Source organism: Macaca thibetana, chromosome 7, assembly GCF_024542745.1.
Source record: "Macaca thibetana thibetana isolate TM-01 chromosome 7, ASM2454274v1, whole genome shotgun sequence".
Taxonomy (NCBI): domain Eukaryota; kingdom Metazoa; phylum Chordata; class Mammalia; order Primates; family Cercopithecidae; genus Macaca; species Macaca thibetana.
This window is the reverse complement of record NC_065584.1, coordinates 125,911,330-126,045,128: the sequence shown is the minus strand read 5'-3', so window position 1 is coordinate 126,045,128 and position 133,799 is coordinate 125,911,330. Positions and strand designations below refer to the sequence as shown.

At 51.5% G+C, this 133,799-nt stretch overlaps 4 protein-coding genes across 6 annotated transcripts; 2 read left to right on the top strand and 2 right to left on the bottom strand.

Annotated features, from left to right (window-relative positions):
- Positions 1 to 34,979: 34,979 nt before the first annotated feature.
- TYRO3 (TYRO3 protein tyrosine kinase) lies at positions 34,980 to 58,345 on the bottom strand. Its single transcript, XM_050799418.1, has 19 exons — positions 57,957 to 58,345; positions 56,033 to 56,216; positions 55,703 to 55,803; positions 54,636 to 54,806; positions 53,103 to 53,189; positions 52,231 to 52,346; positions 49,854 to 50,031; positions 49,040 to 49,185; positions 48,378 to 48,522; positions 46,953 to 47,082; positions 46,763 to 46,863; positions 46,399 to 46,494; positions 45,982 to 46,062; positions 45,412 to 45,504; positions 44,562 to 44,683; positions 44,016 to 44,125; positions 43,669 to 43,828; positions 43,321 to 43,457; positions 34,980 to 36,432 (listed from the first exon to the last, which is right to left on the bottom strand). Exons 1-19 carry the CDS (start codon positions 58,078 to 58,080, stop codon positions 36,042 to 36,044), a joined length of 2,673 nt encoding a protein of 890 aa, XP_050655375.1. The 5' UTR covers positions 58,081 to 58,345; the 3' UTR covers positions 34,980 to 36,041.
- Positions 58,346 to 70,427: 12,082 nt separating this feature from the next.
- Positions 70,428 to 99,099, top strand: RPAP1 (RNA polymerase II associated protein 1). Of its 2 annotated transcripts, XM_050799377.1 has the most exons (26): positions 70,428 to 70,578; positions 78,135 to 78,391; positions 78,684 to 78,832; positions 79,118 to 79,207; positions 79,703 to 79,823; positions 80,408 to 80,629; positions 85,057 to 85,236; positions 86,279 to 86,394; positions 86,691 to 86,789; positions 88,243 to 88,344; positions 88,551 to 88,718; positions 88,974 to 89,156; positions 89,278 to 89,412; positions 89,618 to 89,788; positions 91,218 to 91,375; positions 92,114 to 92,272; positions 92,396 to 92,597; positions 92,996 to 93,105; positions 93,343 to 93,538; positions 94,035 to 94,187; positions 94,403 to 94,545; positions 95,136 to 95,802; positions 95,906 to 95,995; positions 98,127 to 98,303; positions 98,420 to 98,479; positions 98,586 to 99,099. In XM_050799377.1, exons 2-26 carry the CDS (start codon positions 78,211 to 78,213, stop codon positions 98,733 to 98,735), a joined length of 4,182 nt encoding a protein of 1,393 aa, XP_050655334.1. In that variant the 5' UTR covers positions 70,428 to 70,578; positions 78,135 to 78,210; the 3' UTR covers positions 98,736 to 99,099. The 2 variants fall into 2 exon arrangements, with proteins under 2 accessions (XP_050655334.1, XP_050655335.1); XM_050799378.1 differs by lacking the exons at positions 89,618 to 89,788; positions 91,218 to 91,375; positions 92,114 to 92,272; positions 92,396 to 92,597.
- A 2,831-nt stretch (positions 99,100 to 101,930) lies between these two features.
- LTK (leukocyte receptor tyrosine kinase) lies at positions 101,931 to 112,478 on the top strand. Of its 2 annotated transcripts, XM_050799663.1 has the most exons (19): positions 101,931 to 102,118; positions 102,665 to 102,808; positions 102,907 to 103,078; positions 103,504 to 103,654; positions 103,807 to 103,953; positions 104,177 to 104,333; positions 106,665 to 106,763; positions 107,891 to 108,043; positions 108,455 to 108,550; positions 108,822 to 109,017; positions 110,125 to 110,215; positions 110,352 to 110,416; positions 110,599 to 110,728; positions 110,822 to 110,919; positions 111,062 to 111,154; positions 111,253 to 111,354; positions 111,482 to 111,616; positions 111,690 to 111,780; positions 111,877 to 112,478. In XM_050799663.1, exons 1-19 carry the CDS (start codon positions 102,076 to 102,078, stop codon positions 112,123 to 112,125), a joined length of 2,412 nt encoding a protein of 803 aa, XP_050655620.1. In that variant the 5' UTR covers positions 101,931 to 102,075; the 3' UTR covers positions 112,126 to 112,478. The 2 variants fall into 2 exon arrangements, with proteins under 2 accessions (XP_050655620.1, XP_050655621.1); XM_050799664.1 differs by lacking the exon at positions 110,125 to 110,215 and having other exon boundaries at positions 108,938 to 109,017.
- Positions 112,479 to 112,556: 78 nt separating this feature from the next.
- On the bottom strand, positions 112,557 to 122,585 carry ITPKA (inositol-trisphosphate 3-kinase A). Its single transcript, XM_050799519.1, has 7 exons — positions 121,974 to 122,585; positions 114,571 to 114,667; positions 114,279 to 114,495; positions 113,930 to 114,134; positions 113,611 to 113,712; positions 113,257 to 113,328; positions 112,557 to 113,154 (listed from the first exon to the last, which is right to left on the bottom strand). The coding sequence occupies exons 1-7, from the start codon at positions 122,460 to 122,462 to the stop codon at positions 112,951 to 112,953; spliced, it is 1,386 nt and encodes a 461-aa protein (XP_050655476.1). The 5' UTR covers positions 122,463 to 122,585; the 3' UTR covers positions 112,557 to 112,950.
- Positions 122,586 to 133,799: the final 11,214 nt, after the last annotated feature.

The window sequence follows — 133,799 nt, the reverse complement described above, 5'->3', positions numbered from 1 at the left end:
CTTTTTGAGGCAATGAAAATACTCTGGAATGAGATAGTGGTAACAGTTGCACACATACTAAAGAATTACATACTTTAAAAGGGTAAATTGTGTGGTAAGCGAATTATATTTCAATTTTTAAAGATAAAGATAAATGCAAGTTAACAATAACCGGGGGGAGAAAAAAAAAACATGCCACAGCACCTTCAGGAAACTAAAAGAAGGCCAGTGTGGGTCGGGTGTGGTGGCTCACGCCTGTAATCCCAACACTTTGGGAGGCCGAGGTGGGTGGATCACCTGAGGTCAGGAGTTCGAGACCAGCCTGGCCAACATGGCAAAACCCCATCTCTACTAAAAGTACAAAATTAGCCGGCCCAGTGGCGGGCGCCTGTAATCCCAGCTACTAAGCAGGCTGAGGCAGGATAATTACTTGAACCCAGTAGGCAGAGATTGCAGTGAGCCAAGATCGCACCACTGCCCACCAGCCTGGGCGACAAAAGCAAGACTCCATCTCAAAAAAAAAAAAAAAAAAAATTGGCTAGTGTGGCCAAAACAAGTGGGAGTAAGCATGATATATGAGGAAGCTGAGAAAGTGAGGACAAAGAACAACAAAGGACAAGGCCAGGCATGGTGGCTCACGGCTATAATCCTAGTAATTTGAGAGGCCTAGGCAGGTAGATCACCTGAGGTCAGGAGTTCAAGACTAGCCTGGCCAACATGGGGAAACCCTGGCTCTACTAAAAATACAAAAATTGGCCAGGCGTGGTGGCTCAAGCCTGTAATCCCAGCACTTTGGGAGGCTAAGACAGGCGGATCACGAGGTCAGGAGATTGAGACCATCCTGGCTAACACAGTGAAATCCTGTCTCTACTAAAAAATATAAAAAACCTAGCCGGGCGAGGTGCCAGTCCCAGCTACTTGGGAGGCTGAGGCAGGAGAATGGCGTAAACCCGGGAAGCGGAGCTTGCAGTGAGCTGAGATCCGACCACTGCACTCCAGCCTGGGTGACAGAGTGAGACTCCATCTCAAAAAAAAAAAAAAAAAAAATTAGCTGGACGCAGTAGTGTGTGCCTGTATTCCGAGCTACTCAGGAGGCTGAGGCAGTAGAATCTCTTGAACCCAAGAGGCGGAGGTTGTGGTGAGCTGAGTTCGTGCCACTGCACTCCAGCCTGGGCAATAAAGTGAGACTCTATTTCAAAAAAGAAAAAGTAGACGGGTGTGGTGGTAAGTGCCTGTAATCCCAGCTACTCGGGAGGCTGAGGCAAGAGACACTTGAACTCAGGAGGCGGAGGTTGCAGTGAGCTGAGATCACACCACTGCACTCCAGCCTGGGCAACAGAGCAAGACTCTGTCTTGAAGAAAAAAAAAAAGAAAGATGAAAGATGACTATTCAGGAGACATTTAGAGATCTAATAAGGCATGAGAAAAAGATCAAAGAGTATGAATATAGAAATAAATCAGGGCCGGGCAGATGGCTCACACCTGTAATCCCAGCACTTTGGGAGGCCAAGGCAGGCAGATCATGAGGCCAAGAGTTCGAGACCAGCCTGTCCAATGTGGTGAAACCTCATCTCTACTAAGAATACAAAAATTAGCCGGACGTGGTGGTGTGTGCCTTTAACCCCATCTACTCAGGAGGCTGAGACAGGTGAATTGCTTGAACCCAAGAGGTGGAGGTTGCAGTGAGCCAAGATTACGCCACCACACTCCAGCCTGGGCAACAGAGCAAGACTCCATCTCAAAAAAAGAAAGAAAGAAATCAAAAGGTTGGCCATCAAAACTTTCTCCATGCCCACAGCTGAGGAGCGGAAAGAATGAAACGGAGCCTGTAGAGGCATTAGACAAAGAGGCCACAGGAGAGGGGAAGCAGCAGCACGGCAGACTTGCATACAGGCCAGGAGAGGAGAGGATTTCTCATAGCAGATGATGGTCAGCAATATTGATCACAGCAAAGAGGCTAAGGAGAACAGAAATCAAGAAAAGTCCTTTGGAGCCATGTGCAGTGATGTGCATCTATAGTCCCAGCTGCTGGGGAGACCGAGGCAGGAGGGTTGCTTGAGCCCAGAAGTTGGAGGCTGCAGTGAGCTGTAATTGTGGCTGTCAATAGCCACTATACTCCTGCCTGGGCAGCAAAGTAAGACCACATCTCTTAAACATTTTTTTAAGTTCTTTGAATTTAGAGCTGGATGACCATAGGCACAGCTATGCGAGAGTGGGGTGTTGCAGGAAAGAGCCAGATGGCAGAGGAATAATGAGAGAATGAGTCATGAAGACATGGAGGCACACAGTATTTGGCAGTAAAAGGAGGAGGAAAAAAAATGGGACAGTAGCTTAAAGAGAGTGAGGTCGTATGGAGGCCTTTTCCAAATGGGAGAGACCTGAATGCGTGTGAGATGAGAAAAAGGAGCCAGGACAAAGGAACCAATTTAAAATGTGAAGAAGAAAATAAATCATGCAATAAGTTCCCTTAAGGAGACAGGAGAAGATAGAATCAAGACACAGGTGGAGAGCACCAATTTAGAAAATAAGACAGTAGGCCAGGCTTGGTGGCTCATGCCTATAATCCTAGCACTTTGGGAGTCCGAGGCGGGTGGATCACCTGAGGTCAGGGTTTTGAGACCAGCCTGGCCAACATGGCAAAACCCCGTCTCTACTAAAAATATAAAAGTTAGCCAGGCATGATGGCAGGCGCCTATAGTCCCAGCTACTTGGGAGGCTGAGGCAGGAGAATCACTTGAACCCGGGGAGGCAGAGGTTGCAGCAAGCCGAGATCGCACCACTGCACTCCAGCCTGGGTGACAGAGTGAAATTCCTTCTCAAAAAAAGTGGCTCATGCCTGTCATTCCAGCACTTTGGGAGGCCGAGGTGGGTGGATCATGAGGTCAGGAGATCGAGACCATCCTGGCTAATATATGAAACCCCATCTCTACTAAAGATACAAAAAAAGTAGATAGGCATGGCGGCGGGCACCTGTAGTCCCAGATACTCGGGAGATTGAGGCAGAAGAATGGCGTGAACCTGGGAGGCAGAGCTTGCAGTGAGCCGAGATTACGCCACTGCACTCCAGCCTGGGCGACAGAGCGAGACTTCATCTCAAAAAAAAAAAAAAGAAAGAAAGAAAAAAGAAAATAAGGCCGGGCGCGGTGGCTCAAGCCTGTAATCCCAGCACTTTGGGAGGCCGAGACGGGCGGATCACGAGGTCAGGAGATCGAGACCATCCTGGCTAACACGGTGAAACCCCGTCTCTACTAAAAAACACAAAAAACTAGCCGGGCGAGGTGGCGGGCGCCTGTAGTCCCAGCTACTCGGGAGGCTGAGGCAGGAGAATAGCGTGAACCCGGGAGGCAGAGCTTGCAGTGAGCTGAGATCCGGCCACTGCACTCCAGCCCGGGCGGCAGAGACTCCGTCTCAAAAAAAAAAAAAAAAAAAAAAAAAAAAGAAAAAAGAAAATAAGACAGTCATTTGCTCTGAAGTAGAAAGAGAAGAAGTGGTGGGTAATGATGGAGGTATTTTTTAGGTGGAGAGGAGTTTGTATAATGGAGTTCATATCATTGATCTGTCTTCTCAGTAATAATCATAAGACCTAACATTTAGTAGCCTAAACAATTTGTAATATATTAACTTACTTAATCCTCACAACCTCCTAAAGTATATACTATTGTTATCCCCATTTTACAGTTATGGAAACAAAGTCACCAAGAAGTGAGGTGACTTTAACAAGGTCACACAGCTAATAAATTGTTATACTCAGCCAGGCATGGTGACTCACACCTGTAATCCCAGCACTCTGGAAGGCCAAGGTGGGAGGATCAGTTGAGCCTAGCAGTTAGAGACCAGACTGGGCAACATGATGAGACCTCGGATCTACAAAAAACAATAATAATAATAATTAGCCAGGCATAGTGATGTGTGCCTGTAGTCCCAGCTACTCAGAAGGCTGAGATGGGAGGACTGATTGAGCCTGGGAGGTGGAGGCTGCAGTGAGCCATGATCGTACCACTGCACTCCAGCCTGGGTAACAGAGTAAGACCCTGTCTCAAAAAGAAAAAAAAAAAAGAAAAAAGGTAGTGCTCATATTTCTACCCACAAGATAGAAAGGAGATAAGGTGATTTGCCAAGAATAAAAGAGTAACTGATGGAAAAGGAAGAGGGGAAATTGGGAACTTGAGTGAATATAAAAGTTTAGAACAGCCAGAGTGATAAGTATGCCTCTGAGGGTGCAAGTGGAGTAAGCCTTCTTCCAGACCAGCAGCCTTCTATTTTCTCCTGCTAATAGAACCTCTCCCTTTGAAGATTCCACAGTCCAGATGTGTGGAATTCCTCAGTCCTTTCGGGCTATTTGAGGTGATTCTGCCCTTCCTTTCACATTCCTGGACTCTGGGTCTGCCCTTTGGACAGGATTCTCCTAGTAAAGCTGAAGATGGCAGAGAATTATTCTAGGCTGTCTTCTGACAGGGCCATACACCAGCCACACACCTGGGCAGACTTACTGAAACTTTTTTTTTTTCCCCCGAGACAGAGTGTTGCTCTGTCGCCCAGGCTGGAGTGCAGTGGCGCGATCTCCACTCACTGCAAGCTCTGCCTCCTGGGTTCACGCCATTCTCCTGCCTCAGCCTCTCAAGTAGCTGGGACTACAGGCGCCCACCACCACGCCTGGCTAACTTTTTTGTATTTTTAGTAGAGACAGGGTTTCACCATGTTGGCTAGGCCAGTCTCGAACTCCAGATTTCAGGTGATCCGCCAGCCTTGGCCTCCCAAAGTGCTGGGATTACAGACGTGAGCCACTGCGCCCAGCCAGATTTTCTAATTTAAAAAGAGTTAAAGAGGAACACGGCCGGGCGTGGTAGCTCACGCCTGTAATCCCACCACTATGGGAGGCTGAGGTGGGTGGATCACTTGAGGTCAGGAGCTCCAGACCAGCTCGGCCAACATGGTGAAACCCTGACTCTACTAAAAATTTAAAAATAATAATAAAAAGAGTTAAGGAGGAACAGACAGTTTCTAGCTCTCTGAGATTGCTCCTGTAGCCCTTACCAGGTAACAAAACCTGTTTTTTTCAAACCAAAATTTGAATTTGCTAAAAACTTTTTATATATTCCATAATTATTTACATCACCAAGGAAACAGAGGAATTTACAAGCAAGAAACCAAACTGTCTCTATTCTCTTCCTCAAATGTCAGTGGTATTTTGGCAAAGATTCTTAGAGGAGTGAGAACAGAAAAGCAGCAACACTAAAAAGCCAAAAACCTCCTCATGTAGAGACATCAATCAAAAAATGCCACAACCAAAATTTCATTTCCCAGGAAGAAGAGTTGGGTTCAGAATAGTTTCCAGGCAAATTTGCATCATTGGTATTACTTCCTCCAGAAATACGTATTTGTATTTTTTTCACATCGAGACACCGTGAAGAACATCCAACTTCTTAGTAACTCTCCAGGTATTCCAGGTCACGTGCAGATGCAGAGAGCTGGGTTGATGGGGTTTCATGACTCAAAAGGCTACTGGCACAAATGCATTACGAGCCGGGCAGCCTGGATATTCAGCTAGACAATCCATTCAGAATCAAACTTAGATACAAAGATGTAGAGACACATTGTTCCTGAGAAGCAAACAAGGAGCAAATGCAACACAGAATGGAATTGGGTTTAAGAATGTGTCATGTGAATCCGCCTACAGACAACGCTGGGAACTGTTCCTGAAATGGGTGGCGGCTGTGATCACCTCTCCCTCAGTAGCACCATGTGCCACAGAAATCTTTTTTTTTTTTTCTTTTTTTTCTTCATTTTCATTTTGGCAGTGCATTTTGATATGCTGTCTCCCTTCCCCCATTTCCCTCCTCCCCACTCAGGGAGACAAGCCTGATCCTCACTAACCTCTGTTATTTGCTGCCAGGAAAAGGAAGGGAGGTTGGGGGGTGCTTACAAACCCCTGTGAAGCGCGCCGGTCCTGGCATCACCCAGGCGGGCATGCCCTCTACCTCCTCCTGGTGGATGCGAAGGGAAGACTAATTCCTCATCGTGATGAGGACAGAGAGCTAAACCATGGCCAACTGAGAGACCTCCAGAGGAGGTTAGTTCAGGACCAATGGGTAAGTTCTGACATGCTTCTTCACTCTTTATGGGTAGACTTAAGAGGAGTGATGAGTGGCAATATCTAGTCATTTACTGAGAAGAGAAGCCTACAGTTTTTCCTACTGTACTGAGTGAAAGCTCAGGAAAGATCAGGAGTGTCTGACACCAAAGCAGACATGAGTTGAAGCTGTCAAAGCCGCTACATCAACAGCTTCCCACTGTCATCCAGCTGAAGTCCTGGATGCTCCTCACATAGGAACAGGGACTCTTCTAAGAGACGAAGGCCACCTTCCAATTGCTGTTTCCAGTCAGAGGTAGATGTCACACACCCACACGTGCAAGTAAATCACAGATTGAAGACTTGTGGTCATGCTGTCTGTCCTTAAGCTATCTGCATGTGTTTTCAAGAAGGTTCCATGTAGTCCTAAACACTCCACTGTCCCCCGCCAACTCTGTCTTTTCTAGCAGAACAAGAAGAAATCTACAGATTGTAGAAGTCTGTTTTATTCTATTACTTTTGCCTCTTGGGCTAAGCTAAAACCAGGACCCCTCTTCTTCAGATTTTACATCGTGTCTCATTCCCTCTTAGCCACTGCTTAGCTACATAGATTTTGCTCCCCAAGTTTCTATCAGAAATTAGCTTTTCTCTTAGTCATCTTTCCTATTCCCCTCTGCTATTAATTTAGAATTATCTTACTGTAATCAGACAGAAGGTCCTCCTTGCTACTCCGTTATTTCCATAGCATTTTTAGGTTCATCCTCCCTACACAGACACACACACGCCACACACACTCAGTATTTACATGGGCTCCAAATGTTCCAGGCCCAAGTAGACTGATTCTAGATGGGTATCCAGAACCTGAATTCATAACCTTTGGAGGGTTTGGCCTGAGACTACCTGCTCACCTGAATGAAAGGAAGAGCAAGGCTGTGACTTGTGAATCCATGAGGTAGGCCGCTGTTCATAGGGCAGGAAATAAGACTCACTGAGGGGACAGACCTTATGTCAACCCCAGAGATGCAGCAGTTGTTTTCCAAGTTCTCACTAATGTTTCTGGCTGGCCTAGGAGATAAAGAAGTTCTGAAAACAGGCCGGGCTCAGTGGCTCACGCCTGTAATTCCAGCACTTTAGGAAGGTGAGGTGGGTGGATTGCCTGAGGTCAGGAGTTTGAGACCACCCTGGCCAACATGGTGAAAACCCATCTCTACTAAAAATATAAAAAATTAGGCGGGCATGGTGGGGCGCGCCTGTAATCCCAGCTACTCTGGAGGTTGAGACAGGAGAATCACTTGAACCTGGGAAGCAGAGGTTGAAATGAGCTGAGATCACTCCACTGCAACCCAGCATGGAGCGAAACTCTGTCTCAAAAAAAAAAAAAAAAAGAATTTCTGAAAACCTGCTAATAGCATCCTCTCTGACTATCCTACTGAGGTATAGAAAGTTTTTGTGTTAGGGAATGCAATTTAATCCTAGATTATGGTCATCACAATTGATACTTACAGTTTGTAGTATACAAAGCTCTCTTATCAATGAAAGCTGATTTGATCTTTGTTGTGTTCTAGTGAAAAGGCCAGAGAAGGGTCTTAACCCCATTTAACAAATACAGAAGAAGATTCAGAAAGAATCTATGATATATCCAGAGTCAACCAGGCCAAGAAAGGACACAAAGCAGAAAGAAAGGAGCAAAACCCCAAGAAAGAAAGCAATAAAGTGAACTCTGCCCTCAGAGAAGCTGTGATCATCTTAACAGCTGTGATGTATGGGGCCCTCTGTCAGGGTTAGGGGAAAAAGTGGAACAAAGCCACTCAGTTCTACTCATCTCCCCAACTCTGAACCCCTTGACCAGGTTGCAGAGGCAAAAGAAACCTGGGAAGGTAGCCCACAGATCTTCCCAGGGATGGGGACCACAGAAACACCAGCCTTTATCATTAATTAAAACTGCATGCTTCCTTCCTTTTTTTTTTTTTTTTTGAGATGGAGTCTCACTTTGTCACCCAGGCTCACTGCAACCTCCACCTCCCGGGTTCAAGCGATTCTCCTCCCTCAGCCTCCGGAGTAGCTGGGGTTACAGGCTCCCCACACCATGCCCAGCTAATTTTTGTATTTTTAGTAGAGACGGGGTTTCACCATGTTGGCCAGGATGGGCTCGATCTCTTGACTTCCTGATCCACCTGCCTCGGCCTCCCAAAGTGCTGGGATTACAGGCATGAGCCACCATACCTGGGCTTTCTTACGTTTTTATGCATATTTGATGGGTCACTATAAAAGGTTTTTTTTTTTTTTTTTTTTTTGAGACAGAGTCTTGCTCTGTCGCCCAGGCTGGGGTGCAGTGGCCGGATCTCAGCTCACTGCAAGCTCCGCCTCCTGGGTTTAGACCATTCTCCTGCCTCAGCCTCCCGAGTAGCTGGGACTACAGGCGCCCGCCACCTCGCCCGGCTAGTTTTTTGTATTTTTTAGTAGAGACGGGGTTTCACCGTGTTAGCCAGGATGGTCTCGATCTCCTGACCTCGTGATCCGCCCGTCTCGGCCTCCCAAAGTGCTGGGATTACAGGCTTGAGCCACCGCGCCCGGCCACTATAAAATGTTAACCAGGAACTCAGGTTAATATCATCACATAGACTGGATTTCCAGTTCACGTCACAGGCAGGCCATGCTCCTTGCACCATGGTCCTTGCCAGTCTTGCTAGAGGTCAAGCTGCCCCAAGGAATGAAGATGCTGAAAAAGGTCTGTCTCCCCTCTTTTTTTTTTTTTTTTTGAGATGGAATCTCGCTCTGTCACCCAGCCTGGAGTGCAGTGGCGTGATCTCTGCTCACTGCAACCTCCACCTCCCAGGTTCAAGTGATTCTCCCCTGCCTCAGCCTCCTGACTAGCTGGGATTACAGATGCCCGCTACCATGCCCGGCTAATTTTTGTATTTTTAGTAGAGACGGAGTTTCACCATGTTGATCAGGCTGGTCTTAAACTCCTGACCTCGTGATCTGCCCACGTCGGCCTCCCAAAGTGCTGGGATTACAGGCATGAGCCACCGCACCAGGCCCTGTCTCCCCTCTTGGACCCTGGCGTGGAGCAGTTTGCTCCTGTGTTGTAAAGGAAAGGTGATTCTTGGATGAGGCTTGCCTCCACCAAGTAAGCCCTGAAGCGTTCAGGAGAACACCACCACTGCAACATCCTTGGACTGTGGTGGCGGGAGACACCATGTGTGATGGGAGGCAGTGTGATGGCGTGACTAGCATTCAGTCCTGTCTAGGAAAGGAAAGGGAAATAAAAAGCTTGAATACAAAACAAGTACCTCAAATGCAGGCTGTGGGAGAGAAGGATATCTGGGATCTGGTGCCAGTGAGGGGGCCAAGTGGCTGGCACTGAGCCTGCTTAAATGTGTCTCAGACATTCGGCCAGACATTTCTCAGAGATTTGGTCACAAAGGATGGACTCTTCCCACCTAGAGGACACAAGGACAGCACACTGTGTCTTTCTGGCCATTGGATCCTCTCCCTTTCCAGGCAGCTTGACTGGCCTCATCCTCTGAGTGATCCCCCACTGCCCTCAAGGACAACAGCAAGGTTTCACACAGAGTCCAGGAGGGGAGGGTGCCAGCAGGTGCCCAGGAGTGGGGCCCTAGCCCAAGTCGAGCTTTCCTGAAGGCCACATGGTGGGCAGTCAGCCAGGGCAACTCTGTCCCCTCCTCTCTTCCCATCTTATATGTATTCAAACCAGGAAAAATGTGATAGCACATGGGCAGCCTAGGCAGTGAATAAATGTCTCAGGCTTCCTCTTGCAGCAAGTGTCTGTATATGTTATGGCTGTTTCCATCTTACATGTCCTTGAATGTTTATATGTCTTTCTCTCTCTCTCTCTCTCTCTCTGTTTTTTTTTTTTTTTGGTGTTTTGTTTGTTTGTTTTTTCAAGACAGGGTCTCACTCTGTTGACCAGACTGGAACACAGTAACGTGATCTCAGCTCACTGCAATCTCTACCTCCCAGGCTCAAGCCATCCTCCCACCTCAGCCTCCAAGGAGCTGGGACTACAGTCACACACCACCACACCCAGCTAATTTTTTGTGTGTTTTTAGCAGAGACAGGGTTTCGCCATGTTGCCCAGGCTGGTCTCAAGCAATCCACCCACCTTGGCCTCCCAAAGTGCTAGGATTACAGGTGCAAGCCACCAGGCCTGGCTAAATGTTCATATTTCAATAAACCTCTACCACTTATCTCACACACACACACACACACACACGAAGAGTAGGCTGGGCATGGTGGCTCGTGCCTCTAATCTCAGCACTTTGGGAGGCTGAGGTGAAAGCCTCACTTGAGGTCAGGAGTTCGAGACCAGCCTGGGCAACATAACAAGACCTCATCTCTACAAAAAATTTTAAAAATTAGCCAGGTGTAATGGCACACACCTGTAGTCCTAGCTGCTTGGCAGGCTGAGAAAGGAGGATTGCTTCAGCCCAGGAGGTCAAGGTTGCAGTGAGCCATGATCATGCCATTGCCCTCCAGCTTGGGTGACACAGCAAGACCCTATCTCAAAAAGAATAGTACATTATCAAGAGTAGAACTCTGTATTTCTGCCTTTTCCTCCCACCCTCACTCTCCTTCTGCTGCTGCTGTTGCCATTTGCTTTTTTCTCCTCCCTCAGCATCACTCACTTCCTCTCCCTTTTTTGCATGAGTCTTTTTCTCCCCACTCCTCCTCCTCACTGTTTTCTTCCTGTGCTCCTAGAAGAACCAAACAGTTCCATTTTAGGGACTCTGAACCCCAATGGAACAAGCGTTGGTTGGCTGACCTGGAGAGTGGAAGACATCACAGGAAACCACATTGATATGCTGGGGCTGGTTAACCTGGACTGGTCTGGACTTTCCCTGCTGTCCTATTGGCAGCAACTCAGGGAGTCCAGATGGCCCTAGAAAAATCTGCGGTCCAAGGATACAAAAACAGAATTGCTTTTAAGCCCCTAGAAATGTTGAATTGCTGTTATGGCCTCTGGAATAGAGCTGAAGCTGGGCCCCTCTAATGGCTGAAATGTGGCATAAACTTACAGGGGTCCAGTGTGGCCCCACCCAAGGATCACTAAGACATTGGGCATAAGGCTGGGCACGGTGGCTCACGCCTGTAATCCCAGCACTTTGGGAGGCCGAGGCGGGCGGGTCACAAAGTCAGGAGATCGAGACCATCCTGGCTAACACAGTGAAACCCAGTCTCTTTAATACAAAAAATTAGCCGGGCGTGGTGATGGGTGCCTGTAGTACCAGCTACTCCGGAGGCTGAGGCAGGAGAATGGCGTGAACCCATGAAGCAGAGCTTGCAGTGAGCTGAGATTGCACCACCACACTCCAGCCTGGGTGACAGAGCGAGACTCCATCTCAAAAACAAACAAAAAAAAAGACATTGGGCATAGTCAGGAGCTCCCTGAGATAATGCTGATGGGAGGAATATCCATACTGGGAATGAAGACTAGGAGAGACATAGACCGCCTCTTGGCTGGAGACAGGAAGAGGACAACCCGCCCAAAAGGAGAAATATGGTTCAGGGAAAGCTCCTATATTCCCCAGCAAAAGGGACAGTTCTGGGCCGAGAAGTCACACATTTCTACTGTTGCATGGTGCCAAAATGCTGTCCTAAGTCCAGTGCAATGGAGGTAAGCACACGCGCACATCTCCTTATGGAGAAAGATGCCCCTTCTGATGTTGGGAGTTGATTACATTCTGGTTTAACATTTGCTTTAAAGTACTATAAAAGATAACAGTGTGGCCAGGCGTGGTGGCTCACGCCTGTAGTCCCAGCACTTTGGGAGGCTGAGGCAGGCAGATCACCTGAGGTCGGGAGTTTGAGACCAGCCTGGCAAACATGGAGAAACCCTGTCTCTACTAAAAATACAAAATTAGCTAGGTGTGGTGGTGCATGCCTGTAATCCTGGCTACTCAGGAGGCTGAGGCACGAGAATCGCTTGAACCCGGGGACAGAGGTTTCAGTGAGCTGAGATCGCACCATTGCACTCCAGCCTGGGCAACAAGAGTGAAACTCCACCTCAAAAAAAAAGATAACAGTGTGACCTTTTGGAGTCCGTTTTCCCCTTGCCCACTCCATAATGAGTGGATATTTGTGGCTAAGAAAAGGGATAGCAGCAGTGAATGGCCATGAGCCAGACTTGAGCCATGTTAGTTGCCAGTCTTGGGATTACAGCAGAGAAATTGCCAGCGCAGCTAAGGGGAAGATTATCTAAAATACAAAGAGGGAGAATAGTTTTCTTACCCAACTTACAATGAGAGTATAAGCATCTGGGATCCCTAAAGACAAGCCACATGGTCAGGGCACGGGCAAAACGGTGACCAGCCTGACAGCAGGAGCCTCTAGAGAAGATAAGATAGATGTTAAGTTAGGCCAGGTGCAATGGTTCACACCTGTAATCCCAGCACTTTGAGAAACCAAGACCACCCTGGCCAACATGGCAAAACCACATCTGTACAAAAAATAGAAAAATCAGCTAGGCCTGGTGATGCGCACCTGTAGTCCCAGCTACTCAGGAGGCTGAAGCAGGAGAATTGCTTGAACCTGGGAGGTGGAGGTTGCAGTGAACCAAGATGGCACCACTGCACTCCAGCCTGGGTGACAGCATGAGACTCCATCTAAAAAAAAAAAAAAAAAAAAAAAAAGATAGATGCTAGGTTAGAATAATTCAGTAGGGAAATCTGACTTCGTTAAATAACTTACTCCAAGAAGAATTTGACTGGAGACATGATAGAGGCAGAACAATCCTAGAAGCACAGAGTTAAGAAGGAACCTAAAGATCATTTAGAGGCTTTAAAAAAAAAACACAGGCCGGGCGCGGTGGCTCACGCCTGTAATCCCAGCACTTTGGGAGGCCGAGGCGGGCGGATCACAAGGTCAGGAGATCGAGACCACGGTGAAACCCCGTCTCTACTAAAAATACAAAAAATTAGCCGGGCGCGGTGGCGGGCGCCTGTAGTCCCAGCTACTCAGGAGGCTGAGGCAGGAGAATGGCGTAAACCCAGGAGGCGGAGCTTGCAGTGAGCCGAGATCGCGCCACTGCACTCCAGCCTGGGCGACAGAGCGAGACTCCGTCTCAAAAAAAAAAAAAAAAAAAAACACAAACAGGACTAGGATCCACTGGGTGGAGTGGCTGCAGGCAGGGTTAATTAAGCCGAAAATGTAACAGATAGGGACCAGTAAAGAAACTCCTGTTCTGGCAACGACAGCAAAGAGCAAAGGAGGCGTCTAGCTTCTGTAGGATCAGAAGCCGGAAGCCAAGGAAACCCACTTAAGGAAGACTCAGATAAGACCTAGCATAAAACAGTCTCTAACTCTGGGACCTAGAACCTGGCCCAAGGCATAATGGGAAGGACTTGGGTCCCAAGTGTGACAGGGGAGTTCTCGAGCATCCAGGAAGAAAAGTAGCTAATGGAGCCTGGTCTTCCCAGAACGGAAGGTGACACAGAAAGGATGAGAAGAGAAGAAACTCACAGGTGGTGTCAGTCTTCCTGAGGGTCTTGTGTGCTCTGGGAAAGCATTGTCCGTAAATCAATACCAACAAACCAAGTTTGTTTTAACTCTTATCATATGACTATGTCCAAACCTGGCCCCTCATCTTTATTTAAAAAAAAAAAAAAAAAAAAAAAAAAAAAAAGGCCAGATGCGGTGGCTCACGCCTGTAATCCCAGCACTTTGGGAGGCCGAGACGGGCGGATCATGAGGTCAGGAGATCGAGACCATCCTGGCTAACACGGTGAAACCCCGTCTCTACTAAAAAAAAAATACAAAAAACTAACCGGGCGAGGTGGCGGGCGCTTGTAGTCCCAGCTACTCGGGAGGCTGAGGCAGGAGAATGGCGTGAACCCGGGAGGCGGAGCTTGCAGTGAGCTGAGATCCGGCCACCGCACTCCAGCCTGGGCTACAGAGCGAGACTCAGTCTCAAAACAAACAAACAAACAAACAAAAAAACACTTTTGCATCACCCCAGGCATTCCATGTTATTTAAAATGTGAGTGCCACTGGCCGAGTGCAGTGGCTCATGCCTGTAATCCCAGCACTTTGGGAGGCTGAGAAGGGCGGATCACAAAGTCAAGAGTTTGAGAACAGCCTAGCCAACATGGTGAAACCCCGTCTCTACTAATACAAAAACTAGCCGGGCATGGTGGCGCATGCTTGTAGTCCCAGCTACTCAGGAGGCTGAGGAAGGAGGATCGCTTGAACCTGGGAGGTAGAGGTAGCAGTGAGCCGAGATCACGCCACTGCACTCCAGCCTGGGTGATAGATTGAGACTCTGCCTCAAAAAAAAAAAAAGCCAGGTAAGGTGGCATGGCTCATGGCTGTAAGCCCAGCACTTTGGGATGCTGAGGCAAGCGGATCACCTGAGGTCAGGAGTTCGAGGTCAGCCTAGCCAACATGCTGAAAACCCCATCACTATTAAAAATATGAAATTAGCCAAGTGTGGTGGTGCATACCTATAATCCTAGCTACTCAAGTGGCTGAGGCAGAAGAAACACTTGAACCTAGGAGGCGGAGGTTGCAGTGGGCCGAGATGGTACCACTGCACTCCAGCCTGGGCAACAAGAGCGAAACTCCTAAAAAAAAAAAGAAGAAAGAAAGAAAGAAAATGGGGCCGGAGCTGGGTGCGGTGGCTCACGCCTGTAATCCCAGCACTTTGGGAGGCCGAGGCGGGTGGTCACCTGAGGTCAGGAGTTCGAGACCAGCCTGACCAATATAAAAAAACCCCGTCTCTACTAAAAGTACAAAATTAGCTGGGCGTGGTGGCAGTTGCCTGTAATCCCAGCTACTCAGGAGGCTGAGGCAGTAGAATTGCTTGAACCCAGGAGGTGGAGGTTGCAGTGAACCGAGATCACGGCGTTGCTCTCCAGCCAGGGTAACAGAGCAAAAAAAAAAAAAAAAGAAAAGAAAATGGGGCCAGGCACGATGGCTCACGCCTGTATCCCCAGCACTTTGGGGGGCCGAGGCGGGCAGATCACCTGAGGTCAGGAGTTCGAGATCAGCCTGGCCAACGTAGTGAAACCCCGTCTGTACTAAAAATACAAAAATTAGTGGGGTGTGATGGTGGGCACCTGTAGTCCCAGCTACTCAGGAGGCTGAGGCAGGAGAATGGCATGAACCCAGGAGGCGGAGCTTGCAGTGAGATAAGATGGCACCACTGCACTCCAGCCTGGGTGACAGGGCGAGACTCCATCTCAAAAAATATATATATATATATATTCTCATATATATATATATATGTAATTGTATTTTTTTGGTGAATATATTACTGTAGTAAAAGTATGTTTTATGCTTTCACTACATTTGAATACACTCTAATTCCAATGCCTCTGACAGTTTGGAATGGAAACTATTACCTTTATTTCTACTTATTTATTTTTTATTGATTTCGAGACAGGGTCTTGCCCTCCCACCCAGACTGGAATGCAGTGACACAATCTCTGTTCACTGCAACCTGCACCTCCCAGGGTCAAGTAATCCATCCACCTCAGCCTCCTGAGCAGCAGAGGATAAATACCAATTTCAAAATAATATCTATCTTGGCCAGGCACAGTGGCTCATGCCTGTAATCCCAGCACCTTGGGAGGCTGAGACGGGCAGATCACTTGAGCTCAGGAATTCAAGACCAGCCTGGCCAACATGGCAAAACCCTTGTCTCTACAGAAAATACAAAAATTAGCCAGGCATGGTGGCATGCGCCTGTAATTCCAGCTACTCAAAAAGCTGAGGTGGGAAAATCACCTGAGCCAAGAAGTTGAGGTTGCAGTGAGCTGTGATGGCGCCGCTTCACTCCAGCCTAGGTGACAGAGCAAAACCCTGTCTCAAAAAAAAAAAACAAAAAGAGCATGAACTCTAAAATCCGAGGGCTTTACCACTTACAGGCCAGTGACACTGGGAAAGTTACTGAATTTTTCTGTGCCTCACTGGAAAAACAAAGATAAAGATAATAGTCTCCAATCTGGGCACAGTGAGTAATGCCTATAATCCCAGCACTTTGGGAGGCTGAGGAGGGCAGATCACTTGAGCCAAGGAGTTCAAAACTAGCCTAGGCAACATCGGAAAACCCTGATTCTACAGAAAAATCCAAAAATTAACTGGGCATGGAGGCACGTGCCTGTAATCCCAGCTACTTAGAAGGCTGAGGTGGGAGGATTCCTTGAGCCTGGGAAGCCGAGGCTGCAGTGAGTCAAGATCGTGCCATTGCACTCTAGCCTGGGTGACAGAACGAGACCCTGACTCTAAATAAGTAAATAAATAAATAGGGCTGGGCACGGTGGTGGCTCAAGCCTGTAATCCCAGCACTTTGGGAGGTGGATGACGAGGTCAGGAGTTCGAGACCAGCCTCACCAACATGGTGAAACCCCATCTTTACTAAAAATACAAAAATTAGCTGGGTGTGGTGGCACACGCCTGTAATCTCAGCTACTTAGGAGGCTGAGGCAGGAGAATCGCTTGAACCCGGGAGGCGGAGGTTGCAGTGAACTGAGATTAGGCCATTGCACTCCAGCCTGGGCAACAGAGCGAGACTGCATCTCAATAAATAAATAATCTTCTCTCCAAACTGTCAGAGGCATTGCAACCAGGCTGGCTCCATCTTGAATAGGGGCTGGGTAAAATGAGGCTGAGACCTACTGGACTGCATCCCCAGGAGCTTAGGTGTTATTAGTCATAGGATGAGATAGGAGGTCAGCACAAGATACAGGTCACAAAGACCTTGCTGATAAAACAGCATGGTGGCTGGGTGCAGTGGTTCACGCCTGTAATCCCAGCACTTTGGGATGCCGAGGCGGGTGGATCACAAGATCAGGAGATCGAGACCATCCTGGACAACATGGTGAAACCTCATCTCTAGTAAAATACAAAAAATTAGCTGGGCATGTTAGCACGCACCTGTAGTCCCAGCTACTAGGGAGGCTGAGGCAGGGGAACTGCTTGAACTCAGGAAGCGGAGGTTGCAGTGAGAGCTGAGATGGCGCCACTGCACTCCAGCCTGGCAACAGAGCAAGACTCCGTCTCAAAAACAAAAAAACAAAACAAAACAAAAAACAGCATGCAATAAAGAAGCTGGCCAAAAATCAACAAAACCATGATGGCAATGAAAGTGACCTCTGGTTGTCCTTACTGCTCATTATATGCTAATTGCAACATATTAGCATGCTAAACGACACTCCCACCAGCACCATGCAAATGCCATAGCAATGCCCAGAGGTTACCCTACACGGTCTAAAAGTGTCTAAACTCTCAATTCTGGGAACTCCCATCCCTTTCCCACAAAACTCCTGAGTAATCCACCCCTTGTTTAGCATATAATCAAATAACCATAAGTCAGCCCGTGCTGCTGCTCTGTCTATGGAGTGGCCGTTCTTTGATTCCCTTTCTCTTTTTTTGAGACAGAGTCTCACTCTGTCACCCAGGCTAGAGTGCTAGCAGTGTGGTGTGATCTCAGCTCACTGCAACCTCCTCCTCCCAGGTTCAAGAGATTCTCGTGCCTCAGCCACCCAAATAGCTGAGATTACAAGTGTGAGCCACCAACCTCAGCTAATTTTTGTACTTCTGGTAGAGTCAGGGTTTCGCTATATTAACCAGGCTGGTCTCAAATGCCTGACCTCAAGTGACACTCCCGCCTCGGCCTCCTAAAGTGCTGGGATTACAGGCATGAGCCACCTCACCAGGCCTATTCCTTTACTTTCTTAATAAATTGCTTTCACTTTACTAAGTGGACTCGCCCTGAATTCTTTCTTGGGCAAGCTCCAAGAACCCTCTCTTGGGGTCTAGATTTGGACTCCTTTCTGGTAACAAAGCCATTGTTATGAGGATTAAATATGTTAATATTTAGAAAGCTCTCAGAAAAACAAAACAGGCTGGGCATGGAGGATCACACCTGTAATCCCAGCACTCTGGAAGGCTGTGGCTGGTGGATGACCTGAGGCCAGGAGTTCAAGACCAGCCTGGGCAACATGGCAAAACGCTGTCTCTACAAAAAATACAAAAAATTAGCCGGACATGGTGGCACATGTCTGTGGTCGCAGCTACTTGGGAGGCTGAGGTGGGAGGATCACGTGAACCCGGAGGCAGAGGTTGCAGTGAGATGTGATCATGCCACTACACTCCAACCTGGGTGACAGAATGAGACCCCATCTCAAACAAACACACACAAAAGATGAGTCTGTTTATTAAGTAAGTTAAACAAAACATATAGCTTCAGGATTAAAAATAATAAAATGGGCTGGGCACGGTGGCTCACACCTGTAATCCTAGCACTTTGGGAGGCTGAGGTGGGTGGATCATAAGGTCAAGAGATCAAGACCATCCTGGCCAACATGGAGAAACCCCGTCTCTATTAAAAACACAAAAAATTAACTGGGCATGGTGGCACGTGCCTGTAGTCCCAGTTACATCGGGAGGTTGAGTCAGGAGGATCGCTTGAACCCAGGAGGCGGAGGTTTCGGTGAGCTGGCATCGCGCCACTGAACTCCAGCCTGACGACAGAGCTAGACTCCATCTCAATAATAATAATAATAAAATGTTCAAAGGTACAAGGAAAGCATCTGGTATGTTGTATATGCTTGAACAGCGTCTCAGGAACAATTATGTTACTGAAACTGCCTTTGCAAAATTATGACTGAGACAGTGAAAGAGATCTAACTTAACTGACTTCATTTTGCTTTTAACCCCCAAGCTGTCCTTGTCCATTCCTGGGCGTAGGCTGAACTAACTTTGGGAGAAGCTTAGTTTGTAGTTTATAGTTTAAACAAAGACGGTACCAGCCCTTTCCCAAAGCAGACCTCCTTCTTGCCTGGGGTCTAGACTGCCTTTGTAGGACCAACATTAGCCACAAGATTAGAAATTATGGTTTAGGAGTCATGCAGCTGGAGGCTACAAGATTCTGACCCTCCCTAAACTGCTCCTAAGATCAGTGCTTGAGATATTTTGCAGACCCTGCACATGATGGATCAGTTGGCCCCACCCAGATCAAAAACTGGCTCATCTGATCTTGTGGTCCCCACCCAGGAAACGGCTGAGCTCAAGAAGACAGCTCCAATTCCACATCGTTTCATCTCTGACCAATCAGCACCCCTGGCTCACTGACTTCCCCCCACCCACCAAGTTATCCTTAAAAACTCTGCTCCCCGAGTGCTGGGGAGTCTGATTTGAGTAATAATAAAACTCCGATCTCCCTCACAGCCGGGTCTGCGTGAATTACTCTTTCTCTATTGCAGTTCCTCTGTGTTGTAAATAAAGTTTCAGTGCCACAAAACAAATAGTACTCGAATATAAAATTTTCTTTTTTTTAATTCTCAGCAAGTCAAGCTACTTCTATAGAAGGGTGTGCTCTCACCAATAAAGCAATGGTGGGCGCACATTTGGACGGAGGGGAAGGGTTTTGTTTTTTGTTGTTGTTGTTGTTGTTGTTGCGATGGAGTCTCGCTCTGTCGCCCAGGCTGGAGTGCCCTGGTGCAACCTCGGCTCACTGCAAGCTCTGCCGCCCAGGTTCACGCCATTCTCCTGCCTCAGCCTCCCGAGTAGCTGGGACTACAGGCGCCCGCCACCATGCCCGGCTAATTTTCTTGTATTTTTAGTAGAGAGAGGGTTTCACCGTATTAGCCGGGATGTTCTCGATCTCCTGACCTCGTGATCCGCCTGCCTCAGCCTCCCAAAGTGCTGGGATTACAGCACGTGGCTCCTGCTGCTGTGTTGTTCCCCTATTGGCTAGGGTTAGACTGCACAGGCTAAACTAATTCCAATTGGCTAATTTAAAGAGACTGGTGGGATGAGCGCTTTGTAGCAGGTAACCGGAATGAGTTAGGGTGGAACAGGTGATCAGAATGATTTAGGGTGGAGGTGATCAGAATGATTTAGTCTGGAGGTGATCAGAATGATTTAGGGTGGAGGTGATCAGAATGATTTAGGGTGAAGGTGATCAGAATGAGTTAGGGTGAAGGTGATCAGAATGAGTTAGGGTGAAGGTGATCAGAATGAGTTAGGGTGGAGTAGGTAATCTGGATGAGTCAGGATGGAGTAGGTAATCAAAAAAGCTTGCTTTACGAGGAAGTTTAAAAGTAGAAGGCAAAGAATTGAACATACTGACATTAATTCTTTGAAGAGAAATTTAGAATTCATATTCAACAACTTTCTCCTCTTGCAATTTTTTACGGCTTTCTCTTCAAACTTATGTAATGTGTCTTGACTTAGTTGTTCTGCTTGATTTTCCAAAAGAAGAAGCTTCTCTGGATAAGGTGGAGGATAGTTAAGGGAAGTTTTAGTAAGTGCCATTTCTATGAGCCTCTGCACCAACCCACGGATGCATGGTATGACACAGCACCTGACAAGAATAAGTACACCTATTACAGCTCCAAGGGAGGAAAGAATTGAGGCTATGATTCCTTTCCATTTACTGAACCACTTCTCTAGCCATCCTGTAAAGGGGTAATTTCCCCCTGAGTTGCTGGCTCATTGGATAGAGCAGTCAGACCTTGCAATGCCTTTATTATACTTCCATTAGGGGCCGTGTTGTTTAGGATGAAGGTGCAACATTGAGTTTTAATCATGACGCAAACTCCTCCTCTTTCTGCTAATATCTGCTAATATCATCTGCTAACCTTTCTGCTAAGACTATCCCATTTTCCCAAGCCATGTGGCTAGCAGCCCCTAATTGCTCAGCTATTCCTTTAAAAGCATCTCTAGTGTAGTTAATAAATTGCTGTTGGTTGTAATAGATGTAGTTTGTCCAATCTACATTTTTTATGTACTGTCATCCACCAAAATATTGACTCAAATCCTGAAGCGATTTAATTTCGGGCCTTAAATTGATCTGGTATTCCCTGTGGAACTCCAATTGCATCTAAATAGACATGAGAGTCAAAAGACCCATAAAGGGTTTCTCTCGCTTTTTGATGTCTTATTTTTCCCTCCTCTGGTTGATGAAATGCCAGGGTAAAAGGGATAGCCAACAGGACTAAAGCACAAGTGCCACTCCAGTTATTCGGCAGAGTGTCCAGTAAAGGTCCACCACAATACCGCCACACATCCACTCGGGGATGAACAAGAGCTGACTGATTGGTAAGCTCTTGAAAGTTCTTAAGCTCACTGCATCCCTTCAGATCTCCAAGGAATGCTAAGTTTCCTCCCTGTCGTGAGAGACACGAAGTGAACTCAAGTGTTAGGAGACAGAAGCTGGGTGGCCCTCGGGGGCTGACCCACAGGGTGTGGAACTTTGGGATATAGCAGAGAGAAAGCTTGGCACAACTTGTTACCCCAGGCTGTAGAATCCTGGAAAAGAGCTACCATGCAGCCCATGCCCAGTTGACTGGAGGACCACCCTAGTGGAAAGGGGACCATCTGTGCCTCTGGCCTGCCATGTGCACAAGCATAACAATTGCTTTTGTTTAACATGCAGACGGAATATTTGATCCATTCCAACCAGGCATGTACATCTTGGTATCCTGTCTCAATTGCTAAAGTTTGTTTTAAGTCTTTAACTTCTACCATTGCTATCTTGGCCTTGTCATTAGATGGAGTAGGAACAATGGTTCCATTGTGAGAGGTTTTGGAAAAAGGTTTAGAGGCAGGTTCAGATGGTGGGGGATCAAAGAAACATATTTCAAAGAATCCAATAGGGTCTGTCCCTGAAACCTCAGCCCCCATACCATAAAACTGGCTGAAAGAAGGGAACTGGCTTAGAAAAGGGGGAGAACTTTGGGGGCTCGAAATAATAACCTGTATAGGGTTGCACTGGTTTAGCTGACAGTTAGAGGGGGCTGTCCCTTTAGTAAAATGAATGTATGGTTTTAGGAAATTACAAAAACTGGTTGGGGCACTCTATCCTTGTTCTTTGGTGGTTCACAGAACATTGGACCAACTACAGCATAAAAGCTCTACATTGGTGGGGCAAGACTCCTGGTTGCCACTGAGATCTTTATTGAAATCTCCCCAGATTAAATGGTCCCAATTCACTAATGCCCAGTCTGAGGAGAGCCAGGTGGGCAGAGGTACTTTTCTGAAGTAGAGAGCTGTCTCTGACTTAACAAATCCCTACAGGGTATAACAAGGCAAGCATCAAATGCAATCGTTTGAGGTGAACTTGACTTGGTTACGTTAATAACTACATGGTCAGCAATAGAGCAAGGAAAGAAGAAAGAGTAATAGAATAGATGAAAGAGAGTTAAATTCTTCTTAGCTTTAGTTTGGTAGGGTTTTCCCCTGGGACTATGGCCCACGATTCTGGAGGGGGCGGCGCTTTCTCGACTCGGGTGTGGTGAGTCCATCCTCTCTCTGCTGTGTGGACTGCAGTTTTAGTCGTGAGGAGCACTAAGTAAGGACCTTCCTAGGCTGGCTCAAGCTTTTCCTCTTTCCAGCTCTTAATGAGGACGTGATCCCCAGGCTGATGTTGATGCATCCGGAACTCCAAGGGTGGCGCCCGTGCTAAAAGACCTTTAGTTTTAAGAGAAGAGAAAGTAGAAGATAGACCAAGTATACAATTTTTAAGGAATTGGTCTTTTGTTTCAAAGGTAGGAATATCAGTAGTGGAGTACAAATAAGGTCATCCACAGAGCATCTCATAAGGAGAAAGACCAATGTCTTTCCGTGGTGCAGTTCAAATTCTCAGCAAGGTATAGGAAGACACTTGACCAAATCTCTAAGACTAATTTGGTTAAGTGGTTCTTTCAAGTCTGATTCATTCTTTCTACTCTCCCTGATGAGGATGGGTGCCAGGGAGTATGGTGTTCCCATCTAATGTCTAATGTTTGGGATAGCTTTTTAATAACATGTGAGGTGAAATGAAAGCCATTGTCTGAGTCAATATTTTCTATTAGTCCAAACCTAGGTACTATATTTTCAATTAGGGCATTAACTACATTATTGGCTGTCAGATTTGAAAAGGGGATAGCTTCGACCCAGTGAGTGAGGTGGTCTACTATCACTAGTAAATATTTTAGATGGCCTATTGGAGGCATTTCTGTGTAATCAACTTGGATACTTTGGAATGGCCTTAAGCCCGGATTCCTTCTCTCAAGAGGTAATCTTTTTATAGTATGTCTATTATTTTTCTTACACACTAAGCAACTATCTGTAACCTGTTTGGCCAGAGTATAAATTCCTCTACAACCATAAACTCTGGTTTACACATGGCCTGGGTCCCCCAATGTGTCCCCTGATATAGTTGGGATAAGACTTCCCTCATAAGGGATTTAGACAACATTTCTCTTTGGTCTGGCAGTATCCACTTTCCTTCTGAATGCTCTTTAGCGCCTATTTTTATTAGTTCCTCTTTTTCAGTGGAAGAAAAAATGGGGATTATGGTAGGAGGAGGCAGGTAGGGAGTTAAGTGAAAAATACGCACTTTAAAAGACACAGCAGCCTGCTTGGCTATGTGATCTGCTACGTTATTTCCTCGACTTTCAAAAGAAAGGTTTTTCTGGTGTCCGGGAACATGGACAATAGCTATTTCTTCCGGCAACTGAAGATTATTCAATACTTGGGTGATCAACTCCTTGTGAACAAGGTCTTGACCTTTACTATTAATCAGACTGAATACCCATTGTGTCTTTTTCCCTCAATCACCCGGGAGGAACCATCTATGAATAAGTGCCATCAGGTCGGGAAGGGGGTTTCTCCTAGGTCTGGTCGAAACTTTGTATGGTAATCAATTAAATCTAAACATGTGTGTTCCCTCCATAGATTTGGATTCCCTGTTAGGAAACCTGCTGAGTTTAGTGAATTATCAGTGGTCAATGTTAAATCATCCTTTTCTAACAAAATGGCCTCATACTTTAAGATTCTCGAGTCAGTAAGCTATCTCCCTGCTCTCTGGTTTAAGATAGTTCTAACTTGCTGAGGTGTGCTTACTGTCAATTTTCCTCCAAAGGTTAACTTTCTACTTTCCTCAACTAGTATTGCCGCAGCCGCGGTGGAATGGATGCATTGAGGCCATCCACAAGTGACTGGGTCTAAGACCTTTGATAGGAAGGCTACAGGCTACCAGCAGCCTCCGTGTTCTTGAGTCAGCACTTGTAAAGCTACCCCACTGTCCACATTAACAAAAAGGTGGAATGACTTTTCTAGTGAGGGTAAGGCTAAAACAGGGGCAGTTATGAGCCTTTCCTTTAGCTTCTCGACTTGATCAACTTCCTCAGAAGTCCACAGGAGATGGTTAGGCTTCTCCTGGGCAAGTTTTTGATGTAACAGTTTACTGTGCAGTGCATATGAGTCAATCCATAAGCGGCAGTATCCGACTAACCCTAAAAATGTCCTGAGTTCTTATTTAGTTTGAGGCAAGGGTAGGGGCACAATTCTCTCGACTCATTCAGGCCCTATTCTTTGCTTGTCTGCGCTTATTAAGTGGCCTAAATATTTAACTTCGGGCTCTACATACTGAAGCTTTCTTTTTGAGACCTGTAGCCCCTCAAACTGCAGATAGCTAAGAATATGTGTAGAGAAGTCAGTTACCTTCTCTATATCTTCACCAGATATAAGAATGTCATCTACGTACTGAAGAAAGCATATTTGTTCTGGTGTGACAACTTTTTCTAGTACCTGTTCTAAAATTTGGCCAAAAAGATTAGGGGAGTCTGTGAACCCGTGGAGCAAGACTGTCCATCGATATTGCTGTTTCTGCCCTGAGTGGCGATCCTCCCACTCAAAAGCAAATATATTTCAGCTATCTTCAGCCAGGGGACATACCCAAAAAGCATCCTTCAAATCTATTACAGTAAATAATTGATGATTATGTAGAATTTTGCTAAGAATGGTGTAAGGATTAGGGACAATGGGGTGGGTAGTCTGGGCTATTTGGTTGACAGCTCTAAGGGCCTCTACTAGCCGGCATGACCCATCTGATTTCTTGACTGGCAGTATTGGGGTGTTATAAGGGGACATACAGGGCTTGAGAAGCCCATCCTTAATAAGGTCTTTGATTATAGGTTTTAACCCTATCCTACCTTCTAGGGGAATAGGGATTACTTCCTTCTTACTACTTCTCCCAGGGTTTTTAGCTTGATGTGGATTGGAGGGACTTGGAGTTTCCCTCGGTTTCTTTTTTTGGGCCAGACATTAGGTTAATATATTTTTCATCTGCAGTAGTGAGTAGGTTTAATGAGGTGAGGAATCCTCTTGGGCTGACTTGCAGACCTATTCCCAACTTTAACATTAAATCTCTCCCTGGTAAATTAGTTCCTGCTTCGGGGATTAACAAGAACTGAATATAAGTTGAGTGATCAAAATTTTTCAATTTATCAAAAAGGTCTTGATAAGTTGGCTCTGTCTAGGCAGCAAGCAAGGTGAACTCCTTGGGTGGTTACATTACTGGAAAGGAGTCCCCGTCCAGATCCCAAGAGAGGGTTCCTGGATCTTGCACGAGAGAATTCAGAGTGAGATCATAAAGTGAGAACAAGTTTGTTAGGAAAGTAAAGGAATAAAAGAATGGCTACTCCAGAGACAGAACAGCCCCAAGGGCTTCTGGCTGCCCATTTTTAGGTTATTTCTTGATGATATGCTAAACATTTGGATTATTCATGCCTCTCCTTTTTAGACCATATAGGGTAACTTCTGATGTTGCCATAGCATTTGTAAGCTGTCATGGTGCTGGTGGGAGTGTAGCAGTGAGGACGACCAGAGGTTACTCTCATCGCCATATTGGTTTTGGTGGGTTTTAGCCAGTTTCTTTACTACAACTTGTTTTATCAACAAGGTTTGGCTGGTCGCAGTGGCTCATGCCTGTACTCCCGGCACTTTGGGAATTCGAGGCCAGAGGATCACCTGACGTCAGGAGTTCGAGACCAGCCTGGCCAACATGGTAAAACACCGCCTCTACAAAAATACAAAAATTAGCCGGACCTGATGGTGGGTGCCTGTAATCCCACCTACTCGGGAAGCTGAGGTGGGAGAATCTCTTGAACCCGGGAGGCAGAGGTTGCAGTGAGCCGAGATTGCGCCATTGCACTGTCTGGGCAAATGAGTGACAGAGTGAGACTCCATGTCAAAAACAAACAAACAAAAAAACAAAGCATTTATGACCTGTATCTTGTGCCAACCTCCTATCTCATCCTGTGACTAAGAATGCCTTAGCTTACTGGGAATGCAGCCCAGCAGGTCTTAGTTGTTTTTTTTTTTTTTTTTTTTTTTTTAAGACAGAGTCTCCCTCTGTCACCCAGGCTGGAGTGCAGTGGCATGATTTCAGCTCAGTACAACCTCTGCCTCCTGGGTTCAAGAGATTCTCCTGCCTCAGCCTCCCGACTAGTTGGGACTACAGGCGTGCACCACCATGCTTGGCTAATTTTTGTATTTTTAGTAGAGACGGGGTTTCACCATGTTGGCCAGGCTGGTCTTGAACTCTTGACCTCAGGTGATCTGCCCACCTCGGCTTCCCAAAGTGCTGGGAGGCTGAGGCACAAGAATCGCTTGAACTCGGGAGGTGGAGGTTGCAGTGAGCCGAGATCATGCCACTGCACTCTAGCCTGGGTGACAGAGCGAGACTCTCTCAAAAAAAGAAAAGAAAAGAAAATTTAAATAGTTTAAGGATCACATGTATTGTTTTCATCCATGTTACATGTTGATGTTATATACATTTCATTTTAATGAAGCCTTACTTCTGTCTACCTTAAAAAGAATATTGAGGGAAAGTTTGTTTGTTGGGTGTTAATGATTACCAAACATTCTGTGGTTTTGGCTTTAGGGATTCCCTCAGACTCTTCATCTTCGTTTTGCCCAGTGTGGGGAAAAGAAAGAAAGATCAGACTATTACTGTGTCTATATAGAAAGAAGTAGATAGGTGGGGGTATAGCTCAGGGGTAGAGCATTTGACTGTAGAAAGAAGTAGACATAAGAAACTCCATTTTGTTGTGTATTTGAGATGCTGTTAATCTGTGACCCTACCTCCAACCTTGTCCTTGCAAGAGACATGTGCTGTGGTGACTCAAGGTTTAACGGATTTTGGGCTGTGCAGGATGTGCTTTGTTAAACAAGTGCCTGAAGGCAGTATGCTTGTGAAAAGTCATCACCATTCTCTTAATCTCAAGTACCCAGGGACACGTACACTGCCAAAGTTCGCAGGGACCTCTGCCTAGAAAGCTAGGTATTGTCCAAGGTTTCTCCCCATGTGATAGTCTGAAATATGGCTTCGTGGGAAGGGAAAGACCTGATCGTCCCCCAGCCTGACACCCATGAAGGGTCTGTGCTGAGGAGGACCAGTACAAGAGGAAAGAAGGCCTCTTGGCAGTTGAGATAGAGAAAAGCATCAGTCTCCTGACCAGCCCTGGGCAATGGAACATCTCGATGTAAAACCCGATTGTATGTTCTGTTTACTGAGAAAGGAGAAAACCGCCTTAGGACGAAAGGTGGGACTTGCTAGCGCAATGCTGCTAAAAGGTTTATGGAGATGTTTGTATATGCATATCAAGGCACAGCACTTTTCCTTAAACTTATTCACAGAGATCTTTATTCATATGTCTTACTGCTGACCTTCTCCCTATGATGATCCTATTATCCTGCCACTTCCCTTTTTCTAAGATGGTAAAGATAATGATCAATAAATACTGAGGGAACTCAGAGACTGGAGCCGGCCTGGGTCCCCTGGGCCCACTTTTTCTTTCTCTATACTTTGTCTCAGTGTCTCATTTCTTTTCTCAAGTCTCTCGTTCCACTTAACGAGAAACGCCCATAGGTATGGAGGGGTAGGCCACTCCTTCAGCCCAGTAAGCATTTGCTGACTTTATTGGCATGTGGCATCCCACAGCTACCAGTCCGCCCCCTAGGGCCTTTTCCATGCCGGCCACGTGGCCCCACCCACCTAGCTCTCATCTCCCTTCCAGGGCTCTTACTGTCTGTACAGCGTCTTAGCTTTCTTCTCTGTTTTTCCTTAGTTCTCTTGACAAACAGGCAACAGTTTCGTCGTTTCCAAGAGCGTGAGCCCCTAGGGCGTAAACGGGAGGCTCACGGTTCTTTGCTGTTACTCTGAGCCAAGTCGATACTTGCGGAATTGTTTTACCACCAGAGGAGGCAAACTCAAAGACAGCTTTAACGAAAGAAGCGCGGGCATTCGGCGACGATGGAGTGTTCTCGGGCACCCTTGGGAGGATGGATCCCGTCGACCCGGAGCTGCCGGGCTCCCGCTTGATGCGCGTCTGTCCCCGTCCCCGCCGGGGCCCCGAGCCCTCGGGCCGCCACCGCCTGGGCCCGCCGCCAGCCGCGCTCCTCCCCGCGGCCTGCAGGGCGCCGGCTCTGCCCGCAGCTGGGGCCTTCCGCGCCGCGGACAAAGGGGCTGGTGTCCCGCCGGCCAGGCCAAGCCTTTCCCTGCCCGCCGCCGAGCGGCCTTGGCCAAGTTCCGGCGGGGAAAACCCGCGCGTGACCGCGCGTGTGGCCTCGCTCTCTAGTGGGCCGCAGAGCTGGGGATTCGTCCCGCGGACCCAGCCCGCCTAGCGCGAGCCTCTCTGGCCCGAGCCCGTGGGTAGAAAGGCCTGGGGCACAGCTGCGTGTCCCACCAGGTGCCTCTGGGCTCGCTCGAGCTAAGTACAGGCAGTCTTCTGATTTGGGGCGTGTGGCGTTTTAGAGGACCAAATGTAAAATTATTTTCTGCCTTTTGATGATCCAGAGGCTTCCCCAACTTCCCTGTGGCTTAGGGAGGGCCCAAAAGGCTTCTCTCCTTTGCTCTGCCCCAGGGAAAAACTGAGGAATTTGGAGGAAAGGGGAGGAGTGGTGGCTAAGATTTACTGAACTTTGGCCAATTGTCAGGAACTCTTCTAGGCACTTAGATACTTTGTTTTAGTTAATTCTAAAAAGGCCTTGTGAAAAAATATTACTAGTGTTTTCCTCTGTGGGCCCTAGGCATTTACGTAATACTCTCACCATCCACCAATTCCCCAGTTATAAATTTTACTAGACCCGTCATTCCCTTACCCCCACACCCAATTAATGAATATTCATTGAGGGCCTACTAAGTGCGAAAGCACTGAGGAATACCATAATAAAAAAGACAGGTCTGCCGGGCGCGGTGGCTCACGCCTGTAATCCCAGCACTTTGGGAGGCCGAGACGACGGGCGGATCACGAGGTCAGGAGATCAAGACCATCCTGGCTAACACGGTGAAACCCCGTTCCTACTAAAAATATTTTAAAAAATTAGCCGGGCGTGGTGGCGGGAGCTACTCAGGAGGCTGAGGCCGGAGAATGGCATGAACCTGGGAGGCGGAGCTTGCAGTGAGCCGAGACCGCGCCACTGCACTCCAGCCTGGGCGACAGAGCGAGACTCCGTCTCAAAAAAAAAAAAAAAAAACAAAGGTCCTGTGTGCACACAACTTATATGGAGAGGAAAGGGAAGGGGGAGAGATAATTTTTATTTTATTTTATTTTATTTATATGGAGTCTCGCTCTGCAGCCCAGGTTGGAGTGCAGCGTCTCAATCTTGGCTCACTGCAAGCTCCGCCTCCCGGGTTCACAGCCATTCTCCTGCCTCAGCCTCCCGAGCAGCTGGGACTACAGTTGTCCGCCACCACGCCCGGCTAGTTTTTTTGTGTTTTTAGTAGAGACGGGGTTTCACCGTGTTAGCCAGGATGGTCTCGATTTCCGGACCTCGAGATCCGCCCACCTCAGCCTCCCAAAGTGCTGGGATTACAGGCGTGAGCCACCGTGCCGGGCCAATATTGTGTGTGTGTGTGTGTGTGTGTGTGTGTGTGTGTGTGTGCGCGCGCGCGCGCGTGACGGAGTCTGGCTCTGTCGCCCCAACTGGAGTGTAGTGGCGCAATCTCAGCTCCCTGCAACCTTCGCCTCTCAGGTTCAAGCGATTCTCTTGCCTCAGCCTCCCGAGTAGCTGGAATTACAGGCGCATGACACCACGTCCGACTAATTTTTGTGTTTTTAGTTGAGATGGGATTTCACCATGTTGGTCGGGCTCGTTTTGAACTCCTGACCTCAAGTGATCCGCCCAACTCGGCCTCCCGAGAGAATTATTATAATTGCAAAACAGGAAGGAGAACCCCGAAGACAAATTCCACAGGTGCTGGGGGCAGCGGCTTCATAACCAAAGGAGTGCTGACTTGGTCTTCGTCAGGAAGGCTTGCACAGCTGTTGCAATACTCTGGGTGAGAGGGGAGGCTTCAGGATGCTGATGGCAGGGGAAGGACCCATGCAAAAGCAATAGGAGAGTGGAGTTAACAGGACTTAGAGACAGAAAAGTCTATCCAGACTACTGCCCCCTATCCTCTGGTCCTCAAAACCTCTCAGCTACCCCTACTTTCCCATTCGGGCAGTGGAAAGATGGAGGAATTATGTAGATTCCTGGGTTTTCATCCCAATTGTGCCCCTCACCCCTTGCTTTGTGACACCATGAACAAATCATTCTTCTCTAAAGCCTTGGGAGACCTGCCTTCCTTTCGTGCCACGCCTTGCCATAGTGTTCCTCAAACCTTGGGAGACCGTTGCAAAAAAAAAAATGTACAACAAACATATGGGAAAACAACATTATACATTCATAGTAATTCAATTAATGTAGCAGTGACACTGGCACATGGAATTGAGATGAACAGTCTAGAAACCCAAATAGATATGGGAGTTTAGATAGATGAATGAGGCTACATAGAGAAATAGACATAGATTATTCAAGAAATGCTGGCTGGGTGTGGTGGCTTACACCTGTTATCCCAGCACTTTGAGAGGCCAAGGTGGGTTGATCACTTCAGTCCAGAGTTCAAGACCAGCCTGGGCAACAAAGCAAGACTCCGTCTCTACAAAAACTTAAAAATTGAGCTGGGCGCGGTGGCTCACGCCTGTAATCCCAGCACTTTGGGAGGCTGAGGCAGGTGGATCACGAGGTCAGGAGATCAAAATCATCTTAGCTAACATGGTGAAACCCCGTCTCTACTAAAAATACAAAAAATTAGCCGGGCGTGGTGGCACACACCTGTAGTCCCAGCTAATTGGGAGTGTGAGGCAGGAGAATCGCTTGAGCCTGGGAGGTGGAGGTTGCAGTGAGCTGAGATCGCGCTACTGCACTCCAGCTTGGGCGACAGAGCAAGACTCCGTCTGAAAAAAAACAAACAAACTTAAAAATTAGCCAGGTAGAGGATCACTTCATTCCAGACCAGGCAGAAACAGAGCAAGACCCTGTATCAAAAAAAGAAAAAAGAAAAGAAAAGAAAAGAAAAGAAATGCTCATAAAATATGGATTGTTCAATAAATGGTGGTGTTGGGACAATAAAAAGGCATCTGGGAAAAATAACTTTGAATCTCTATATCACTTCTTATTCGACAATAAATTTGAGATAAATCAACATGAAATACTGAAAAATAAACTTTATTATTATTACTTTCTTTTTTGAGATGGAGTCTCACTCTTATCCAGGCTGGAGTGCAATGGCATGATCTCGGCTCACTGCAACTTCTACCTCCCGGGTTCAAGCGATTCTCCTACCTTAGCCTCCCAAGTAGCTGGGATTACAGGCACCCACCAGCATGCCTAGCTAATTTTTTTTTTTTTTTTTTTGGAGATGGAGTCTCGCTTTCTCACCCAGGCTAGAGTGCAGTGGCACAGTCTTGGCTAACTGCAATCTGCCCCTCCCAGGTTCAAGTGATTGTCCTGCCTCAGCCTCCCGAGTAGCTAGGATTACACATGCCCGCCAGCATGCCCGCTAATTTTGTGTATTTTTAGTAGAGATGGGGTTTCAGCATATTGGCCAGGCTAGTCTCAACTCCTGACCTTGTGATCTGCCCTCCTCGGCCTCCCAAAGTGCTGGGATTACAGGCATGAGCCACTATGCCCGGCCATTCTTGTCTCTTTGAGACTCACTTTTCAAAACTGCTGTTGTTAGATGATCCTTATAGACATGTTGCTGAGGGAAAGAAGCCAAACACAAAGTAATCAAATCTACATGACTCCATTTATATACTTTCAAAAGGAGCTACACTGATCCATGGTGTTAGAGGTCAGGATAGAGGTTACCTGTGGGGAGTAGGGAGGAGGCAGAGATTGGGGCAGGTCCCAAGGGTTGCTTCTGGGTTGCTGTTAATGCTGTTTCTTTCTTTCTTTTTTTTTTTTTCTTTTTTTGAGACAGAGTCTTGCTCTGTCACCCAGGCTGGAGTGCAGTGGTGCAATCTCGGCTCACTGCAAGCTCCGCCTCCCAGATTCACGCCATTCTCCTGCCTCAGCCTCCTGAGTAACTGGGACTACAGGCTTCCGCCACCACGCCCAGCTAATTATTTTTATTTTTAGTAGAGATGGGGGTTTCTCCATGTTAGCCAGGATGGTCTCGATCTCCTGACCTCATGATCCACCTGCCTCGGCCTCCCAAAGTGCTGGGATTACAGGCTTGAGCCACCACGCCCGGCCAATGCTGTTTCTTAATCTGGATGCTGGCTATTTGGATCTGTTTGCGAAAAAATCCCTATTGATCCAGAGTCTCTTTTTTTTTTTTTTTTTTTTTGAGATGGAAAATCCCAAAGTGCTGCGATTATAGGCATGAGCCACCACGCCTTTTTTTTTTTGAGATGGACTCTCGCTCCATCACCCAGGCTAGAGTACAGTGGTGCCATCTCAGCTCACTGCAACTTCTGCCTCCCGGGTTCAAGCAATTCTGTCTCAGCCTCCCAAGTAGCTGGGATTACAGGCGCCTGCCACCGCTCCTGGCAAGTTTTTGTATTTTTTAGTGGAGATGGGGTTTCGCTATGTTGGCCAGGCTGGTCTTGAACCCCTGACCTCAGGTGATCCACCCGCCTCCGCCTCACAAAGTGCTGGGATTATGGGTGTCAGCCACCGCGCCCAACCAATAGTGAAGGTATTTTCAATCAATAATTCCCAGATGTTCTCTCACAGGTAATCGCTACCTGCAGTGAAAGCTAATCACAGCAGGAAAGATTCTGAAAGCTACCTGCCTGGAAATTTTTTCAGGTCTCTTGATCTACGTGGGAACCAGAATTTGGAGTACCAGCAACAGGTTTTTCAGGATATTTGCTTTCAGAAGCAGCCGCCCTATTCCCCTGCCCTCAGCCAGAAGCAGCACAATACCTGTGGCCTTCCCAGTCTCCCCACACTCCTCACTAGCATGGGCGTGGTTCCTGCGCCTCCTGCTGCATCTCCCATGAACTTGCTCTAAAAGCTTCTTTTTTGTGGTTTGGTTTTGTTTCTGAGACAGTCTTAATCTGTCCATCCAGGCTGAAGTTCAGTGGCAAGATCTCAGCTTACTGCAACCTCCTCCTCCCAGGTTCAAGTGATTCTCATGCCTCAGCCACATAGTAGCCGAGATAACAAACCTGCGCCACCAAGCCTGGCTAAATTTCTTTGAATTTTTAGTTGAGATGGGGTTTCGTGTTGCCCAGGCTGGTCTCGAACTCCTAGCCTGAAGTGATCCACCCGCCTCAGCCTCCCAAAGTGCTGGGATTACAAGCTGGGCATGGTGTCTCACCCCTGTTATCACAGCGCTTTGGGAGTCTAAGGCAGGCAGATCACTTGAGGTCGGGAGTTAGAGACCAGCCTGGCCAACATGGTGAAACCTTGTCTCTACAAAAAATTAGCCGGACACAGTGGCTTGTGCCTGTAGTCCAAACTACTTGGGAGGCCAAGGCAGGAGACTCGATTAAACCTGGGAGGCAGAGGTTATAGTGAGCTGAGATCACACCACTGTACTCCAGCCTGGGCAACAGAGACTCGAGACTCCGTCTCAAAAAAAAAAAAACACGGGCCGGGCGCGGTGGCTCAAGCCTGTAATCCCAGCACTTTGGGAGGCCGAGACGGGCGGATCACGAGGTCAGGAGATCGAGACCATCCTGGCTAATATGGTGAAACCCCGTCTCTACTAAAAATACAAAAAACTAGCCGGGCGAGGTGGTGGGCGCCTGTAGTCCCAGCTACTCGGGAGGCTGAGGCAGGAGAATGGCGTAAACCTGGGAGGCGGAGCTTGCAGTGAGCTGAGATCCGGCCACTGCACTCCAGCCTGGGCGACAAAGCGAGACTCCGTCTCAAAAAAAAAAAAAAAAAAACACGCCACTGTGCCCAGCTCAGTATTTGCATCTTCAAAAGATCAATGGTGATTATCTCTAGGTGGTGGTAGTATAGGTAACTGGCACCTTTTATTATTTTTTGCATTTTTATTTTTTATATATTGAGACAGAGTCTTGCTGTCACCTAGGCTGCCCCAACCTCAGCTCACTGCAACCTCCGCCTCCTGAGTTCAAGCAATTCTCCTGCCTCAGCCTCCTGAGTAGCTGGGATTATAGACACACGTCACCATGCCCAGCTAATTTTTGTATTTTTAGGAGAGACAGGGTGTCACCATGTTGGCCAGGCTGGTCTTGAACTCCTGACCTCGTGATCCGCCCACCCAGGCCTCCTAAAGTGCTGGGATTACAGGCGTGAGCCACCACGCCCAGTCAATCTTTTGCATGTTTTTAACTGCCCACAGTGACTCTGTATTATCTTCAGTATAATAAAATTCACTGGGGTCCTGTATCTGATTACAAAAGCATTTTGTGCTCAATGCAGAAAACCTGGAAAGCACAAACAGGAAATCACCTTAATCCCATCATTTAAACATAACAGCTGTTAACATTTTGGCATATGTCTTTCTAGACTTTTCTCTATGTAAAAATGTTTCATCTTTGTGATCTCAAAAAAAGTAAACATTTAAGAGACAAAGCTGGGGCCAGGTGTGGTGGCTCAGGCCTGTAATCAGCACTTTGGGAGGCCAACACAGCCAGATCACTTGAAGTCATGAGTTTGAGACCAGCCTGGCCAACATGGCGAAACCCCATCTCTACTAAAAATACAAAAATTACCTGGGTATGGTAGTGCGCCCCTATAATCCCAGCTACTCAGGCACAAGAATCACTTGAACCCAGGAAGCAGAGGTTGCAGTGAGCCAAGATCACGCCATGTACTCCAGCCTGGGCAACACAGTGAGACTGTCTCAAAAAAAAAAGAAAAAAAAAAAAAGAGAGACAAAACCTTAGGTCTTTAGTCTTCAATTTTATTTCTGTTTTAAACAGCAACCAACAGCTTGGAAGTGTCCCTAACAGCTAGGACCCGCCCCATGCATTCCAGAGGCTCCCCCACCAAGGCTGTGGTCCAGGTTCCAGAAACTCCCCCTCATCAGGCCTGATTTCTCTCTGGAGACTTGGGACAGAAGAGGCTGTCCAGTTAGAGGGGAAGTTGGCACTAAAGGTCACCGTTTAGAAGGGTTGGGCTCAGACACAGCTGCCTTTGTTAGTCTTAGGATATTTTGAGATTTGGTAGTGTGCTCAGATTGTGGGTATGGAGAGGGGTTCCTGAACTCCTCTCTGGCCTCACTCGCTCCTGGGCAAGCCTCACAGCATCCCTTCCTCTTGCCGGCTCGGCACACTGCCTTTGGAAGAAGGGCACCTGATAGCCTGGGCACTCCAGCATGCCTTTGTGTGACCCGGTCAGCTGCAGGGAGGCATGCTCCCCTCAACTTCTCCTGGCCAAGGCAGGGTGCAGAATCAAAAAGATGGTGAAGATTCAAACCTGAGATACCAACCCCTTACCAACCCTCACCTAAAAGGGAATATTACAAGGACATCTCTTTGTGACTTGGAGGGGCAAACCTGGGTATTTAAACCCCAAGTGTGGTAATAGCTGGGCCACCAGGCTGGAGGCAGTTGAATGCATGCACTTAAGCAGCAGGGGCAGCTCAGCGGGAGGGTAGGGCCCACAGGGCTGGACCTGCCCTCCCTCCACTGCCATCCACACCCATGGTAACCATGGAAACATAACCACCCCACTCCTGCCAGCTGCCTGGGTTCAGACAACCAGGACCGGCCCACTTCCATCAAGCCAAGGCCTAAACTGATGCCAGGCTGGCCACAGAGTGGTTGCAGGAAGAACTGGGATTGGGTGATTTGGTGAGTCCGGGCTTCCCAGAACAGCTTGGGAGGACTACCACAGGAGCCTCCACACCTTGCTGTCTGGGCTAGGGTCAGATGGGGCTTAGTCAGCCAGCACAGTGGCCAGCAGAGCCGGCCAAATGGCCCCAATGCCCTCTGCCTGTGGGCTAACAGCTACTGTGCGGCAGTAGCCCTTGCTGCAGCAGCAGAAGCCTCTGTGTCTCATTGAGAGGACTCTCTGGCTGGTGCTCTGCCTGCCCTGGCTGCTCAGCCAGCCCTCCGGGGGTGAGGATGTACCGATAGTCACTGGGAGTGCCACCTACTGCCCCCATGTCACTGCCATCCCCAGCCCCACTGTAGGGCTGATCCCTGCCACGCAGCTCCAGGCTGCCTCCCGCGGTGGGCTCCTCGGCTCTCTCGATGTTGATGTATAAGGGGTCCTGGCTGGTGGATAGCACAGACAGCTGGCCCAAGATGTTCTCCAGTTCCATTCGCAGACAAGTAAAGCTCGGGCGCTGCTTGGGGTCAGCACTCCAGCACTGGTACATGAGATCATACCTGGGGTGGAGAAGCGTGAGATAAGGCAGGAGCCCTTCCCTCAAAAGCAGGGGCCTCTTCATCATATGGCACTAGGGATTTTAAAAATGTTATTCCCTAGTGGGGCACAGCGGCTCACATCTGTAATCTCAATACTTTGGGAGGCTGAAGGGGAGTAGTATTTGAGCCCAGGAGTTCGAGACCAGCCTGGGCAATATGGCAAAACCCCATCTCTACAATAATACAAAAATTAGCCAGGCTTGGTAGACAAGCCTGTAGTTCCAGCTACTCAGAAGGCTGAACTGGGATCACTTGAGCCCAGGAGGTCAAGGCTGCAGTGAGCCATGATCCCACCACTGCATTCCAGCCTGGGTCACAGAGCAAGACTCTGCCTCAAAAATAAATAAATAGGCCGGGCGCGGTGGCTCATACCTGTAATCCCAGCACTTTGGGAGGCCGAGACGGGTGGATCACGAGGTCAGGAGATCGAGACCATCCTGGCCAACATGGGAAAACCCCGTCTCTACTAAAAATAAAAATAATTAGCCGGGCGAGGTGGCGGAAGCCTGTAGTCCCGGCTACGTGGGAGGCTAAGGCAGGAGAATGGCGTGAACCCGGGAGGCGGAGGTTGCAGTGAGCAGAAATCGCGCCACTGCACTCTAGCCTGGGTGACAGAGCGAGACTATGTCTCAAAAAAAATAAAAATAAGGCCGGGCGCAGTGGCTCAAGCCTGTAATCCCAGCACTTTGGGAGGCCGAGACGGGCGGATCACGAGGTCAGGAGATCGAGACCATCCTGACTAATATGGTGAAACCCCGTCTCTACTAAAAATACAAAAAACTAGCCGGGCGAGGTGGTGGGCGCCTGTAGTCCCAGCTACTCGGGAGGCTGAGGCAGGAGAATGGCGTAAACCCGGGAGGCGGAGCTTGCAGTGAGCTGAGATCCGGCCACTGCACTCCAGCCTGGGCGACAGATCCAGACTCCGTCTCAAAAAACAAAAAAAAAAAACAAAAAATACAAAAAACTAGCCGGGCGAGGCGGCGGGCGCCTGTAGTCCCAGCTACTCGGGAGGCTGAGGCAGGAGAATGGCCTAAACCCGGGAGGCGGAGCTTGCAGTGAACTAAGATCCGGCCACTGCACTCCAGCCTGGGCGACAGAGCGAGACTCCGTCTCAAAAAAAATAAAAATAAAAATAAAAAATAATAAATAAATAAATAAATAAATAAATAAAATAAAAATAAATAAATAAATAAATAGACTGGGCATGGTGGCTCATACCTATAATCCCAGTACTTTGGGAGGTCAAGGTGGGTGGATCACCTGAGGTCAGGAGTTCTAGATCAGCCTGGCCAACGTGGCAAAACCCCTACTCTACTAAAAATACAAAAATTAGCTTGGTGTGGTGGCTTGTGCCTGTAATCCCAGCTAGTTGGGAGGCTGAGGCAGGAAAGTTGCTCAAACCTGGGAGGCGGAGATTGCAGTGACCTGAGATCGTGCCACTGCACTCTAGCCTGGGTGACAGAGGGAGACTCTGTTTCAAAAAATAAATAAATAAAACTTGTTTTTAAATTATTATTATTATTATAGCTCAATGCAGCTTCAAACTCCTGGGCTCAAGGGATGTTCCCACTTCAGCTTCCCAAGTAGCTAGGCCCACAGGTACTGGCCACCACACCCAGCTAATTTTTTGTTGTCATTTGTTTGTTTATAGAGATGGGGGTCTCATTATGTTGCCTAGGCTGGTCTTGAACTCATGGGTTCAAGTGGTCCTCCCACCTTGGCCTCCCAAAGTGCTGGGGTTATAGGCGTGAACCACTGCACTGGGCCATTTTTTTTTTTTTTTTTTTTTTTTTTTTTTTTTTTTGAGACAGAGTCTTGCTCTGTCGCCCAGGCTGGGGTGCAGTGGCCGGATCTCAGCTCACTGCAAGCTCCACCTCCCGGGTTTACGCCATTCTCCTGCCTCAGCCTCCCGAGTAGCTGGGACTACAGGTGCCCGCCACCTTGCCCGGCTAGTTTTTTGTATTTTTTAGTAGAGATGGGGTTTCACCATGTTAGCCAGGATGGTCTCGATCTCCTGACCTCGTGATCCACTCGTCTCGGCCTCCCAAAGTGCTGGGATTACAGGCTTGAGCCACCGCGCCCGGCCTTTTTTTTTTTTTTTGAGAGGGAGTCTCGCTCTGTTGCCCAGGCTAGAGTGCAGTGTTATGATCTCGGCTCACTGAAACCTCTGCCTCCGGGGTTCCACTGATTCTCCTGCCTCAGACTCCCGAGTAGCTGGGACTACAGGTGCCCGCCACCACACCTGGCTAATTTTTGTATTTTTAGTAGAGACGAGGTTTCACCATATTGGCCAGGCTGGTCTGGAACTCCTGACCTTGTGATCCGCCTGCCTCGGACTCCCAAAGTGCTGGGATTACAGGCATGAGCCACCGCGCCCGGCCACACTGGGCCATTTAAAAAATACACTGTGGCCAGGTGCAGTGGCTCACGCCTGTAATCTCAACACTTTGGGAGGCCAAGGTGGGTAGATCACCTGAGGTCAGGAGTTCGAACCCAGCCTGACCAACATGGAGAAACCCCGTCTCTACTAAAAATGCAAAAAAAATTAGCCCAGCATGGTGGCACACGCCTGTAATCCCAGCTACTCAGGAGGCTGAGCAGGAGAATCGCTTGAACCCGGGACGCAGAGGTTGCAGTGAGCCGAGATCACGCCATTGTACTCCAGCCTGGGCAACAAGAGTGAAATTCCATCTCAAAATAAACAAACAAATTAAATAAATAAATAAATAAATATTTGTAGAGATGGAGTCTTGCTGTGTTGTTCAGGCTGGTCTCAAACTCCTGGCCTCAAGTCATCCTCCCACTACAGCTTCCTGAGTAGCTGGGATTACAGGCACATCCTGGCTTATTATTTAATTCTCACAACAACCCTATGAAAGCAATGATCAGATAGAGATCATTTCCACATTTACAAATGTGGAAACATGCACAAAGAGGTTAAGAACCGTGACTAAAGTCACACACGTGGAAAGTGACAGAGCTGTGATTTGAAGCTGGGGGGTTGGCTCCAAAGTCCCTCCTATGCTGAGTGGGCAGTACCTACTCAGTAAATCCTCACTGTACAGCCGGACACAGTGGTATGCACCTGTAGTCCCAGCTACTCAGGAGGCTGAGACTGAAGGATCCCTTGACCCCAGGAGTTCAAGACCAGTCTGGGCAACACAGCAAGACCATGTCTCTATTTAAAAAATATTAATTAATAAGCAAGGTATGGTGGTAAGTACCTGTAATCCCAGCTACTATGGAGGCTGGGCAGAAGATCTCTTGAACCCAGGGGTTTGAGGCTACAGTGAGCTGTGATTGCACTACTGCACTCCAGCCTGGCTGTCAGAGTGAGACACTTTTTCTTATTAAAAAAAAAGTAAAAATCCACCAGGCGTGGTGGCTCATGCCTGTAATCCCAGCACTTTGGGAGGCCGAGGTGGGCGGATCACTTGAGGTCAGGAGTTCCAGACCAGCCTGGCAAACATGGTGAAATCCTATCTCTACTAAAAAATACAAAAATTGGCTGAGTGTGGTGGCGCACACCTGTAATCCCAGCACTTTGGGAGGCCGAGGTGGGTGGATCACCTGAGGTCAGAAGTTCAAGACCAGCATGACCAACATGAAGAAATCCCATCTCTACTAAAAATACAAAATTAGCCGGGCAGGGTGGCACATGCCTGTAATCCCAGCTACTCTGGAGGCTGAGGCATGATAATCGCTTGGACCCAGGAGGTAGAGGCTGTAGTGAGCCAAGATCGCGCCATTGCACTCCAGCCTGGGCGACAAGAGCAAAACTCCGTCTCAAAAAAAAAAAAAAGTCCTCACTGTTCATATACAACCTTTGAGTATCTGGAAAAAGCTTCCAGCTCTCTTCTCAATGGGAATGTTTTGTTTTGTTCGAGATGGAGTTTTGCTCTTGTTGCCCAGGCTGGAGTGCAATGGCGTGATCTCAGCTCACCGGAACCTCTGCCTCCCGGGTTCAAGCAATTCTCCTGCCCCAGCTTCCAGAGTAGCTGGCATTACAGACACATGCCACCATGCCCGGCTAATTTTGTATTTTTAATAGAGGTAGAGTTTCTCTATGTTGGTAAAGCTGGTCTCGAACTCCCGACCTCAGGTGATCCACCCGCCTCAGCCTCCCAAAGTGCTGGGATTACAGGCATGAACCACCATGCAGGCCAGGAAGGCTTTTTTACATACAACTTCAGGAACCTTATAAATTCCCTGAAGCCTATCACTCAGGGTGCCCAAGGAATGCCTCAGGCCGAGGTGGAAAAATAACAAACCAAAAAAGCTAATGGGAAGAGACTGAGACCAAGTCCAGTGAAAGCAAATGCCTGACTCTCTTGCCTATGCCCACGACAAGAGCCCCAAGTACTGCCTCACACACCAGCACACCCAGCAGGGGCCCCCATTAATGGCAGTAATCATGCCAGACACTGAGCAGGTCGTGGGAACGGGAATGGTCTGGGGCCTTGGGTACATGGCCAGACTGGGACACATTCTCAAGGCTGTGCTAGGAGCCAACTGGCGCCTGTCCACCAGGCTGCCTGGGTGAGGCCAGTGCCCGCCCACTCTCCATTGACAGCATGACAGCACCAGCTCCAGCTGGGGAGGAGGCTGCACTGGGGTCTGGTCACCACTGCCCATCAGAGCTTCTACAGCTCCAGATTAGAACTGAGGCAGGCTGCAGCCACAGGGAGACGTGAGCTTCCTGCCCCTTGCCATACCCTGAGTTCTGCTGAATGAACAGGAGGGCCAGGGCCTGGCTTGTGTACTCAAGATTTCCCTCTGAAGTGCAGATGAGTCAGTCACCCACAGCCTGGGCTCAGGGCACTTCAAACCCACTGTCAAAGGGAAGGATCCCACCATGAGGCTGAGCCTTCCTGTGCCTGTCCATGACCTCGGCCCTCTGGAAGTCCAATCCCAGAGCAAGAAATGGAGCAGATTCTTTCTCTGGTCACAGTGGCTCCCACTCCCACTGGGGCTCATGAAAGTTCCTCTGGGCTGGGTTTGGTGGCTCACACCTGTAATCCCAGCATTTGGGGAGGCCAAGGCAGGTGGATCCCTTGAGCCCAGGAGCTCAAGACCAGCTTGACAAATATGGCAGAGCCCTGTCTCTACAAAAATACAAAAATTAGCCAGGTTTGGCGGCACATGCCTGTAGTCCCAGCTACTTGGAAGGCTGGGGAAGGAGGATCACTTGAGCCCAGGAGGTTGAGGCTACAGTAAGCAGAGATTATGCCACTGCACTCCAGCCTGGGTGACAGAGCGAGACCCTGTCTCAAAAACAAAACGAAAAATACTCACAAAATGTCGTCTGAAGGCCTAGGGAGCCCTTGGCTTGGATGGAGTGGGAGTGTAAGGGCCGGGCGCGGTGGCTCACACCTGTAATCCCAGCACTATGGGAGGCCGAGGCGGGTGGATCACGAGGTCAGGAGATCAAGACCATCCTGGCTAACATGGTGAAACTCTGTCTCTACTAAAAATACAAAAAACTAGCCGGGCGAGGTGGCGGGAGCCTGTAGTCCCAGCTACTCGGGAGGCTGAGGCAGGAGAATGGCGTGAACCCAGGAGGCAGAGCTTGCAGTAAGCCAAGATCGTGCCACTGCACTCCAGCCTGGGCGACAGAGCCAGACTCCGAAAAAAAAAAAAAAAAAAAAGATAGAGTGGGAGTGTAAGACTAGAACAGACAAATCACAGTTGCTGTCACAAAGAGTTAAGAGTACATACTCTAAAACCACAGGGATCTAGGTTCAAATTCCAACTCATTCACTTAATAGCTCCGTGACGTTGGCCATGTTACTTAATCTCTCTAATCCTATTTTCTCATCTACAAAGTGGGGATAAATAATAGTCTTTTCCTCATAAGGTCAGAGGAAGATTACCTGAAAGAATGCCTAAATGCCCAGCTAATGTCAGTAACACTTCCCATTATCTTGTCACAGGGGTTTGTCATCACTCCAGCAAAGTAGGTGGTATCATTGCCTGCCCGGTCCCGAGGGCTTTGGGCTTGCAGAAGGAAGAGGAGACAGTTCCCTTATTCCCAGGACCTCAGTTCTTTATCTTAGATTCCCAAGAGAGCTCAGCCTAGGAAGTTTTCTTTTTTTTTTTTTTTTTTTGTGAGACAGAGTCTCTCTCTGTCACCCAGGCTGGAGTGCAGTGGCCAGATCTCAGCTCACTGCAAGCTCCGCCTCCCCGGTTCACGCCATTCTCCTGCCTCAGCCTCCCGAGTAGCTGGGACTACAGGCGCCCGCCACCTCGCCCGGCTAGTTTTTTGTATTTTTTTAGTAGAGACGGGGTTTCACCATGTTAGCCAGGATGGTCTCGATCTCCTGACCTCATGATCCGCCCGTCTCGGCCTCCCAAAGTGCTGGGATTAGAGGCTTGAGCCACCACGCCCGGCCAAGTTTTCTTAGACTAGCTGGGGTCTCCAGGACAAAGGTTGTATTCACTGGGGTAGAACAAATAAAATAAAATAAATAAAAATTTTTTTTAAAAAAAGGAATTATGGGTGGGAAGATGGCAGGGAAACCTCCCACACTGTTACTCAGCACTGTGCCTTCTGTTCTGCTCTTGGGGTTCCTGGTTCTCCCTACAAACTGGAGAAAAGAGACTGATAGACAAAGGCTAAAGCAAGAAATCTGGGATGGGAAGGGAGAAAGAAAGAAAACAAGGAGGTGGTAGATGAACAGTGAGTATGAGGTGGAGTGCAGTCTTCCAACTACAAGGATGTTTCTATAAAAAAAACAAAGGTCCAGTTGAGGCTCTTAGTTCCCACTGGGCCAGCAGCTGTGGTGGCAGCTACCAGCCAAAACTCCAGATTCCCCTTTCCTTCCAGAGCCCCCTTCCCGGGATACTTACACGTCCTCCATACACTCCGGAGGCTGTTTCAGGCGGTTCCCGCCAATGAGGTAGTTGTAAATCTCAGCATTTTCGATGCCAGCGTATGGCGTCTGCCCACGTGTCATGATCTCCCACATGGTCACCCCGAACGCCCACTGGGACAGAATCGAGGTTGGGGGAGAAGCTGTCACTAGGTGTCCTGAGTCAGACAGAGAGCCATGGCTCTGGGACAAGCACAGCCTGGAGCTCAGGGCCTCATCATCAGGCAACCAAACCCCAGAAAGCAGACTTGGCTAGGCCCTTAAGGATCCCAAAGGTCTGTTCTCACACTAGTCCCCACCAAGCTTCACGGGCCACCCTGCTCACCACGTCACTGTGCACAGTATACAGGTTGTCAGCCAGGCTCTCCAGGGCCAGCCACTTGACAGGCAATTTGGAGGCACAGCCTTGACGATAGTAGTCCCCACTGTAGATCTTCCGGGAGAGTCCAAAGTCAGCCACACACACTGTCATGTCCTCTGCCAGCCTACAAGGAGCGTTGAGGGAGGGAGTGAGCCTTCTGCCATGCCCACAGCCCTACAAGAGCCAAGACATCTTTGCTCCCAAGCTACCGCCATGCATAGCAGATACCGTCCCAGGCAGGAGCCGACCATTAGCTAGCTCCTCTTGCACCTGCTGCTGTCTCCCACCCTCGAGTCCTCCAGAATTCGTACATGCAATTCCGAGCGGCCAGGTCTCGGTGGATGAAGTTCCGAGAGCTCAGGTACTCCATGCCGCAGGCAATGTCCACCATGAACCGGATCAGGGTCTGGAGGGGTAGGTTCTAGTGGACAGACAGGCCAAGCTCAGGCTTAACCTGCCCACCCAGCTGGGGCAGGATGGATGGGGATCCCTGGCCAGAAAGCCTGAAGGCTGTCCCCAGAATCACTGGAAGGAAGGAAAGGGATGGAGGGCCTTCCCAAGACAAGGAAGCTTCGGCTAGCCTAAGAGGAAGTCTGGAAGCCAAGACTCCCCACCCTGGGGCTCCACAAGTCCCTCCCCCTAGAAAGGGTCCTTGCCCAGCCTATATTTCTCAGCAGGGTTTTGTGAGAGAAAAGAAAGCCTGCTAGATTAAAGGGATTCAAACTCAGACCCCTCCTACTCCCACCCAGCTCCATCAGTCCTACCCAGCAAGCCCCTCTCTGCCAGGGTCTCTATACCTTTCCAGGCCCTGTGTTCCCACCCGTTTCCTCCTGGCCATCCCCACACCAGGTACTCACAAAGGGGTTCTCCCCAATCCGGGAGGCGAGCAGGAAGGCGTGCAGGTCCCCATGCTTCATGAAAGGCAAGATGACCATGGGGATGGGGAGACGGCCTTTAGCCCTGCTCCGGAGGCTCACCCCTGGGACAAGGGAGAGTCAGGAGCTGAGCATAGAAGGGTCAAGGGGCAGTTCACGTGTCTGCATAAGTCCCCGCCTGCTGGGTCCCATCTCCAGCTCTGGATCTGCTGTTTATTTTTTCATAGGCTCCACACTGGTCTGGGGACTACCCAGGAGGGACTCTGGCTGCTCCCATATCCCTGGAGCATCTTCTGTCCCCTTCCTTTCCTTCTCTGTCCATACAAGCAGTTTTTGTATTTTCTGAAACAGTATCTTGCTCTGTCATCTATGCTGGAGTGCAGTGGCACAATCGCAGCTCACTGCAGCCTCAATGTTCTGGGCTCAAATGATCCTCCCACCTCAGCCTCCCAGGTAGATGGACAAAGGTGCATATCACCACACCTAGCTAATTTTTGTACGTGTGTGTATTTTTTTGTTGTTTTAATAGAGGTGGGTTGTTGCTATACTGCCCAGGCTAGTCTCAAATCCCTGGCCTCAAGCAATTTTTCCACCTCAGCCTCCCAAAGTGCTGGGGTTACAGGCATGAGCCACCGCACCCGGCCACACAGTCTTCACGTGCGGACCTTTGGCACTCCTCACCTCAGATTTCGGCCAGGACCCTCCTTGCTATTTTGCCATCTATTTACTTACCAGATGAGTCCAAACGTCTCTCCTACAGGCTGCCCTCTCATGTTGGTAGAGCATATTTTTAGCCCTATTCTCTGTCTGCCTCCCCCAAAAAGGGGCTCACCAACAAGTTTGGCCACATGTGGATGGTCAAACTCCTTCATGCAAGCTGCTTCCCTGAGGAACTCTTCAATGTCGCTTGAGGCAATGATGTCAGCTAGGAGAAAGGGATGGGGAAGGAGGGAATAAAACAAGATGTGTCCCTAGCTTTGACCCAGGCCTCCTAGGTCTTGTCCTTCAGATGTCCTAGGCTTCCCAGCGAGCCCAGGAAACAGCCCAGCCATGAGCAGGAGAAACCCCCAAGGAGTGGTGCTATTCAATAACTTCTCTACTTGCTAATGCCTTCCCTTCCTTTTGGTTTGGGAGCCCAGCAGGTCAACCAACCACAGCTGTAATCACCCAAGAGAGGACTCAGAGGACAGTCACTGCCGATGGCACAGAGCAATGGCTGGGCATAAATAAGTGTGTTTGGGTTTATGCTTGTGAATTATTCGTGCTGTAAAGACAGCATCCCAGTTAGTGTTGCCCAGCTCTTCTTGGAAAATCTAGGGGCAAAGCAGAGCCTGCTTCAGGGTCAGTCGCCCCTCTTATCCTTCCAAATGATGCCCTCAGGCCACAACTATCCCCCACTCACCTTTCAGCATCTTCACAGCCACTTTCACAAAGGAGCCATCCTCCTGCTTCAGCTGGGCCTCCCGCACTGAACCAAACTCTCCTAGGAACCAGTCCAAGTGAGGGAGTCTCCTTGGCTCTCTGCTCCCTGCCATCTTCCCTCCCAAGTGACCCTCCATGGGGACACAGTCAGCAGACTCTGGGGCCACTGGAGAAGGTACCCTTGCCAGTAGCCAAAGCAAGAGCATGCTGGGAGCAGCTCCTCAGCCCTCCCTGTCCCCAGCCACCATTCCCCCCAAACATCCCACACTCAGGAGTCTACAAGCATATCTTGTTTACAGGAGCCAACCTAAACCCACACCCTCAAAGTGACAGGGGTGACCGAACACCTCCAGCTACAGCAAACCAGCCATGCCCATCCCCGCACAGCCCCACATACCTTTGCCCAACATCCGGCCCAGGGTGAACTGCTGCTCTGGGATGAGCACATCCTCCAGTTTTTCCTTTAGTTCATCGCTGATACCCAAGCTGTCCACTGTGGGGAAAGGGTTTGTGGGAAAGAGGGATCTCTGATTCCTGAGCCAAAACCCAGCCTGCTTTTTATACCCCAGACTCTGCCCTCAGAGCATAGAGATGAGCTTAGGTCTCCCACGGCTGGGGTGGTAAACTTCACACAGGCAGGTCTGTGTGCCTGGGGCTCACTGATGTTCACACATATCAGTCGAATTAATAATTTGGTAAAATAATGCAGATAGGGGCACACAACAAGCCATTTGTCCGTCCCACGATCGCCCACCACTCACATGTGGCCTCGATGCGCTCGGGCCTTTCTCGATTGAAGGACCGGGCTGCCCGGAAGTGAACGGCTGGCTCTCCCCGGGCCATGACACTGTCAAAGGCTTGCCTAAAGGAAAACCCAGGATTTGGGATCAGCTCCAAGGTCTTTCATCACCATCACCACCTGCCTCTCCCTCCACATCCCCATCCCCTTACCCAAACCGCGTCTCTTTCCGTCTCTTTCGAAGCAGGATGAGGGCCAGGGCAGCAGCCGTAACCAGGGCCGTTAGCACACCAAGGACCACAGGTACCCAGGATGTGCGGCTGTGAGGAGGGCCCTGCTGGCCTGTGGGAGGGAGGCGCAGTGGCATGAGCTAGGAGGACACCATGGGGTCCCTTCAGAACTTTCCCAGGATGGCCATCCAGCTGGGTCAAGGGGCTCCTCTAGGTCAATAAAGGGTCCTGAGGGAAAGGGGCTCCAGAGGAAGGCCCAAGAGTCCTTCCTACCTGGTCAGAGACAGGCCCTGGCTGTTGTGACCTAGAGTGTGACCATGGATTTCTATGCCAGTTCTGGGGCACAGAGAGGAGAATGAGATATAGTTTATTTGAGACAGAGTCTTGTTCTGTTGCCCAGGTCAGAGCGCAGTTACAGCTCACTGCAGCCTCAGCCTCCAGGCTCAAGCAATCCTTCCACTTCAGCCTCCCAAGTAGCTGGGACTACAGGTGTGCAACATCACACCTGGCTAATTTTTAAATTTTTTTGGTAGAGATAAAGTCTCACTTTGCTGCCCAGGGTGATCTCGAACTCCTGGACTCAAGCAATCCTCCCACCTCAGCCTCCCAAAGTTGTGGGATTACAGGTGTGAACCACCACTCCCGGCCTTATTTGTTTTTTTTTTTTTTGAGACAGAGTCTTGCTCTGTCACCCAGGCTGGAGTGCAGTGATGCAATCTCAGCTCACTGCAAGCTCCGCCTCCCGGGTTCACGCCATTCTCCTGCCTCAGCCTCCCGAGTAGCTGGGACTACAGGCGCCCGCCACCATGCCGGCTAATTATTTTGCATTTTTGGTAGAGATGGGGTTTCACCGTGTTAGCCAGGATGGTCTCGATCTCCTGACCTCATGATCCACCCGCCTCAGCCTTCCAAAGTGCTGGGATTACAGGTGTGAGCCACCACACCCGGCCCTATTTGTTTAGAGACAACAGGCTCACTCTGTTGCACAGGCTAGAGTGCAGTAGTGCAATCATAGCTCACTGCAGCCTTGAACACTTGGGTTCAAGCAATCCTTCTGCCTCAGTCTCTGGAGTGGCTGGGCCTACAGGCATATGCCACCACACCAGGCTAATCGTTTTTTTTTTTATTTTTTTTTTGTAGAGACAGAGTCTTGCTATGTTGCCAGAGTTGGTCTCAAACTGCTGGCCTCAAGCGATCCTTCGACCTCCCAAAATGCTGGGATTACAGGAATGAGCCACCATGCCCAGTCAAGATACAGTTTAAATACCAGCCCTGGCCTCAACTTCTTCACTTGGTCTGTGGGCCTGCTAGGAGGGGAGATGCTACTAGGCTCCTCCCACCAGTCTAGGTTGCCCTTGAAAACCTTGATCCCCTGAGCCTCTGCCCCTCTCCCTCTACAAGCCTCACCTGCATGGTCATGAGAAGAGACCACCAGTGGCTGACTCCAGGGTCCACAGCCAACCGCATTGGAGACGCACACACGTACGATCAAGTCCTTTTGGGGATCCCAGCCTGTCAAATTGGCCCTGGTCCCCTCCACTGTCAGTTCATCCTGCAGCCAGGAAAAGCCCCCACCCCATAGTGAGCCTGATGAGAAGGCCTCCAGCTGGGGCCTGAGGGCAGAAAAAGGTCCAGCTGGGAACATGGGAGTATAGGGGCACTGTGGGTTCAGGGGCTGTGGGAACACAACCGTCTGGGAGTAATCACATTCCTGCTCCGGGCTGCAGGGGCCTCTCCAGAACACAAACAAGGCTCAGTCCCGGAATGCACAGGTGGGGGATGGGAGCAACTGAGCTGGGGACAAAGCCTTATCTGTGCCCTCCCCCAGCTCGAGCAGGAATGTGCTTCCTGCTTTATTTACAAAGTGCACACAGGATGCTATCCTAACAGGAGACATAATCCTTTGAGAAGTGGAGTTTGCAGAGGTGGTGAGGAGGAGAGGATTCCCTGGGAGAGTGGGAGACCCAGGCCCACCAAAGACAACCATTTTGAAATTCTTAAAGGCCTTAGAACCCGGAAGGCTGATACTCCAGGAGAGTGAAGAGAGGGAAGGGTTCTGTCTCTCTTACCTGGGTTCCATTGTCTTGAACCCAGGACAGTTTATAGGGTCCCAGGGGGCCTTCCAAAGGGCCCTCAGGGATCACTTCTTCCCACTCCAAGATGAGGCCTGAATCTGTGCGGATAGCATGGAGGTTTTGGGGAGCGCTGGCTGGGGCTGTAGCCAAAGAGAGAAGATTGCTCAGACCCCTGCCCTTCCCGTCATCATAATCCCATGCAGACCTTTGGAACCAACTCCCAAGAACTAAACAGCTCTGAGAGGCATGACTGGGGAAGGGTTCACCTCCCAGCTCTGATTGCTCTCACCCACTGTGCTGGGGGCGGGGTAAGCAATGGGCAGGACAGGCAGCACCCCAGCTCGGCAGTGTTGCTCTTCATCACCATGGTTACTGCCTCTCTGCCTCATCCCTCGCCACTCCCCTCTCACAGCTATGCCAGCCTCCCTGCAATTGCCAGAGAACTCTAAGCAAGTTCGTGTCATAGGGTCTTTGCACTTGCTGTGCCTTCTTCCGGCAGTGATTTTCCCCCAGATATTTACATGACTCCTTCTTTATCCTTCAGACCCGAATCAGACCTTTTTGCGGGGGGGTTCCTTAATCATCCGGGGGCACTCTTCATCAACCACATTATCTGATCTTTTCTGGTTTGCTTATCTGTTCCACCCACAGTAACTATTTACAAGGTGGTATGTAGTGATATGCAGTAAATGTCTACCAAATGATGCCTGAATCTCCATCTCCACCAGCACCATTCAGAACTCGAGCCAACACGGCCCCCTTCCCGGCTCCAGCCCTGCCCACCCCCTCTGCTCTATGCATCCCTTACCTAGACCCTTGGTCTGAAAGGGCACCCAGTCAGCATAGGGAGAGGGCCCCAAGGCATTGGCACAGCGCACCCTGAGGCTGTAGTTGGTGGCAGGAACCAGGTCCCGGAGCAGACAGGTAAAGGGGGGCACAGGGACCACAACAGCCAGGACTTCCCAGCCTCCTGGGGCCTGTGTCACCTACAGAAAAGCAGAAAAGGAATGATGTAGGGGAGAGCCTGTGCAAGATGGAAGATGGAGTGGATATAGTTACGGGTGCTTGAATGAATGCTTCCTCTATCAGCAAACACTTGCAACCCACACCCTCCCATCCACCCCCACCCCAATACACCAGGTTCCACACCTTCATGCCTTTGCAAATGCTGTTCCTTTCACTTGGAATGACCTGCTCTTCCTAGCAAAGGCCTACTCATCCTGTAAGACTCAGTGCAAATATCACTTTCTTGGTGAAAGCCTTTCTCAACCACTCCAGAAAACTCGTCTTGTCCTTTTGTACTTGGCGCGAAACTCTTAGGGTATACTTACCACTTACTGTGCCTGCTTACCTGCCACTCCAAAGTTCGAGTTTCTGAAGCTCAGAGAAAACTGGGAGCTTAGGGCACTATGAACCAGCCCCTCATCTTACATTTTGGGGTCCCAAGGCAAGAGTACAAAGAGATCCACGTACTATATGTCTAAATATTTAAACATTATAAATCAGCTAACCAACTATTAAATAGTTTCTATCTTAATATTTTGACCAATAAACCTTCAAAACAACCTGGGAGATCAGGTTTGCATTTGTAATTCTCTAAATCCCTGGAGTCCCGAGTCAGAATGAGGCAGCACTGGAAGAGCTGGCCCGAAGCCAAGGTCTGCACCATGAGGGGCCTCATGTGCACAGGCGTGGACAATGCTGACTGCATATCCAAGCTCCATTCCCATCCCCCTCACGAATGGCTGCCCCTTGGGCTTAGAGGTGCTCATATCATACTGTGGTCCATCCTTGGGAAGATGGAGCAGGGAAGAGGCCCACACAGACCCCGGAAGCAGACTCAGGACCATCAGGGCAAGAGATCCTGAATATCTAGAGTATAGTGTGGCAGTGAGGGGGACCTTGCCATCTGGATGGCCATATCCTCTTGGCCCTGCAGGCTCTTTGCACGGGGAAAGGGGTGTGGCCAAAGGAGGGCCAGAGTAGGATCCTCTTTTTTTTTTTTTTTTTTTTTTTTTTTTAGAGAGAGGATCTTGCCCTGTCACTCAGGCTGGAGTGCAGTGGCATGATCTTGGCTCACCGCAGCCTTGAATTCTCAGGCTCAAGTCATCCTCCCACTCTAGCCTCCTGAATAGTTAGGGGTACAGGTGCATGCCACTGTGCCTGGATAATTTTTGTATTTTTCGTGGAGAAAGGGTTTTGCCATGTTGCCCAGTTTGGTCGTGAAGTCCCAGGCTCAAGCAATCCTCCTGCCTCCGCCTCCCAAAGTGCTGGGATTACAGGCATGAGCCACTGAGTCCAACCTCAGTAGGGTTCTCTAAATGGTGGAGCCCAGAGCAGGGGCCCCTCCTGCCCAGGGAAACTGCCCAGAACAGTTTTGGAAGGTACTCATTAAGTGGCTTTTGAGTAAACGGATGAAAATGAGCAAGCCTGCATTGCCTCGTGTTTTTAGTATCACCTTACCCAGTTTTTCTACTCTCCAAGGTGTAGGGCCCCTTCTGGTCATCTTGTTCTCTTTGGCTTGAATGGGGGTTGGGGGGTAAGGCGGAGCATGACAGTGTGAGTATCAGCAAAGGTTTGAGCTTTCACCTAAGTAAGAAAAACTTGGCTGGGTGTGCTGGTTCACGCCTGTAATACCAGCATTTGGGAGGCTGAGGCCGGCAGATAGCATGAAGTCAGGCGTTTGAGATCAGCCTGGCTAACATGGTGAACTACTAGTCTCCACTAAAAAAAAAAAAGATTAGCTGGGCATGGTGGTGCACGATTGTAATCCTAGCTACTGGGGAGGCTGAGGCAGGAGAATCACTTGAACCCAGGAGGTGGAGGTTGCAGTGAGCCGAGATGGCGCCATTGCACTCCAGCCTGGCCAACAGTGAGACCCTGTGTCTAAAAAAAAAAAAAAAAAAAAAAAGAAGGAAAGAAAAACCTTCCAGGTACCCCAAATCTGTTCTAGTGATCTGCTTTTCAACCTGAAGAATGCATGAATTTGAGCCAATCTGCAGTCACTTAGTTGCCAGAGCACCCCATGATAAGAGACAGTGGCCTGTGCTCTTCCTGCTAAGGAGCAGCACCTGGAAAGAGCTGCAGACCAAGCCCCTAAGAGCTGACTAGTGAGTGTGATACCCCTGTCAACAAAGTGCTGGCCAGGCAGCCAGAACAAGCATGGCCCAGCCCGGAGAGCCTACCTGAACTGTACAGGACTGTAGCAGGGCTCGGCCATCAGCACCTGGCATCCAGGCCACACTAGCGTTGCTGCTGGAAAGCTTTGTCACGGTGACGTTGAAGGGGGCTGCAGGCAGTGCTGTGGACGGGGACTCAGAATCAGTGCCCAGTAGGAATACGAATGGAGAGAGTAGGAGGCATGGGAGTCAAGCCTTGAGTCTCTCTGAGGGTCCAGGGCATCCCCAACCTAAAGACAGCTACTCAGCACTCCCAGGATCACAGTAGTACACAAATAAGCAACCAGTAGGGCACAGCTGCTCACACCTGGGAGAGCGCCTGGGCTGTGGAGAGAGGTTGCCTCTCCCTGCAATGAAGGACCTGTGTGACTGAGGAATAAGATGAGAGGGTATGTGGGGGCGGCACCTCAGGCTTGGGAGATACAAGCGAGAGACAGGCAGCTGCCCCTGCAGCCACAGCCTGGCTCCTGCAGACACCCTGTCCCTCCCCCTCTCTCTGTGCACCAGCCCTTCAGGTCTCCTCCATCCGGTGCTAGGCTGTTTTCCCCACCCCCATCCCCTCAAAGGGAGGGGCAGAAACAAGGCTGGGCATGGGCCTTGACCATCTCCTGCTGCTTCCCTCCCTCCTTCCCTCCCTCCCAAGGACTCTGCTTCGTGATGGGAAATCTGCTGTGACGTCAGGATTCTATTCTCATCTCAGCCACGCAGGGTCTCAGGTGCTCCCACTAGGAATGGGAGCTATGCCAATTAACCCCTCGCTCCCTAGATCCCAGCAGGACCACAAGGGGAGCTGGAACACAGAACAATTCTAACTGCAGGACAGCTCGCCGGGAATGCCCCTGGCCTCATCCACCCTTCCTCCCTGCCAGCCCTCCTACCTTGAAGGTGAACAGTGGCTGTGCGAGAAGAGGCCAGGCCTTTTAGGTTGTGAGCTTCACAGGAAAACATGGTGCTCTGGGTCACCCCTGGGGCCAGAAAACCTCAGTCAGCTCCCCAAGCAGCAACCCCTACTCAGTGCATGATTGGGAAAGGGGAATACTCAGGCTCTGGTCGGAACATCCTTAAAGCCCTCCTGCCAAAGGAAGGGGCTGGGCAGTGAGGCACGGTGAAATGAACAGGGACACTGGAGTCTGGTGAGCCTGGAGGGGCTCTGTTTTCTCATCTCTCAAATGGGAGAATTGTGGGAATCAGGTCATGTGTGTCAAGTGCACGAATAAGCCCTTAGGAAACGTTATACCACCCTCCCACCTCCATCCCATCGCCCACACACAGCACGAGTTGCCTCCCTTTTCTGGTCACTCTTTTATTACGCATACCAGAGTGAGCCCTTCTGTTTGCTCTGTGCCCCCTCGGGGTTGTTATTTGCAGACTCTCTGCCTTGCAATAGTTCTCAGCTCTTTATGCACGTGTCTTGTCTCCCCAATTATACTCAGTTCTTTGGCTTCTATTTCCTTTGTATTCCCGCTGTCCCCTGTGGTGCCTAGCACAGTGTGGTGTGGAGTAGGAGTTCAGTGAGTGCTTATTATCAGGCTGCCTGCCTGAGGGTCCCAACCACGCACACCTGGAAGGAAGCGAACCCAGCCTCCTCTCTAATCTGTTCCAACTCCGCGCCTCCTGAAACAGGACCTGCACTTGCTTCCAGAGGTCTCATAGTCCACCTCTTCTCAAGATTCAAACTGCTGGGGAACCCAGCTCAGCGCCCATTTCCCTGGCACCTTCCAGCACATGAGACCAAGCTCAGAGTCCCATTTTTTTGCCCAGTTCAAGCCCCAACCAGAAACAGTATACTTTGTTTCACGAATAAGCAAGTCTTACAAGCATGTGAGGGTATTGCCCAAGAAACTTGGGGCCCAGGTGGGTGTGCAGGTGTGACTGTGCACACGTATGGACAGACACAGTTGTTTGGGAAAACGTCTGGAGGTTTCCCAGAAAGTGCCATTAGGGGAGGAGGCTTTGTGCTAACCTCCCCTTACCCCTTCTCTCTCCCTCCTCTCCCCTCTCTGCAGCCTGAGAGTCTTGTCTTCTCAGTGTCTGCCAGATACTCCTCCCTAGCTCTGCGTGGGCTGGTTTCTGGCTCCTTCCCTTGGGAGGGGCGGGGGATGGGTGCCCCTGGTCTCACACAATTCATCTCGGAGGGCCAGCTGTGCATGGCCTGGACTGCTGCGAACCAAAGAAGGTGGCCCCACACCCTCCTTAAGCACACACAGCAGGATCGCCACTAATCAGCCCACCCAGCCAGCCTAGCACACCTGACTAATGAGCTTAGTAATGGTGCAGCTCACGTCCCCAGACACTGGGGCTTGCTCTGGACACTCACAACCGCAAGCTCAGTGGCTGAAACTCTGCCAGCTTCAGTGCCCTCCAGGACCCAGCTCCTTCTCCACTCCAAGCCCCCTTCTGAGGCTGCTCACCTGTTACATTTAAAACAGATGGAGAGGGAGCGGGTCCCCCGATCTTCGTAGTTCCTCTCCACCAGACAATGGTAACAGGTTCAGGGGGACCCACAGCCTCGCAAGACAGTTGGAAAGGGGCATTGGGTGGCACTGCCAGATCTTTTGGCTCCACTGTGAAAAATGGCACACCTAGGAGAGAAGGGGAGTGAGGAGTGAGCCTTGCCACCTCTTGGCTTCCTACTGTACAAATCACAAGTGTGTTTACATCTGAAGTCCTCAACGCAGAAGGTTCCCACAGGCCCCTAACGATTAGGTCAACAGCAGAACAGGCGTCTAGCTTGAGAGGTAGGCGGTGCCCTTCTTTTTCAGGCTCCTTAGGAATTTTTTTTTTTTTTGAGATTGGTGGTCGGGAGGTCCCTCTATGTTGCCCAGGCTGGCCTGGAACTCCTGGGGGCTCAAGTGATCCTCTCGCCTTAGCCTCCAGGGTAGCTGGGACTACAGGCGCACACCACCATGCCTGGCACCTTAGACACATCTTTCATGCTGCCCCCTTAGGCATGGCAGATTTGGACAGCTCTTCTTGCAGTAAGAGGAGACTGGGGGTGGAGAGCTGGGGGAGGGGCATAAAACTCAGGGGAGTGGGTGGGAGCTTTAGCAGAGTTCTGCTGCCAGGCCCCAGCTCCCATTCAGAGCCCTTTGTTACTTTCTTAGTCACTTTGTTTTCCTGGGCTGAACAGCTCTGAGCTCCCGCAGCTGCAGAGCCTTCCTCCCCTCCCCCTGCTGGCCAGGCCACTTGGCAGAACAGGGTCCAGTCCCAGATGGGTGCTTGAAGCTTGTTGTTCAAGCAACGGAAACAGACTGCACCCCACAGGTTGTGGGTCCCAGTTGGTCCCTTGGTTGTCAGATACCCAACTCCAACTGGTAGGGTCTTCTGATGTCTGGAGTGGGCCTAGAGCCTGGACAACAAGGCCCTACAGAGCAGTGGGGCAGCCCTGCTTCTACTGAGTTCTCCGCTTCAGAGGTATAGCCACCAGCAGACGGCACGTGCTCCAGGCCAACATACCCATATGGCTCTGCCTCCTCACCTTCTACCGTGAGCCACACTGGCTGGGAGATCTCGGTTTCGCCCCCATCCTCCACCTGGCACCAGTACCGGCCGGCGTCAGAGCGCTCCGCTGACTTCAGGCTGTGGAAACAGGATACCAGGCTTGCTTCCCAGGGTCAAGGGGGGCAGCTCTGCTGGGCAAACTTGATGAGTTCAGCCTGCCCCCACTTCTGGAAGGTCCCACAGGGAGCCAAATAAAAAAACCTCAGACCTCTGGGCATCAGGAGAGGGCCCCAGCTCCAAATCCCCCAGGAAAGAGCATAGCCTGCCCCCTGGCTGGCAGCCCACACCTTCCCCCACAGGCCTGCACCTGAGGAAGCCGATCCAGTGCTGCTCGCTGACTGGGATGTACAACTGGTCCAAGTTCTGGACCACAGCCCCATCCTTCACCCACTGGATGTCAGGCTCCTCCATCCCCTCCACACTGCAGTTGAGCTTCACCGGCTGCCCCTGAGACACTGTCAGCTTCACTGGGGCTCCCATGAGCTTCAGACCTGGGGGTGGGAAGGAACATGTGTCAGCCTTGAGAGGGACTCTGTCTCTGTAAACAGTTCTCATTCTCTTCTAGAAGGTAGCCTCTGTGTCAGACAGAGGGCTCCTTCTCAGCCAAAGTCAAGGAAGCAGAGGTAGGACAGTGCGGGAGGGAAGGTCGCTGGACTTGGGCAAGGGGAGGGGGCATGACAAGCTCTCCAATTTCCCTCCGGCTCTAAGGACCTATTCCCCATGTCCTCCTTCTGAGTCCAGACAGCAAAAGGAAGGTAGGCTGGGCTGAAATGACGGGAGTTACCCTACTGGGGCGGGCACTGCTCTAAGAATGACTGCTGCACCCAACTAGTGCAACAGGCTGCCAGCTCTCCACCCAAGGTGTCAGCCCAGACCCTGAATTTCTGCCAGCACCCTCTGCACCCAACCTTACCAAATGGAGCAGGGCTGAAGAAGGAAAGGAGGGGGTGCTCCCCTGAAGTGGAGAACATATGGCTGCAAAACCACGTCAGATCAAACACATGGCAGCCTTCCTGGCAGTCATCCGCTCTATTAATACCTGAATGTGGGCAGGGGCGAGTGCTAGGAAGGTGGGAGGCAGAAGGGAGGGCTGGGGCCCTGAGCAGGGAGCCTAAGACCCCTGGGCCACTCTTTGGAACTTACGCGCGCGCGCGCGCACATACACACACACACACACACACACACACACACACACACACACACACACACACACACACACACACACACACGGCACCTCTCTTGGCCTCCTGACATGTTTTTAAGCAGAGAGAGGGGCAGGTCAGGTATCCGCATAACTGAAATCCAGCCCTGCTCCTCACCCTTCTGTGTGTGACTCTAGGCAAAGTCGTTGGCTCCCTGAGCATCAGGTCCACACCTTTCGGCTTCTAAATACTCATCAACCCGGTTCCCTTCCCTTCCCTGAGAGGCTGATATGGCAGGGAATGCTGTGTCAAGAGAAGATGCCAGCGGGTGGCCTCTGTCCTGGTCTGTGGCTCTTCCCTGCTCCCTTCACCCTCTCAGGACTAGTCACAGGATGGGGGCCAGCCTCCCACTCCCTATATGCCCAGCAGTACCCGAGGTGCGGGGTGGGAACTTGGAGAGCACCGTGCAGCATGGAACGCTCTTGTCACCAGCAAATGCCTCAGTGGCTATGTGGGAACACAAGACTAACCCCTCCCAAAGACCAGCAACCTGGCACCAGCCCATCCTCTCCAAGGTTGTGCTTTCAGGAAGCTCTGAGGGCACAGAACTCGAGTGTGCCCATTTGTTTTTTGTGACTGGGTACCCTCACAACCTCTGTACCTAAATGGTATCAGAGTGGCCTTTGGGTGCTCAGCCCCGGCCCGTGTGGTTTCAGAGGCGGACCTTCGCGTGCGGGGCAGACAGAATGGGGTCCCCAGTACTGGGAAGAAGGGAGCTAACAGCTGGGAACATCCAGGCGGGAAAATGCGGTCCCAAACACTCCCCGCTGACCACACAGCCCACACCCCGCTCCCTTCTCTTCCACCCCGCCAGAAGAGCCCAGAGCGCCAGAAAGTTGGGGGTGGGGGCCCAGCCGGAGATCTGGCGGCGAGCACTCCGCAGCGCGCCCTGCCCCGGCCCCGAGCCTCGGCCTTCGACTCCGGACCCCCACCCCGACTCCGGCCCGCCAGACCCGCCCCGGGCTCGGACCCCCGGCCGCGCCCCTCCGCAGCCCCCAGCTTCCCGCCGCCTCCCGGGGTAGCCCCTACCTGCGGCGGCGGACTCCGGGAGCAGCAGAGAAGCCAGAGCCGCCAGCAACAGCCCCAGCCGCGGTGGCGGCGGCAGCAGCAGCGGCGGGAGCCCGGGTCGCCCCATGCTCCGCCTCAGCGCCATCGGCGGCGACGCCGCACCATGCCGGGCCCGGCCCGCGAGCGAGGAGGGAGGAGGGCGGGGAGGAGGAGGTGGGTAGAGAGCGGGAGAGAGGAGGGCTGCGGGAGGGGCTGGGGCCGCCCGTGGGGCGGTGCTGAGGCGACCGCCTCCGAGACCCGCGCCCGCCTCCGGCCGCGGTCGCCGCCGTCAGCAGCGCGGGGTCCCCGGGGCCGCTCCCGGGCCACCGCGCTCCTTCCACTGCCGTCGCCGCCGTCGCCGCCGCTGATTCATGTTCTTCTCGGAGCCGCCGCCTCCTCCCGGCCCGCCTGCAGCCCGAGCTCGCACCGCCCCCCCGCGGAGCCCCGGCGGCCGGCTCAGAGCGCAACCCCGGCTAGCGCCGCAGACGCCCGCGGCCCCGCCGGCACCCCGGCCCCGGCCGCCTGCTGGCCGAACCTGAGGATCCGGCTCGGCCTCCTGGATGGGCTCCCCGGCCATGCCCCTCCTTTCCCTAAACGCGCTCCAGCATCTTTTCTAACCCAGCACTCCAGAGCCTTCCCTCAAAACCCCGCTGGCAGCCCCCACTACACCCCAACTCTTGTTCGGACTCTGATCCCAGAATCCAGCACCCCCCTCTCAGGACTTAGAGAACCTCAACCCCTAGACACTCCCATCCATCTGGTCCCCCGAAACTGCCGTGACCCGGGGCTCCCCCAACAGGATCTGCTAGCATCCCTTGTGCCTCCCTTTCATTGAGCCGTTCACCCAAAATCCCCATATTCATGTCCTATTGCCATGCCTTTATCTCCAAATCCCTCCTACCTGAAAAATGCCCATTTTCTCCAGCCCCACTTGCCGTATGTTTTCCAACTTGGGTCTTGAGTTTCCCAAGATCTTGGTAATCCTCAGGTTTTACCTAATATATATCCCCACCCCTACACTACACAGGCCAAAGCCCAATTGCCCATATCTTTTTGGGCTGTCATTTTTCCTAGTTGCTTCCCCTGCTTCTACCCCTTTTCCCAGGACCTGGTGTGAAAGTTGGCTGTGTCGTCACACTGTCTAGTCAAATATTAGCTATTATTAGTAGACCACCTTGCACACAGTAGGCTTTCCATAAATAAATAGGCAGATGCCTGTTAAATGAATGAAGAATTGCTTCAGAACCTGCCCCACAACTAGTAATCATGGGGGTGGCCTTGCCCACAGACATCCTGCCAGGCACATGCAGAGCTGGTTCCAAACCAAGCCTGCCAAGTGTGCTCCTCCCCTTGCCCTTCCCTCCAGGGGGAAGCCCACCCCACACCCCCTCCAGAGGTTCTGGGTGGAGAGCCACTCAACTCCGGTTGCCGCAGGCTCACTGGATCTTTTCAGGGATTCTCCTGAGCAGCAGGGGCCTGCCTCTTCTTCCACTTGGCCCCAGCAGTGCTTGTTTATTAATTATACTAATGATAACAACAGCAGTGCTGGCAGCAGCCTGAGACCCAGCTGGGGGCGCCCCCAGGCGGCAGCAGGAGGAGAGACTCATGAGGCACTGTCAAGAGGTGGATGGCAGGGGCAGACATCTCTCTCTGTTTCGCTGAGCTCTCTGCCAATTTTCTTCTGTTTCACTGAGCTCTCTGCCAATTTTCTCCCTTCTCCTCCTCCTCCTTCTCCTCCTCCTCCTCTTCTTCTTCTTTCCTCTTCTTCCTCTTCCTCTTCTCTATCTCCTCCTCCTCCTCCTTCTTCTTCCCTCTCCCTCTTTCTCCTCTTCCTCTTCTTCTCTTCTTCCTCTTCCTCTTCTTCTTCTTCTCTTTCTCCTTCTTTTTTTTTCAGACGAAGTTTCACTCTTGTCATCCAGGCTGGAGTGCAATGGCACAATCTTGGTTCACTGCAACCTCCACCTCGTGGGTTCAAGTGATTCTTCTGCCACAGTCTCGAGTAGCTGGGATTACAGGTGCCCACCACCACGCTTGGCTCATTTTTGTATTATTAGTAGAGACAGGGTTTCACCACGTTGGCCAGGCTGGTCTCAAACTCCTGACCTTAGGTAATCCATCCCAAAATACTGGGATTACAGGTGTGAGCCACTGTGCCTGGCCTCTCTGCCAATTTTCTTGAGCACTGTGGGTCAGCTTCAGGACCCTTTCCCAAAGGAAAAGCCTTGTTGCTTTCCAGAATCCACAGTTTCTGAGTTTGGGCTGAGACAGGGCAGGCAGACAATAGGCTGGGGCCGAAGGCAGAATTGCTGAGGCTGCTCTTGGGCACTTGTCACTTTTCCAACCCCTCTCCCCCACTTTTTTTCTGAGGGTGACTTCAAGTTTTCAGTGAAGGGGAGCCTCCTCCTCTTGATTCCGGCTGATATTAGTAAGATTCATTCTAGAGGATGTTGGACTCAGAGCCCAACCCAGCCTTTTACTTCCTTCTCTCTCTTCATTCCCTCCCCACCATTTCCTCAGCTGACAGGGAGTCCCACCCTAAAGGCCATCCTTTTCTACTGGTCAAAATGGGCTTCTCAGACATGTGATGGATGCCACTTACAGCCTTGACAAACTTCCCACCTCAGCCGCCAGCCTGAGATACATCACTGTCACAGGGGCATCACACTGTCTGTGTGGGACAAGTGGCCCTGAGCTCTTGCTTTTCCTACAGCTAATTCTAAATCTCTCTCAATTCATAGTATTTCTTTTTTCTTTTTTTTTTTTTTTTTGAGACGGAGTCCCACTTTGTCACCCAGGCTGGAGTGCAATGGTGCAATCTCGGCTCACTGCAACCTCTGCCTCCCAAAGTGCTGGGATTACAGGCATGAGCCACCGTGCCCGGTCGTAGTATTTCTACTCACAGGGGCAGAGAGGAGGCCGGGAGCTGTGACTCATACCTGTAATCCCAGCACTTTGGGAGGCCTAGGTGGGCAGATCACGAGATCAGGAGTTCAAAACCAGCCTGTCCAGCATGGTGAAACCCCATCTCTACTAAAAATACAAAAATAGCTGGGCGGGGTGGCAGGTGCCTGTAATCCTAGCTACTCAGGAGGCTGAGGCAGGGGAACCACTTGAACCTGGGAGACGGAGGTTGCAGTGAGCTGAGATTGTGCCATTGCACTCCAGCCTGGGCAACAGAGCAAGACTCCGTCTCAAAAAAAAAAAAAAAAGAAAAAAAGGAAAAAAAAAAGGGCACAGAGGAGTGGGGGGGGGTGGGGGTCCTGGTCTTCTGACATTTCAGCTTCTACAAAGGTATTACCTCCTGAGCCCTTATAACCCATTCTCCTTGCTTATCTCCCCCACCTTTCTCTCTCTGGGCACAGTACAAGAATGTGCTTCTAAGGGTATGTGAGCAGGTGTGATTTTGTGGAAGAGATGTGTAGGTGGATGAGAGGGTGTGCATTGTGATGTATGAGGGAGGGTGTGCATTTGTGCAAATTCTAAATGTGACTGACGCTTTGTGGGCGGATGGGGAGAAAGTGTGTGTCTGTGGGTGTGGAGGTGTGTGTGTGTCTGTGTGTGACTGGAGGAGGTTGGCTGCCTGTGCAAATACATGCCTGCAAAAGCTCTTCTTCTTCCATAACTGCATTGTTTGGGAGGAAACTAATCAAATCAACAGGAAATGTTTTTGACCTAATGCAGGAGTAGCTGTCCCAGGACTTCCTGTCCTTATAACAGAACCAGAGGCGGCGATACTCTATTCCAGAGGAGTAAGAAGGGGCTGCAGGGGTGGAGAAAGGTTCAGTGAGAGGAAGGGCCAGTGGCAGCCCCTTATTATGGATGGCACTAGGTTGGGCCCAGCATCTCACTAATCTAGTAAAATAAGTCTGTCCACTCTCAGCCTTTTATGACCCAGGACTGTTCAAGGAGGCCAAGGATCCAGAGAAGATGAAAACAAACCTGGAGATAAAAACCACTGTCCACAGAAGCAGGGCACTCTGCTACCAACTTCCAGCACTCTCAAGAAGCACCTGTTTCAGCTTTTTCAGAGTTAAGGCCTTCTCCCCCACCCTTAGAGTGGGGGAAACAAGAGGAAACCATGGTGAGCTGCAGGGTCATGGCAGTCTCACTGGTCATATAACCAAAGACCTGTTCTTTCCCAACTACTGGCTCAAGAGATGAGAGGTGCCCGGGCATGATGGCTCCCACCTGTAATCACAGCACTTTGGGAGGCTGAGGCGGGCAGATCACCTGAGGTCAGGAGTTCAAGACTGGCCTGGCCAACATGGTGAAACCCTGTCTCTACCAAAAATATAAAAATTAGCCAGGTGTGGTGGTGCATGCCCGTAGTCGCAGCTACTTGGGACACTGAAGTGGGAGGATCACTTGAGCCTGGGAGGCAGAGGCTGCAGTGAGCTGAGATGGTGCCACTGCACTCCAACCTGGGTGACAGAGTGAGATCTTGTCTCAAAAAAAAAAAAAAAAAAAAAAGAGGTGACAGTGGGCAAGTTCCACTCAAGGGATGGGGCAAGCCACAGACTGTGTTCCTCACCTTTAGAGAAACCTCTGGGACTGGTAAGAAACATTACCTATAGGTGTAATTTGACATTTGCTGGGAACTGTTGCTGTCCCTGTCAAACACCCACTGCCTGAAATTCCTAAGCCAGAAACAACGCAACTTCTTGCCCCATGGAAGATGACACAGAAACGTAAATTCCTAAGAGGACCACGCTTTGAATTTCAGTCACAGGGAAAATTTCAAAGGATCAGATTTCCCTCCAAAAGCAGATTTAGGAAGCAGTAGAGCAATAAGGTTGGGGTTTCTGAAAGGGCAGATAGGTCCAAACATGGAAGAAAAACTTTCATCTTCAAAATTTCACCTAAAGATGGCCGTGGGAGGAAGAGTTTTGTGTGTGTATGTGTGTGTGCCTGTGTGTGTGCCTATGTGTATGCATGTGTGCATCCATGTGTATGTATATGTGTATGCATGCTTGCATCTGTATGTATATGTGTGTGCATGCATGTGCGTCTATGTATGTATGCTTGTGTGTGTGCCTGTAAGTGCGTGTGTGTTAATGCCTTGTATCTGGCTGGCTGTCTTTCTCTATTTGACCCTCTTTAACTGAAGCCTGGTCAGTCAGGCTTTTCTAGCTCTATTTTCTTATTTTTTTTATGTATGTATGTATGTATGTATGTATGTATGTATGTATTTGTTGAGACAGTCTCACTCTGTTGTCCAGCCTGGAGTGCAATGGCACGATCTCAGCTCACTGCAACCTCTGCCTCCTGCGCTCAAGCGATTCTCCTGCCTCAGCCTCCTGAGTAGCTAGGATTATAGGCACACGCCACCACACCCGGCTAATTTTTGTATTTTTAGTAGAGACGGGGTTTCATCATGTTGGCCAGGCTGGTCTCGAACTCCTGATCTTGTGATCCGCCCGCCTTGGCCTCCCAAAGTGTTGGGATTACAGGCATGAGCTACTGCGCCCAGCCATCTTATTTTGTATTACGGAATATTTCTTTTTCTTTCTTTCTTTCTCTCTTTTTTTTTTTTTTTTTTTTTTTTTTTTTTTTGAGACGGAGTCTTGCTCTGTCACCCAGGCTGGAGTGCAGTGGTGTTAGCTCACTACAACCTCAGCCTCCCGGGTTCAAGCAATTCTTCTGCCTCAGCCTCCCAAGTAGCTGGGACTACAGGCACATGCCACCATGCCCAGCTAATTTTTGTATTTTTCGTAGAGACGGGGTTTCACCATATTGGCCAGGGTGAACTCCTGACCTTGTGATCCGCCCGCCTCGGCCTCTCAAAGTGCTGGGATTACAGGCATGAGCCACTGTGCCCAGTGAAATATTTCAAACATACATGCAACTAGAGAGAACAGTATAACCAGTGAATCCCCAGTGTACCTGGCATCCTGCTTCAATGATTATCTTAGTCAATCGTATTTCATTGTTTTAGTTTGTTGTTTTGCTGGAGGTTTTTTTTTTTTCTTCAACTTTTATTCCTCACCACTAGACAACTAGGGATTGCTGACGTTTTTTGTTTTCTGGTTTTTTTTCCTTTGAGACGGAGTCTTGCTCTGTCGCCCAGGCTGGAGGGCAGTGGTGCTATCTCGGCTCACTGCAAGCTCCGCCTCCCGGGTTCACACCATTCTCCTGCCTCAGCCTCCCAAGTAGCTGGGACTACAGACGCCCGCCACCACACCCAGCTAATTTTTTTGTATTTTTAGTAGAGACGGGGTTTCACTGTGTTAGCCAGGATGGTCTTGATCTCCTGACCTCGTGATCCATCAGCCTCGGCCTCCCAAAGTGCTCGGATTACAGGCATGAGCCACTGTGCACAGCTGGATTGCTGAAGTTTTTAAAAGCAAATCTTAGTCATATAATTTCAGCTATAAATATTATAATATATATCTGTAACAGGTAGACTTAAAAAAACTGACCCATATATACAGATGATTAGAGAAAGTTATAAATATGTGTGTATACTGTAGTATACATACACATATTCACTTACTCTGTCAGTTGAGAAGGGCCAAAAAGCAAGACACCCCAGTAGCAATGAGCATACTTACCACGCAGATCTTGGTTTATTATTATTATTAGAGATGAGGGCCTCCCTTTGTTGACCAAGCTGATCTCAAACTCCTGGCCTCTGGCCATCCTCCCATCTAGGCCTCCCAAAATGTTGGGATTACAAGTGTGAGCCACTGTGCCTGGCCCAGATCTTGGTTTCTAATACCATTCTCCAATAACACTTATTCTCTAATAACTTCTTCAAGAGTCCTTGAAGAAATGACTGATTCTACGATTTGGGCAGGAAATATACAAGAAGAGCTATTTCCTTACTTTGTTGTAATGCCAAAAACGTAAGGAAATACACAGACACACACACACACACACACCACCCCCCCCGACAGGGTATAGTAAAAGGTCACTGGAGAGGTGGAAAATTTGAGTAACAAAATAAAATAGTATCAGCTGGGCGTGGTAGCTCACACCTGTAATCCTAACACTTTCGGAGGCTGAGGCAGGTGGATCACTTCAGGTCAGGAGTTTGAGACCATCCTGGCCAATATGGTGAAACCAAACCACGTCTCTACTAAAAATACAAAATTAGCTGAGTGCAGTGGTGCATGCCTGTAATCCAAGCTACTTAGGAGGCTGAGGCAGGAGAACCGCCTGAATCCAGGGGGTGGAGGCTGCAGTGAGCTGAGATTGCACCACTTCACTCCAGCCTGGGTGAAAGAGCGATACTCTGTCTCAAAAAGTAAATAAATAAAATAAAATAGTATTGAATCATAACCCAATGTATAAAAGCCTGTATCTATATAAATAAATCAATGGGGGCCAGGCACAGTGGCTCACATCTATAATCCTAGCACTTTGGGAGACTGACGGGGGTGGATCACCTGAGGTCAGGAGTTTGAGACCAGCCTGGCCATCATGGCGAAACCCCATCTCTACTAAAAATACAAAAAATTGGCTGGGCGTGTTGGTGCGGGCCTGTAATCCCAGCTACTTGGGAGGCTGAGGCAGGAGAATTGCTTGAACCCGAGAGGCAGAGGTTTCAGCAAGCCGAGATCGCACCATTGCACTCTAGCCTGGGTGACAGAGCCAGACTCTATCTCAAAATAATAATAATCAATCAATCAACCAATCAATGGGGAACTCAGACCTCTTCCATGCAGAAGAATTACAAATAATGTATGTAGACGCTCCACCCACATGGAGGCAGAGCGCGACTGCACACTCATTGTGATCTGCACATAGCGACTTCCTTCCAAAGAGTACAGTATGAAAAGCAGGGGCAAAACAGTAACTTTACAGTGGAGAAACTTGACAAACATTACCTCAGCCAGTGATTAAGTTTAATAAGGCCGGGCGCGGCCGGGCGCGGTGGCTCACAACTGTAATCCCAGCACTTTGGGAGGCCGAGGCGGGCAGATCACGAGGTCAGGGGATTGTAGCCATCCTGGTTAACATGGTGAAACCCTGTTTCTACTAAAAATACAAAAAGAAGTTAGCCAAGCCTGGTGGCGGGCGCCTGTGGTCCCAGCTACTCGGGAGGTTGAGGCAGGAGAATGGCGTAAACCCAGGAGGTGGAGCTTGCAGTGAGCCGAGATCGCGCCACTGCCCTCCAGCCTAGGCGACAGAGCGAGACTCCGTCTCAAAAAAAAAGAAAAAAAAAAAGAAACAAGACATGAGGGAAATTGAGGAAATGTGAATATAGTGTGGACTTTAGTTGGCAACAATGTATCAACATTTGTCAATAATTTAACAACACCGCAGGGCACCATGGCTCATGCCTGTAATCCTAGCACTTTGGATCAACTGAGGTCAGGAGTTTGAAAGCAATATGGCCTACACGGTGAAAGCCTGTCTTTACTAAAAATGCTAAAATTAGCCTGGCTGGTGGCGCATGCCTGTAGTCTCCGCTACTCAGGGTGCTGAGGCACAAGAATCCCTTGAACCTGGGAGGCGGGAGGTTGCGGTGAGCAGAGATCTCGCGACGGCACTCCAGCCTGGAGGATGAAGTGAGACTCTCTCAAAAAATAAAAAATAAATAAATAAAATTATAATAACTCTAACAAAAATATTAATATTAGATGTAAATAAGTGAAAGTGTTTGGATTAAATGGAAACTTTTTGCAATCTTTCTATAAATCTAAAACTATTCTAAAATTGTTTATTTTTCAAAAAAATTATTCTTTTGCCAGGCGCAGTGGCTCACTCCTGTGATCCCAGCACTTCGGGAGGCTGAGGCAGGCGGATCACCTGAGGTCAGGAGTTTGAGATCATCCTGGACAACATGGCGAAACCCCGTCTCTACTATAAGTCCAAAAATTAGCCAGGCATGGTGGTGGGCACCTGTAATATCTGCTATTCAGGAGGCTGAGGCAGGAGAATAGCTTGAACCCGGCAGGCAGAAGTTGCAGTGAGCTGAGATGGCACCATTGCACTCCAGCCTGGGCGACATGAGCAAGACTCCGTCTCGGAAAAAAAAAAAAATTATTCTTTTCAGAGACAAAGTCTTGCTCTGTCACTGAGGCTGGGGTGCAGTGGTGCAAACAGCTTGCTGCAGCCTCACATTCCTGGGGTCAAGTCATTCTCCCGCTGCTGCGTCGCTAGGACTATAGGTGTTTGCCACCATACCCAGCTAATTAAAAGTTTTTTTTTTCGTTTTGTTTTTTTTTTTTTGTAGATACAGGGTCTCTCTATGTTGCCTGGGCTGGTCTTGAATTCCTGGCCACAAGCAATACTCCTGCCTCAGCCTACCAAAGTGCTGAGATTATAGGCATGAACCACCACACCCAGTCTTTGAAAGAAAAAATCATAGTCTTACCCAATACAAATTTCATAAATCCTGGCTGGGTGTGGTGGCATGCACCTGTGGTCCCAGCTACTCGGGACGCTGAGGTGGGAGGACCACTTGAGCCTAGGAGGTCAAGGCTGCAGTGAGTCATGACAGCACCACTGCACTCCAGCCTCAGTGACAAAGCAAGACCCTATCTCAAAAAAAATGTAAATCCTTAATATCATACAAAATCCAGTTTATATTTAGTATTCCCTAACAGTCTCAAAAACAGTTTCAAAAATGAAGATATAAACAAAGACCACATTTCATATGTAATAGTCTCGGCCCAGAGCAGTGGCTCACGCCTGTAATCCCACCATTTTGGGAGGCTGAGGTGGGCGAATCACTTGAGGTCAGGAGTTTCAGACCAGCCTGACATGGTGAAATCCCGTCTCTACTAAAAATACAAAAATTGGCTGGACACAGTGGCTCATGCCTGTAATCCCAGCACTTTGGGAGGCTGAGGCGGGTGGGTCACTAGAGCCCAGGAATTTGACACCAGACTAGGCGACACGGCAAAACCCTGTCACTACAAAAAATACAAAAATTAGCCAGGTGTGGTTCAGGCCTGTGGTCCCAGCTACTCAGGAGGCTGAGGCAGGAGACTCGCTTGAGCTCGGAAAGCAGAGGTTGCAGTGAGCTGAGGTTGCACCATTGCACTCCAGCCTGGGCAACAGAGCAAGACCCTATCTCAAAACAGTAGAAAAGATTCATCAGTAAGTTCATATAACGGCAACCTGATCCATCCATATAAAGTCTTCATCAACCTTTCACCTATTTGTTAAACAATGACTATTAAAGCTACTAGGTCAAAGGTTGATGAAGACTTTATATGGGGCCGGGTGTGTTTTTCAACTTTAGCAGGCACCAAAATCAAGTGGAAGGCTTGTTAAAACAATGCTGGGGCTGGGCATGGTGGCTTATGCCTATAGTCCCAGCATTTTGGGAGGCCAAGGCTGGCAGATTACCTGAGGTCAGGAGTTTGTGACCAGCCTGGCCAACGTGGTCCAATGGTGTCCCTACTAAAAATACAAAAATTAGCTGGGCGTGGTGGCACCATTGCCGCGAGCCATTATCTCATTATTTCATTGCAAACGATGATTTTCTACTATCATTCATTCTGCATTTTTGGCTCCAGTTCCTCTCCCTCATCCCGCTACCTCCATAACTTCTGACTAGGTCTAGTACTATTTTGGACCGCAAGATGACTAAATCCTAGTAGCCAAAATTTATGGCTGCAGTTGAAGCCAAGAGGATTTGAGAATTATAGATCTGCTACAGTGCTGGACCAGCAGCATCACCTGGAAACTTGGTAGAAATGCAAATTTTGGGGTTCTATTAGAAACCTACTGAATCAGGCCCGGTGCGGTAGCTCATGCCTATAATCCCAGCACTTTAGGAGACTGAGGCAGGTGGACCACCTGTCAGGAGCTCGAGACCAGCCTGGCCAACATGGTGAAACCCCATCTCTGCTAAAAATACAAAAATTAGCTGGGCATGGTGGCAGGCGCCTGTAATCTCAGCTACTCAGGAGGCTGAGGCAGGCGAATCACTTGAACCCAGGAGGAGGCTGCAGTGTGCCAAGATCAAGCTATTGCACTCCAGCCTGGGCAACAAGAGCAAACTCCGTCTTTAAAAAAAAAGAAGAAAAAGAAAAAAGAAAAACCTACTAAATCAGAAACTCAGAGGTTGAGGCCCAGCAATCTGTTTTGTTTTATTTGAGGCAAAGTCTGGCTCTGTGGCCCAGTCTGGAGTGCAGTGGTTCCATCTTGACTCACTGCAACCTCTGCCTCCCAGGTTCAAGTGATTCTCCTGGCTCAGCCTCTTGAGGAGCTGGGACTACAGGTGGACACCACCATGCCCAGCTAATATTTGTATTTTTAGTAGAGATGGAGTTTCACCATGTTGGCCAGGCTGGTCTCGAACTCCTGACCTCAGGTGACCTGCCAGCTACAGCCTCCCAAAGTACTGGGAGTATAGGCATGTGCCACTGTGCCCGGCCCCAGCAATCTGGTTTAACAAGCCTTCCAGGTGATTCTGGTGCCTGCTAAAGTTGGAAAGCCACTGGACTAACATTGGCTGCCCCATAATGTCCTTCAGTCTAGCAATGATTTACTTAAGGTCCTACTATGTGCATGGCAACATGTTGGGTGCTCAGCATTAGATGCAAAGAACAAGGTCTGGTGAAAAGGTAACTGGTGACAGTTGGCAGTTGGCAGTGTGTTCTCAGCATACCACACAACTGGTGCAGGCGGTAAGATTCCAGGTGATTCCAAGGAAAGTTCGGTGAGTAGGCGTGGCTGGCAGAAGTTTTAGAGTTGACGCCAGCTAGGCCTTAAAGAAATATCCTTTGGAGACAGGGGTGACAGGGAAAAGAGGGAGGATTTTCAAGAAGGGAGGCTGGGATGAACAAAGGCAAGATTCTGGAGAAGATGATAACCTTGCTAGCAAGAAAGCTTTATTCCCTCTCTTCTCACCACCACTATTTCCGCAGTGCACTCTGGCAGTGTTCTTCCCTTGGGCCTTTTTCATGGTTACCTTCTAGCTTCTCCATAAACACATTCGTCACGTTGGTGTGTGTGTGTGTCCACGTTTCTGTGTGCTGCCGTGGGCGTGCGTGCTGGGATGTAGGATGTGGTAACACTGGCTGGTGAGTGCAGAGGGACGTCTGAGGAACGCTCTGTCCCTGCCAAGGGTGTCGTATGTGCAGAAGGGGCTGTGCCTGCTGTACATCAGAAGGATGTGTGGGCCAGGCGCGGTGGCGCAGCCTGTAATCAGCACTTTGGGGGGCCAAGGTGGGCGGATTACCTAAGGTCGGGAGTTCGAGACCAGTTTGGGCAACATGGTGAAACCCCGTCTCTACTAAAAATATAAAAATTAGCCAGACATGGTGGCGGGCACCTGTAATCCCAGCTATTCGGGAGGCTGAGGCACAAGAATCGCTTGAGCCTGGGAGGCGGAGGTTGCAGTGAGCCGAGATTGCGCCACAGCACTCCTGCCTGGGCGACAGAGCAAGACTGTCTCAAAATAAAAAATAAAAAGGATGTGTGTTCTGGGTGATGGTATAGAGCTTACGTGGGAGTAATAAACTGCCAGCCGTGCAGCACTGCGCTCACCAGTCCGCCACGCTGAACAAGCAAAGCCCAGAATGCTTCGAGCTAAGCCCGGGAGAGGCGGGGCTGGGCTGCGGGGCGGAACCTGGAATCTGGCGGCGGCGGAAACGCTACTTCTGCGGGGCAAGATGGCGGCGCCCAGACAGGCCTGGATCACGTAGGTGGCGGGGATGAAGGGACGGATTTCAGGTGATCTGGGCGGAGGACCCAGGGTAGCGTGTCCAATTTCTTTGCTGGAACCTGCCTGCGGGCCTTTGGTCTGTAAGGGAGCAACTGTGGCCTCCTCAGTGCATAGATCTCGGGCACGGCCCTTCAAGGGGCGGCAAAAGCTGAGACTCGGTTATTACTCATTGCAGAGTTGGGTGGTCCAGGAGGCTTAACTAGAACCCTTGACCAAAGCGGTAGGGGCTAGTCACGCGTCCCTATTCGGGATTGGATCCTGGCTCTGTAGGATAGGCTGCAATGTAAGAGCCCCAGAGACTCCTCAGAGGCCAAGATAAACCCAGAGGTCCATTGTTAGGACTACTTTTTTTTTACGAGTTACTCTTTAGGCATTACTCGTTAGGATTACAGGCTTGAGCCACCGTGCCCGGCCAATGTTATCACTTCTAGCACGGATTGGTTCTGGACAAATCTGTTCTGGAGTTTGTGGGGAAATACACTGGTGGCTTTACTTAGGACTAAAAGAATTGTTACTGAGGTTTATTTATATAAGTAACAGGCACTGGGCTAGGCGCTTTGCGTGCATAGTCATTTAAATCCTCACGTATTTCCTATTATATAGGACCTGTTACTCACATTTTACAGTTGTGGAAACGTGACTTGAGTCAGCATAGAGGCCGGGCACGGTGGCTCACGCCTGTAATTCCAGCACTTTGGGAGGCTGAGGCGGGCGGATCACCTGAGGTCAAGAGTTCGAGACCAGCCTGGCCAACATGATGAACCCACGTCTCTACTAAAAAAATACAAAAAATTAGCCGGGTGTGGTGGCAGGCGCCTGTAATCCCAGCTACTCGGGAGCCTGAGGCAGGAGAATCACTTGAACCCAGGAGGCGGAGGTTGCAGTGTTCCGAGATCGTGCTATTGCACTCCAGCCTGGGCAACAAGAGGGAGAGTCCGTCTCAAAAAAAAAAAAAAAAAAATAGGTAACTTGCTTACTTTCGCACGTTTAGTGCATTTAGTAAGTAGTGGAACTGGTATTTGACTTCTGGCCTATTGATTCCACAACTGGTGCCCATAACCCCCCTAGCTCTTTGTGATATAGGTATGGTGCACCCTGTGAAGTGAGCTGGACTTTGCTTTGGGGTCACATGAATCCATGGATAAGTAAGAGGAATTGTTTCTGCTTATGCAGAATCTTACAGGAGTGAATTGTTAACATACCATGGATTCTCACTTCATCTAGTTCAGCCTTCCTTAGCGCCTCTGGGTAGGCACTGGGGTAGGAGACTTTTTCCTTGTTTGTTGGCCGGACTGCCCAACAATTAGATATGGTTAACTGCCCTTTGGCTGTATAAATAATAAGAATCATAACTGGCGTTTGTGTCCTTTCATGTATAAGACTCTGTTCTAATCTTCTTACATATATATAATTAATTCAGGAGGTAGGTACAGTTATCTTCATGTTACAGATGAGGAAACAAGCAGAGTAACTTCAGTAAAATACCTTGCTTAATCTTACACAGTTAGTAAATTGTAGAAACTGGATTTGAACACAGGCAGTCCATTTTCATACTGTTTGCCTACCATTCAGGAAAAGGCACATCTGTGTACTTTGCTGTTGTCATGCTACAAACAGTACTTAATACAAGTTCTATGCCAAATTTAAGACGAAATTTTGTAGACAGGTCTTTGCTCACTTCATCCACTTCCTTCAGTTCTCTACTTATCTAAGTTTTTTCCTTCAATATTGAGCTCTATTTTTAACCTTTAGGGATTTTTCCCACCTCTGAAATCCTGTAGCAGTGATCTTCTGTGTGATTAATTTGATCACTGGGATGTACTGCCTTGTAAATGTATATGCATGTTTACCATATTCTCTCACCCCAAATTTGGGTACATCATTGACCAAAGGAAGACTTTTACAATCTTGGAGACATCATTTTAACTGTAAACCTTTGGAATTTCTAGACTTGTGTGGGCAAAGAGAGATAATGAAGTGAGAAATTTTTTTTTTTTTTTTTTTTGAGATGGAGTCTCGCTGTGTCTCCCAGGCTGGAGTGCAGTGGCGTGATCTCAGCTCACTGCAAGCTCCGCCTCCCGGGTTCACGCCATTCTCCCGCCTCAGCCTCCCAAGTAGCTGAGACTACAGGCGCCCGCCACCACGCCCGGCTAGTTTTTTGTATTTTTAGTAGAGACGGGGTTTCACCATGTTAGCCAGGATAGTCTCGATCTCCTGACCTCGTGATGCACCCGCCTCGGCCTCCCAAAGTGCTGGGATTACAGGCTTGAGCCACCGCGCCCGGCGAGAAATTATTAAAAGACCCAGTATTTCGGCATGGTCTCTGTCTCCCCAGTAAGCCCCTTGAACCCAGGGACTGGATTTTACCCCCATTTCTTTATATTTACAGCCCCTTGTACACCGCTTTGCCCAGAGTAAACTCGCAAAAAATGTTTTTGATAATGTTTGTAAGGTCACACCGTCACACTAAATGCACTAAATGTACAAAATTAGGCAAGTTACCTATGCTTTTTTTTTTTTTTTCTGAGACAGACTCTCGCTCTTGTTGCCCAGACTGGAGTGCAATAGCACGATCTCAGCACACTGCAACCTCCACCTCCTGGGTTCAACTGATTCTCCTGCCTCAGGCTCCCGAGTAGCTGGGATTACATGAAATTGTTTCACCATTTCTACCCCTTTTAGCCTACCCCCAACCCCTGTGTTGGGAGGTGTTTCCAGTGCTGGCTTAGTTATTAGATCTGATCCTGCTTAGAAGTAGATGAAGAAAAAGTAAGGAAATGTGTCATTCAGCACTTTTTTTTTTTTTTTTTTTTTTGAGAAAGAGTCTCATGCTCTGTCTCCAGGCTGGAGTGCAATGGCACGATCTCGGCTCACTGCAACCTCCGCCTCCCAGGTTCAAGTGATTTTCCTAGCTCAGCCTCCCGAGTAGCTGGGACTATTGGCGTGTGCCACCACGCCTGGCTAATTTTTTGTATTTTTAGTAGAGATGGGGTTTCACTGTGTTAGCCAGGATGGTCTCGATCTCCTGACCTCGTGATCCACCCGCCTTGGCCTCCCAAAGTGCTGGGATTACAGGTGTGAACCACCGTGCCCGGCCTTCATTCAGCACTATTGTTAGTCCCAGCTATCTAGCTTGTCTACCTCTCCATCTCACCCTCCTTCAACTTTTAGGAGGTGGTCAACTTCATCATGTTCTCCCATGTACCATATTTATTCCCTGCTTTTTTCTTTTTTTCTTTTTTTTTTTTTTTTGGAGACGGAGTCTCACTCTGTTGCCCAGGCTGGAGTGCAGTGGCCGGATCTCAGCTCACTGCAAGCTCCGCCTCCCGGGTTTACGCCATTCTCCTGCCTCAGCCTCCTGAGTAGCTGGGACTACAGGTGCCCGCCACCTCGCCCGGCTAGTTTTTTGTATTTTTTAGTAGAGACGGGGTTTCACCATGTTAGCCAGGATGGTCTCGATCTCCTGACCTCGTGATCCACCCGTCTCGGCCTCCCAAAGTGCTCGGATTACAGGCTTGAGCCACCGTGCCCGGCCTCTTTTTTCTTTTTTTCGAGATAGAGTCTAGCTCTGTTACCCAAGCTGGAGTGCAGTGGCGCAATCTTTGTTCGCTGCAACCTCCGCCTCCTGGGTTCAAACCATTCTCCTGCCTCAGCCTCCCAAGTAGCTGGGACTACAGGCACATGCCACCACGCCTGCCTAATTTTTTTGTGTTTTTAGTAGAGATGGCGTTTCACCATGTTGGCCAGGCTGGTCTTGAACTCCTGACCTCAAGTGATCCACCCCCCTCAGCCTCAAAGTGCTGGGATTACAGGTGTGAGCCACTGCGCCCGGCCCTATTCCCTGCTTCTATACCTTTGCCCAGCTATCCCTTCTGGCTAGAGGCCTATCTCATCCTTCAAGGTCTGGTTCAGTGATTTTCAACTGGGGGTGACTTTTTTCCGAGGTGACATTTGGCAATGTCTGGAGACATTTTTGCTTGTCACAACTGGGGGAGGAGGTTTGCTGATGGCATCTAGTGGGTAAAAGCCAGGAATGCCGCTAAACATCCTACAGTGCACAAGACAGCTTCCTACAGCAAAGAATTATCCAGCTGTAAAGATCAATAGTCCCTACTGAGAAAGCTTAGTGTAGTTCCAGCCTTTGCTCTTCAGGAGATTCTTTATAGTTCTTCCCCATCTGCCTCACTGTTCCAGACTTCCAGGACACCCAGGCACCCACAGCACTAGGCAGTAGAACATAGTGAGTAAGAGCACGGACTGACTGGGATTGAATCCTAATCCTAGCACTTACACTGAGACCTTGGGCAAATACTTAACTTCTCAGCACTCTTCTTTTCTCAGCTGTAAAATTTGAATAATAGTAGTAACCTACCTCATAGGCTGTTATGAGGATTAAATGAATGAATATGGAAAAAGTGCTTAGAGAACAGTATGTGGTGCATACTAAGTGCTCAATAAGTGTTAGCTATAACAATGTTTTTATTATTACCAGCATCTAGCTCAGGGGTTCCAAAACTAGCCAGCCAGCTTGCAGGCATCTTTGGCCAGTCCAGTGTTTTTTGTTTTATAATTGAGATATAGTTTATATACCACAGAATTCATCATTTCATTTTAATATTATTATTATTATTATTATTTTGAGACAAGTCTCACTCTGTCATCCAGGCTGGAGTGCAGTGGTGCGATCTTGGCTTAACGCAGCCTCTACCTCCCAGGTTCAAGTGATTGTCCTGCCTCAGCCTCCTGAGTAGCTGGGATTACAGGCACGTGCCACCACGCCCAGATAATTTTTTTTGTATTTTTAGTAGAGACAGAGTTTCACCATGTTGGTCAGGCTGGTCTTGAATGCCTGACCTCGTGATCCACCTGCCTCGGCCTCCCAAAGTGCTGGGATTACCAACGTAAACTACTGAGCCTGGCCAGAATTCATCATTTTAAAAGTTTACAGGCTGGGGCAGTGGCTCAGGCCTGTAATCCCAGCACTTTGGGAGCCCGAGGTGGGCAGATGTCTTGAGCCCAGAGATTGAGACCATCCTGGACAACATGGTGAAACCGTGTCTCTATGAAAAACACAAAAATTGCAGGGTGCAGTGGCTCACATCTGTAATCCCAGCACTTTGGGAGGCCAAGGTGGGTGGATCATAAGGTCAGGAGTTCGAGATCAGCCTGACCAACATGGTAAAACCCCATCTCTACTGCAAAACTGCAAAAATTAGCCAGCTGTGGTAGTGGGCACCTGTAATCCCAGCTACTCAGGAGGCTGAGACAGGAGAATCACTTGAACCTAGGAGGCAGAGTTTGCGGTGGGCCAAGATCGTGCCATTGCACTCCAGCCTGGGCAACAAGAGCAAAACTCTGTCTCTCAAAAAAAAAAAAAAAAAAAAAAAAAATTAGCTGACTGTGGTGGTACATCTGTAGTCCTAGCTTTTTGGGAGACTGCGGTGGGAGGATGGCTTAAGCCCAGGAGGTGGAGGTTGCAGTGAGCCAAGATCATGGTACTGCACTCTATCCTGGGTGACAGAGCCAGATCCTGTCACAATAAATAAATAAAGTTTACAATTCATGGCTTTTAGTATATTCACAAGGTTGAACATTTTCATTACTCCAAAAAGACGCTCCATACCCATTAGCTGTCCATTCCCATTTCCCTCCAGCTCTCCTAGCCCCTGGCAATTACTAATCTACTTTCTGTCTCTATGGATTTGCCTATTTTGGACATTCCATATGAACAGAATCATACAATATGAGGCCCTTTCTGGCTAGCTTCTTTCTTTCTTTTCACTAAATAAAATGTTTCTGAGTCATATAGCTTCTTTCACTTAGTGTAATGTTTTCAATGTTTGTGCATTAGAACTTCATTCCTTTTTATTGACAAATAAGTGTAATGTCTCTATGTTAATTTTTTTTTTTTTTTTTTTTTGCCCTTTGTGCCATGATTATGTAAAGTCTTAACCTTTGGAGAAGCTGGGTGAAGACTATATATGGAAACTGTTCATACTATCTATATAAATCTGTAAATCTAACATAACAAATCACAAGTTTAAAAAGTATATAAATTTATAGTATATAGAGAAAAATAGAAATGTGCATATTTTATCATGATACAAAACAAACATTTGATTGATGATTTGTTTGTTGATTTATTTATTTATTTATTTATTTGTGAGATGGAGTCTGGCTCTAGCCCAGACTGGAGTGTGGCGTGATCTCAGCTCACTGCAAGCTCTGCCTCCGGGGTTCACGCCATTCTCCTGCCTCAGCCTCCCAAGTAGCTGGGACTACAGGCGCCCACCACCAGGCCCAGCTAATTTTTTGTATTTTCAGTAGAGACGGGGTTTCACTGTGTTAGTCAGGATGGTCTCGATCTCCTGACCTCATGATCTGCCTGCGTTGGCCTCCCAAAGTGCTGGGATTACAGGCGTGAACCACCGTTCCCTGCCGATCCTGTCCCTTAAAAAAAAAAAGATTATATTGAATTATAGATTTGGGGAGTATTAAGTCTTCTAATTCATGAACATGGGATGTCTTTCCATTTGTTTAGGTCTTTATTCTTATTGTTATTAGTTTTTGTAGAGACATGATGGTCTGGCTTTGTTGCTCAGGTTCATCTTGAACTCCTGGCTTCAAGCAGTCCTCCTGCCTCAGCCTCCCAAAGTGCTGGGATTACGGGCATAAGTCACTATGCCCGGCCCCATTTGCTTAGTTCTTTAATTCAATAGTTTTCAATGGACAAGTCTTGTACTTTTTTGGTTAAATTTATTCTAAAGCATTTTATTCTTTTTGATGCTATTGTAAATTCAGTTGTTTTCTTAATTCCATTTTCTGCATGTTCTTTGCTAGTGCATAGACATACTTTTTTTTTTTTTTTTTTTTCGAGACAGAGTTTCACTCTTGTTGCCCAGGCTGGAGTGCAATGGTGCAATCTTGGCTCACGGCAACCTCCGTCTCCCAGGTTCAAGTGATTCTCCTGTCTCAGCCTTATGGGCGCCCACCACGACTCCCAGCTAATTTTTTGTATTTTCAGTAGAGATGGGGTTTCACCATGTTGACCAGGCTGGTCTCAAACTCCTGGCCTCAGGTGACCCACCCGCCTTGGCCTCACAAAGTGCTGGGATTACAAGCGTGAGCAACCGTGCCTGGCCAAAAATGTTTTTTACATTGATAGTTTACAGCCCAAGGTTTTTAATAATTTGCATACCTTTAGGCCAAGCATGTTCTCTCCAGTTTGATACAGAATCATCACCCCCCATTATGACACATATCTGCCCGGCCCTTGATGACATTTTCCTCAGGTCTCCTGCTGGCTGTTCCTGAGAGTTTTATCACCCATAGATTATAAACAACCTAAGTTGGCTATAAATGTTGTTGCTAGGCTGATGACATCAGGGAGGGCTGAAGACGGAATGGCAATAAGGTATGAATGAGGAGGAATGAATTCAGGTGAACCCAAGGATAAAGAAGATCTTCGCTGATGCCCAGTAAAGAGAATCAGGGTTCAGTTGCAGAGGGCCCATATTCTTTGTTGCTCTTAGGGATGAATAAGAGGGAATCCCCGCACAGAGACACGGCTGGAGAGAGTCGTACTGGGGAGGCAGCTGGAGCAGCAAGATGCTGTCGCGACCAAAGCCAGGGGAGTCCGAGATGGACCTGCTGCGCTTCCAGAGTCAGTTTCTCGCAGCTGGTGCAGCCCCGGCGGTGCAGTTGGTGAAGAAAGGAAATAGGGGCGGTAGTGATGCCAACTCAGACCGGCCTACGCTCCAGGACCATCGGGATGTGGTGATGTTGGACAGTGAGTGCCCGGGGGTATGAGGCTGAGAAGTAGAGAGGGTACAGCCTTGGGCCCCTTCCTCTTCATGATGTGGTTGGATTCAGACACATCATTATTATTTCAGACACTGCATAGCTTCTGTTGCTTCAGCCCCATTTTACATAGGAAGAAACTGAGGCTCAAAGAGGTTAAATATCTTACCCAAGATGACACGGCTTGAGCCAGGGCCCCATGGCAGCTGTCTTTCTTCCCTAGCCTGCAGAGTCTTCCTAGTATGTGCATATACTCATGTTTGGGATCTTTTCTTTCTCAGATCTCCCAGATTTGCCCCCAGCTTTGGTCCCTTCTCCCCCGAAGAGAGCCAGGTCCAGCCCTTGCCACCCCCTGCCTGAGGATGAGGACCCAGAAGAGAAGCTGAGGAGGCATGATCAGCACATCACTGCTGTCTTGACTAAGATTATTGTGCGTCTCACTCGGGCTGAGTAGGATAAGATGTTCCAGGGTAACAGGGATATAGGAGGCTTGGGGCGGGTGAGCCTTATGAGTGGACGGTGCTTCAGAAAGGTAGAGTTTTACCCCCCGAGGTCAGGTTGGGGGCTGGGTTAGAATCACTCTGCCCTGAAGGGAGGAGGGTCCATAACCCCCCAGAGTGAGGTTCTCATCGTTCAGAACTGGGCTAATAGGATAGGGTCCAGCCTAGGGAAGTCTCTCCATTGTGCTTTACAACTCTGTGCTTTGTTGCTACAGGAACGAGATACAAGTTCAGTGACTGTGAATCTGCCTATGCCCAGTGGCGTTGCTTTCCCCGCTGTGTTCCATCGCTCGCGGGACACACAGGTAGGGAAGGGTAAGCTTAGGTGGTGCTTAGGAGACAGACAGGTGAGTCTCACAGTGCATCTTCTTCAGGCAGGTAGTTTAGTGATGATAAGCAATTTCATTTACAAAGCAGTACTATACTAAGCACTTCATACCCATTACTTCTTTTAATCTTCATAACAAACTTATAAGGCAGGTATCATGATGATACCTTGGGGATGAGGATTCCTTATTCCCATTTTTCAGATGAGGAAACTGAGACCCCAAAGAGATAAATAACTTGTCCAACACCACACACCTAATAGGTAGGAGAGCCAGAACTTCAACCCAAGTCTGTGAGATTCTAAGACTTTTATTCCTATAGGCCTCTCCTTTTTCTGAGAACTAGGGTTGTGATCCCTGGAAATGGAGCAAAGCCTCTTTTATCTCTTTGTTCCAGAGGCCTTGATATAAAGAGGTTGAGAGGAAAGTGGGATAATGAGCATCAGTAACCTGGGTTTTCTTTTTGCCCCGCAGGGGAAATCAGCAACATCTGGTAAGAGAAGCATTTTTGCCCAGGAAATTGCAGCAAGGAGGATAGCTGAAGCCAGGGTCCCATCAGTTGGGGAAGTCGTGCCCAACCTGGGCCCACCAGAGGGTGAGCTGGGGTTGAAGAGGATTGGGCTTGGCCTTTTTAAAAGACACAGTCACGGGGTCATTTTTGAAGACATATCTTCCTGCCTCAAATGAGAGGTGCATTTGAGCCATCTCAAGTAGTCTGAGAATACTAGGTATGGGAGACTTGGGTCCATATCTGGGTCTCAGGTGCTGGGAGTGGGGCAGGCCATTATGCAATCCTAAGAGAAAGGGAATAGGGCAGAAGTGTCTGGCAGAGACTGTAAAATGAATGTGTTGGCCAAGATTCCTTTAATGATGCAAATTATTAGCTGAACAGCTGGGAGCAGGCCCCTGGCTACAGATGGCTGCCTAGATATCCAAGAGAAGAGTCAGAAATTAGGGTGTTTCTGAGGAAAACCTTTTCATGTAAGTACTAGGGAAGCGGTGAGTGGAGCAGCCACCTGGAGTCCCTGTGCCAGACCCAGTGGGGTCTCTCCACTCTGTCTGAGGAAAGCTTAGGTCTATACCTGTCTCCAGGGCTACTAGGCTTATAGAAGAAGGCCAGAAAACCCAGTTAGAGCCATGGAGGACAGAGCAATGAACATGATCATACCTTTCTTCCAGGTGCCGTGACCTGTGAGACACCCACTCCTAGGGACCAGGGCTGCCAGCTTCCTGGGAGCAGCCACAGCTTTCAGGGACCCAATCTGGTCACAGGGAAGGGGCTCAGGGATCAAGAAGCTGAGCAGGAAGCCCAGACTATCCATGAAGAGAACATAGCAAGACTGCAGGCCATGGCTCCTGAGGAGATCCTGCAGGAACAGCAGCGGTTGCTGGCCCAGCTTGGTATGGGTGCCTGACTTTCGTGCTGAGACCAGGCTAGGAGGGGAATACCACTTATTGAGCAAGGCTTACTGTGAGTTCTGGGCACTGTGCTGAGTACTTGAATGCTTTTTTTTTTTTTTTTTTTTTTTTTTGAGATGGTCTTGCTCTGTCACCCAGGCCAGAGTGCAGTAGCATGATCTCAGCTCACTGCAGCCTCCACCTCCAGGGCTCAAGCAGTCCTCCTACTTCAGCCTCCCGTGTAGCTGGGACTACAGGCGCACACCACCACACCCAGCTAATTTTTTTTTTGAGACAGAGTTTCACTCTTGTTGCCCAGGCTGAAGTGCAGTGGTGTGATCTCGCCTCACCACAACCTCTGCCTCCCAGGTTCAAGAGATTCTCCTACCTCAGCCCCTCGAGTAGCTGGGATTACAGGCATTTGCCACCACACCTGGCTGACTTTTCGTATTTTTAGTAGAGGTGGGGCTTCTCTATGTTGGTCAGGCTGGTCTTGAACTCCCGATCTCAGGTGATCCACCCGCCTTGGCCTTCCAAAGTTCTGGGATTACAGGCATGAGCCACCATGCCCAGCCATTTTTTTTTTTTTTTTTTTTTTTTAATTAAAAAAAATTTTTTTTTTGAGATGGAGTTTTCACTCTTGTTGCCCAGGTTGGAGTGCAATGGCACAATCTAGGCTCACTGCAACCTCTGCCTCCTGGGTTCAAGTGATTCTCCTGCCTCAGCATCCTGAGTATCTGGGATTACAGGCACCCACCACCATGCCCAACTAATTTTTGTATTTTTAGTAGAGACGGGGTTTCACCATGTTGGCCAGGCTGGTGTCGAACTCCTGACCTCAGGTGACCCACTCGCCTTGGCCTCCCAAAGTGCTGGGATTACAGACGTGTGCCACTGTGCCCAGCCTTTTTTTTTTTTAGACAGATTTTAGCTCTTCTTGCCCAGGCTGGAGTGCAATGGCACAATCTCTGTTCATTGCAACCTCTGCCTCCCAGGTTCAAGCGATTCTCCTGTCTCAGCCTCCGAAGTAGCTGGGATTACAGGTGACCACCACCATGCCTGACTAATTTTTTGTATTTTTAATAGAGATGGGGTTTCCCTGTGTTGGCCAGGCTGGTCTCAAACTCTTGACCTCAGGTGGATCAAAGTGCCTCCCAAAGTGTTGGGATTACAGGCGAGAGCCACCATGCCTGGCCCCCAGCTAATTTTTTTTTTAAGGTTTTTGTAGAGATGAGGTCTCACTATATTGCACAGGCTGGTTTTTGTTGTTGTTGTTGTTTTTAAGAGTCTCACTCTGTCACCCAGGCTGGAGTGCAGTGGCACTATCTCAGCTCACTGCAACCTCTGCCTCTCAGGTTCAAGTGATTCTTGTGCCTCAGCCTTTTCAACAGCTAGGATTAGAGGCGTGTATCACCATGCTCGGCTAATTTTTTTATTTTTAGTAGAGATGGGGTCTCACCATGTTGGCCAGGATAGTTTCAAACTCCTGGTGTCAAGTGATTCACCCACCCAAGCCTCCCAAAGTGCTGGGATTACAGGCATCAGCCACCGTGCCTGGCCTTTAACACGTTATTCTGTTCTGTCCTTAAACTTGTCCTTTGAGGTAGGTGGTATTAACCCCATTTTACTTATGAAAAAAAACTGAGGCCTAAAATTTCAAAGAAATTTTACCCAGGTCACATAGCTGATAAGGAGCACAGGATTTAAACCCAGGTCTATCTGGTCTCATAGGCCCTGTGTTTGTTGTTGTTGTTTTGAGATGGAGTCTCCCTCTGTTGCCCAGGCTGGAGTGCAGTGGCACGATCTCAGCTCACTGCAACCTCTGCCTCCTGAGTTCAAGCAATTCTCCTGCCTCAGTCTCCTGAGTAGCTGGTATTACAGATGTGCACCACCACACCCAGCTAATTTTTTTGTATTTTTAGTAGAGACAGGTTTCACCATATTGGCCAGACTGGTTTTGAACTCCTGACCTCAAGCGACCCATCTGCCTTGGCCTCCTGAAGCGATGCGATTACAGGCATAAGCCACCGTGCCCGGCCGAGGCCCTGCTTTTATTTATTTATTTATTTATTTTTTTTTTTTTTTTTTTTTTTTTTTTTTTTTGAGACGGAGTCTCGCTCTGTCGCCCAGCCCAGGCTGGAGTGCAGTGGCGCGATCTCGGCTCACTGCAAGCTCCGCCTCCCGGGTTCACGCCATTCTCCTGCCTCAGCCTCCCGAGTAGCTGGGACTACAGGCGCCCACAACCGCGCCCGGCTAATTTTTTGTATTTTTAGTAGAGACGGGGTTTCACCGTGGTCTCGATCTCCTGACCTTGTGATCCGCCCGCCTCGGCCTCCCAAAGTGCTGGGATTACAGGCGTGAGCCACCGCGCCCGGCGAGGCCCTGCTTTTAACCACTGTGCTATGTATAACTGTACTATCCCGGTATAGTATACACTATGCTTTATTATAGCTATACTCCAGTATATCTATAGTCTCTTCTACTCTGTGATACTATGCTATGCTATACCTCCCTGCTAGTGTCTGTTCACCAAAATACCAGGTACTCAGTCAATCTTGTTACCCTCTGTATACTAGCACCTCTATAGAGTATAATACATGTTAGGGCTCAGAATGGTGCCTTGCACCTGTAATCCCAGCACTTTGGGAGGTTGAGGTTAGAGGATCACTTGAGGCCAGGAGTTCAAGACCAGCTTGGGCAACATCGTGATAATCCATCTCTACAAAAAATAAAGACATAATAAGTTACAGCCAGGCACGGAGGCTCACGCCTGTAATCCCAGCACTTTGGGAGGCCGAGGTGGGCAGATCAAAAGATCAAGAGATTGAGACTATCCTGGCCAGCATAGTAAAACCCTGTCTCTACTAAAAATTCAAAAGTTAGCTGGGTGTGGTGGCATATGCCTGTAGTCCCAGCTACTCGGGAGGCTAAGGCAGGAGAATCGCTTGAACCCGGGAGGCAGAGGTTGCAGTGAGCCAAGATCGTGCCACTGCACTCCAGCCTGGGTGACAGAGCAAGACTCGATCTCAAAAAAAAAAAAAAAGGCCGGGCGCGGTGGCTCACGCCTGTAATCCCAGCACTTTGGGAGGCCGAGGTGGACGGATCACGAGGTCAGGAGATCGAGACCATCCTGGCTAACACGGTGAAACCCCGTCTCTACTAAAAAATACAAAAAACTAGCCGGGCGAGGTGGCTGGCGCCTATAGTCCCAGCTACTCGGGAGGCTGAGGCAGGAGAATGGCGTGAACCCGGGAGGCGGAGCTTGCAGTGAGCTGAGATCCGGCCACTGCACTCCAGCCTGGGTGACAGAGCGAGACTCCGTCTCAAAAAAAAAAAAAAAAAAAAAATTAGCCAGGTGTGGTGGCGCATGCCTGTAGTCCCAGTTACTTGGGAGGCTGAGGCAGGAGGATTGCTTGAGCCCAGGAGTTTGAGGCTGTGGTGAGCTACAGTTGTGCTACTGCACTCCAGCATGAATAACAGAGCAAGACCCTATCTCTTTAAAAATATATATATAAAGCCTGACCAACATGGTGAAACCCTGTCTCTACTAAAAATACAAAAATTAGCCAGGTGTGGTGGTGGATGCTTTTAATCCCAGCTACTCAGGAGGCTGAGGCAGGAGAATCGCTTGAACCCAGGAGGCAGAGGTTACAGTGAGCCGAGATTGCGCCACTGCATTCCAGCCTGGGTAATAGAGCAAGACTCCCATCTCCCAAAAAAAAAAAAAAAAAAAAAAAAGGCTGGGCACTGTGGCTCAAGCCTGTAATTCCAGCACTTTTGGAGGCCGAGGTGGGCGGATCACAAGGTCAGGAGATTGAGACCATCCTGGCTAACATGGTGAAACCCCGTCTCTACTAAAATACAAAAAAATTAGCCAGGTGTGGTGGCGGGCACCTGTAGTCCCAGCTACTTGGGAGGCTGAGGCAGGAGAGTGGCCTGAACCTGGGAGGTGGAGCTTGCAGTGAGCCAAGATTGCGCCACTGCACTCCAGCCTGGGCAACAGCGAGACTCCATCTCAAAAAAAAAAAAAAAAAAAAAAAAAAATATATATATATATATATATATGTAAATATGCGTGCATAAATAAATTAGCTAAGAGTTGGCCCTAGTCAACATCAACTTATTCTACAGCCACTTACGTTGGAACTGTGACCTGAAACCAAGCACAGGGATAGGCATAAGAACCTGGGCCAGGGGACTATCAGGGATACAGGGAAAGGTGGGCAGGTGGGCCTAGTGACCCCACAGGTGTGAGAAGGCTGGGTCATTGATGGGCCACAGGAGCACCCAGAAGGCTCAGGCCCAGGCTGGGAAGCAGCTTGTCCTAGTCCTTGGCACTCACATACAGGCAATATTCAGCAGGTTGTAGGTCTGTAGGAGGCCAGGGAGGATTTGCCCTCACTCACTCTCCCCTCTACCTTCGCCTCTAGACCCCAGCTTGGTTGCTTTCTTGAGATCTCACAGCCGCACCCAAGAGCAAACAGGAGAGAAGGCCTCTGAGGAGCAGAGGCCAGGAGGACCCTCTGCTAATGTCACCAAGGAGAAACCCCTCATGTCAGCTTTTGCCAGTGAGCCCAGGAAGGGAGACAAGCTGGAGCCAGAAGCCCCAGGTTTGCAGGAGGCGGGGTCATATTTTGGTGGATAAAAGTAGAGGAAATTGTCCCTTCTCCTAGGCCTGGCAAATGAGAGAAGAGAGAAGCTTCTGTGCTTTTGGACATCTAACATTAATCTTCATTACTGGCTTCAAGTCAGTCTTCATTGCTGATGCATGTCTTCTTCCTGCACATGCTTCCTGTTTTCTTGTCCTGTTATTGCTCCTTCCCCGCCTTCCCTTTTAAGGGGCAGCAATGCATGATGGCTGAATCCCACCCCACCCCCTCCTGGCAGACTGTCTTCCTGCCCTTGCTGTAGCTGCCCCAGCTCTGGCTCTGTCCATCCCACTGTTCCTTCTCTCTCTGCTCACAGTGTTGGGGGGAAGATGGCAGGGCCAGGGTAATGGGAGAGGCAGAATCTGACAAAGGTCTTATGAACATGCCAGACCAGAAGCAGAGAGGCCAGTGGAAGCACTCATTTCCCAGAAACTAGATTATTTCATTAGTGATTAGCAAAAGAAGAAATCGAATTATGACAGCCAGGAACCTCATGCCCCCGAAGGAGCTCCAGGCCAGCTGAGCAGGTTGGGTGGGGGTAGGCATGAAGGAGGAAAATGCTGTGGGATTTGTTTCTGTATCCTGCCTCCCAGGAGCAGTATAGCTGCTTCCTCCTCCTTGTCCCCACTCTCCTGCTCCTTTAAGGGCTGGTACTGGAGAGTGGAGAGTGGTGCCTTCCCAATATATGTGGTCCTCCTTCTTCCTCTTTTTCACCTTTCTTTCTCTTTCTTCCTTCTCCTCTTCCTTCTCTCTCCTTTCCCAACAAATCCTGGGGTCAGCAAGGGGCTGGAGCCCAGGATGGAGTGTGTCTGTCATATTTGAGATTTTCACCCCAGCCCCAGGAGTTCCAGTCCCTGGGCCATGCCATTTAGCCATAACTGAGGGGAGAAGCTGGCAGATCCTGGAACGGAAGTGGATATGGCAGCTGCTGGGTGATAGTGGGGACCCCTGTGGATAGTGAGCTGAGCCCTTTGGGGAATACTATCATGCTGTGTCTCCCCAGCTCTGGCACTGCCCATGACCCCTCAGAAAGAATGGCTGCACATGGACACTGTCGAGCTGGAGAAGCTCCACTGGACCCAGGACTTGCCCCCTCTCCGGCGGCAGCAGACACAGGAGGTGAGGAGGGCCCGCTGGCCTACAAGGGGAGGGTGAGATGGGGCAGGAGAGGAGCTGCTGCTCTTGCCCTCAAAACTCAGGCCTTTCTATTGCCCAGAGCCTGAGAAGCATCTCTCCTTTGCTCTCACCCACCTTTCCCATCACTCTGCCTGGCCCCCAAGGCCAGATAAGCCCCATTTCTGGTTAGAAGTAGAGTCAGTACCTAAGTCCTGAAAGGCCTGGGATTAAAGGTGGGGAGTGGGTGTGTGAAGGTTGCTGGTGCCCCTAGACCACAGTCCTCTTTCTCTTCCCATTAGAGGATGCAGGCTCGATTCAGTCTTCAGGGAGAACTACTGGCCCCTGACGTGGACCTGCCCACCCACCTGGGTCTGCACCACCATGGAGAGGAGGCAGAGGTAAGGCATGGGGCTGGAGAGGACGGAGCAGCTCTTTTAACAACCCTGTGGAGGCCGGGCGCGGTGGCTCAAGCCTGTAATCCCAGCACTTTGGGAGGCCGAGACGGGCGGATCACGAGGTCAGGAGATCGAAACCATCCTGGCTAACACGGTGAAACCCCGTCTCTATTAAGAAATACAAAAAACTAGCCGGGCGAGGTGGCTGGCGCCTGTAGTCCCAGCTACTCGGGAGGCTGAGGCCGGAGAATGGCGTGAACCCGGGAGGCGGAGCTTGCAGTGAGCTGAGATCCGGCCACTGCACTCCAGCCTGGGCGACAGAGCGAGACTCCGTCTCAAAAAAAAAAAAAAAAAAAAAAAAAAAAAAAAAAACAACCCTGTGGAAAAGGATCTCTGGTCAACTGCCTTTGACCTTCTTTGTGCCCTGTTCTAGTTCATGCCCTTGCCGTGCATTCAGTTTCTTTTGTTTGGAGACGGAATCTCGCTCTGGCCCAGGCTGGAGTGCAGTGGCACGACCTCAGCTCGTTGCAACCTCCGCCTCCCGGGTTCAAGCCATTTTCCTGCTTCAGCCTCTGGACTGGCTGGGATTACAGGCGCCCGTCACCACATCCAGCTAATTTTTGTATTTTTAGTAGAGACGGGGTTTCACTGCATTAGCCAGGATGGTCTTAATCTGAGCTCGTGATCTGCCTGCCTCGGCCTTCCAAAGTGCTAGGATTACAGGCATGGCATTCAGTTTCTTAGGTTCAAAATCTTGATCCTCTCTCCACATTCTGGTCAGTTGCTAGAATTCACCGATCTTCTGTCACCTCCTCATGATGCCTCCTGCACTGTGGCCTTGCTTCCTCTGCTTGCTCTCCATGCCCTCCATTCTCCGCCCCCCTGCCATCCATGCCTCACGGGCTGCCATGCTGATTTCTCCTGGCCCAGCTCAGGCCATGCCTTGCCTCCAGAAGTTTTCCAGCTTCCCTCTGCTCACAGAATAAGGTCCTGGTCTCAACTGGGCAAGATATTCCTTCCACCTTCTGTCCCTGCTGACCCTGCTGCTCTGCCTCCTTCACTCCCTGCTGCACCGCTCGCTCTGTTGGCTTTTCCCCACATACCTCCTGTGCTCAGGGCCTTCCAGGACTCCAGTCGCTCCAGGGAATGCCTTTGCTTTTTGCTCCATGACCGGCCACTGAAGCTCTACCCATCCACTGAGACCAGTTCAATTTTCCAGGTCCCCTTCTCTCTCCTGTCCGCTGGTTGCAAATTAAACATAGTTACCACGTTCCTTTGCATCTGCCTTATGGCATGGTTACTTGTATGCAAGTCTTATCTTTACCGGCTTGAGGCTCCATGGAAAGCAGGGCAGATTTCACTCATTTCTCTTTGTCTTTCCTGTGAGACCTTGCTTGGTGTTTTGGGGGCACTGTGCTGTATCCTGGCTGCTTCTGACTTCTTGTTCCTGCCCCAGAGAGCAGGGTACTCCCTACAGGAGCTGTTCCACCTGACCCGCAGCCAGGTGTCCCAGCAGAGAGCACTGGCACTGCATGTGTTGGCCCAGGTCATCAGTAGGGTGAGTAGATTGACAGCCTGGTCCTGCCCACCCTACCCTTCACCCCACAGCCTCAGACTTCCCCATCTCCTGCCCTTTTCACTCTGGCTGACTAGCCAGCTATGTGCTTTTAACAACCTGGGATCACAGGGGGGCAAACGAAGGATTAGGGCAAAGACTCCAGATAACTTCAGCATCTTCAGCAAGGTTTTATCCTCCTCCCCCAGGCCCAGGCTGGTGAGTTTGGGGACCGGCTAGCAGGCAGTGTCTTAAGCCTCCTTTTGGATGCTGGTTTCCTCTTCCTACTGCGCTTCTCCTTGGATGACAGAGTAGATGGGGTCATTGCAGCCGCCATCCGTGCTCTTCGGGCTCTGCTGGTGGCTCCTGGAGATGAGGTACTACAGGGGTAGGAATGAGGCTTGGGCTTGGAGGTGCCAGGGTCCATATTCCTATTACTGGGCATGGCCCCATTGCTAAGGCTTTGCAGGCAAGATGTAGAATGGGATGGCAGGCGTCTCCCTCATCTCCTAAAGGCCCCAAAGCCCAGGAGCCTTGCCTTTCTGTTTTTGTTGGGGGGACATCCTCTCTACTCCTGGATCCATTTCCTGGCCCCTTCAGCATCGCCCCCCCAACTCCCTTTCCTCTGGCAGGAGCTCCTCGACAGCACCTTCTCTTGGTACCACGGAGCTTTGACATTCCCTCTGATGCCCAGCCAGGAGGACAAGGAGGATGAGGACGAGGATGAAGAATGCCCAGCAGAAAAAGCAAAAAGGAAAAGCCCTGAAGAAGAAAGCCGGCCTCCACCTGACCTGGCCCGACATGATGTCATCAAAGTAAAGGGACAGCTGCTTTCCCATCCCATGGCCCAGGGGATGAGCACATGCTGGAAAGAGGGGTCATCAGTGCCCGGGGCCCAGCTGCATTTGTCAGTGGGTTTCTCTCTCCAACTCCCAGGGGCTCCTGGCTACCAGCCTGCTGCCTCGGCTGCGCTACTTGCTAGAGGTGACCTACCCAGGACCTGCTGTGGTCCTTGACATCCTGGCCGTGCTCATCCGCCTGGCCCGGCATTCCCTGGAGTCAGCCACAAGGGTGAGAAAAAAGGGAGCAGGGAATGGGCACAAAGCCTAGCTGGGCCTTGTCTTGACCCACAGCCTCCTGTCTCCCTTTCTCCTCCTGCCTCCCTTTCTCCTCCTGTCTCCCTTTCTCCTCCTGCCTCCCTTTCTCCTCCTGTCTCCCTTTCTCCTCCTGCCTCCCTTTCTCCTCCTGCCTCCCTTTCTCCTCCTGTCTCCCATAGGTCCTGGAGTGCCCTCGGCTGATAGAGACCATAGTTCGAGAGTTCTTGCCCACCAGCTGGTCTCCTGTGGGGGCAGGGCCTACCCCTAGTCTATACAAAGTACCCTGTGCTACTGCCATGAAACTACTTCGTGTCCTGGCCTCAGCTGGGAGGAATATTGCTGCCCGGCTGGTGAGCAGGACATAGGGCGAGGGATGGGGGAATGCATGGGACAGGGTTAGGTTGGGAGCTAAACATGGCTCCTGAACTCTGGGTGGCCAGCTCTTGCCATCTTCTTCCTCTCTGATCCAGTTGCTTAGAAATGCGACAGAAACCACCAGGCATGAACCTGTTTACTGGAGCCTGGTGCATCATATAGGGGTACTGTGGTCTCATGATGTGATAGGAGGTCTCCCTGTTCCCTAGACCCAGATCAGGGCCTCATGCACATAGGCACTCATCACCTATAGCCAAGTAGCCCTAGAGAAGGTGCCCAGCAAACCTTGCTAAAAAGAGGGAGGGCTAGGTGTAGTGGCTCAGGCCTGAATCCCAGCACTTTGGGAGGCCAAGGCAGGAGGATCACTTGAGGCCAGGAGTTCAGGGGCAAGCCTGGGCAAAATAGTGAGACTCTGTCTCTATAAAAAACAAAAACAAAAAATTAGCTAGATGTGGTAGCACATGCCTGTAGTCTCAGCTACTCGCTATGCTGAGATAGAAGGATCACTTGAGCTGGGAGGTGGAGGCTGCAGTGGGCTATGATTGCACCAACCACTGCACTACAGCCTAGGCAACAGGGTGAGACCCTGTCTCAAAAATACTACTACTGGCCAGGTGTGGTGGCTCGTGTGTGTAATCTCAGCACTTTGGGAGGTCGAGGTGGTGGATCACTTGAGGTTAAGAGTTCGAGACCAGCCTGGCCAACATGGCAAAACCCTATCTCTACTAAAAGTACAAAAATTAGCCGGGTGTGGTGGTGCGTGCCTGTAGTCCCAGCTACTTGGGAGGCTGAGGCAGGAGAATTGCTTGAACCCGGGAGATGGAGGCTGGCATGAGCCAAGATCATGCCACTGCATTCCAGCCTGGGTGGCAAAACAAGACTCCGTCTAAAAAAAAATAGTAGGGGCCAGGTGCAATGGCTCACACCTGTAATCCCAACACTTTGGGAGGCCAAGGTGTGTAGATCACAGGGTCAGCAGTTCGAGACCAGCCTGGCCAACATAGTGAAACCCCGTCTCTACTAAAAATACAAAAATTAGCCGGGCATGGTGGCACGCACCTCTATTTTCAGCTACTCAGGAGGCTGAGGCAGGAAAATCGCTTGAACCCGGGAGGTGGAGGTTGTGGTGAGCCAAGATCGCACCACTGCACTCCAGCCTGGGCAACACAGCAAAACTCCGTCTCAATAATAATAATAACAATAAATGATAAAAAAAAAAAATAAAATTGAGATTTTAAAGAAATCATAAAATAAATAAGGAGGAAGGGCAGGGTGGATGAGATATGACTGTGGCACCAGAGGGGCCTGGGTCAGGATTGAGTTAAGCCACCCTCTGTCCAGCTGAGGGTAGCTGGACTTAAGACGCACAGCTGACCCTGATCCCCAGACTGTGCCCATTTCCAGTTGAGCAGCTTTGATCTCCGGAGCCGCCTGTGCCGCTTCATAGCTGAGGCTCCCCAAGAACTGGCCTTGCCCCCAGAGGAAGCTGAGACGCTGAGCACCGAGGCCCTCCGTCTGTGGGCTGTGGCTGCCTCCTATGGCCAGGGCGGTGACCTTTACAGGTGAGGAGAGGCAGTGGGTAGGCTCCCCCTAGATACCTTCAGTTCTGTTCTTACGGCCAAATCAAACACCTCAGCCTTGCTCAAGGTCCCAAGGTTGGAGGAAGGATAAGAATGAGGGGGAGGATTTCTGCCAGATGTGAAAAGGCTTAGGAGTCAGGCCCAGCCAGGGAAGAGGGGGACAAACCTGGTTAACCATATTCTCTGCTCAAAAGCATTGGCCGGGCACAGTGGCTCACGCCTGTAATCCCAGCACTTCGGGATGCCAAGGTAGGCGGATCACGAGGTCAGGAGTTCGAAACCAGCCTGGCCAATATAGTGAAATCCCGTCTCTACTAAAAATACAAAAATTAGCCAGGTGTGGTGGTGCATGCCTGTAGTCCCAGCTACTCAGAAGGTTGAGGCAGGAGAATCGGTTTAAGCTGGGAGGCAGAGGTTGCAGTGAGCCGAGATCACTCCATCATTCCACTGCACTCCAGCCTGGGCAACAGAGAATCTGTCTCAAAAACAAAACAAAAAAAAGCATTGGTATCTGTGAAATCACATTTAAATTCCCTGTTGGGGGCAGCCTTGAAGGACTACATCCTTTCCATTCTTTAGGGCTGAGCCTTCCAAGAGTGCCCCACTCTACGTCCTCATCCTCCTTTACCAAACTGCAGATCCCTGGGTCAGGGCCGTGACCTACGTCTCATGTCTTCACCTGCTTTCATGCAGTGAAAATCAGTCCCTGTTCTTCCCTAGGGAGCTCTACCCAGTGCTGATGCGGGCCTTGCAGGTGGTGCCACAGGAGCTCAGCACCCACCCGCCTCAGCCCCTGTCCATGCAGCGGATAGCCGCACTGCTCACTCTCCTCACCCAGCTGACTCTGGCAGCCGGCAGCACCCCCGCTGAAGCCATCAGGTAGTTTATAGCCAGGACCCACAGGACAGGTGGAGGGCTCCTCCACAGGGCTGGGGTGACTGGAGCGTAGAGGAGCGTGAGGCAGCCAGATCCTCACTGTGGCCTCCTTTGGCACTTTTGTAGTGATTCTGCTGAGGCCAGCCTCTCGGCCACCCCTTCCTTAGTCACTTGGACACAGGTGTCTGGGCTCCAGCCTCTTGTCGAGCCGTGTCTAAGGCAGACCTTGAAGTTGCTGTCTAGACCTGAGATGTGGAGAGCCGTGGGCCCAGTGCCGGTTGCCTGCCTGTTGTTCCTGGGTGCCTACTACCAGGCCTGGAGCCAGCAAGTGAGTGCCTCCTGCTGGCCATCTACCAGGCCCCCGCACCCTGCCTTCAGCTACATTCCACCTGTTGCTCCCTCTCTGTGTCCGTCTCTTCACTCCTACTTCCCCATTTACTGTCTTCCCTTTTAATTCCTACCCTTCTTCCTCTTTTCACCTCCATATCCCCGTTCAGCTTCCCAGGAGCCAGAGAGCCCACGCAGCAGCTCAGCCTTCCTGTAGCCTGGGTGCTCTCTCTTTATGCCCCTACACATAGGGGCCTTCTCTCCCAAGAAGGCTCAGCCTGCAGAAGCCTCCAAACATGCTCTTTTGGGCTCTTGGGATGGTGGCATTGGCCTGGGTACACAGGGGCTAGGAGAATGAATGGGTGGGCCAGCAGCTTAGTGAACTCCTTGGTCCACCAGCCGAGCTCGTGCCCAGAGGATTGGCTCCAGGACATGGAGCGCCTGTCAGAGGAGCTGTTGCTGCCACTGCTGAGTCAGCCCACCCTGGGCGGCCTGTGGGATTCCCTTAGGTATGTACTGTGTGTGGTAGCTGGGGGAGTCGGGAGGAGACAGTTTCATCCTTGTGGGATTCCTGGGTCCAGTTCCCTGGTCCATCCCAGGGTGCAGGCCCTCAGCCCAAGGGAAACCCGAATCCCTAGCAGGCAGCAGTGGGGTGGGCTCTGAGGAGTGTGGGCACTGACCTCCACAGCCAGGCCCCCCGTTAGTCTTGGGTACAGACCCAGCAGCTCTTTACACTTTACCTACAGGCACTGCTCCCCTCTCTGCAACCCGCTGTCCTGTGCGCCAGCCCCTGAAGCTCCCCCCAGCCTCGTTTCACTGGGCTGCTCGGGAGGCTGCCCCAGTCTCAGTCTGGCTGGCTCAGCCTCACCCTTCCCCTTCCTCACTGCCCTCCTCTCTCTTCTCAATACCCTCGCCCAGATCCACAAGGGGCTGTGTGGCCAGGTAAGTGTGGGGTGCCTAGTTAGGGGCCAGGCAAGGGGCCAAGATGGCAGGAATCAGAAAGAAAGTGGGAGGGTGGAATGGGCGCAGTGGCTCACGCCTGTAATCCCAGCACTTTGGGAGGCCGAGGGGGGCAGATCACCTGAGGTCAGGAGTTCGAGACCAGCCTGACCAAAATGAAGAAACCCCGTCTCTACTAAAAACACAAAATTAGCCGGGTGTGGTGGCTCATACCTGTAATCCCAGCTACTTGGAGGCTGAGGCAGGAGAATCGCTTGAACCTGGGAGGCGGAGGTTGTGGTGAACTGCACTCCAGCCTGGGCAACAAGAGCGAAACTCCATCTCAAAAAAAACAGAAAGTGGGAGGGTGTCCCATGGGGAAGGGAGGCCTTCTGCTGGCACTCATTTCCCTGAGTCTGGAGAGAGGGGCAGCCACTTGGGGAGCCCTAGAAGGCATCAGAGTCAATTTCTATATCTGAACAAAATTGCTTTTCCTCAGCTGGCTGCCATATTGGCTGCCCCGGGACTCCAGAATTACTTCCTCCAGTGTGTGGCTCCTGGGGCTGCCCCACACCTCACACCCTTCTCTGCGTGGGCCCTGCGCCACGAGTACCACCTGCAGTACCTGGCACTCGCTCTGGCCCAGAAAGCGGTGCGTCCCCCTGTCTGACAGGTTCTGCCCCCCATCCCATTATCCCCCTCCTGTTTCTGTGGACCCCAGCCTGCTTCTGCCAGGCCATGCAGCTCCCACTTTCCTCCAGACATGCCCTGGACCTGTGCCCTTCAGCCTCACTTTTATCTTTCTCACTTCTCTCTGCCACGTCCCCTTCTCCCGCATTAGATAGCTCCCTGTTTTTCTGTCTGCAGGCAGCACTGCAGCTACTGCCAGCCCCCCATGCTGCCCTCCATCATGGTATGGCCTTGGCCCTGCTGAGCCGGCTGCTGCCTGGAAGTGAGCACCTCGCCCATGAGCTGCTGCTGAGCTGTGTATTCCGGCTGGAGCTCCTCCCGTAAGTGCTTGGTTGGTGGCATCAACTCAGCCCTTTTGGACACTGCTGCGGTTGTTAACAGAGCAGCCCTGAATTTGGAGCCAGGAGACCTAAATTCTCTTTCTTCCATGGATGACATTTAATTCTTCTGAGCTTCCATTACCTCATTAGTGAAGTGAGGATCAGGCTAAACACACCCAAGAATGATTGTGAGACTTCAGTGTGACTGCATGGCTAAAAAAATGGTATATAAATCAGTTACACACATGTAATAGCCATCAGCTACAGAGTGTTTACTCCGTGTCTGATACTCCCTTATGTATTTATCAACATGTTAAGTATTTTACTTGGACCATGAGATAGATACTATTATTATCCTTATTTTACTCTGAGGAAACTGAGGCTCAGAGAAGTTATGTAAACTCATACCTAGGCAGCTAGCTCTAGCGTGCTTCCTCTTAACTGCTACACAGCACTGCGTGGGAGGTTGTTAAGGGAGCAGAGAGGCACAGGTCTGGACCTAGGAGCCTCCAGGAAGTCCCAAAGAGCTGGCACAGCCTCCAGGTGCTGTGGTTCCAGCTCTCATTTTTGGCTTTTGGGTCCCATTACAGGGAAAGAACATCAGGGGGTCCAGAGGCAGCTGACTTCTCTGACCAGCTGTCTTTAGGAAGCAGCAAGGTCCCTTGGTGTGGGCAAGGGACTCTGCTAGCTCAGGCCTGCCAGGACCTCCCCAGCATCCGCAGCTGCTACCTGACTCATTGCTTGCCAGCCCGAGCCAGTCTGCTGGCCTCCCAGGCTCTGCACCGAGGGGAGCTACAGCGAGTCCCAACCCTGCTACTGCCTGTGCCTACGGAGCCGCTGCTGCCCACCGACTGGCCCTTCCTGCCGCTGATTCACCTCTACCACCGGGCTTCAGACACGCCCTCGGGACTCTCTCCCATGGACACCGTAGGCACAGCCATGCGGGTCCTGCAGTGGGTGCTAGTTTTAGAGAGCTGGCGCCCCCAGGCCCTCTGGGCTGTGCCCCCTGCTGCCCGCCTGGCACGGCTCATGTGTGTGTTCCTGGTGGACAGTGAGCTGTTCCGAGAGTCCCGAGTACAGCATCTGGTGGCAGCCCTCCTAGCCCAGCTCTGCCAGCCTCAAATCTTGCCAAACCTCAACCTGGACTGCCCACTCCCTGGCCTGACGTCTTTCCCTGACCTCTATGCCAACTTCCTGGACCATTTTGAGGCTGTCTCTTTTGGGGACCACCTCTTTGGGGCCCTGGTCCTCCTGCCCATTGTTGTTTTTTTGTTTTTTTTTTGTTTTTGTTTTTTTGTTTTTGTTTTTTTTGTGGGTTTTTTTTTTTTTTTTTGTGTTTTCTTTTTTTTTTGTTTTTTGTCTGCAGCGTCGGTTCAGTGTCACCTTGCGCCTTGCTCTCTTTGGGGAACACGTGGGAGCCTTGCGAGCTCTGAGCCTGCCTCTGACCCAGGTACTTTTTCAGTCCAGCAGGACCTGCAAGGGTACCCTGCACTGGGCCCCGGGGACAGTCCTGAGCCTTGAGGAGCTTTGGAAGACCTCAGCTTCCTCATCTTACCTCTTGGGGGCTTTGAGGGGATTAAGAGAATCAATGAAAAGGGCTTAATGTGGGCTGGGTGTGGTGGCTCACACCTGTAATTGCATCACTTTAGGAAGCCGAGGTGGGTGGATCACCTGAGGTCAGGAGTTTGAGGCCAGCCTGGGCAACATGGTGAAACCCCATTTCTACTAAAAATACAAAACTTAGCTGGGCGTGGTTGTGGGTGCCTGTAGTCCCAGCTACTCGGGAGGCTGAGGCAGGAGAATCACTTGAACCCGGGAGGCGCAGGCTACAGTGAGCCGAGACTGCGCCACTGCACTCCAGCCTGGGTGACAGAGCAAGACCCTGTCTCAAAAAAGAAAAGGGTTTAACATGGTATCTGGCGTATGGTAGGTATTCATTACTATTATTAATAAGGCATAGCTCCTTGCTCATCAGTGCTACAATCTAGATAAGAGATTTACTGAAAACCTGCATAGTTCTGAATTATTCAGATGCTAGGTGTTGTCAGGATTCAGAGAAGGGAAAGATCAAATTGGGCTTTGTGGAAGAAGTGGGGATTGACCCAGGCACTCTAGGTTGGGTAGAATTTGAATTGGTGAAGAGGTAGAAAGGCAGGAGATTCCTAGCAGAACAACATAAGCAAAAGGAGCATGACAAAGGGCAGAAGGAAGGAGGACAGATTTCTGTTGGGAACTTAAGGCTAAAAATAAGTAAAGTCTGAGAGAGCCTCAAATATCAGGCTAAGGACTTAAATGTATATCCCAGCACTCTGGGAGGCCGAGGTGGGCAGATCATTTGAGGTCGAGTTCGAGACCAGCCTTGCCAACATGGCAAAACCCTGTTTCTACTAAAGAAAAATACAAAAAATTAGCTGGGCGTGGTGGTGCATGCCTGTAATCTCAGCTACTCTGGAGGCTGAGGCAGGAGAATCGCTTGAACCCGGCAGGTGGAGTTTGCCGTGAGCCCAGATTGTGCCACTGCACTCCAGCCTGGGCAACAAGAGTGAAACTGTCTCAAAAAAGAAAAAAAAAAAATTTTTTTTTTTTTTCCTGGGTGAGGTGGCTTATGCCTGTAATCCAACATTTTGGGAGGCCAAGGCAGGAGGATCGCTTGAAGCCAAGAGTTTCAGACCAGCTTGGGCAACATAGCTAGACACCATCTCTATAAAAAGTTACTTGAAAATTAGCCAGGCCTGGTGACTTGCCCATAGACCTGGTTACCCAGGAGCCTGAGACAGGAGGATCACTTGAACTCAGGAGGCTGAGGCTGCCAGTGAGCTATGATCACACCACTGCATTCCAGACTTGGAAATAGTACGAGACTCTATTTAAAAGAAAAAAAAAAGTTACTATGTTTTGTTTTTAAGATTTTGTTTTTCTTTTTTTTTTTTAGACAGTCTCACTGTGTTGCTCAGGCTGGAGTAAAATGGCTCACTGCAACCTCCAGCTCCCAAGTTCAAGCGATTCTCCTGCCTCAACCTCCTGAGTAGCTGGGATTACAAGCACACAGCACCATGCCTGGCTAATTTTTTTTTTTTTTGAGACAGAGTCTCGCGCTGTCGCCCAGGCTGGTGTGCAGTGGCATGATCTCGGCTCACTGCAACCTACACCCCTGGGTTCAAGTGATTCCCCTGCCTCAGCCTCCGAAGTAGCTGGGACTACAAGCATCCGCCATCATGCCCAGCTAACTTTTGGATTTTCAGTAGAGATGGCATTTCACCACGTTGGCCAGGCTGGTCTTGAACTCCTAACTTCATGTGATCGGCCTGCCTCAGCCTCCCAAAGTGCTGGGATTGCAGGCGTGGCCCACCACACATGGCCAATTTCATTCCTTTTAATGGCTGCTTCTCAGTTCCCAGTTTTCCCCGACATCTGCTCTGTAGTCTTTAACCCTGATCCTTGTGCTAGAAGAAGGACAGATGTCTGTCTAGGACCTGATCTCTGCCCTCATGATTTGGTTTCATGTGATTATTATCCATGCACCTTGTGGATGTATATATATTACTACCCTCCCCCTCAACACATCCTTTCCCCTGTCACAGTTGCCTGTGTCCCTGGAGTGTTACACAGTGCCTCCCGAAGACAACCTGGCCCTCCTTCAGCTCTACTTCCGGACCCTGGTTACTGGTGCGCTCCGTCCACATTGGTGCCCCGTGCTCTATGCTGTGGCTGTAGCTCATGTCAATAGCTTCATCTTCTCTCAGGACCCACAGAGCTCAGTAAGTTATATCTCCATCTTCAGAGGAAGGAAGAGAGCTGCCTCTGGGCCAGCTGGGGGAGAAGTGCTTGGTACCAGCCCTCGGCTCAGTGCCACCTCTCCCTGTTCTGCTTCTAGGATGAGGTAAAAGCTGCCCGCAGGAGTATGCTGCAGAAAACGTGGCTGCTGGCAGATGAGGTAGGGTCAGGGCCATTAGGAGGGTGGGATATTAGAGGATCTTGGGGGACAGAGACCACAACAGGATCTCATTACCTACTTCATAAGGTTTCTTTCCTCTCTGCAGGGTCTCCGGCAGCACCTCCTCCACTATAAGCTTCCCAATTCCACACTCCCAGAGGGCTTTGAGCTCTATTCTCAGTTGCCCCCTCTGCGTCAGCACTACCTCCAGAGACTGACTTCAACGGTGCTCCCAAATGGGGTATCAGAGACCTAGGATAGTTGCTATAGATGGAAAGATGGGTACATTGTCCTGTATCCAGCCTTTCAACAGATGCCTGGCCAGACAAAGGACATTGTGTCCTAATGGCAGGCAGAAGACCAAGGAGCAGAAAGCTTGCCTTCCTGGGAGCAGGTGGTTTGAGCTGTTTTGGAGCAGAATGAGCCCTACCATTACATCCTGATACCTGGGGCTTCTGAAGGTCTGTGCTGGGAGTGAAGAGCAGCTTAGCTATTTACCCCCTCTTTGGGGACAGGGCAAACTAAATGCATCCCTTCTTACCTAACTCCCAACCCCTGCCCCGGGCTAAGGTATATGAATGCTATAGTTGTACATTAAAATGTTTTTTATCTCCTGGAAATCTGATTTGGACTGATTTCAGCCATGTTAGTTCAGGGTTAGTATGTGGGGGTGGGTTATCCCAGGTGAGGAGCAGGACTGCTGTGAGAGAGATGGGGAAGAATCATAAGTGGGAGGTAAAAACTTTGTCCACATCTGGAGACAGCAAGAATATGGGACCTGCCAGGCACAGTAGTGAACACCTGTAGTCCCAACTACTTGGGAGGCTGAGGCAGGATGATCACTTGATTCCAGGAATTCAATTCCAGCCTGGCCAACATAGTGAGATGCCATGTCTGTCTGTCTGTCTATCTGTCTGTCTATTTATTTCTGAGACAGGGTCTTACTCTGTCACCCAGGCTGGAGTGCAGTGGCATGATCATAGCTCACTGCAGCCTCGACCTCCTGGGCTCAAGCCATTCTCCCACCTCTGCCTCCTGAGTGGCTGGGACCACAGGCAAGTACCACCATGCCTGGCTAATTTTTTGTATTTGTAGAGACAGGGTTTCACCATGTTGCCCAGGTTGGTCTTGAATTCCTGAGCTCAAGCAGTCCACCCACCTCGGACTCCCAAAGTGCTAAGATTACAGGCGTGAGCCACTACACCTGGCCTATTTTGGTAGTTTCTACATTGTTCTTTTGTCTGAATTCTAAAACTTAGGCTTTCTTAGACTGTCTTTTGCTGTGTGGAATTACTTACTGTGTTTGCAGGTAATCAGAGAGCAGTATGCCAAGGCTTAGCCCTGTCAGTAGGTAGAGAGAACCCAGTCTTCATAAATGGAGCTGCTGAACACAGAATTATCCAATAGATTTTTTGTTTTTTTTTTGTTTGTTTTGTTTTTTGACACAGAGTCTTGCTCTGTCATGCAGGCTGATGTGCAGTGGGGTAATCTCAGCTCACCACAACCTCTCCCTCCCTAGTTCAAGCCAGTCTCCTGCCTCAGCCTCCCAAGTAGCTGGGATTAAAGGCACGTGCCACCACGTCTGGATAATTTTTGTATTTTTAGTAGAGACGGGGTTTTGCCATGTTGGACAGGCTGGTCTTGAACTCGTGACCTCGTGATCCACCCACCTCAGCCTCCAAAAGTGCTGGTATTACAGGCGTGAGCCACTGGCCCAGCGTTTTTTTTTTTTTTTTTTTTTTTTTGAGACAGAGTCTCACTCTAGCCCAAGCCAGAGTGCAGTGGCATGATCTTGGCTCACTGCAACCTCTGTTTCCCGGGCTCAAGCGATTTTCATGCCTCAGCCTCTGAAGTAGCAGGGACTACAGGTGCACACTACCACGCGCAGCTAACTTTTTGTATTTTTATTAGAGGCAGGGTTTTGCCATGTTGCCCAGGGTGGTCTCGGACTCCTGAGCTCAGGCAGTACGCCTACCTCGGCCTCCCAAAGTGCTGGGATTACAAACGTGAGCCACGGCGCACGGCCCCAATAGGTTTTATTAAGCAACTACTGTATCAGCAAATACCAATGATTCTCAAACTTTGTGACAAAAATCACCTGGATGGTATTTTAAAAAGGATAACTGGGCCCTACCACCAGAAGCTGCTGATTCAGTACGTCTGGGGTGAAACCCAAGAATCTGCATTTCTAACAAGTTCCCAGGTGATACTGATGCTGATATTCAGAACCAACTACACAACCACAATTTGAAGAGCAGTGGCCTAAAGAGGCCTTGCAAGGTAAATTCCGTGATCTCATAGTGATAACTAGGGAATAGAGACCAGGAGTTTTTTTTGTTTTTTGTTTGTTTTGTTGAGACGGAGTCTCACTATGTCGCCCAGGCTGGAGTGCAGTGGTGCAATCTTGGCTCACTGCAACCTCCGCCTTCCGGGTTCAAGCAATTCTCTGCCTCAGCCTCCCGAGTAGCTGGGATTACAGGCGTGCACTACCACGCCTGGCTAATTTTGTATTTTTAGTAGAGATGGGGTTTTGCCATGTTGGTCTATCTAGTCTCAAACTTCTGACCTCAGGTGATCTGCCTGCCTCGGCCTCCCAAAGTGCTAGGATTATAGGCATGAGCCACTGCACCTGGCCCTCAAGTTAGAATTTTAAGCAAATGATCGAAGACTCAAGACACAAAACTACCTGAAGGGAGTGGCTCCCACATTTGTAGGGTACCTTGTAGCTTACAGAGCAATTTCCCTTCATATGATTTTGCAGGTGGTGGGGAAACTCTCAGAGCAATTGTGGCCTGTGCTACATCACCCATTTACCAGAGGTGCTAGTACTAGTGCTCAAGATCAATCGATCGATCGATCTGTCTACCTATCATCTATCGTCCTTCAGTGCTACTAAAAGCACTCAGATCTTCTAACGTCTAGTCCAGTCTTTTACCCCATCACAGTGAGAAGCTGTGCACAGGGGTAACACGGGCAACGGAATTATATTAGGCAAACACAGAGATCCAGGTTTCTGGGGGTAGCAGGGAGGTTCAGCCTTGCAGTCACAAAGGCACCACTGAAAGGCACAAGTAATGGCAGGTGATGAGGCCTTACTTGGGGCAGTTTAGAGAGTACTTCCCACGTGTGGTGACACGTGCCACACACCCACCACCACCACTACCACAAATGAAGTGCACACTCCGCTGCTCCTGTCCTCAGGAACCTGGAAGCCCCCACCTGGTGTCCGAGGTGTAGCTCCCGCTTTAAGAGTGGGGCACCTCCTCTCCGGCCTCAAACCTACCCCAGCTCCCAGCAGGCTGCGGCACATCTGACGGCTGGAGACTAGAGCCCCTGGGTGGGGACTCCTTAAGGCTCCTCCCGGAAGCGTAGGGACCTCGCTGCCCACACGCCCCTCCCTTTCCTCCTCTGGCGTCCTGGGGTCTGAGGTGGGCGTGGCCAGGCCGGCTTTAGGTCCAGGGAGTGTCTCGCCGGCCGCAGCACACCCCTGTAAGTGGCGGCCAGGGCTGCGGTGGCCAAGTGAGCTGTCAACTTCAGGTTGACAGGGGTGTGGCCACGACCGCAAGGGCTGTTGTTGCCGGGTGGACCTAACAGGGATGGGACGCTGGGGCCGGCTGCTGGTGTGGTTCAGAGCTGTGGGTAAGTGCTGTCTGGCGGTCAGGGGACCGTCCAGCCAAAGGCACCTTCCTAGGCTTGTGGGTGGCCGGTCGCAACAGGCCAGGTGTCGGTGGTTCCTCCAGAGGCCTCGAACTCTCACAACCACATTTCTCCGGTCCGTGCTTCTGGAGTGCGGGCGGAGAAGTGCCAAGTAGTGCGAATCCCAGAGTCTGGATCACGCAGCTTGGGAAGGAGGAACATTCTTTGGGGTCTCAGCACCGCCTTGGGGCGGGGCAACCAATCTAAGTCGAGGAAAGTATTGGAGAGGCTGCAGGACCAAATTCAGTGCAGCCCCTAAGTTATTCTCTGGGAAGGGCGGTCGAGGAGAGAAACTGGTAGAGCTATCAGCGAGCACCCGCGGGGCTTCTGCGACCGGAGTCGGGTAGTGGCTTCCAGGCTGAGAGGGGGGCTGGGCAGGGTGAGGGGTGTGGCCGCGACCGCAAGGGCAGCTGTTGCGGGGTTCTCTCTTTCTTTTATTTCCTATTTCCACCCGCCTTAATGTCCTGCGCCTCTCCCAACACCTTTCAGGCGCCATTCTCTGCTCTAGCCCGGGGTCCCAGGAGCCTTTTCAGCCGTCCTCACCCCTGCCGTTGGCAAGTCCCGGCCCCCAGGACCCGAAAGTCAGCGCCCCGCCTAGCATCTTGGAGCCAGCCTCCCAGCTGAATTCTCTGGGTGAGCTTTAGGCGCCTCCTTCCTCTTCCGCTCACCACACCAGACCCCTCTGGCCCAGCCAGGGGATCGGCGACCCTTGCCTCACTCCTTGCTCTCAGGCACCGAGGGGTCCTGGCTGTTTTCTACCTGCGGGGCCAGCGGCCGGCATGGGCCCACACAGACACAATGTGATGGGGCCTACGCGGGGACCAGCGTGGTGGTGACCGTGGGGGCCGCCGGGCAGCTGAGAGGCGTGCAGCTGTGGCGCGTGCCGGGCCCTGGCCAGTATCTGTAAGTGCGGGGAGGGGGTAGGGTGGGCAGTGACCTGCTAGTTGGAGGTTTCACCGTCAGGGGAACGAAGGCTACTTGCGCACCGCCTTGTGTCTCGGAGTATTCCGCAGAGAGGTCCACCTTGAGTGCCCTTCAAGGTGGCAATAGTTGCCACCGAGTTAGCCCTGACCCGGACCCTCTTACACCGAGCGGAAGGCCCCCAACCAGGGCGGCGCCAAGGGGTACTTGAGCCTCCCCACATTTCCACGAACCCTCCTGAAATAAGTGTAATATCTGAACTTTTGGTGTGCAAACCTGCCCTTTCCATCCCGTCAGAGTCGATTGCAGCCTCCAAGTCCCTCAGATAAAAAATAATTCTGGAGCCTTCTCTGTTGCCAACTTCTGTTAGCACCGAGGGCCGGGGACTCACCGACCGCTCCCCGCAGGATCTCAGCCTACGGAGCCGCGGGCGGCAAAGGCGCCAAGAACCACCTGTCGCGGGCGCATGGCGTCTTCGTCTCAGCAATCTTCTCCCTCGGTCTCGGGGAGTCGCTGTACATCCTGGTGGGGCAGCAGGGAGAGGACGCCTGTCCCGGAGTGAGCGCAGCCAGTGGGGATGGGGCGGCGCCGGCGCCGCGGGGCGAGGGCTGCCTGGGGGCCTGGGGAGCGTGCTTTCCTCGGTGCCGGGTCACCAGCACAGCGAGGGGAGGCTCCCGGGCCCCGCCGATTCCCGCCCCCGCTGCCCGCAGGGTAGCCCGGAGAGCCAGCTCGTCTGCCTCGGGGAGTCTCGAGCTGTTGAAGAGCACGCGGCGATGGATGGGAGCGAAGAGGTCCCAGGGTCGCGGCGCTGGGCGGGAGGTGGCGGGGGTGGCGGGGGCGCCACCTACGTTTTCCGGGTACGTGCTCCCTTCAGCGCTCAGCGTGGGGGTCCTAATCCTCTCCCCAGGGTCGCGCACGCACCCGCGCTCCGTCCGTCCGTTGGGGTCCCCCTATACCTGAGCTGGGCTGGGCTGGGGGCCCCTGCCCTTATCCGGGCCTCCGGGGCGGGAGCCCTCGCCCAGTGGCAGTGCCCCTGGACGGCTGGAGGGCGCGTCCTGGAACACGCCGCTGGTCCCACAGGTGCGCGCCGGAGAGCTGGAACCGCTGCTGGTGGCGGCCGGAGGCGGCGGTCGGGCCTACCTGAGGCCGCGGGACCGAGGCCGGACTCAGGCCGCCCCCGAGAAACTGGAGAACCGCTCGGAGGCGCCCGGAAGCGGCGGGACAGGCGGGGCGGCAGGTGAGGGCGCGGGGCTGTGGGGAGAGGCGGGCGTGCTCCCCGTGTGGCTGCCAACCTTCCTGCTGTCACTCTGCAGGTGGTGGGGGCGGCTGGACGTCGCGGGCTCCCTCTCCGCAGGCCGGCCGCTCACTGCAGGAGGGGGCGGAGGGCGGCCAGGGCTGCCCCGAGGCTTGGGCGACCCTTGGTTGGGCCGCGGCCGGCGGCTTCGGGGGCGGCGGCGGGGCCTGCACTGCGGGCGGAGGCGGCGGCGGCTATCGGGGTAGGTGCACCGTTGGAGAGGGCACCTGAGCAGGCCCGAGGGTGAGGTGATGTTAGAAACTCAGCACAGGCCGGAGCCCTCAGGAGGATAGGTGTGGGAGAGGCATTAAGCCCTTCTCAGCAGCTCCAGGCAAAGCAGGAGCTCTTAGAAAAGGAGGTCGAATATATTGCAAATCAGCATGCAGACAAGACTCCCTATATTTCCATTCAATCCAGGATATTTCCCATCACAGCAGGTCCCTGCCTTGTTCTGTAGCAGTCGTCAGAATTTAGAGCTGGCCAAGTGAGCAAGCTGAGCAGGAGGGCAGAAAGGCAGGATTGGGTTAAGTCAGTGGTCCTCAAAGTGTGGTCCAGGAACCAGCAATAATCCACACAACCTAAGTTGTTCGAAATGCAAATTATCGGCTGGGCCTGGTGGCTCTCGCCTGTAATCCCAGCACTCTGGGAGGCCAAGGCAGGTGGATCACCTGAGGTCACCAGCTCAAGACCAGTCTGGCCAACCTGGTGAAACCCTGTCTCTACTAAAAATACAAAAATTAGCCCGGCATGGTGGCGGGAGCCTGTAATCCCAGCTACTCTGGAGGCTGAGGCAGGAGAATCACTTGAACCTGGGAGGCAGAAGTTGCAGTGAGCTGAGAACTCCATTGCACTTCAGCCTGGGCGACAAGAGGGAAATTCTGTCTCAAAAATTAAAAAAAAAAAAAAAAAAAAAAAAAAAAAAAGCAAATTATCCTGGGAGTTGGGGGAAGGTTAGGGAGATGCTGGTCAAAAAAATGCAAAATGGTAGTTAGATAGGAGGAATACCTTCCAGAATCTACTGTACTACATGGTGGCTGTAGTTAATGACGATGTATTCTTGAAAATTGCTAAGAGAGGCCGGGTGCGGTGGCTCACACCTGTAATCCCAACACTTTGGGAGGCGGAGGCGGGTGAATCTTTAGGTCAGGAGTTCGAGACCTGCCTGGCCAATATGGTGAAACCCCTGTCTGTACTAAAAATACAAAAATTAGCCGGGCATCGTGGCATATGCCTGTAGTCCCAGCTATTCGGGAGGCTGAGGCAGGAAACTCGCTTGAGCCCGGGAGGTGGAGGTTGCAGTGAGCCAAGATCGCACCACTGCACTCTAGCCTGGGTGACAGAGCAAGACTCTGTCTCAAAAAAAAAAAGGAAAAGAAAATTGGGAAGAGAGTAGATTATAGGTGTTTTTACCACAGAAAATAAGTATGTGAGATAGTGCATATATTGGTTTGAATTAGCCATTGCACAATGTTTACATATTTCAAAACATCATGTTGTATACAATAAATATATGAATTTTTTTTTGAGATGGAGTCTGGCTCTGTCACCCAGGCTGGAGTGCAGTGGTACAGTCTTGGCTCACTGCAACCTCTGCCTCCTGGGTTCAAGCAATTCTCCTGCCTCAACCTCCTGAGTAGCTGGGATTACAGGCATGCACCACCATGCCCGGCTAATTTTTGTATTTTTAGTAGAGATGGGGTTTCACCATGTTGGTCAGGCTGGTCTTGGTCTCCTGACCTCATGATCCGCCCCTGTCAGCCTCCCAAAGTGCTGGGATTACAGGCGTGAGCCACTGCACCTGGCCCTGAATTTTTATTTTTCATTAAAAATTAATTTTTAAAAAGAAATGTGAATTCTCAGCCCTTCTGTAACATACTGAATCAGAAACTCTAGGGGATAGTCCCAGTCATCTGTGTTTTGATCAGTCCTCAAGTCTGGAAATGACTAGTGTAAATGCCTTTGTGCCTGTCGGGCTGTTCTGTTCATACGTACACACATCATCTATATTCCCACAGAAAGGGACTGTGAGGACATGGGACAGGAGGGGTTCAGGCAGGCAGGAGGCGTCAAGCGTCACAGCCAGCCTGAGCTAGGCCTTCAGTCTCCAGCTGATTACCCCTTCCTCACCTCCTTCACTCCCACTTGTGAACAGACAGCACTTGCATCATGATGCTGGAGAAGAGAAGGCCACACTGGGATTTCCACTGGGAGATTCCAGCTTCTCCCCCATCCCCCATTTTTGCAGTCAAACCCTCCATCACTCTCCACTTCCAGGGGGTGATGCTTCAGAGACTGACAACCTCTGGGCTGATGGGGAAGATGGAGTATCCTTCATACACCCCAGCAGCGAGCTCTATCTGCAGCCTCTGGCAGGTATTGGCCCCAACCCCACCTCTCAGCCTGGCCTGGACTTCTTCCTCAATCCCTGAACCCACTCTTGCACTGCACTGAAGAGCCATCTGCACCGTGAATAACCTTTCATAGCACAGGATTCTTGCATAGCACAGGGTCATTTGAAAAGTGGGCTGTCGGCCGGGCGCGGTGGCGCAAGCCTGTAATCCCAGCACTTTGGGAGGCCGAGACGGGCGGATCATGAGGTCAGGAGATCGAGACCATCCTGGCTAACACGGTGAAACCCCGTCTCTACTAAAAAATACAAAAAAAACTAGCCGGGCGAGGTGGCGGGCGCCTGTAGTCCCAGCTACTCAGGAGGCTGAGACAGGAGAATGGCGTGAACCCAGGAGGCGGAGCTTGCAGTGAGCTGAGATCCAGCCACTGCACTCCAGCCTGGGCGACAGAGCGAGACTCCGTCTCAAAAAAAAAAAAAAAAAAAAAAAGAAAAGTGGGCTGTCATCGTGCCATTGCACTCCAGCCTGGGCGATAAGAGCAAAACTCTGTCTTAAAAAAAAGAAAAGTGGGCTGTCAGTTGTGCTGGATGCCAATGCAGGGCATGCTGCGTGCTTGTCAAGTACCCCCTTGCTATGAATTCACTTCAAATACCTGGGAGTGTGCAGGCTTGACAGAAGTCCCCCAGCTTCTCTCACCGCCCTTGTAAGCTTGGTGCTGCTCTTTGCTCTAAAGTCCTGGACAAGAATTAACCATGTGGCTGGAAAAGGCATGTATTTATTTATTTATTTATTTATTTATTTTTATTTTTGAGACAGAGTCTCACTCTATCACCCAGGCTGAAGTGCAGTGGTGCGAGCTTGGGTCACTGCAACCTCCGCCTCCCAGGTTCAAGTGATTCTGCAGCCTCAATCTCTGGAGTAGCTGGGATTGCAGGCATGCGCCACCACACCCGGCTAATTTTTGTATTTTTAGCAGAGGCGGGGTTGGCCAGGCTGGTCTTGAACTCCTGACCTCTGGTGATTCGCCCACCTCGGCCTCCCAAAGTGCAGTGATTGTAGGCGTGTGCCACCATACCCAGCCAAAGGCATGTATTTAATATATCCCAGCCCCAGCCCCACCACACCATACCATATCAGTTCTTTTACTCACAGTCACCGAGAACCACGGAGAGGTAGAAATCCGAAGGCACCTCAACTGCAGTCACTGCCCTTTGAAAGACTGCCAATGGCAGGCAGAGCTCCAGTTGGCTGAGTGCCTGTGCCCAGAAGGCATGGAGCTAGCTGTGGATAACGTCACCTGCATGGGTATGTCCTACCTTTGCCCAAGGTCTGGACTCCTGGGGTCACAGACTGGGAGGAGCAGTAGGCCACTGGGAAAGATGGTATAGAGATTTGCTGCGTGCCAGGCCCTGTGGTGGGTGCTGGGCAGGGGACTGGAGATTCATGGGTGCACAGTGCCTTTCAGAGGCATGTCGTCCAGTGTGGGAGGCTGTTTAGATATAGCTATGTAAATGTATATCTCAAGTGACGATTGTTGTGGGAGGTATAAAGTGCCTTAGGGGTGTTCAAGAGGGAGAGGTTGCTTTTGCCCAGGATAATGGGGGAAGGCTTCATGGAAAAATTAACACTTGAGCTGAGTCTTGAAGCGTGGGTAAAACTTGAGGGTAGAGGAACAGAGAAGACCTTCCCACTGGAGGTGTCTCTCTTTCTCCCTAGACCTGCCCAACCCCCCAGGCCCTCTGGTTCTGATGGTGGCTGTGGTGGCAACCTCAACACTGAGCCTCTTTATGGTGTGTGGGGTCCTGATTCTGGGTACGAAGCATCTAGCAGGCACAGCTGATTCAAGGCTGCTCCTCTCCAATGAGCTGGGGTGGGCTTCTGTGGGGTCCCGGGGCTGACTTCACGACCACTCACCGCAGCAGAGCAGTGGTAGACTCCTGTGGGACTCTAAGATAGGAGGGAGCTGGGGAGGCCTGGGGAAAACGTTTACCAGAATGAGCACCTGGAGGGGTGTCCTGGGCAGGTGGGGGAGGGAGACCTGATGGGCAGGCGGAGGGTGTGCCGTTATTCTCCCCACCCCCAGTGAAGCAGAAGAAGTGGCAGGGCCTGCGGGAGACGAGGCTGCCGAGCCCTGAGCTTGAGCTGAGCAAGCTTCGAACCTCTGCCATCAGGACGGCCCCCAATCCCTATTATTGCCAGGTGGGGCTTGGCCCGGCCCAGTCCTGGCCTCTGCCCCCAGGTGTCACCGAGGTTTCCCCAGCCAATGTTACTCTGCTCAGGTGAGTCTTCTGCCTCCTCCTGAGAACCTGTGCAGTCTGAATCCCCACCTCTGATTCTCTCCCTGCTGTAGTGAATTATAAATCCCAGAAACAATCTGGCCCACATCCCTTGCGTACGGGAGAGGGAGGCCGGGAGAAGCTCCAGAAGGGCCAGGAACTTGCTCAAAGTCACCTCTCCGTCCCAGTTCTTAGAATATGATCTCGCAGCTGGGCGTGGTGGCTCACGCCTATAATCCCAGCACTTTGGGAGGTCGAGGCGGGCAGGTCACGTGAGGTCGGGGGTTTGAGACCAGCCTGACCAACATGGAGAAACCCCATCTCTACTAAAAATACAAAATTATCTGGGCGGGGTGGTGCATGCCTATAATCCCAGCTACGTGGGAGGCTGAGGCAAGAGAGTCGCCTTAACCCGGGAGGCGGAGGTTGTGGTGAGCCGTGGTGAGCCGAGATCACACCATTGCACTCCAGCCAGGGTGACAGAGTGAGACTCTGTCTCAATAAAAAAAAATATGATCTCACGCCTGTAATCTCAGCACTTTGGGAGGCCAAGGCAGGCGGATCACCTGAGGTCATGAGTTCCAGATCAGCCTGGCCAACATAGTGAAACCCTGTCTCCACTAAAAACACAAAAATTAGCCAGGCGTGGTGGCACGTGCCTGTAATCCCAGCTACTCGGGAGGCTGAGGCAGGAGAATCACTTGAACCCGGGAGGCAGATGTTGTAGTGACCCGAGATTGCACCATTGCACTACAGCCTGGGTGACAGAGCGAGACTTTGTCTTAAAAAAAAAAAAAGAGAGAGAATATGACTCTTGGAGCCCAGGGATCGCCTCCCTCCCAGGGCATCTGCAGGGACACCAGGGAAGTCCTCATCATGCACTCTCACCTTGACTCTGACCCGCACCTGCCCTCTCTTTTGCCCTGGCTCTATGCCAGTCAGCATCACCCTTGCAGGGCTTCTACTTGGGGACATGCCATGGTATGGAGAGAGTCTGTATAGGGTCAGCTGGGCATATGGCGGGGGCAGGGGAGGTAAAGGGGATACTAGACTCTCTAGGGCTCTTCTCCAGGCTGCCTGCCCACTCCCTTCCAACCTGTCTTCCTGCAGAGCCCTGGGCCATGGTGCCTTTGGGGAGGTGTATGAGGGACTGGTAACTGGCCTTCCTGGGGACTCCAGTCCCCTGCAGGTGGCTATCAAGGTGAGAGGATTGGGACTTCTGGCTGGGGGTAGAAGAGTGGAACACCCTGAAGGGAAGGCCAATGACTACAGCTAGGGTTAACCGCCCTCCCGTTGTGTCCAGGGCAACTCAGAAACTGTGCCCTTTTCCTCCCCAGACCCTGCCAGAACTCTGCTCTCCTCAGGATGAGCTGGATTTCCTCATGGAGGCACTCATCATCAGGTGCATGCGGGACCAGGGGCAGGGCTGGAAGGCGGGAAGGGAAGGCTCAGGAGCAGCTTCTCTTCACCCTGAGGCTGAGGTAGCAAGTCAGGGGACACAGAGGGCCTTTCCAGCTTTGTGGAGCCTAGAACATAGTTTCCATCTCCCTGCTGGTGACGGGGTATGTCCACCACCCCACTCAGCAAGTTTAGCCATCAGAACATTGTGCGGTGTGTGGGGCTCAGCCTCAGGGCCGCCCCTCGCCTCATTCTGCTGGAACTGATGTCTGGAGGGGACATGAAGAGTTTCCTGAGGCACAGTCGTCCACACCTGGTGAGACCCTTGTCTCAGCCCCCCAGGCCCCTCTAAAGACCCTGTCCATGTGTCTGAGACCTGCATGGACTGATGTCCCTCTGCCTGACCCAGGACCAGCCATCACCTCTGGTCATGCGGGATCTGCTGCAACTGGCCCAGGACATAGCCCAGGGCTGCCACTACCTGGAGGAAAATCACTTCATCCACAGGTTAGGAGCAGTCCTGGCTCAGGGGACCCCCATCCCCACTCCCTCCCCAAGGAACAGCCCTTCCACACAGCTTTTAAGGAAATAGATCAGGAAGAGCAAGAACTTCTGAATTCTGGCAGTGATTTTTTTGCCTACTCTGTAGGGATATTGCTGCGCGGAACTGCCTGCTGAGCTGCACTGGGCCCAGCCGTGTGGCCAAGATTGGGGACTTCGGGATGGCACGAGATATCTACCGGTGCGGAACTTGGGGAGGTGGGAAGGCTCTTGCTCCAAGGGGGTTTTGCCTGCACCTTGGTGGTAAACAACTCATCATTCACCTCCTCCCTCCTGTAGGGCCAGTTATTACCGCAGGGGGGACCGGGCCTTGCTCCCAGTCAAGTGGATGCCCCCAGAGGCCTTCCTGGAGGGCATCTTCACATCCAAGACAGATTCCTGGTGATAATACCCTTCCCCTTCTCCTCTGTTCCCCTCCCCTGAGGCTCATCCTGTCCTTTCCAGCCACCTCATGTGAGGGGAGGCTGCACCTGACGCGTCTCACTTGGTTCCCCCACTTGTGATGCAGGTCTTTTGGGGTGCTTCTCTGGGAGATCTTCTCACTGGGCTACATGCCCTATCCTGGGCGCACCAACCAGGAGGTGCTGGACTTCGTCGTTGCAGGGGGCCGGATGGACCCTCCTAGGGGCTGCCCAGGGCCTGTGTGAGTTGAGTGCTGCCTGGGAAGGGAGGTCCTTCACAGCCATGGATGGGCATGAACTCTTGCCTCTCCCCAGGTACCGCATCATGACCCAGTGTTGGCAGCACGAGCCTGAGCTCCGCCCCAGCTTTGCCAGCATCTTGGAGCGTCTTCAGTACTGCACTCAGGTGTGCCCCTGACCTAATCTGACATCCTGGTCTTGTGGGTCAGGAGGCGGGGCCAGAAAACTCTATGCCCGGTGCTGCCCGAGTCTTCCATTACAGGACCCTGATGTGCTGAATTCACCCCTGCCAATGGAGCTGGGGCCCACCCCAGAGGAGGAAGGGGCTTCTGGGCTGGGGAACAGATCTTTGGCGTGCCTAAGACCCCCACAGCCCCAGGAACTGAGTCCAGGGAAGTTGAAAAGTTGGGGAGGTAGCCCTCTTGGCCCCTGGCTTTCCTCTGGCCTCAAGCCCCTCAAATCCAGGGGCCTCCAACCTCAGAACCTCTGGAATCCCACCTATCGCTCCTGAGCCCCAAGGAGCCCTGAGGGTGAGGACTGAGGCACTGAGGGTCCCTCCCTGTACTCCTCAGGCTCCTGGGTGGCCTGTTATGCCAGCGGCCCCTGTTCCCTGCAGTCTGTGCTCTGTGTCTGGGCCTGTCTCGGAGCTGGCCTGGCAGCACTGCACTAGCCATGCCGGAAACCAGCCCAGGCCTCCCAGGGAAAGGCCCAGCCACTTCCAGCTTTTGATCTTTGGGCCAGAGGCCACCTTACACACACCCCAGGTGTCCATGGGGAGCACTGGATTGCCCTCCTACTATGAGCATCCTTCATCTGGGCAGAACCCCACCCTGCAGATGCTTCTAATAAAAAGTGCTTCTCATCTTCCAGCGATCTGAGTGGATGCCAGGGATACAGGAAGAGGGCACCAGAGGAGGGAGGGGCGGAGGGCTGAGGCACAGGAAGCTGCATCTTGTCTTTGAGTTTTATTAGGAAGGGGAGTCCATCCTAGTGTAAGAGGTTAGACCAGAAGGTCTAGGCTTGCTAAATAAAATCCACGGTCTGGCCCCTCTGGAGAGAGCAGAGCCTCCTCAGAAAAGCTGGCCTGAGGAAGAAGCCCTTTGCCCCCTCCCCTCCTATAAGTTAGTGTCATTTGGCTCTGGGAACGCTGGGGCCCGGGGTGGGCGAAACCCCTGGCATCGGCAGTGCCCCCCCTTAGTGGTTGGCACCTGGCCCTGCCGGACCCGGTGAACTGCCCTGCACCGCGGGGCTCCAGTCTCAAGCCGGCATGCACGGTGGGGACAAAGCTGCAGGTCCACATGTCAGGGCGGCGGCCCACGGGGACAGGAGTCCAGCCTCATCTCTCAGCCAGGCTGGCCAGGATGCCAATGAGATTGTCCAGCCCCAGCAAATAGCCGTCCTCGCGATTGCCCTCCTCCCAGGGCCGCCGGTGGTCCAGGATCTGGCCATCGGGGAGGGGCGTGGTCTTGCCGAAGTCGATGAGCCACACGCCGGCGCGATGGCAGTGATCGTGCACAAAGAGGAGCGAGCTGCCGATCACCTGCGAGCCCCGCATGGTCAGGCCGCGGCCCTGCCCAGAGACGCCCCCGCCGGGTTCCCGCCCTAGCCCTCGCGGCCAGGCACCCAGGCGGCCACGGCTTACCTCGTGCCTCCTGAAGAACTCAGAGACCTCCAGGGTGTCCCGGATCTGCTGCAGGCGGTTCAGATACCGCCTCTGCAGAGGGTGGGTGGGAGAGGAGGGCAAGTTAATTAAACGCCAGGTGAGCCCCTGCTAACGATAGGGAGCCGGGACCCAGGCTGGGCTTGGCAAATGCCGCTGTGAGGAAGACCCAGGACGCCGCCCGGCGTGGCCCAGAAGGGAAGGAGCCTAGAGCAGTTGCGACCCAGTGTGGTGAAGGCCACGGTGGGGACACAGCTGAGGGCACTGGGCCAGATGACAGGGGCAGTCCCTAGTTTCAGGCTCCCTAACACCTCGGGGTTGAGATCCCGCTCTCACCAGCACTTCCTCGTCTCCTTGCACAAACTCTTCAAAGACGTGAAGCACCTGCTCCCGGCTTCGCGTAGTCTTGAAGTCGGTGCTGCAGGAACCGTCCGCTTTCTGGAGGTGGGACAGGAGTGTCAGGGGCCCCAGGCCCGCCAGTGGGGAAGAGGACAGCCTAGGGCAGTGGTACCTCCCAGTTGCAGGGGACTGCGAGGCGGTGGGAGAGGGCGGAGGGGCAGGCAGGGCGGGAGTGGAGGAGGTGGGCGCCGACAGATCGGGAAAGACAGGGCGCAGTGGGGCTGGGGCGGTGCCAGTCGAAGCGCGCCTGCCCCACCTTGATGCCCTCGATGCGGAAGCCGAGCGTGGTGCTGGAGCTGATGCCTTCCCGCCACTGCATGTAGCGTGGCTTGGTGACTGCGCGCTGCGCGTGCTCCTCCTCAGTGGGCGCTTCAGGGTCCACCGCCAGCATCTTCTTGTACATGTCCTTCCGTAGCTTGGGCCGCTCACGGGCCTTGGTCAGCTCCTCCTCTAGGTAAGTCCTATGGGGGCGCGGGCAGCGGCCAGGGCATAAGGAGACGCACACGGAGACCCCTTCGAGCTCTCGCCCCGGGACCCCCTCAAGCAGTTGTCCCAGCCCCGGACCCCCACTTGATCCCCCAACCAACCTGGCAGGGCACGCATACCTGACGCCCATTTTGCAGTCGAGCACACAGGGCCCGTCGAAGCCATCTAGTAGGTCCTGCAGCTGCAGGTAGCTTTCGCCGTCATGCTCCACCACGCCGTGGAAGGCAGGCACGCAGCCGCGCAGCGCGTCAGCCATCAGCCTCGCCAGGCAGTAGCGCTCCGGCTCCGAGCAGCGCTTCAGGATCAGCCCGCTGGTGCCCGCCGCCTTAAAACTCCCTGTGGACCTGCATCCGTCAGCGCCGCTCAGCCCCTTCCCGTCGCGGGCACCTGCCCACCCGCCCCGCGGCTCACCTGTGTGCCCTGCCAGCTGCACCCAGGCGTAGCGCTTCTTGAAAGGGCTTATGACCGGCAGATTGACCATGGTTCGGATCTTCTGCCAGTGGCTTTTCTGAAAGCGACAGGGTCAAAGTCTGCAAATCGGTGTCTCGGCAATGCATAGCCCTCCCCCCACTGAAACAGGGTCTCACCACGCCCCCGACCCACCGGAAGCAGCTGGGGCTGGATGAGTCATTCATTCATTCATTCACTCTGGGAAGGTTTATTGTGCGCCTGTGTGGCGGGCGCTGATACAGGCGCAGTGAAGGTGATTCCAGCGTCTCCAATGAGCTGTCAAGAGCCTGGACTTAGCATCTGAAGCCCCCGGTTTGCGCTCCAGCTCTGCCACTGAAGAACGCGTGGGCAAGTTACGAAAATGCTCTGTCGAGGTGTTTGAACTGTTGTGAGCATCGGAATTACCTGATGGTCACCCTTGTTAAAAATTGCAGATTATCAGGCCTACCGCAGGGAAATTCTAAGTAGGTCTAGAGTAGGGCCAATTTTTTTTTTTTTTTTTTTTTTTTCCAGATGGAGTCTTGCTCTGTCGCCTAGGCTGGAGTGCAGTGGTGCGATCTCGCCTCACTGCAACCTCTACCTCCAGGGTTCAAGCGGTTCTCTTGTTTCAGCCTCCCGAGTAGCTGAGACTACAGGTGCACACCACCACGCCCAGCTAATTTTTTTTTTTTTTTTTTTTTTTTTTTGAGACGGAGTCTTGCTCTGTCTCCCGGGCTGGAGTTGCAGTGGCCGGATCTCAGCTCACTGCAAGCTCCGCCTCCCGGGTTCACGCCATTCTCCTGCCTCAGCCTCCCGAGTAGCTGGGACTACAGGTGCCGCCACCTCGCCCGGCTAGTTTTTTGTATTTTTTAGTAGAGACGGGGTTTCACCATGTTCACCAGGATGGTCTCGATCTCCTGACCTCGTGATCCACCCGTCTCGGCCTCCCAAAGTGCTGGGATTACAGGCTTGAGCCACCGCGCCCGGCCAATTTTTTTGTATTTTTAGTAGAGACAGGGTTTCACCACATTGGTCTGGCTGGTCTCCAACTCCTGACCTCAGGTGATCCACCCACTTCGGCCTCTTCAAAGTGCTGGGATTACAGGTATGAGCTACCACACCCAGCCCCCAAATTTTTATTACTACCAATGCCTCAAAAGATTCCAGGACCCAAGAAACAAGCCTCTGTGCATCCGTAAGAAAAGGATCTACAAAATGAGGCAATAACTATCCTTACTAGGTTGCTGTGAGTAGTAAATAAGTCTTGAGCATGACAGGCGCCCAGCTCCCCCATCCCATTCCATGATATGAGGCAGAAGCTGAACAAATCTCAATCACTGATTCCTTCACTTGGGACCTTGGTTCCTCTCATTTAGGGGGAGACAGACATACACAGAAACAAACCTGTACACAGGCTCAGGGCAGGGAGGCCAGCCTGGCAGGGCCTGGAGAAAGAACAGGCTGGGGCTCTCCAAGCCTTTCTTGCTATCCCTGGATTCCATGCACTCATTAGCTGGCAAGGCCTAGGGCACCCTTGGTTTTGATCTGGACCCAGAAATTTTAAGCCATGAAAATAAGGTGCAGGGCTGGGCGTGATGGCTCACGCCTGTAATCCCAGCACTTTGGGAGATCGAAGTGGTTGGATCACGAGGTCAAGAGATCAAGACCATCCTAGCCAACATGGTGAAACCCTGTCTCTACTAAAAATACAAAAATTAGCTGGACGTGGTGGCATGTGCCTGGTCCCAGCTACTCGGGAGGCTGAGGCAGGAGAATCGCTTGAACCCGGGAGGCGGAGGTTGCAGTGAGTCGAGATCGAGCCACTGCACTCTAGCCTGAGATTCCATCTCAAAAATAAAATAAAATAAAATAAAATAAAATAAAATAAAATAAAATAAAATAAGGTGCAAACCTGAGGGCCTGTCAACTTAGACAAACCTGGGAAGGAGATGGAGGGTTTTTGTTGTTGTTGTTGTTTTTTGGTGTGTCCCTTATCTTTTCTAGCCTCCAGCTAATCCTGAGAGCATCCCATCCTCTGGACCTCTCCTTGTCCCACCCACAACTCAGCAGCCCTGTGTCCTCTCTGAAGTGCACAGGTTGGCTCATGTCAGCTGTGTCTGCTGCCTCCCCCCAGAGGCGCTTGCCTTTTAGCACAGTTACACATGTTATGCCCCCACAGGAATATACCTCCCTGACAAGAGGGAGTTCTAAGAGAGAGAGGGAGAACTGAGGGGGTGGCCTAAGTAGAGGAGGGCTGCTGACCATAAAGCCCTTTCCCATGGGGAGGAAATGGAGGTTATGACAGAGCACTGGGTGGGGGAGTCAGTAGTTGGTTGCAGTCATGGCTGTGTCACCTTCCATCCGAGTGAACCCAACCAAATACTGCCATCTGTGTGGGCCTGTTTCCCCTGGGAGGACATAGCTGCTGCCGTAACATGAACCATCAAATGCTGCCTGCCTATTGCATGTCAGGCACTTTCTCATCTTTCATCAGGCAGCATTGCTCCCACTTTCCTACCGAAGCCCTTACATGGCACACTAGGGTGTGATCACGTGCCCAGTCCCCAGGGATCTGGGGGTGTAGCCAGAAGCAGCCCACTAGAAGCATGACATCACTTTCAAACTCCTTTTGAAATCTTTAAATACACAGCAGGTTTGCATTCTGCTGCATAATAAATCCAAGTTTTATTATAAAACTCACCACCTCCAAACCCTCAAGTAAAATTCCAAGAAGATGATATATGTGCCATGTATATTCAGCAGCACCATCCTGTACCCCCTTCTCCCACACTCAGTTTGAGAGCCATAACGAATGCACATGCATAGCAAGTGCATGAAGTGGTATTATTCCCATTTTACAGAAGGAAATCAAGGGGAGTTACATCCCCTCACGCCCTGCTCCAGCCTCCACATCTCTGGCTGAAGCTCTCTATCAGCCCATCCTCCCTCCCCATGTTTCAATTGCCCCAGCAGGTTCCAAAGTATCCCCAGCAGGATGCTACCATCCTGCCTCCCTTTGGGGGTTAAATGGGATATGGCATGAGAAAGTGCTTTGTATGTGGTGAAGTGAGGTGCAGCATTAAGGCAGCTGAGTTTTGACTTCTGGGGAACACTGGACCTGCCTGGGGGCCCTCTCTACTGGATGGTCACCTTTGCCTTTATCCAAAAGAATGAATTTAATGGCTGTAGGGACCTGCTAGAAGAATTTGGGGGATAGTGGGACCAGAACGGATGTAGTGAAGAGGAAACTTGCCTTGGGTTAGGCAGGGTGAGGGAAATGCACCATCCTTTTGAGCTGTGCAGAAGCAGTGAGGAGGGCTGGAAGGTGGGCCTGGTAGAAGATTTGATGTGTGTCTGAAAACCTGGGCTACTACCATTTGATTGATGGACCTGCTCCCAAGCAGGGGTAAAATGGCATCATCACCTACTCTCTTGACCTTGGTTTTCTGCATTTCATAAGAGTCAAGAGCAGCAGCAACTAAGGCCGGTCCTAGCTAGCAGGTTACAAAATACTTTTTTTTTTTTTTTTTTTTGAGACAAGGTCTCACTCCCATTGCCCAGGCTGGAGTCCAGTGGTGCAATCACAGCTCACTGCATCCTGGACTTCCAGAGTTCAGGTGATCCTCCCTCCTCAGCCTCCAGAGTAGCTGGGACTACAGGTGTGAGTCACCATGCCTGGTTGATTTTTTGTATTTTTGTGTGTATGTATGTATGTATTTGAGTGGTGTGATCTCGGCTCACTGCAACCTCTGTCTTTCAGGTTCAAGCAATTCTCCTGCCTCAGCCTCCTGAGTAGCTGGGATTACAGGCGTGCACCACCACGCCTGGCTAATTTTTGTATTTTTAGTAAGACAGCATTTCATCATGTTGGCCAGGCTGGTCTCAAACTCCTGGCCTCAAGTGATCCACCCACCATGGCCTCCTAAAGTGCTGGGATTGCAGGTGTGAGCCACCATGCCATTTTTTTTTTTTTTTTTTTTGTATTTTTAATAGAGACAGGATTTTGCCATGTTGCCCAGGCTGGCCTCGAACTCCTGGGTTGAAGTGATCCTCCCGCCTTGGATTCCCAACATGCTGGGATTACAAGTGTGAGCCACTGCTCCCAGCCTACAAAAAATTTTCATACCCATTATCTCATCTGAGCCCTCCATTCCACCACCTGAGGTTGCTATGACAGATTTAGCCCCCCTGCCAGTAACAGGTATGGCCAAGCATGGCAGGAGTTGTGCAAGTGTCATGGAATTCAACTCACTGCCACCTTCCATCTTAGGGAGATACCTCCCCCAGAGAACATCACGCTTTTAAAAATGAATCTAAGGCCAGGCGCAGTGGCTCACACCTGTAGTCTCAGCACTCTAGGAGGCCAAGGCGGATGGATCACTTGAGGTCAGGAGTTCAAGAGCAGCGTGGCCAACATGGTGAAACCCCATCTCTATTAAAAATACAAAACTTAGCCAGTGTGGTGGTAGGCACCTGTAATCCCAGCTACTTGGGAGGCTAAGGCAGTAGAATTGCTTGACGCCTGGAGGCGCTTGAACATCCTCTGGCTCAGGCCTCCCTCCACGAAGGTGCCCTCTCTGGGAGACCAACACACAGCCAGAGGCTACCTGGGTATCTTGAGGCAAAGGCTAGGATTGCTGACTGTGGGAGAGACTTTAATGAAGTCACAAGAGGGCCCTCTGATCATTCCTTACTCCTAGGGCTGAACAGGGAGCACCTCTCTCTGGGCAGGGCTTAGCTGGTTACTAGCCTCAGACCCTCCTTTGTCTAAGCTCTATTTGGAAGCCTTGAAGACACCTGCTGATGCCGGAGCAGACCGGCAGATGGGTGAATGCTCTGTTTTCGGCACTCACCCTTGCTCCCTGCCTCCAGTCATCCAGGCTCTGGTCGAAGCTCTCTACCAGCCCAACACCCTCCCCATGTTCCAATTGCCCTATCAAACTAGCACTCCCTGTGGTCGTGGTGGTGGGGAGAGCAATCAGTTTAAATTTATAAAACGATTTGCACTAAGGTATAAGTGAGCCACGACTTCACCTTCCCATGGGCATTAGCTTTTTAAAAAGGAAGTCTGTTAACCTAAATTCTGCTCTATAATTAGTGGAAAGTGATGTGTGGGAATTCTGAGTCCAGGAGGGGATGGCATCCAGGTCTCCTTACCTATCCTGGAGCACAGCAAGAAGAAAACCAGATGAACAGGAGCCAAACACCCTCTCTTTTCCTCCAGCAACACCCCACAATTGTTTGAGGAGGCAGGCAAGGCCTTAGAATCATGAAGCTGACCTTGGGGGTGGGCCTCCAACTTCTCCCCTGGCTGGTTAGGAAAAGCCTGCCCATGACTTTTTCCTCTGCCAGAGTGAGGCCGCCCAGTCTCAATTCCCCTGCTCTGGGCAGGCTGGAGAGAGCTCCTAGGAGGTGAAGGGGACTACGCATGCCCCAGGCAGAGGCAGGCAGGCAGGCAGAACCTTCCTGGGCTTCGGCCTGCATGGGCCGCGCTTAAGGGGCTGGTAAACCAGGAGTCCTAGAGTCCGGCCCAGGTGCATCCTTCATGGTCAGGCGGACCTGCCTTGCTTCCTGCCTGGGAAAGCCCTAAATTGGCCTGGGCGGGCGCGCTGTGCGGCTCTGGGACCCGCCGCGAGGCAAAGTCCGCCCTGGGCCCTTCCACACGGACGCAGGCAGCCTCTGTCAACAGCCCCTGGCTTATCTGCTGCTGCTGTGGCTGTTTGCCTTCGGGGAGGCCCCGGCGGGCCTAGGGGTGGGGAAGGCCTGGAAGCCGCAGCCTTGGAGCTGGCAAGGCCCTCAGCGGCGATTTGCACCGACTCCGGACGGCTCGGGGGCGGCGGGGTCGCCCAGGTCCTCGAGGCTTGACCTCAGCCGGGGCGGTCTCTCCTACACCCAGGCATGGGCTGCGGGACCTCCTCTTAGCACACTCCCTCTCCCAGGCACTTCGCCGAGTCCCTGCGGGCGGAAGAGGGAAACGGGACGCGCCCGCGCTTCGCGCCCTTTCGCCTGCGCCGCCTCTGAGGTGTCAGAACTTCGGCGGGGGCCGCGCCCCCGGAGCTGCTGCTCAGGCTTTTCCCCACACTCCACCATCCTGCGAAGCCCCGGCATCCGCCCCCTGACCTAGGCAAGGGTTACCCCAGAAACGATCCTGGGTCCGGGGCTGCCCTGAGCACCGCGGGAGAAGGGGAAGCGGCAGGGCTCGTAACCGAGCCCGGCTCACGCAGCACCTGGCGGCGGGAGGTGTTCCTGATCTGTGAGGCTTTTCCCTTCTGGTATCACTGACAAACCCCATCGCCCTCCGGGCTTGTGAACCCCTGCAAGTCGCCACAGCTTCCCCGCCTTGTCCCATCGAGTGTGCGGCGGAGCAGACGCGCGGCCACAGCTCTCCCCGCTCTGCCGAGCCGACCCGACCCGGCCTTCTGGGCAGGCCCCAGACGCCCGAGGCCAGGGGCGCCCCTCGCCTCTTCCTCGGCCTCAGGGACACTTGTCTAACGTGGATCTAAAGCAAGTCCTGCGCGCTGGCCACGGACAGTTATTCAAGGTATTTGGCCGTGGTTAAAACGAGGGGAACAAGGAGGGTGTCCCGGGAGCCGCACATCCCTAGCGGCGGGCGTCAGGAATGACTTAACAGTGCCCGGGGCTGTGTTTTCCGAGGGTCAGACCTGGTCCCAGAACACCCAGGCTATCAGAGGCAGAGACTAGCAGGCTGATCCCGCCCCCTTGCAGCCTCAGTTTACCGTCCCTCTCTGCAGCGCTCAGGAGCGGCGAGCCGGGAGGATGGGAGGCAGGGCTCGCACCGGGTGGGCTGCGTTCCGCTCCCAGCCAGAGCTCCCAGGCCTACGCCCCTCCCTCCCCTGCGTCCACGCCTCGTGCGGGCGCTGGGAGCAGACGGCAGCGGCTCCCGAGCAGAGCCTGGAGCGCCGCTCCACTCCCACTCAGGAGAGGGAAACCGTGGCAACGGCGGGGGTGGGGCCACGGCACTAGAGAGGGGGCGGGGAGTGAGGGAAACGCTCCTTCGCCCCTCTCCTTCCGAGGGTTCACCTGGCAAGGCTCAGCCCCTCCGATCCCTCATGTCCTACCCCACAGCCAACAAGGTCCGCTACCCGCGCTTCGCCCAGTCCCCGCGGCGGGTCGCCTGCTCCTCGCCCCGCTTCTTAGACGCTCCAGGGCCAGCGCCACGACCCGCCGGCGGAGCCGGAATGAAAGTTGCCCAGGCGAGAGGTCGGCCAGGCGCCTCCCTCTGACCCCCAGATTCCTCCTAAACCGCGAGAACAGGACCTTCCGCGGGAGGGAGCATGGACAGGAGCGGGTCCTCCGGGAGCTCCGAGCTGGGTCCCCCGCGCAGCCCCCGCGCCCGGCGCTGGCCCCGCCCCCGCGGCCCGTACCTGACCCACGTCCTCGCCCGCTTCCAGCTGCACGTTGCCGCGGCTCCGGCTCTCACTGTCGCTCAGCAGGTCGTCCTCCGAGTCCTCGAGCAGCGACGAGGAGCCAGTGGAGGAGACCGACGAGGTGGAAAGGCGGCGCGGCTGCTGCAGGTGCGAAGAGCCCGCTGCCGGGAGGCAGTCCCTCTCCCGCTCGGGCGGCCCAGGGCTGGTCGGGGGCACGTCGGGCTCCTCGGCTGTCACGGTCAGCTGAGGGATCACCCGGGCCGGGGGAGCCCGCGGAAGCCCGTTGGGGACCTGTCCCCCACGCCGCTTGGCCCCGCGAGCCCGGGGCTCCCCCGCGGCGGCGGCCGCAGCGACCGCCGCACAGCGCGCCTCGAAGAGCAGGCGCAGCTCCCCGACACTCCGGCGCGGGGCCCGCTCCAGCCCCGGGCTGCAAGGCCTCGCGCCCCCCGGCCGCGCCATGCCCGTTGGGCCCCCGGGCAGGGTCATTTCCCAGTGCCGGCGCCGCCGCTGAGCCCACCAGCCCGCGGCGCGCCGGGGACTGGAGCGGCTCCGCGCCCCCGGCTGGAGACGGCCCCGGGGCGGAGCCTGCGCCGCTGCCCGCCCGTGCCCCGCCTCGGCCGCGCCCCCCGCCCACTCCTTTCACTTTCAGAGAAAGCGCGGGCCTCCCAGGGACCCTGCCAGGCACAGAAGGCCCGCGGTGGCTCCTCGGGGTGGCGGGGAAGTCCAGCCTCCGCAGGCACAAAACCTGGGCCCGGGCCCCAAGGCTTTGCTCCGCCCGCCCTCGGGGAGGTGGGAGGGGCCGCTCCGCGCCGGGGCCTCGCAGCCTTCCCGGGCTTCCCGGCTGGGAGGGATTCCTCCAGGCCGCTCCACTGGCCCTGTCCCTGCGCAGGAGGAGCTGGTCCTGCTCTTGGTCCCCTACCCCGTTCCCCGGGTTCCTTTGCATGTTTCATCCCTCCCGGACAAGGGCTTCAAGTCTCCGGGGCCTTTCTCCGGCCCAAGCTCCTCAACAGAGTTCAAGGCCACCAGCCTCCCAAATAAGCCCCACCCCAGGGCGTGCACCCAAGTGGAGACTCTGCCCCAGGGACGAGCTGAGGCTGCTCCCCGCAAGCTCCCCACTTCCCGGCGGGCAGAGAACAAGGTCAGGGGGCGGGGCCTGGATCTGTCCCCGTGGCTCAGCCGAGTCCCGGACTGCATCTCCCCCGCTGCTGGGTGGCGGGAGCTGAGCCCGCCTTCCTCCTCCTCTCCTCTAGGAGCTCGGGGCTTGGAGTCCGCTGTGCGGCGTTCAGCAAGTTATTTCACTTCCCTTGACTGCGGATTCTCCCGTTGCCGCGAGAGTAAAATAAAAGATTTGAAATCAGGTACACCACACTCTAGATGTGATTTTTAGGCAGTCCCTTTACCCCCTCCGTATATTTCTGCATTTGTACATTTAAGAAAACCTCACCCAAACCACAGAGTTGTGTCTGTAAAACTGGGAAGACAGCCCGAGTTTCAGACACTACAAAGTACTTATCGCGTCATCCCATGTGGATCTTCGGCCACTTCCCATGTTGGTAGTCAGCTGACCGGCGAGGCTGCTTTGAGGAGAAGTCACTGTTTTCCTATCTTCCCATAGTGCCAGAGGAGTGAGGGTCCCCCCTCAGGCACTCAGTGCCTGGGAATGGCTGGGGCCCTGGGGACAGAGCAGTCCCAGAAGGATTGCCTTGGATGCTGAGACGGCCACAGGAGGAGCTATCCTTCCCTTCTCTCCCCTCAGCCAGGGCTCAGGAGTGACCCAGGAGAAGGAAAAAGGAAGTTCAGTGGGAACATGGGGAATCTTCGGCAAAGCTTAGTGGCTCACGCTTGTAACCCCAGCGCTTTGGGAGGGCAAGGCAGGCAGATTGCTTGAACCCAGGAGTTTGAGACCAGCCTGGGCAACATGGCAAAACCCTATCTCTACTAAAAATACAGAATATTAGCCAGGTGTGGTGCCATGCACCTGTAGTCCCAGCTACTCAGTGGGAGGCTGAAGTGGAAGGATCACTTGAGCCTAGGAGGTCGAGGCTGCAGTGAGCTGAGATGACCACCACACTCCACCACCACACCCTGCACTCCAGCCTGGGCAACAGAGTGATAACTTGTCTAAAAAAAAAAAAAACGCTGGTCGTGTTGGCATGCACCTGTGGTCCCAGCTACTTAGGAGGCTGAGGTGAGAGGATTGTTTGAGCCCAGGAGGTCAAGGCTGCAGAGAACCATGACCATTCCACTGCACTGCAGTCTGGGTGGCAGAGTAATACCCTATCTCAAAATAAATAAATAGGTGAAGATCCTGGAGAACTGAGGAAAGAAGCAAAATAATGTAAGAAAGAATGGCGATGAGGAAGGCAGGAGAAACAGAGGGAATGAAGGGGTAAGAGGAAGAAGAACATAGAGGAATTTGAATAGTTGACTCCTTCATGGAGAACCTGGGAAATCACATCTCCACCTTCTCTAAGACAACCGTCTGGAGGAATCCGAGCTTGTGTGCGAGGGTTGTACTCTGCAGCTTGAAGGCCCTGGATCACTCGTGTCTCAGACACTCACTCCTCTGCCTCCTTCACAGCTACACTGACCTGTGGCAGGACATGGGAAGGTGCTGCCCTCAGAGAGGGGGCTGGGGGGAAACCCAAGGCAGGGAGAGCCAGCAAGAAACTGCCAGAACTGGAAAGGTAGGGCCGGCAATGAGGGACAAGAACACGCCCGGCACTCGTGTGTCAGGCGATGGATGGGCCGGGTTGGAGGTATAAGCGGGCTGGGCACTGGGTCTCTGTCCTGGCTGCCGAGAAAAAGGGGCAATTCTTTTTCTTCTGTATCAGGCACTTGCCCAAGCCTTAGGTCTACTATACCAGCAGCCAGAGAATTGCTCTTTGCCCTACCTGCCCAGATGTCTCTCACTGGAAAGGTGAGGGCAAACCTGGAAATGGATGCTGAACTGAAATCCAATCCCATAGATTCTTAGAGCAGTAAGGGGCCTTATATCCATCTATCCTCCTCGTTCACATTTCAGAAGTAACAAAGAGGTTAAGTGGCTCTGCCAGGGAGGTTAGGGCCACTCAGCTAGGTGGTGGAAAAGGCAGTGTGTCCCGGCTAGGTCCCCTGACTTCCTGTGCTCTTGTCGCCCCGGCTTGAGTGCAATGATATGATCTCAGCTCACTGCAACCTCTGCCTCCTGGCTTCAAGCGATTCTCTAGCCTCAGCCTCCCGAGTAGCTGAGATTATAGGCGCTCGCCACCAGGCCTGGCTAATTTTTGTATTTTTGGTAGAGACGGGGTTTCACCATGTTGACCAGGCTGGTCTTGAACTCCTGACCTCAGGTGATCTGCCCACCCAGGCCTCCCAAAGCGCTGGGATTATGGGCGTGAACCACCTCGCCCATGTTCTCAACTTCTTTCATTAACATCTTGTATTTCCCGGCCGGGTGCCATGGCTCACACGTATAATCCCAGCACTTTGGGAGGCCAAGGCGGGTGGATCACCTGAGGTCAGGAGTTCAAGACCAGCCTGGCCAACATGGTGAAATCTCGTCTCTACTAAAAATACAAAGATTAGCTGGGCATGGTGGAGGGCACCTGTAATCCCAGCTATCCAGGAAGCTGAGGCAGGAGAATCACTTGAACCCACGAGGCAGAGGTTGCAGAGAGCCGAGATCGCACCACCGCACTCCAACCTAGGCGACAGTGCCGGACTCCATCTCAAAACAAACAAAGAAACAGCTTGTAGTTCCTTCTGAAGGCAGAGTCTGCCCCCACCTACTGCAGGCAAAAAACATAAGGGTACATCTTGGGGCAAGGCCTGGAGTCCCTGTATAGCTGTAGGATGAGGTCAGCAGGTTCTTCTGTCCTCTTAGTCATGCCAGGAATAAACGTTGAAACTCTAGAACATCTGTTCTTTTATGACTCAGGTTCCCCAGTCTTTGATGCTTGAATAGAAAGGATGTGGAGAAAATCAGACTGGCCAGTCTGGAGGTGGAAATGATGGCCTCTTAAGTGCTGCCAAAAAAAATTAATAATAATAATAATAATAATAATAAAAAGTGACGGGGGGCGGGGGAATTCAAACACTTAAGCATTAAGCAGGCCAGAGAATTTTTTTTTTTTTTTTTGAGAGGGAGTCTTGCTCTATCATCCAGGATGAAGTGCAGTGGCATGATCTCAGCTCACTGCAACCTCCACCTCCTGGCTCAAGCGATTTTCCTCTCTCAGCCTCCCATGTAGCTGGGATTACGCGTGTGTGCCACCATGCCTGGCTAATTTTTTGTATTTTTAGTAGAGGCAGGGTTTCACCATGTTGGCCAGGCTGGTCTTGAATTCCTTACATCAGGTGATCTGCCTGCCTCAGCCTCCAAAGTGCTGGGATTACAGGCGTGAGCCACTGTGCCTGACCGCCACTGTAAGTTTTTTAAAAATTAAATAAGCAACAAAAAAGGGGGAAACTGGGGTGTAGAGGAATGTGTCAAGGTTGTTTTTGTTTTTGTTTTTAGACAAAGTATCACTCACTCTGTCACCCAGGCTGGAGTGTGCCATCATGGCTCACTGCAGCCTCCACCTCCTGGGCTCAAGGAATCCTCCTGCCGCAGCCTCCTGAGTAGGTGGGACCACAGGTACACACTACCATGCTCAACAAATTTTAAAAATTTTTTGTAGAGATGGAGTTTCCCTATGTTGCCCAAGTCTTGAACTCCTGGCCTCAAACAGTCTTCTTCCTTCAGCTTCCCAAAGTGCTGGGATTACAGGCATGAACCATTTTGCACCCAGCCAATGTGTCAAGATTTTGATGGTCATTAGGTGGCTGTTCTGAGACAGGCCGTGAGAGTCTCTCTGCCTTGGCCACAAGGCTAGCTTACATGTCTGAGCAGATAACTTTTTTTTCTTTTCCTTTATTTTTTTATTTTTGAGATAGGGTCTCACTTGGTCACCCAGTCTGCACATGATTGTGCAGAGGCACAATCATGGCTCACTTCGGTCTCGACTTCCTGGGCCTAAGTGATCCTCCTGCCTTAGCCTCTGGAGTAGCTGGGACCACAGGCACAGGCATGTGTCACTGTGCCCAGTCAATTTTTAAATTTTTTGTAGAGATAGGGATCTCACTCTGTTGTCCAGGCTGGTCTTGAATTCCTGGGCTCAAGCGATCCTCCTGCCTTGGCCTCCCAAAAGTGCTGGAATTATAGGCGTGAGCCACTGTGCCCAGCCAGAACCTATCTTGTAGTATCTCAGTTGGTTGATCCTCCTGTTCCCTAGAGGTCTGCTTTTTCTTTTCTTTTTTTTTTTTTTTTTTTTGAGGCAGAGTGTTGCTCTGTTGCCAAGGCTGGAGTGCATGCAGTGGTATGATCTCAGCTCACTGCAACCTCCGCTTCCCGGGTTCAGGAAATTTCCTGTGTCAGCTTTTGAGTAGCTGGGATTACAGGTACCTGCCACCACACTCAGCTAAGTTTTGAATTTTTAATAGAGATGGGATTTCTCCATGTTGGCCAGGCTGGTCTTGAACTCCTGACCTCAGGTCATCTGCCCACCTTGGCCTCCCTAAATGCTGGGATTGTAGGCATGAGCCACTGCACCCAGCCTGAGGTCTGCTTCTTGAAGTGCCTGAGTTCTTACCCCCCTCAAAGACCTTCAGGACCAGGCACAGTGACTGGTACCTGTAATCCTAGCACTTTGGGTGGCCCAGGGAAGAAGATCACTTGAACCTAGGAATTTGAGGCCAGCCTGAGCAACATGCTGAAAACTCATCTCTACAAAAAATAGGAAGATTAGCCAAGCATGGTGGCACATGCCTATGGTCCAAGGTATTCAGGAGGAAGAGGTGGGAGGATCAACTGAGCCCGGGGAGGTTGAGGCCGCAGTCAGCCTGTGATCAAGCCATTGCCTTCCAGCCTGGGCAACAGATTGAGAGACCCCATCTAAAAAAAAAAAAAAATTCAGGATTTATCATGCCTGAGGGCTGCATCTCTTGGAGAACCATCACCCTGGGGTACAAAACTGGGGGAGAGAAGGGCCTGGAAAATGGGATGTGTGAGGTGAGGGGTTTCTGGGGTCCTCACTCCAGCCTGCCTCATAGCTGTGCCCACCTCTACCCCATCCCCAGGGCAGCACCAGTGGCAGGAGCAAAATCACCACTCACCAGCCTCTGCCAGGCCCAGTGCTGGTTTCTGCTTCTTCAGATGACAAGCAGGGCCTCTCACCGGGGGCAGAGAAGGGAAGGCACAGCCTTTGACCTGTGCTCCTGAGTGGGGAATCTGTTCCTTTGAGGAGACTTCAAGTCTTCTGCAGCAGGAGCAGAGCCTCTCCAGTGTGTGTGTGGTGTGTGTGTGGTGTGTGCGGTGTGTGTGGTGTGTGCGGTGTGTGTGGTGTGTGTGTGTGTGTGTGTGGTGTGTGTGTGGTGTGTGTGTGTGTGTGTGTGTGTGTGTGTGTGTGTGTGTGTGTGTGTGTGTGTGTGTGTGTGTGGTGTGTGTGGTGTGTGTGTGTGTGTGTGTGTGTGTGTGGTGTGTGTGGTGTGTGTGGTATGTGTGTGGCATGTATGATGTGTGTGGGGGGTTATGGGTGTGGTGTATGTGGCATGTATGTGTGGCGCACGTGTGTGGTATTGTGTGTTGTATGTGGTGTGTGTGGTGTGTGTGTAGTGTGTATGGTGTGTGGTATGTGGTGTGTGTGTGGTGTGTGAGTGTGGCATGTGTGGTGGGTGTGGTGAGTGGTGTGTGGTGTGTGTCTGGTGGGTGTGGTGTGTGTGGTATGTGTGGTGTGTGTAGTGTGGGTGTGGTGCGTGAGTGTGGTATGTGTAGTGTGTGTGGGGTGTGTGTGTGTGTGGTGGGGGTGGGGAGGTGGGAGGGGGTTGGGCTGTCATGTTCCACTGGACCCAGTGGTGCAAGGTCTTATTCTAGTAAAAACTCCCAGACATGCACTGTGGGACTTGGTGTCCTTCCAAGGGACTTTATGACCCTAAGACCCCACTATTCTGTGACAATACCTGTGATTCCCTCATGCATGTGCAGAGCAGACACACTTCCATGGAGCCGCTGCTACTGCGCTAGGTGCAAAGGACACAGGAATGCGTGGATCCTGTGATGCCCCCGCTCGTTTTCGGGAGTGATAGCCTATCATTCTCATTGTCTTATGGAGGAAGGAAACCAGAAAGGGCCCAAGAAGAAAACAGGCCCCAGGAGGCTCAATGGCCGCCTTCTGTCCCTTTCCAAGAGGTTGTCAATGTGGGCGCTGGGAAGTTTGGTTTCTCGGCTGCTTCCTGCATCCAAAACATTCCTCACCTCTGGTCGGTTCAATGTCCTTCTCCGTCAGGGCCTCCAGAGAGGGTGCTGGAGGGCTGGCCAGAGCCCAGTGGACACATGAGAATGGGAGAAAGGTGAGGGTCTCTTTTCTCTTGGAAAGAGGCATGAATGGGTCTTCACCTGACAGGCGAGCCCTCAGCTCCCAGCCCCAGCCTCTTTTCCTGGCCTCTAGGTTTCCCCTCCTTCCCAGCAATCTCTGACCTCATAAATGGAGGGACTAGAGTTTGTGGGAATATCCGGGGATGGGTGCAAGGTTACGCCAGCAGGGCGCAGGATCTAGCAGTGTTCACTGACCCTCCGCAATCTGAGTCACTCTTGTCTAAAACGAACAAAACGTGTCACCACGCCTGTGTGTGAGCAGTAAGAACATACTCTCTCCTGACACTTCAGAAACTCAGGAGTTCCTGTGATCCTCCTTCTTCTCCAGAACTCAGAACCCGCAGAACCTCACCCAGTGCGAGAGGAGGCAAAGGGGACAGGAAGGGTCTGAGGTCAGGGACCCAGCTTGCGGAGGCGACCACTGTAGGAATGCCTAGGACGTGGTCGGCCTCCCTCCCTCACGCCGCCACCAGGGAACTTCCCTGCATCGTGTAGTCACGGTGGCGTGGGTGGGGGGTGGGCGGCGAGGGGTGGGAGGTGCAGCTCCTAATTCCATCTGTGGGCTCTGCGCCTGCAGGCGTGACCTCCAGAATTCGGGTGTGCGTGGGGACTGAGTCCACAGAGCATGCAGTAGCCCGGGATCTGGGACCCTGGTGCCCGTGCATCTCCGGGTGGGCCGCGTGCGAGCCGGGGTCCATTTCGCAACTCCCAAGGCACACGCCCCAGGGGATCCGCGGCTGGAGACTCGTGCAGGCCCTGGGCCACTGGGATCCTGGCTAGGAGGCTGCCGGCCCGGAGTGGGGAACGGAGGCAGAGCACCCTGGAACGCAGCAGCTGCGCGCCTCCTCCCTTGTCGCGTGGACTGGGCGCTAACGGCGCCGGAGGCGTACGGGGAGAGAGATGCGGGGACCGTTGGCGCAGACACGGGTGGCGCCCAGGCCGGTGCGGGGGGTGGCGGGGACACCGCGCGGGGAGCGCCGAAGGGCTCCCCCGGCAAAATTGAAGGAGTCAACCTGCGCCTTCCGGGCTTGCCAGGTGAAGGGGTGTGCTGCATCGTATGCGCTTAGCGAAGCAGGGCCATCCATGGCTAAATGAAAAAAAAGAAATCGAAAGTATTCGATCTTTTAAAAAAAAAAAAGAAAGAAAGAAGGCGGGCGTGGTGGCTCTCGCCTGTAAGCCCAGCACTTTAGGAGGCCGAGGCGGGAGGATCACAAGGTCGGGAGTTCCAGATCAGCCTGGCCAACATGGTGAAACCTCACCTCTACTAAAAATACAAAAATTAGCTGGGCATGGTGGCACATGCCTGTAATCCCAGCTACTTGGGAGGCTGAGGCAGAAGAATTGCTTGAACCCGGGAGGCGGAGGTTGCAGTGAGCTGAGATCATGCCACTGCACTCCAACCTGGGTGACAGAGAGACTCCGTCTCAAAACTCAGAAGAAGGCCGGGCGCAGTGGCTCAAGCCTGAAATCCCAGCACTTTGGGAGGCCTAGACGGGCGGATCGCGAAGTCAGGAGATCGAGACCATCCTGGCTAACACCGTGAAACCCCGTCTCTACTAAAAAATACAAAAAAAAACTAGCCGGGCGAGGTGGCGGGCGCCTGTAGTCCCATCTGCTCGGGAGGCTGAGGCAGGAGAAGGGCGTGAACCCAGGAGGCGGAGCTTGCAGTGAGCTGAGATCCGGCCACTGCACTCCAGCCCGGGCGACAGAGCGAGACTCCGTCTCAAACAACAACAACAACAACAAAAAACTCAGAAGAAAAAAAAAAAAAAAAAGAAATGGAGTCTCAGTATGTTGACCGGGTTGGTCTTGAACTCCTGGCCCCAAGTGATCCTCCCTCCTCGACCTTGCAAACTGCTGGGATTACAGGCAGGAGCCATCACACAGGGCCCAAAAGTATCTATCTTTTGAAGACCTATGGAGGAAATCATCATGGGAAGGGTCAGAGCTTTGTTGTGCTTCTTTACACTTATCTCTGGTTTGGTATTATTGATACTATTTTGAGTTTTCACCACTCTTGGGGGTGGTGGGTAGGTCAGGCCTCAGTTGGGGCCAGATGGAGGGTGGCGCGGTGGCAAGCCTTCAATGCCTTCAGAAACCGGGTCAGTAAAGGTGGTGTGCGTTGGCTTGTGGGGAATGACAGCAACAAGGGCCTGGCCCAGAGGCAGCACACTTTCTCTGGCTGCATCCCTAAGCCAGCCCAGTGCCTCCCAGTGGGAACCTCCATCTGGAGTCAGGGTTTCTTTCCCCCTACCCCCACTGCAAGTGGAGTCTCTGGGTCCTGCCCACTGCCCAATGCTTCCACCCTCCATCAGCCCTCTCCGAGGTCCATTCCTCCCCTCCCGGGTCCAGCGGCTTCACTCTCATTAACAACAGCATTTATTGAACCCCTACTGGGGAAAGGAACATTAAATGTTCAACATGATCCTGACAGGTTGTTTTTTGAAAGGTGGAAAACTTGTGGCTCAAAGGCGTTAAGTAGCTCAGCCCTAGGTAGTAGCAAGTGGCAGAACGGGAATCTGAACCCTCTCCGGAGCGTTTTGGCTCTTGGCCCTCCCTTGGATCCTGAGCATGGTCTGGAAGCCCTAGACATGCCTATCTATGCTCCAGTGCCTAAAAGCCGTATCTCCATGTCTCCTGGGGCTGGCCTGTGGAACCTTATAGAAGGCAGGGGCCCTGTCTTAGCACTGCCATTCCCTCCAGCTCCTTAACACCCCCTTGCCAAGGGAGCTCAGCAGTCCCCACTTAAGTCAGGGAAATCGTGAAAAAAAATCTGAGCTGGGAGTTGATGTTCCTAAGGCTGCTGGATCACAGCCACCTACAGTTACTCAAGGAAGAGACTCCCTTCTGGAAAAACGTGGCCAGGGAGATGAAGTTGACCAACCCAGCACCCTGCTTCTCTCCACTTGCACTCCGGGTGGTCCTTCTTGCTTCTCAGGGATAGGTAGCAAGTGGCTGCCCCACAGCACCCAAATCCTGGAAGGTAAGCTATGTTGTCGTCTGCCCAGAACCCCTGCTCTTTAGGTCCCACTGCTCCCAACAGTTAGGTAGTGGGAGTGCTAGGGAGTTGGAGAAAACCTCATTGGACGCTCTTGCAGGGTAAGCAACCTTTCCACCACCAGAAGCAGTCTTGGACGTGGCTCTTACCACGGTGATTGTCATCTCTTGTCTTCTTAAAGGGTGTAGATGTAGAAGATCCAGGATCTTCTTGCTTCCTAGCTAAAATGTGTTGAGAGAGGTTGGAGACACACCCTCAGGCACTGGGGGTGGGGGCGGGGGTGGGGGGGGGATGGAGGACCATCAGTGTTTCCTCCATAGCTACACTCACAGCCCCTGGGCACCCCCTTCATACTCATGACAGCCAAAAGAAAGGAGAGCAAAGAAACTGTGCCTAGGCCAATTTAAAGTTGAAAGGAGTGGGCACAGTGGCTCATGCCTGCAATCCCAGCATTTTGGGAGGCTGAGGCAGGAGGATCACTCAGGGCCAGGAGTTCAAGACCAGCCTGGGCAACACAGCAATATTCTGTCTCAACGGAAAATTTAAAAATTAGCTGGGTGTGATGGTGCATGACTGTAGTCCCAGCTACTTGGAATGGTGAGGTGGGAGGATCACTTGAGCCCAGGAGTTTGAGAGTGCAGTGAACTGTGATTGCACCACTGCACTCTAGCCTGGACAGCAGAGACCCTGGCAAATCAACAATAACAAAAAAAAAGGTTTAAAGGCCCAGATTCTCACTAGGGTTAGGCAATACATCAGGAGTCTTCTTAGTTCTGTTAAAGCTTGTTGGTCTCTTACCAAGACAGGACGTAAACCAGGACAACTGGAGGTTTCCTTGGGTCTAGGCAACTACCCTACCAGAGAGGCTTCGGGGGAACCAGGCTGCTAAAGAGGTGACAATGACCACTTTCACTTTTGTGGGCACAGGGCTAAGAGAAGAGGGAAAAGGAGTAAGAGAGGCTCTCTTGGACTTTTCTTTTTTTTTTTTTTTGAGACGGAGTCTCGCTCTGTGGCCCAGGCTGGAGTGCAGTGGCCGGATCTCAGCTCACTGCAAGCTCCGCCTCCCGGGTTTTCGCCATTCTCCTGCCTCAGCCTCCTGAGTAGCTGGGACTACAGGCGCCCGCCACCTCGCCCGGCTATTTTTTTGTATTTCTTAGTAGAGACGGGGTTTCACCGTGTTAGCCAGGATGGTCTCGATCTCCTGACCTCGTGATCCGCCCGTCTCGGCCTCCCAAAGTGCTGGGATTACAGGCTTGAGCCACCGCGCCTGGCTCTCTTGGATTTTCAAAACATGGCTTTTAAGAGTTGCCACTCAGGATGCAATCCTTAGACTAAATCTGATCCCTTTGTTAAAATGGCATAACGTTTATTTACAATATTTGTACAGTTTGAGTGACAAGTCAGGACTTCACAAAAACAGAACCATTCTTTT

Bases quoted from the DNA above. Each gene is read 5' to 3' on its own strand.
- RPAP1 (XM_050799377.1), top strand. From the start codon at position 78,211: ATGCTGTCGCGACCAAAGCCAGGGGAGTCCGAGATGGACCTGCTGCGC. The intron at 93,539-94,034 runs GTAAGTGTGGGG...GCTTTTCCTCAG, and splicing joins ACAAGGGGCTGTGTGGCCAG to CTGGCTGCCATATTGGCTGC. The intron at 94,546-95,135 runs GTAAGTGCTTGG...GTCCCATTACAG, and splicing joins TTCCGGCTGGAGCTCCTCCC to GGAAAGAACATCAGGGGGTC.
- TYRO3 (XM_050799418.1), bottom strand. From the start codon at position 58,080: ATGGCGCTGAGGCGGAGCATGGGGCGACCCGGGCTCCCGCCGCTGCTG. The intron at 56,217-57,956 runs GTAGGGGCTACC...TCCCACCCCCAG, and splicing joins CCCGGAGTCCGCCGCCGCAG to GTCTGAAGCTCATGGGAGCC. The intron at 55,804-56,032 runs GTGCAGGCCTGT...CTGTTTCCACAG, and splicing joins CACTGGATCGGCTTCCTCAG to CCTGAAGTCAGCGGAGCGCT.
- LTK (XM_050799663.1), top strand. From the start codon at position 102,076: ATGGGACGCTGGGGCCGGCTGCTGGTGTGGTTCAGAGCTGTGG. The intron at 103,079-103,503 runs GTAAGTGCGGGG...CGCTCCCCGCAG, and splicing joins CCGGGCCCTGGCCAGTATCT to GATCTCAGCCTACGGAGCCG. The intron at 111,355-111,481 runs GTGATAATACCC...CTTGTGATGCAG, and splicing joins ACATCCAAGACAGATTCCTG to GTCTTTTGGGGTGCTTCTCT.
- ITPKA (XM_050799519.1), bottom strand. From the start codon at position 122,462: ATGACCCTGCCCGGGGGCCCAACGGGCATGGCGCGGCCGGGGGGCGCG. The intron at 114,668-121,973 runs GTACGGGCCGCG...TGTCGCTTTCAG, and splicing joins CGGGCGAGGACGTGGGTCAG to AAAAGCCACTGGCAGAAGAT. The intron at 114,496-114,570 runs GTGAGCCGCGGG...GCAGGTCCACAG, and splicing joins GCAGCTGGCAGGGCACACAG to GGAGTTTTAAGGCGGCGGGC.